We start from the raw sequence: 136,374 nt of genomic DNA on the forward strand, positions 1-136,374 counted from the left end.
CCATAAGACGCTGATCATATCGTGGAATCGGAACAGAACAAGCGTGTCAAACCGCAAAAAATGCGACCCATGAATATATTAACATTATGACAAAGGGCGAAGAAGCGAGGGAAATGCCGGAAAAACGCGGCGGGAGTGTGAGTGGGAGTGGGAGTGGGTGCAGGGATACAGATACATTAAGTGGCAACAATGCGACGAAGCGAAAGAAAAATTAAAAGGGTCACTTTACAAGGACTTAAAATACGAAGAAAAGAGCCCAGAAACAACACAAGAGAAATGGGATGAAAAGCATGGAAAATAAATTCATATTTGAGACTAGCGAGGGGTTGGTTGTGACTGGAAGCTCTGGGGGATGGCTGATATGTTTGTTGATGATAGCGACCTCGCCCGTCCTTGGGTTTCGTCATTGGACACAGATTGTGGAATTCAGGATATTTTGTGTGGGGTGTTTTGGTTGGGTTGGGAAATGTTTACAAAAATAATCGCTGAAAAATTAAGTTCCTGAAATTGCTTTTTTTGTTGCTTGTTATTTTAGAATATTAGTATTGTACTGTGGGAAATTAAGTGCCGAAAATAAAGAGATTTCTATGAAAAAACAACATATTCAAGAGACTTTTTCTTAACAGCAATTTCAAGAGATATATCTCAAGATTTGTTATTTCCTTGGAAACAATTCTCCGCCAAAAAAAGGGGTGAAAACGTCAGATATATTATAGTAAACACAATTAAAAAGGAGGACAAAACGTGATCGAAAGAGGTCAAACCCCAGAGCCAGATTAAGCTGAGGGCTTAGCATACTTAAGTGGTCACGGGTCTCGGCTCGGAAAAAGCAGAAAAATGGGTATTTTTACCCGGTTAAGCCCGGTATCCGGAGAAGGGAAACGGCGATTTCACATCGAAGGAAGGGAACGAAGGGTCTACTCTCTAATTGAGCAAGTGGAAAAAAGCAAGAATTAAAGTCGGAAAAAATATAGAGACAGAGAGAATATACTCGTTTAGTATGAATGTGGGTATGGACAAAGAAATCAAGTGGTTTGGAAGGAGCAGCGGTTTGTTTTCCATTTCTAAGCTTATTTTTCAGAGCGGCTTTCGGTGAAGTGCCGTAAGATGCAACAGCAACCACGGCGGAAAAAAGGAATCAAAATATAAAAAGCAGAGGAATTAAAAATTTTGAATGGTTGATGGGAGAGAGTGGAAAGCCTCCGAAGGAGTAGGACAGAGGACGAGACTGAGGCTGAGGGAACAAAGCGAATGGCAAATGGAAAGCCAAGAGCGGCGACCCGCAGCGCATAAGGAGAACATTAAAAATGTTGGGCCAATCGTCCTCCAGTCCTCGTCCTCGGCCCTTAATCCTTTTGCCAGTCGAGCTCATTATGCACGCCCAGTGGCCACCCGGCCCATTTAATGGCCCAAATCCGGAGATGCCAGTGCCCGAACAGCCTTCGGGCCTGTTATTTTTTGATTAATTATGTGCCGAAAGTGAATGGATTCCTCCATCTGAGCTCCATTCTGCCTGCCGTTACCGGAGTAATTCAGGTAATCTGTGCATTGTCTATTTTGACATTTGCTGGAGAGTTTTTCCGTGTGGGGTGGGTGCGGGCCACAACGAGAGTACACCTTGTGTCCACCCACAGCCTACCCTCCCTTCGGTTCATGCTAAATTTATCAAATGCGTAATGAGCGCACGTGAGCTGCATGCCATGTGCTGTGCTCCACAGGACTCTCCATATTCTTTTCGTCCTTTGTTTTTTTTTTTTGGATCTTTTCACCCAATATTTGCAGGGAAGGAACGATGTTCGGCGAGTCGTCGGTCTGTTAATTACAACTTAAATTGACAGCAAAAATTGGACTGGAAAATTGTGGGTTTTTCATGCGGTCGGCATATTAAGCGCTTACTCTTAGGACAGCCAAAAGGGAGGGGGAGGAGGAGCAGGAGGGAGCAGAGTGGCAGGGGAGCAGAAGCCGGAGTAGACAAATGAAGACTTAAGACCTACTTAAGGCCAGAAGCACTCGGGCATAGCATTCAAAACTCCTAAGCTGCCAAAAAGTGTTCCGCAACAAAATCAAGACACAAAAAATGTTCAGGAAAAACGAAAAATTAGCTTAGAAGACAGGCTGCGAGGGGTGTGAGCCGAGATGTGATGGGGAAGGGCGGCAGAATCATTTAACCCTAATTTGACACACACGCAACCTTGCCAGCGGAGGGGTTATGTGTGTAAGGGGGTTGCGGTGTCAAAGGGCAAGTCGCAAATAAATACATTTACTGCTATCAAGGGTTAAAACGAACACAACAAAGGATTCCCTTACGGGCAGTTCAACGAAGTCCTGATGCCCTTAAGATGCTACCTTATAGAATTCATTTATAGATTTACGAAATTGTAGATCATATGTTTGTTACTCGAAATTGAATATAGACTTCGATAAAATATAGAAAAATTCTAAATAATTGTTCCATAAAAGCGGCGAGATATTTAAATATTATCAGACCTTTAGAACCCCTGCGGTTATTGTAAGGGAAGTTGTGATTTTCGGGAATTTCCATGGTGAAATCGGAGCAAAGGTTATATTCAATTGGGAAGAAAACACCAAATCACAAATACACCAATCCTTTCTCTTTGTAAGGGTATGGACGGTAGCGATACTGAAACGTATGTTAAATGCCGTTATGCTATGTGTGAATGCAAGGAAGACAACAATATCAATAAACACTCACCCACTCGCAAACATTCACAATCACGTGAAGGGGGTAAAAGGGTAGATGGGGTGAATGGGGTGGATGGGGTGCCGAGGATGTAGCGACTGCGGAAACGGAAATCACAACAAAGTGCTGACATGTGCCGCGGTTACTGGCATGCCAGTGCAGAGGAGGGCAAAGCTGAGGCCTTGGGCCTATGCGGTTGCCCACACACGTATGTGTAGCCCCGTATCTGTTTCTCTCTGTGCTTTTGTCTGTGTGCATCTGTGGGTTGTGTGGGTGTCAAGTTCCTTTTCACGCGCAAATTGAGTGCTTAAGCGGTTTAGTTGGCACGTCTCTCCTGCCCCCTTCGACACTCTGTGCGGCGGAAGTTACAACTTCGACGCGAATCTGCCTGGGATTGTGCTCGCTGTCGCGTTGGTAAGCCGTCTCAGCATTCATCTTTCAGTTTAGTTAAGAGCCAGCAGAGTTGCAGACTACGACTACGACTCCGATTCAGATAGAGACTCCTTCATTTCATATCCTGTTGCCTGTTCAGCCGATAAGCAAGTTTTGCAATCGTCTATAATTCATGGCGACTCACTTTATTTGCCAAAAGAACAAGAACAAGACCGAAGTTATTATTTATTGTCAACGCTTGCGGCTTCCTCATTTTCCACTTGTGGACTGGTGTACCACAGCGATAAGGGGAAGGAAATGGAGAAGAACGAACGCGCATCATTTGCATACGTTTTGCCCGGAAATAAAATCGCAAACCGAAATAACGAACGCGTGCCACCGACATAAAGAAGGAGCAGCACAGAGTGTGCGATTTTCCAAGCGCTTTTCCCCGCAGCATACTTACGGGCGAGGGTGTGCAGGCGCAGGCCACGGCCACGGCCAAAACAACAACAAGAAAACCAAAGATAAAGATGCCACATTGTGTCTCTGGGTCTCCGGCTCTTATTTGCTGTTATTTATGCTGAGCCCTTGTGGTGTATCATGCTGCATGCTGTATGGTATATGGAAATCTCCCCAAGTGCCGCGGTCACATTTGCTCCTGGTATTCCTTTTTGCAGCTGGTGTTGGGAAAATGGAAAATAATAATAAAAAATAATAATAATAAACATGTTTGGGCTGCCATTTTATTGCCGCTCAATTGATATCATGAAATGAGGCCTTTGATTTTTATTGCCCTGCCAGAACATATGATGTCACACGAGAACTCGTCCATATGCATATTCCGCGAAGATGTCCGGGATTATTTGTAAGCTGAATGGCTCGACTGTGCGTACTAGTGCTTATATTTGTACACGTACTCCCTGCTCCCTGCTGGCAGTACATATGTGGTCGCTTGTAATTGCAATTTGAATTCAATTTGATGGAGAAGAGACAGCTTTGGCGCAATCATAATACATACATATGTGGTGCTGGAGAGCTTATCGTTTACGATCTCGGACAGAGAGCAAAGCTTTTTACGAAACCCGATACGACAGACAGAGGGGGCTGATTGATAACCGCAGGCCCCAAAGGGAGGCAGAGCACCCTTGGGAGTGAATCTATAATACCCATTCGACATATTCTAGCCACAAATTGGAAACTGTTCAGTGAAAGCTTCCTCATTGATTGGGGGGTTTCAATGGAACACCACAAACACTTTTCTCTGAAAAATTCTGTCTTTAAGCCGAATGAATCAAAGAGTCCTATGTGACTACTCTAGAACCTGCTCTTCTAGAGATTCACGTTCATTCATCTGGCGCTTCGTGAGTACCCAATTTAATAGAGCATCTCATTAGCTCATTGATATATACTAACTACCTTAGCTACTCGGACTGGGAATTGGTGTCAGTGACACAGTCACAAACACAAAGAGAGAAAAGCAGAAGCCCGAGCCAGAGCCGAGTTTTCTGAGTGAAGGTTCGGCTCCCAGAAGCCGCTCGAAGCCAAGACGAGAGTCTAGAGGGAAATACAGATGAGAATGAGCATGGGTATGGGAATAGGAATAGGCAGGGGATGCGGATGGGGATGGCAATGAGAATGAGAGTGATCATCTTCCTGAGATGAGTGAGTAACTGGCCGAGCACTCACAACGTGCCACATTTAGATTAGTTTAGTTCGTTTACGATCTTGTTTGCGTTGGGTTCGCCTCTGGAACAGTCGTACGTGTGATCCGAAACCACGAGTAAAATAAAACCAATCAAAAGTATATAAATACATATATATTACTATAGTAAGTGATTCAAGTGAAAATTAATCCCAAGCTTTGCCGAAAATATTTCGAGGAAATGGCGGAAAACCCGTAGCCAAAGCCCGTGTAAAGAAGCGAACAAGATACCCATTTAAATATTTATCAAGAACGGCACAATCAAGATAAAGTTCAAGTGATAAGCTGCGCATAAATTTAAATATGCTAAGTGAATTGTGGCGGCACATAAGCCACACATACCACATACACACACCCACACACACACACACACACACACACACACACACACACTATCGCTCAGAGTCGCCACATATTAAATAATAGAACTCATGTTGAGATTGAGTCGGGGGCTGCGACCCATTCTCTCTAAGTCTCCGCTACGCATTCTCATTCCACCGAATGGCATGAAGAAAATCCAAGACGAGAATAGAATGAAAATAATGAACAAAATAAGGCGGGATTTACTTCTGCGAACTGGATGAACAACTCGTATATACATATGTATATAAACTAACTAATTTGTCATTGCCAGAGTGATAACAAGCCATTACCATTGATAGCATAGCCAGTTTTAAGCCGAAACTAAAACAATGATTATACGAAAATAGTATCTCCGACCTCAAATGTTTGTCCAGCTCTCTTCCAGGGGTTGGGCTTTTCCCCCAGAGGCGTGGCGGAGAGGATTGACGTGTTCATCAATGCGCTCTCCTACGGAGTGGGTACACAGCCGCCCGCCCGCTGTGTCTGAAAATCCCGCCGTCTCATCCGGATCTTATCACAGACTTTGGCAATCTATTTTATACTTTTAATACGAAACTCGCAAACAAATTGTAAATTTTTCAGGCATCAACAGAAGCAGGCGCAGCAGCCGCAGCAGCAGCACCAGCAGAGCAGCAGCAATGAAAGGGGAGGACGGTGGATGCGCTCATGTCTCGAAAATTATCCAAGATTAGAGCTATGGAGCAGTGATAGCTCGGTTTGAGATAATATTTTATTCGACAATATTGTACGCGGCATAGCGGCGGCATCTTCCGAGATCTGGTGATAGACAGTTACGGGAGAAGAGATAAACGACGTCAGCTTTTTGAGCAGAGAGTGGGATTCGCACGGATCCAGCCGCCTGAAGATCCAGTTAAGATCAGCGCTGTCCCAGCAGATCATGTCACTTCGTTCGCGGACCTCCAAGCATTAGGTTGTTCTCGCCCGGTTGTCATACCCACTACGTATGTAATTGCCAGTGAAAGATCTGGCGAAAATTAAGAAAAACTGTGGTCAATTACTGAAATACAGCGCCGGCACGTGTGCATGAGTGTGTGAGTGTCAGTATCCAGAAGCAGTACCGGAAGCGGCCCATGTGCCAAGCAAGATCGGAATCGAGATCGAGACTCAGTGAAGACTCAGCCGAGCGAAAGCCAATTAATTACGATGGTGCAGGGCGAGAATCCCCACAGTGCCGAGCCGGAGGAGGAGGAGCACGAGCTGGAGAGCAACTCGACAGATTCGCCACGCGACCGGGCGAACGATGAGGCTGATGTGGAGGCCAGGCTCCTGGACAACGGCACGAATCACAGCAAGGCCAAAGTGCCTGTTGGCGAGGACGAAGAGGCCAGGACGACTCCAAAACCGTCGAAAACCAAGAAGAAGAAACAGAAATCGGAACAGGACCGCCTCATGACCGAGGAGATTAACCGACTGCTGAACGAGACGCCGCTGGAGAAGAGTGTGACCTGCGGTTTCTGGATATTCAAGGGACAGTTCTATCAGCGGTGGGTGGATCTATGTACACTCCTTGGGGTATTCCCTGTTCATACTCTTTTTCTATCAGATTTGCCAATCAGACAGCGTATGTGCTCCTCTACGGCATCGTCGGGTGCGTCTTCTCAATGACGTACGCCTACTTCAATGGCACGATCACCACCATCGAAAAGCGCTTTAAGATCCCCTCGAAGAACACCGGCATCATTTCGGTGGGCAATGACATCAGCCAGACCCTGGTATCCGCCGTCCTAGCATACTATGCGGGCAAGGGACATCGGCCTCGCTGGATAGGATTCGGTAAGAGCAGCATTCCGATGGATTTCTATCGATTCCATTACAGCTTATCGGCTACTCCCCCAGGTCTCCTCACCATTGTCCTGTTCTGCGTGCTGACCACCACACCACACTTCCTGTACGGCCCTGGCGAGGACGCCCTGGCCCTTACATCGGAGTTCGGAGGCATGCCCGATGAGAACGCAACTATGGAGGCCATCGAGGAGCAGCGCTCGAAGACGCTCTGTCGCCTGAATGGCGGCGGCCCCGAGTGCGAGGGTGGCGAGGGAAACTTTGCCCCCCAACTGCTGCTCTTTGTGGCCCAGTTCATATCCGGTATCGGCGGTTCCCTGTACTATACCCTCGGTGTCTCCTACATGGACGACAACACGAAGAAGTCCAAAACTCCGGCGCTGCTGAGTAAGTACAAAAAAAACCGGTTTAAACCGAGTCGACACCAGTCCATAAAAAACCTCAGGCAGGCCAAGTGGTTAATCAGCTCAGTATCTCAGTATCTCACCTGCCATAATATATTGTGTGCTCTCAGATAAGTGGGGAAAATACTTCGCGGGGGTGTGGTGCGAATTACTTGGTAGTTCTCGATGACCGTTAGACTGCTGATTAAAAATCTGTTTCTTAAATTTTCGGGATCAACTGGGAAGACTTTCTGAAAGAAGACTTTCTCAACTAGAGAATCTCAATCCTAAGTAGATCGATCAGATTTTTTATAAAAAATATGTTGATTTGTGGATATTTCTCCTTTCCATTTATGAATTCTCGGCTATTATTAATATTTTCCAATTCCTCCCAAGGTCTCTCGTATTTCCTTCGCATGCTGGGTCCCGCTATCGGCTATGCCCTGGCCTCCTTCTGTCTGCGGCTGTACATCGCCCCCCAGTTGCATCCGGTGATCAACAACAAGGATCCTCGCTGGCTGGGAGCCTGGTGGCTGGGCTGGCTGGTCATGGGCGGCTTGCTTGCCTTCTCTGGAGTTTTTCTGTCGATGTTTCCCAAGGAGCTGCCGCGAGCGTTGGCCCGTCGCAAGGTTGAGGAGAATCGGAGGCGCGAGAAGGAGAGACTGTCGCTGAAGAATAGGGATTCCTCGGAGAAGGAGAGACTGACCGCCGAATTAGACCAGATGTCCGCCGTCGAGCCGAAAGCCTCGTTCAAGGACATGCTGAAGACCTTCAGGCGCCTGACCACCAACAAGACGTACATGTGCAACACACTGTCGACCATCTTCTACTTGGTCGGTTACACCCCGTACTGGATTTTCACCCCGAAGTACATCGAGGTTCAGTACAGGCAGTCGGCGGCCACATCCTCAATGGTCACTGGCACCGTGGCCCTGGCATTCTCAGCCGTTGGGGTTCTGCTCTCTGGCTTTATCATCTCCCGCTATAAGCCCAGGGCCCGCTATATGGCTGCCTGGAATGTGATATGTGGCTTTCTCACGATGGCAGGCATCCTGGCCTACGCCTTCATCGGATGTCCCGGCAATGAGAGCTCAGTGATAGTCAACATCCACGACAGTGCGCTTAGCGGCAACGCATCCACCTGCAACTCGGCGTGTTCCTGCGACTACGTTCGGTACTCGCCCGTTTGCGGGGAGAATAACATGACCTACATCTCCGCCTGTCACGCGGGCTGCAAGGGTCAACACATCAACTCTGATGGCAGAAAGGTAAGTGGAGGATGCACTCTTGCACCGGGCTAAATTAAACCTGTTCAACCCTTACAGATATTTTACGATTGCTCCTGCATTCCTGGTGATGAATGGGGCAACTCCACCGCTCAGTTCAAACGGATTACAAGCCTCGACCTCAGCCTTGAGAATGCCACACTGGACACCTCGAGTCTCTCCCATTTGGAGGTAGCTACCTTTTTATGCATGTCTCAAAAGCGCGTTTAAATAATGTTCTCTCCCATTCAGAGTCTGGCAAGCGGACAAGCTATGCCCGGATCCTGTCCCGTCAACTGCTGGACGCAATTCGTGTCGTTCCTGGCGGTGATGTGTTGCCTAAAATTCATTGGAGCCAGTGGCAGAGCATCCAATTTCCTGGTATCCGTGCGCTGTGTGCCCGAGAAGGATAAGACGGCTGCCATGGGCTTCGGTATGACCATGTGCTCCATGCTGGCCTTCATTCCCAGCCCCATCTTTTTTGGCTGGGTCTTCGATCGCGTGTGCTTGGTTTGGGGCAAGACCTGCACAAACAAAGGCAACTGCTGGCTTTACGATCCGCTGTCCATGAGGTGAGGATACTCAGCCTCCATTCAAGCAATGGAATGCCTTGAAATGGCAATGAATATTCTATGGTCTTTACAGGTACACACTGAACTTTACCGCTGCCGTGTTCATTGGCATCGGCTCTGTGTTTGATCTGGGAGTCTGGTATTATGCCAAGGACCTGAAAATCTTTGACGAGGAGGTCAAGGAGGTCGAAATGCAGATTGTCCAGCACGAGGAGGAGGCCAACAACGAGAAGAATACAGAGATCTAGGTTTAAGTTTACATTACTCTTAAGAAAAAGCTGTATGAGTGAATATTTTTGGTGTCTATATCAATGTGTGATTTCTCCAAAGAGCCCTGTATAATATTAATAAAGCGTATTTTAACTGGTGATCGATGATTTCTTTAAAATTCAACTCAATTAATGTTGAGTATGAGAATAACTAAAACTATGTAAGTAGGAATTAATATCCTCTAACGTTTATTTATTACACCCGGCACTCAAAGACTATAGGAGTCCTGTGATATCATGTGATATACGAAATAAAGTTGGTTTCCAAATGTTGCAATTTCCCCTAAGGGTATACACGAAGTCAAAGAATTCCCATAAGAATCCCACATATGTAAATGTTGATAGGCAAGCGAAAGAACAATATTAAGCAGCTCCAATTTAAGGAAAAGTTTCCGTTTACTAGTTATTGTCGGATGTAACATCCCAGTGGAACATTCACGAATTCCATTTACTACTTATTGTCGGATGCCCGCTATTGTATAAATGATTAAATTATCAACAATTGGAGTAGCCTCAATATTTGCAGCAGCGACTGTTCCAGCAGACGCAGCTATGTTAACTTGAGGAAGGTCCGATGCTTTCGAATCCAAACAGGTGTACGATAAGCCGTACGATAAGGTTAGCGCCGTAAGTTTTGGCAAAGGCAACAACAAAAATAAAGAGAGCGCGACCGGGCTAGAACAAAGAATATAAACTCTTGTCGTGATACGGTAAAAATTGAAAAGAGTATGACAGAAGTCAAACAATATCAATCTTGGCGTTCTATATTGCTACCCACCACAGAACCGTTTTTGTCTGCGCCTTGTTACATCTAAGTAATTTTACAGTCTTTAGCTAGAATGAGAGCTGCCAACTGATAGTCTGTTGTAGTCTGTTTGAGGAGAGGAAAAACTTGTTGTTGACAAGCGTATTGTATATTGTAAAATTCTGACCAACAAAAATGATATTACCACTTAAGCTGTCTACTATAATTTTGCTATCTGGAAGCTTTTTAATCGCACAGGCAGTCTGCGTCTGAATTGTGGTTCAGTATAAAAGATTAGTTCGACGGGAACGATCGAAATGGCCAGCGAGGAGACAGAAACCTCAGAGTTCCTAAAAGACAGAAGGGGGCCTGAGAAGCAGGAAGAAAACTCGGATACTACGTGTGGTTTCTGGAGGTTCAAAGGTCCCACCCTGCAAAGGTACTCGTGCTCCTCCACTCTTAAAATGTCTAATGTTTTGGCCCACTTACGACTAATTCTCTGAACCAGATTTGCTAGTGAGAATCTATATATGGTTATCTATGGGATTGCTGGCTGCTTTCTAGCAATAGCCTTCTCGTACTTTAATGGAACACTCACCACTCTGGAAAAGCGTTACAAAATACCCACTAAGATAACCGGTATCATTTCGGTGGGAAATGATATAAGCACAGTTTTTTGCTCGGCCTTCCTGGCCTACTACGCCGGCCGAGGACATCGACCGCGTTGGATTGGTTTTGGTAAATGATTCCTTATCCTTTGATGGAAAGAGTTTTATTAACCAAAGATTTCGGAATGGGATTCAGGTCTCATTATTTTGGCGATTTTCTGTCTTCTCATGCTCTCCCCGCAGCTTATCTATGGACCAGGCGAGGATGCCCTGAAGCTGACACGAGAATATGGTGAATCCATCGATCATACTCTTAATGGCACTAAGCGAGATGAAGCCCTTTGCCAGAAGGAGAAGCCCAGTTGTGAGGAGGACCAGGAACCCAGCGACTTCATGCCTATTATGCTGTTCTTTTTGGCGCAGTTTGTCTGTGGCATTGGATGCACCTTGTTCTATACTTTGGGCCTGTCCTACATGGATGACAACTCTAAGAAGTCGAAGACCCCAGCCATGATAAGTAAGTGCTGAAGGTGAAGGTGAACCAATGGAAACCAATTCGCAATTATAAATCTGCCGCCCTTGACAGGTTGGTCGGCTTTCCTGCGAATGCTAGGACCGGCCATCGGATACTCTTTAGCCTCGGTGTGTCTTCGCCTATACATTGATCCTTTCAAGGAGCCGCTGATTACCAATAAGGATCCTCGCTGGCTAGGGGCATGGTGGTTGGGATGGATTCTACTGACCGTAATCCTCTTGATCTCAGCGTTCTTTGTCGGCATGTTTCCCAAGGAGATGCCCAGTGCCAGAGCCAGGCGTATAAAGGCCGGCACCGGGGTGGAATCTCAACTGGGAGAGCGGTCTTTTAAAGACATGGTCCAAACGTTAAAACGACTGGCGGTCAACAAGGTGTACATCTACAAAACAATCGGCTCAAACCTGTACTTTTTCGGGTACATGCCCTACTGGATATTCACCCCCAAGTACATCGAGATCCAGTTCAGACAGAGCGCTGCCATGGCCAACATGGCCACCGGAACCGTTGCATTAGGCTTCTCAGCTGCAGGCATCCTCCTCTCGGGCTATGTGGTGTCAAAGTTTAAGCCCAGTGCCCGGGCCATGGCCGCCTGGAACTGTGTCGTTGACTATCTGACGGTGGCCGGTATCATCTGCTACATAGTCATTGGCTGTGAACCCAGCGATAGGATGAACTCCATGGCCACATTGTCCGCAGGCGACAGCTGCAGTGCCTCCTGTCACTGTGACTACGTGCACTTCGCTCCCGTCTGCAGTCCAGCAAACGAAACATATATATCCCCCTGCCACGCAGGATGCTCGGAGAAGTTGACGGATGACCTAGGACGAGCCTCGTACTCTGGCTGCAAGTGCATTCCCTCCTCCTTAGCCCCTAACCAGACCTTCCCTGATGAGGTGAGGGTTTCTGTCTCATTTTTGTCGATATATGGGGTATATTTCTCTATATTCCAGAACCAATTCGCTTCTGATGGAGTATGTCCCGTTGACTGCTACGACCAGTTCCTTATCTACCTGGCCGTCATGTGTATTTTAAAGTTCGTGGGAGCCACTGGACGATCGACTGATCTACTGCTGGTCCTGCGCTGTGTTCCAGAAGAGGACAAGACCATTGCTCTGGGCATTGGCAGCATGCTCTTCTCCGTGATGAGCTTCATTCCAAGTCCCATAGTGTTTGGCTGGCTCTTGGACAGCTACTGTCTGGTGTGGGGTAAGACCTGCAGCACAAAGGGAAACTGCTGGCTGTACGATACCAGTTCTTTGAGGTGGGTTGATGCTTTTTTGAGAGGACATTGGTTGAGATATTGCATTGATTTCATTTTTGCTCCAGGTACACAATGAATCTCGTGTCCGCCGTGCTCATTTTGATGGGTAGCTTCTGGCACATTGCCGTTTGGTATTATGCCAAAGATATCAAAATTTTCGATGAAGAGGAGTTAAAAGATAATCCACGAAAGGAAGAACTAACTGAGCTGAAAGAAAAACCTATTAAAAGTGATACAAATTAAATAAATACATTATACAAAAATTAAAAAAAAAAAACATCTATGAGAAAAAAACAAAAGCTTTCGTCAAGAGGTTGTTTTACGGGGGGTACTCGTTTATCGTCTTCTGTTTATCACACCAAATGTTTATGATTGTAACCAGCACGATCACGCCAGCATTTCACACAATTCCGAAATCAGCCTTGGCGTCTGCGATAAGAAAGCTCCTCCATCAATTAGATCTTCGTATGATTTATCATCCTCGCCAGATACAGTCAGTTTGACAGTTACTACAAAAGTGCTACCTCGTCTACTGCTGTACTAATCTTGCTGAAAGATAAGATCTATAAGCAAAACGAGATGCAGCGAATTATATGGCTGGCAGATCAGATAAGTTGTAGACATCTAAACTCTTCGAAGCAGAATCAGTTCTTCCGAGCAGCTAGGAGGGTCCAGTTTAGAGCATGGGAGATGATCATAAAGAGGAAACCCCTGAGAGCTTACCCTTTCTATCGACGGGGGAAACGGAAACCTCTTCAGAGAAACGGAGGAACCTACCTGGGGATGCGGATAAAATAGAAGACGTCGTTCAAGATACCGCCTGCGGTTTCTGGCTCTTCAAAGGCCGCTTTATGCAGAGGTAATCCCACGAATATACGAGCATCTCTCTACATATTTTAAGGCTTTATGGATTTTTTGGCGTAACGTAACGCAGATTTGCCACGGAGAAAATGTATGTGATTCTGTACGGCTTGGCTGGCTGTGTGATGACAATGACCTTTGCCTATTTCAATGGAACCATAACGACCTTGGAGAAGCGCTATAAAATACCCACAAAGATCTCCGGTATTATCTCAGTGGGCAACGATATCAGCACCATGTTAACCGCCGCCGTCTTGGGCTACTATGCCGGCAATGGCCATCGACCCCGCTGGATGGGAATAGGTAAGCCGTAACTTTGGGCACCTTTACGTACCTCCTTCTCTCGGTTATCTCTGAATATCTTCCGGATAGGGTTGCTAACAATTGTGGCCTTCTGCCTGCTAACGGGTTCGCTGCACTTCATTTATGGAGCCGGCGAGGATGCCCTAAAGCTAACTCGGGAGTACGGCGGTCAGAGTCAGGCCAACGAAAGTGTGTCCGACCCGCAAGAGAACAAGAAACTTTGCCAGACAAGTGCGTCAGGCTGTATTCAGGATGTGGGCCTGTGGGTGCCGCAGGTCTTTCTGTTTGGGGCACAGCTCATATCAGGAGTGGGCCAGGGCCTCTTCTACACGCTGGGCATAGCCTACTTGGATGACAACGGCACCAAGTCGAAGACTCCAGCCATGCTGAGTGAGTTTCCTAGACTGATTTTCAAGATTTGAGGTGAGGTACACTAATGAGACTTTGGCTTATCTCGCCGCCAGGTCTGTCAACCTTCCTGCGCATGCTGGGTCCCGCCATCGGCTACTCCCTAGCTGCCATCTGCTTGAGGATGTACATAGAACCGACAATGGAGCCGCTGATTGCTAAGGATGATCCCCGCTGGCTGGGAGCCTGGTGGCTGGGATGGCTCGTCCTCTCTGTGATGTCCTTGATTGCTGCCTTGGTCTTGTTCATGTTCCCCAAGGAGCTGCCCAGCGCCAGAAAGCGTCGGATGGATAACAGACAGCCCGACAGCAAAGCTGAAACGGATATCAAAGAACTTTCCTTTGGCGACATGCTAAAGTCGGTTAAGAGACTTGGAGCCAACAAGGTATATGTGAACAACACCCTTGCCTCAATCCTGTACTTCTTCGGGTACATGGCCTACTGGATATTTACTCCCAAGTACATCGAGACCCAGTACAGACAGTCGGCGGCAATGGCCACAATGGCCACGGGAACCGTTGCCCTCGGGTTCTCCGCGGTTGGAGTCCTTCTCTCAGGCTATGTGATCTCCAAGTACAAGCCGAGCGCTCGGGCCATGGCCTCCTGGAATGCCATTGTGGACTTCATGACTGTGGCTGGTATCCTTTGCTACGTGGCCATCGGCTGTGAGGGCAGCGACAGTCTGAACTCCCTGGCCACTCTCTCCGCCGGCAACAGCTGCAGTGCCTCCTGCCACTGCGACTACGTGCACTACGCTCCCGTCTGCACACCGCAGAACGTCACCTACATATCTGCCTGCCACGCAGGATGCTCAGAGAAGGCCAAGGATGACTTAGGACGGACCATTTATACGGGCTGCAAGTGCATGACATCTTTGAACCTAATTTCTGATCCTGAGGTATTCAATATTTTTTTGGAATAATGGCTGAATGTATGCGAGTTTTTCGGTTAATTGCAGACACAATTCGCGCTGGACGGGGTCTGTCCGGTGAACTGCTTCAATCAGTTCCTCATCTTCCTATCCGTGATGTGCTTCCTTAAACTTGTGGGGGCCTCCAGTAAGTCAACAAATCTGCTAATTGCCCTGCGCTGCATCCCGCCGGAGGACAAGACGTTCGCCTTGGGACTGGGCTCCATGGCGGCTTCCTTGCTGGGATTCATTCCAAGCCCCATTTTCTTTGGCTGGCTCATCGACAATTATTGCCTGGTGTGGGGCAAGACTTGCTCCAATAAGGGAAACTGTTGGCTCTACGACACAAAGTCCTTGCGGTAGATATACAAACAGCCTATTAGAATTGTGTCTCATGTGTGTTCCCCCTTAGTTATGCTCTCAATCTCACGGCCGCTTCGTTCATATTTGTGGCGGGCTTTCTCAACATCTCAGTTTGGTATCATGCCAAGAATCTCAAGATATTCGACGAGAACGAAAGGACTGAGAAGAAATCAGCGGATAAAGATTTGGAGCTAGAGGAGTACACACTAACCAAAATAAAGTCCCAAGATAGCAAATAAAATCTTCCTACAGTAAAATAAGAATAGTACGTGTATATTGAAATCAAAAATGTAGACGCTTTGCTTCTCCTGGCACCTGGAAAGCAGTTCTAAATTAACAGCTCCCCTTGGGACAGTCGACTTATCCTTTAGACTTGTTTTTCCGATCACCACCATGGCCGGGGCAGGGAAAAGCTGCCAGCGCTTGTACGAGAAGACTGCCTCAGAGAGGACATGCCCGAGGAACTGCTTCGAGCCTCCGAGCGGACCCTGTCTCGACTACAAGCTGGAGCTGCCCCCCGAAGACTTGGTCGATCCGCAGTTGGAGGTGATACAGGTGACCCTCAAGCCCGACGGCCCACCGCGCAAGGAGATCGACATCCGAGCCGAGTGCAGCCAGAGCTGCAGCAGGAACAAGGACAAGGATGAAGCCTACTGTACCTTATGTGCAGCCCAGGAGCGGAACATACGACCCAACCTGTGCTCGGCCGAGTGCAGGCCGCTCCAGACCATTATGCACCTGAACGAGGTACAGTACCCTTCGGTGTGTTCGGGTTCTCTTTATCGCATGACGCAGTGCCTCGTACTCCGCAGTACACCAAACGACCTCTTCCCAAGCCAACCTACAAGCACAGTGTCATGCTGGACGACAACACTGTGGTCGGGCGCTGCTTCCCAATGCTGTTCCGCCTGCGCCGCCTGAAAAACAAGTGCCTCAGCTGCGGCAGGGATCTCCTCTACAGGCATCCCATAACGGCCAGCAAAAACCTGCTGCTGCTGTCCAACTGCTGCGACGTAGAGGTGTATCCCCATCAAAAGGTCGAGAACATGAACAACGTGCCTGTTGGGATGATAACCGGGCCTAAGCGCATCACCAAGCGGGTGTTAAAAGATAGGTCCGAGTGCCGTATGTTTGCCCTGCCCCCGCCACCCCCTCCTCCAGAGATCGTACCACCAACCTTACCGTCCATAGTGAAGAAGCCAAAGGGTAAAAAAGGAAAAGGGAAAAAGAAAGGTAAAAAGTAGTTCGAAGCACACTGCAGTAATATTATATCAGAATAAATTGAAAAACAAAGATTCTGTTAACATTAACTTAATTTTGGTGGCTAGCACGGAATATTACATGTGCACAAAATAAATTGAATGGAATGAAGCTTTAACTGAAATAAACTTGAGCGAAATAACCAAACTCTTGAGTGAAAGTCAAATCAAAATAATTGAAGCATGAATGAGAATGAAAATAAAAGCTGAGATGTCTTTTGAGACAAAGCTTTTTCGGACAAAAGACTCGCTATTAAAAGCTGTCTATCAGCTTTTAGTGCAAAGCTCTTGCTGCAAGCAGAACCGTATAGCACTTGTACTAAATCGATTTATATGAAGTGATATATGATATATCTAGTGTAAATTTAATTCAAATTCAGTCGCACAAGCATAAATACATAGCGTTATCCTAGACTATAATTTATAATTCAGCTTAATACGTTAATCGAGCAGAGAATATAAAAGAAACGAACGTGAAAGTACCTCATTTGTTCGAGTACCAAACTTTCGTTTTACATACATCTTTTTTTGTTTGAAGACATTTTGCATTCGATTCGATGGATGTGCTGTGGCTAGTTACGAATTACAAATACTTTGATATTGTTGATGCCGTTCGGCCAATTTGTTAATACGATATTTAAAACTTAGAAATCTAACCGATTGAGTTGAGGTCTTTTCTCTTTGCGTGTCGTGTCTGAGTGAGAATTGCTTGACTTGTTATGCTACATATTTAGAATTGTTTATGCATATTATAGGGTCGCTTGGGATAGTTTTTGGAAAACTGTTGGAACACATGGCCACAAAAATGAGCCTGGTTTTGTTTTTCGTTTCTTTTTTCTTTCTATTGTTTTAGTTATATTTACTGAAATAGCTATGGCTACTATCGATATCGTTATCATAATCTTAGCGCTCAAGGCGTCGTATTGCAGTTACACCGATCGATCGTTTTGAGTGATTTCGAATGTCACAACTATAATATTTATACTTCAAGTAGTCGACTATGTTCTATGCTAAGTCCTTTAGTCTATATGCACGTGAATATTCAATTAGTTTAAAAATTAGCTACACATCGTTTTGCTACCGCTATATGAATATATGGATATATGTATATAATGTATTTGTGTATAATTAGAATTAAATAAGCGTCTCTTATACTGTCGTGTGGCTTGCCAAGTGGATCAAATTTAGTTCGGGTTGTGCTAAACTGGACAAGCTTCTGGTGGTTCTGGAAGCGTTTGGTTCCGCCTATGCCGTTTTTGCATCCACGGGAAAGAAGTCTTTGAGTAGGGTGGTGCGACGCTTCTCAGCAATATCCATTTGGTTCTCGAGATCACCCAGGTCCGTTGTTTCGGCCCGCTCTATTTTCCAGGATAGGTTCTCGATTTCAGCCTCCAGTTGCGCCTGAAACACAAATCAAATCAGTAGTAGAATTTTAAGCTTCTGGGAATGGCTTGCAAACACTCACCTGCTGGTATTCGAAGAGATTCTTCCGGGAGCTGCCCTCCATATAGTATGCATACGGGTATGTGTACTGTAGTGTGTATCGGCACTTGGCCAGCAGTGCCGCTGCATTGAACAGATACTGCCAGTCGATCCAGGTGCCGCTGCCGTTCATCACCTTGGAGTTGATGCGCTGGCGCAGCCGGTCGATCGTCTGCTGCTCGAGCTTCATCGACTTGGAGTGGTTCTCCCAGCGCTCGTAATAGTGGAGGTACTTCTTGAGGGCCTCCCGGGCCTGCACGTGCACCGATTCGTTGGCAATGTTGGGGTTGTCCTTATAGCGCGAACACTCGTAGTACTCGGATCCGTGCGACTTCCAATCCCCCAGGCACATCCAGCAGAAGTCGTGCTTGCAGTTGAAGCACTGCATGTGATTGCAGCCGCCGTTCTTCTCGATGCAGATGTGACACTTGGGGCAGTCTTTGGTGTGGGCACTAATGTAGTTGGCCGTCTCGCTGTCGTCAGCGCACTTGGTCAGCCACTTCTTGATGACCTGGCAGTCTGTTGGCGCATGATAGTCCATCCCACACTTGAAGCAGAAGCCCGTGTGGCACTCCTTGCAGATGGCACGTTTGGCGGAGATCTCCGATGATTGCACAATGATCTGGCAGTTGGGTCCCGGGCAAAACCTAAACTCTGGATGAGATTTGACATAGTCCTTGAACGCGAACTGCTGATACTTGTCCCTCATGACGGGACGATTAACCAGGGTCAGGACCAGGTCCTCTGGCACCCGCACATTACACTTCTGGGCCATGCAGCCAATTTGCGTGGAAATGCCCTGGAATATCTGCGTCTCGAAAAAAATGGTCCAGCAGTCCTTACAGAAAGAGTGGCCACATGCCAGGCTGTAGAACTTGTCACCCAACTGCGAGCTGGCGCATACGGGACACATCTGACTCCGGTATTGGGGGACATTCGAGTTGGCAATACTGACCACCGACGAGGACGTCTTGTACCCGCTGCTGCCCAGCTTCACAAGCTGGGCACTGGCCTCAGCCGCCGCCGCACTGGTTGAGGCGGCATCAGTCACCACAGTGGGCGGCTTGATGCGCGCCGTCACCAGCAGGGCGTTAGCATCTTGTCGGTACTTCTCCACCACCACCAGATTGTCCCACTGGTGCTCCAGCAGCAGCACCTTGGCCAGCGAGGGCGTTATCTGCAGTATCGTGTTCAGCTTCTCCACCCGCTCGTTGAGCAGTTTCTCAATATCCTCCACGGTCAGGCACTCGTACTCAAAATACTCGGGATCGGCTCGCTTCGGGTCCAAGCGTTCCACATCACAGTCTTCGCCTGCAAAGGAGAGGGAGGGAGATTGGTTAGTAAATCAGTTTTGTGTTTTCCCCCTGGGATATCTAGTTAAATCAACCCTTAAATGAACAAAAATGTACAGGGATGTGATTGGAATAACAGATGACATTGCTCTGAGAATACCCTACATTCTACGGTGGGACGATGCAACTTTCAATTTGACCAATTGCACCAATTCTAAAAAACGAAACATAGGTATTCGTGGGTAAGCCTGGTGTCTTCATTTGGAGTATGATCTTAGTTCATTTAAAATAAAACTTGAACAACTACGAATGCCGGTGAGGCTTATCAAATTTTGCCAGACCGGAACCACGTCGCAAGCCACTGCCGCAGGAGACAGGTCAAAAGGCAGAGAAGAGACCGGAGTCGCTGGAAGAGGAGGCACAAAGCAGAATGCAACAATGTACTTGAGCACGCACCTGAGAGTTCGAGTGCTTGCTGCGAGTGTGCGTGTTTGTGAGACAGACTTAGGCAGAGAGAGAGAAAGAGACAGAGTCTAAACCTGGCCCCTACAAGAAGAGCGCAAGAGGAAGACTGGGCAATAATGAAGCCAACAACAAACCTCACAGGGGGGCAAGGGCAATCCAACTACTTACGTACGACCGTTTGTACGTTCGCCAGTGTGTACGAGTATTCGTTTCAAGTTCAATTTCATAATTTCGACTTCATGGCCGCAGAGCCAAACGGAACGTAACGAAACGAACATTAGGATAGTGGTTGTGCAGTGGTGGCTATGGGGGCTGGGTGCGGACCCTGGCGAAGGCGAATGTCAAGTGCTGGCCCACCAGCACGGAGAAGGTTAAATGCAAATTCTTAGGCCTAGGCCTTCCCAAAAAGGTGAATAACCAACCCGCATAGCCGCTTAGCCGCACAACAGCACATGCACACACACACACACAGACACACACTTGCAGGGCACACACCGATTTTTGAACACAGATACATTATACACATATACATTGATTCAGCTTCAGTTAAATCGATTTCAGATTGTTGTCATGATGGGAGGAGGGTTTAGACGACGAGTGAAGGACGTGCGACTCACCTGTATTGTAATAATCATAGTCATCTTCGTACTCGCCATCGTTGTCCGATTCCAATTCCATTTCCATGTCCGAGTCCATGTCCATCCCAGGGGCTAGATGGAATTACGTCTGTGTGTGTGACTTACGTTCTGCCTGTATGCGAGAGATTACAAGGCTGTTTTAAACGGGGGTTGCGGGGTTTCTTTTGTAACAGTTGTAAAGGGTGGTGTTAGTAGTTGTTGGTGCCGCCGCTGCCACCGTTATAGGAGGTGGTGGAAGTGGAAGATTTGGTGTTGCGATGCAATTCTCGGACCAAGCTTTGCGGGGTGGCAACCAGAACGTAGAGAAAAGCAATACAAGGCACGGCACGGGAAGTTTTATTTTCGTTTATCCACATGTATACACACACACGCACAGACACACTGGCCCTCACTGACACACTCTCGCATATGCAGTGCTCGCTGCACCGTTGCATTCAAGGTGTCTTAGTTGCAGTTTAAATTCATTTTTATATTAATAGAACACACGTCGCACACACGCAGGCATAAACGGAGCGACAGCGTTGTTTTTGTTTTTCGATTAAAACACAGCTTTTTCGGAGAACATTTTTTGTTTCTTTGTTTCCTTCTTCTTTCGATTCGAGCCAAGCGTTTTGCAGCACTGCAGTGGTAACTGCAGCTATCGATTAAGTATACCTGTTATCGCTGCTGGATTTTGAGGCAATAAGAACTTCTCGCGAACAGCTGATCCATACCTTAATATTCAAATTAACGGAGAGAAATTAAATCGTGCTTATCTGCTTAACATCATAAAATTGTATAGAAAATAAAGCCAAGGGCTGCGTGGCTGACAACAATATATTTCTATTGAAGGCATCTATATATCGATACATCGATATTTACATCAGCAAGTGTTGTAAAAGGTTGGCTGCGACCAAACAGCTGTTTGATTTACCCGGGAAAATTTAAAATTTGAGGAATCGCATTATGCGGCTTTAGCTTCGTTCCCTGTATTGTCGACACGCTTCTTTTCCGCTTTACCCTCATCAGTTTCTTTAATTTTCTCATCTTCACACAGATACTCCATTAAATGGCCCAAGCTGGGCAAAAACGTGTCGGGAACCATCATCAGTTTTTTTTCATTGCCTTCCATTTTTAGTTGCTGCGCTTCCTCGAGAGAGCCCGCTCCCGAGCCCACTAAAAGTGATTTGAACCCGCAGTTATTGGCAAAGATGATATCCGAACTTAATCTTACAGAGAAAATAATCGAATTATTAAAATCAATCAATCACTCAAATTGCATCACTTACCGATCCCCAATGACGAGGGTCTTCTCCGGCTTGAGGACTCCGGACTGCCTCAGCTTATACACCATTTGAGGATTGGGCTTGCCCATGATGAGGGGCTTCCGGTTGCTGCTTTTTTCAATGGCAGCCACCATAGCCGCGGCACCCACAGTCACACGCTTTTCGCACACCGGGTAGATGGTATCCATGCAAGTCCCCAGAAACATAACCTTGGGGTTGAGCAGATAGGTGCAGGCCACGACGATCTTGGACACGTTGAAGCTCTTGTCTCTGCCGACCACCACAGCTCCCACATCCGGATCGACTATTAAATTCCGGGCAAATGGCCCCATCTTATGTTCTTCTGCCTCCTGATCTATGGTAACGGATTGGATGCCAGCCTTCTGGAGCTCTTCTTGGATTCCTGTCTCGCCCACGACTAGAACTTTCTTTTTGAACTTTTTGACCACCAGATAGTTGGATATGCATGCCGCTGAGGTGAGAATTTCCTGTTCCCCTACTTTGAGACCGAGACACATGGCCTTCTGCGCCATATCGCTGGCTACCATACTGGAATCGTTGGTCACTAAGAAGCAGCGCTTCCCCTTGTTCCTAGTGGCATTGAAGGTTTCCACAGATCCTTTGATGGGGTCGTCAAAGTTCCACAGTACTCCGTCTGTCCCAAAGAGTACGGTCTCAATGGAGCCCAGCCACTGGAGCACCTCCTGCTTTGGTATTTCGGCTAGGAGGGTGCAGCTTCGCTTAAACATTGCTCTGAGATCAGTAATTTAGAGGGTCTTGAACGAAAAATTTGGCACTATACTAAAAAAACAATGTCAAAAGTAAAAAGAGCAGAAAATATCTTAGCAGTTAAGCATACGGATATAATTAGAAAACTACAATGAGAATACTAGATTCAATGTTTTCGATGTTGTTTTCACTTCAAAATTTGTTCACTTTATTATAACTAAGCATATGAGGATATCTGCCATTGATTTTCTAATTTTGATAATACGAATAGGTAGGTTTTTCACCTTATTCTGCTCTGACTGTACTTTGCTGAGTTTGGTGATAGTTCAGACGTGATTAAATAAAAACTTTCTCGATATACTTATCTAAACTACAACACCACGAGATCGCATTTTGCAAATTGCTTGTGCTATTCATGAAAATGCAAAAATTCCAGTGATAAGTCACCACACGTTCCCTATATATCCAGAGCATGCGTTCTCCGAGGCGGCAGTCCAGCCAGCATTAGCTTTTATGACTCCAAACGTGACAGACGCGATTCAGAAGATAACAGTGCCTCGGAGGTGTTTGCACATATGAAATCAGCATTTTGGGGAGTGAGTGATAGTGAGTGGTATGGGCATCTGCAATTACATTTTGGCACACTTTGCGGTACACAAACACAAGAATTGGAAAACCCTTTGGGGTGAATTGAAACCACTCCCCTGTAAGAATACAAGTTCTACCGTAGGGACCAGCAAGAATCCGCCCTTCCCCAACTTGGAAGACATCATGAGAGAAACGTGTGATGTACATAAAGATAGAACTGGCCAACAGAGATAATATTGCACTCATAAAGATGGAAATAAAATTTAAATTTAGCCGTACATTGTCCCCAGTAGAGTACATAGGTAATCTCTCCCTTACGAGCCAGGAAGACTATATAAAATCCAGTCATTAGCTAGATATCACGTTAGTTGTCCACATTTCACAATCCAAATCACACTTGGAAGATGCGCGTCCATCAAATACAGATGGTCCTTGCTGTTCTGGCCCTGTCTGGGGCAGTCCAAGTCCAAGGTGGGGTCCAAGAAGTCCACAACGTGTATGAACTCTCAGGGCAGATCGCGCACAAGGCCAGATTCTCCACAGACGTGGCCGAAGACAAGTACACGCCCCCGGAGGAGATGGATCCGCAGTTCTGGTACGACCTGGCCAACGAGGAGATCAACAAGCGCCTTGCGCTGCCGAAACTCGACACGAAAATGGCCAAGAATGTGATCATGTTCCTGGGAGACGGCATGCCTTTGACCACAGTGACGGCGGCAAGGATCCTGAAGGGTCAGCGCCAGGGCAAGACCGGCGAGGAGTCGTCGCTGAGCTTCGAGAAGTTCCCACATACGGGTCTTAGTCGGGTGAGTACCAGGTTCTGTCCACATCGTTCACAGCTTTAACAGAACACACTTTAGACCTACTGCTCCAATGCCCAAGTGCCCGATTCCGCCTGCACGGCCACTGCCTATCTATGTGGCGTCAAAACCAATATAATCAACATCGGAGTCAGCGCCGCCGTAAACTTTAACAACTGCACAGCGAGTCAGGATCCAGCTAACCGCCTAACCTCCATTGCGGAGTGGGCTCAGAACGCTGGCAAGGCCACAGGCATTGTTACCACCACCACCCTGACGCATGCCAGTCCCTCGGGCGCCTACGCCAAGACCGCTAACCGCATGTGGGAGTGCGATACGGACGTGACCAACTATGGAGTGGATGCCAGCTCCTGCATCGACATGGCCACCCAACTGGTGACCCAGACTCCCGGCAAGAACTTCGACATCATGTTCGGCGGCGGCATGGGCAAGTTCCTGCCCAAAACTATCCAGGATAGCCACGGCAAGGCCGGCGAACGCTCGGATGGCGTGAATCTCCTCTCCAAGTGGCAGAGTCAGCACAAGGGTGGTGTCCTGGTGAGCAATCGCAAGCAGCTGTTGAGTGTCAACGTCTCGGCGGTAGGAAATATCATCGGCCTGTTCCAGTCCCAGCTGATGAAGTTCCATATCGACGCCGATGAGACATATCAACCCACTTTGTCCGAGCTCACCGAAGTGACTATCAAGAAGTTGAGCCAGAATGAGAATGGCTACTTTGCCTTCATCGAAGGTAAGAGATCGAGACAGTACCTCTAGTAACCGAGAGGAGAGACTCATATTCTTCTTTCTTACAGGCGGACTCATTGACTACGGCAATCACTATACCCAGGCAGGCTATGCGCTAGACGAGGCCTTGGAGTTCGAGAAGGCCATTCAGCTGGCCCGCGACATCACAGACATAGAAGATACCCTTATTGTGGTAACCGCTGATCATGGACACGCGGTGAGCATTGCCGGCTATCCAGGACGCGGCACCGACATCCTGGGCATCAACCGACATGACACAGATATCAATGGAGTGCAGTACTCTGTGCTGAACTATGCGGCTGGTCCCAACCAATATCTGGATGAGAACGGTCAGCGTATACCTCTAGACGGTATTTTGGGAGACGTTGACTCTATAGCCCCCAGCTACATTCCCAAGGATCAGGGCGTTCACTCTGGCGAGGATGTCGGTATCTGGGCCTCCGGTCCGCAGAGCTATCTCTTTACCGGTGTGATGCAACAAAGCACAATTCCACATCTCATGGCATATGCATCCTGCATTGGCAATGGCCAGAAGTTCTGCGACAAGACTGCATAAGGAATCCAACACCTAAAAATAAATACTTACAAAAAAATGAGCATTCAAGAAGCAAATATTACACTTTTTATTCAAACGATGGGGATGGGAAGCTTCGATAGTTGAAAGCAAAAAACCCAGATTCAGCATGTCGAGTGTTCCAGCCCGATATAAGTCATTAAATAATATTAGCTAATTAAATATTAAATAACAGCCAGTGGTGCAGAGTAACACAGGCTAACACTGATGGCTTCGACTTCGTTTTTTTCTGATCCTAAAAAGTTGAGAAAACGTGCGGGAACGTTGCGTGAAGTGCCGCAGCTCTACAAAAATAACCGATACTCAGTCAGTTTGTGTTATATCTTGTGTTGATATCTCGCTCCCCTCCGCCAACGCACGCACGCTGCACGAGGAAGAGTGCGTGTGAGAGAGAGAGAGAGAGAACGAATGATTAAGAGCGTGGCTGGGAGTAACAAAGCCACTACAGTTGAATTTTTTCATTCTGACTATAAGAATGGTCCGATCTATGATTCTTCGCTTTTTTTCTTTTGGGTGTTAATAGATACATACTGCATGGATAGCTTAAGATCAAATTTTTCGTTCTATAAAGATGACGGATCCTTCGAGATGGACGTGTACATCTTTGTTTCTCATACATAGCTCTTTGATTAGACTTATCTTGAGATGGGTATAATTGTCATAGTAATGTATGCGTGCAAATTTCTTTACCACCTGTGGTAGCTCACCTTGGGTTCTGTGGTACGGGCCCCCCTTATTAATATTTTAATGCCGAGCGACTCGACCCGAATTTAGCTCATTTATCTCCTACACACGATTGGTCCACAGATACTCGGACTGGTAGCGAAGACATCCGAACAGACCTTCTAAGCTCCCCCATAACCATAAACACCCAAGTCTACAAGAATTAAGAAAAGACCGTCTCATAAAAGGGGAATTTGCTTGAGATCTGCAGACTTTTGGATTATGTGATGAAGATATGGCAGACCCGATAAGGAAGAGACCTGGCTGTCTGCCCGAATATATAGGTCTGCTGGCACACAACATGTATAGTCCAATTACTTTGTCGAAGCGATAGCCATCATCTGCCTAGAATGAAAATATTCATCAAAGTCCTGCTGGTGCTGAGTAGCCTAGTGGCCACGTCCTGGGCTCTCTCCATAGACAGTAAGTAAAGGAGGTGTCAGAGTGGGGCAAGTGCTGAAGACGAATCTCCGTTGCAGTGTCCGAGATCCACAACCAGGAGCAGCTGTTGGGCAGTGCATCAAACACTGGGAAAACCCGAGAGACCTTCATGGATCCCAATGGCCTGGCCAAGGGCAAGACCGGACCGGAGGAGGAGAAGAACGCTCAGTTCTGGTACGACCTCGCCCACGAAGAGATTGCCAAACGTCTGGAGCTGCCACAGGTAGACAAACGCAAGGCCAAGAATGTGATCATGTTCCTGGGAGACGGCATGTCCCTGTCCACGGTGGCTGCTGCTCGCATACACAAGGGTCAACTTAAGGGTAATCCCGGCGAGGAGGACTCCCTCAGCTTTGAGAAGTTCCCCCACTCCGGCTTAAGCAGGGTGAGTACTGGGGAACTCAGTGATGTGCAATGTTCTTACTGAGGTAATCTTCCTTCTCGTAGACGTACTGCTCCAACGCCCAGGTTCCAGACTCCGCCTGCACGGCCACCGCTTACTTGTGCGGAGTCAAGACCAATATAGTGGCTCTGGGCGTCACCTCAGCCGTTAACTTTAACAACTGCAGCGGCAGCGAGGATCCAGCCAATCAGATTAGTTCCATTGCCGCCTGGGCCCAGGCGGCCGGAAAGGGAAGCGGCATTGTGACCACCACCACCCTGACCCACGCCAGTCCCTCGGGCGCTTATGCCCACAGCACAAATCGCTTTTTCGAAGCCGACACGGACATCATTACCTATGGCGAGGGCTTGAACGATCCGGCCACCTGTACGGATATCGCCACGCAGTTGATCACCAAGGATCCGGGCAAGAACTTCGACGTGATGCTGGGCGGAGGGATCGGAAAATTCCTGCCCAAAACGATCACGGATCCCTTTAACAAGCAGGGCGAACGGTCGGACGGAGTGAATCTTCTCTCAAAATGGCAGTCCCTCCATCCCGGCGGCGTCCTGGCCTACAATCGCGACCAGCTGCTTAGAGTGAATGCCTCAGGCATCACCAACCTCATTGGAACCTTCGGCTCGGGAGTTATGAATTTCCACAAGATGGCCGATGCAGCCACGCAGCCCACCCTTGCGGAAATGACGCGCAAGGCCATCGAGGTGGTCAGCAAGAACGTCAAGGGCTACTTCCTGTTTGTCGAGGGTGGACTCATTGACTATGGAAACCACTACAACGTGCCCGTCTACGCCCTGGACGAGACTCTGGAGCTGTCCAACGCCGTGGACGAGGCAATCGACATGACCAATCCCGACGAGACACTGATCGTGGTCACTTCCGACCATGCCCATCCCCTCACCATCGCCGGCTATCCTGGTCGTGGTACTCCCATCCTTGGTCTCAACCAGCACGACACCGATGTAAATGGCGTAAAGTATGCCACACTCAACTATGCGGTGGGCTTGGAGCAGTACCTGGACGAGCATGGCAACCGCATCGACCTGACCGATAAGATCGACCAGCCAGGCTTCTTGGCACCCAGTTACATCAAGGGTTACATTGGCGTTCATGCTGGCGAGGATGTGGGCATCTTTGCCACCGGGCCCCAGAGCCATCTCTTCAGCGGTGTCATGCAGCAAAGCACCATTCCTCACCTGATGGCCTATGCCTCCTGCATTGGCGATGGCCCCACTCTTTGCGACAATGATAACTAATTATTGAGATTTATATAATATAATAAAGTGCGTTTTTCAAAAGTACACTTGTATCTTAAGCTTGAGGCCCATTTAATCAAGGCTTGAAGATCTAGCCTTCTCCCTGGCGTTTCTTCTTATTTCCGAGGAAAGTTTGTGTCTCAAAGTAGCCGCTTTGATTATTGGGATTCTTTTGTTTGCAGTTCGATTGAAATCAGTAATTAAATTGACTTTACTCGTTTTATTTATTGCATTTATCCCAGTGCAGTCCCAGTGACTGGCCAAGTCCCAGACTGTCTGCCTGCCAATGCAAATGGTCGAAGAAAAATTGACTTTAATTAAAAACGCATCAGCACAGACGCATTTACAGATACAATTTGTCTTGAGCACGAGTCGTGCGATCGCATCGATTGGAGTGCTGTCACTTGCCGCGAGGAGGAGAAGAACAAATATACATATTCGCGTTGAATGTCAGGTTCAAGCATTGGCATTGCCGCCAGATGGGGATCTCCGTAGATCTATCTGTAGAGGCACCCACGCGCATTCGGAGCAGCTCCTTCTCTCTCGCTGACTTTGACTTGTAATTGTGTGTTTCTTTACGAGTATTTATTCATTCATGCAAACAGAATTCATTCGAATGCGCTTGACATGAAATGAGGCGCGACAGAGACAAACACAGAGTCAGACAATTAAAGTTAATTTTTCTCTCAGCCATTGCAATTAAGGATCGTTTTGCCAAGGCAGTGTCCTTGCTTTGCGGCGTGCTCTCGCTCCCTCATTAGCATCCAAATCGATTGAGTTGGAGTCTGGTTCACAGTCTCGTGCCTTGTCCTCGTTGCTGGCCCTGTTTTTTCGGTGGGTTCTTTATTGGAAGTTTGCCCGAAACGCTGCAAAAATGTGTCTGTTAAACATTTCGCTGGCTCAGCGGAAAGTGGAAGCCGTCCGAAGTTCGTGGCAATCGGATATCTCCGGTCGGCTGTCGGAGTAGTAGTCGCTGTGGCCGTTGCCGTCGCCATCGCCGTCGTTTCTCCACTAGCTGTTGTCCCCCGTTCACTCTCGGTCGGATCGGTCGGCTCAGTCGGCTCAGAGTCTCAGTCTCAGTCCGATTCCCAAATCTGTCGCGACAGCAATCGCGCGTGCGGCTTGGGCCTTAACATTTCTGTGCTAATGCTAATTTTTCCTGACTGCAGTTTTGTATCTCTCAGTGACAGTCAGAGACTGTGAGTGTGTGTATCTGAGCTGAACTAGTGCTGCTTCCAGCTAATTGAAGTTTCATTCGGTGGCGCAATTGTCGGTGACAGGTGAGAATGGTCAATAATCAATGGATGGATCTAGATTCGGCCTGTTCTGATCTGATCCGATCTGATCTAGAGCACGAGTGTTGAGCATAGTAATTGTAATTGAATGCGGGAAACCGATATCTTGGCTCTGCGGTTTTCCCGCAAAAAGATGCCTATTACAGTCAGTCAGTGATGAAAAGGTGAGGCGCTAAGATAGGAATTTGCTTGACAGATATCCAGTTCCCACTTGCTAGTTTATCAGACGCCCCGAACAAGCAAACAGTAAGCCCCCAATTGGTGGCGTTAAAAATGCAAGAGTCGAGTAATTAGCTTAACACTTTATGACTGAAACGAATGCCTCCCTTCTCTGTGGGTTCCTGTTGAAGTAAAACAAACTTTATGGTAGATAAAGCGCTGTCAAAGTGAATCCCCAGCTTATTCCTAATGCAGCTAACCAAATTCCTTTCGCTTCTTCTGTAGATTTTCTCTCTCCTTAAAACTCTTTGGTAATGCGGTTAGGCATTTATCTGCAATCTGAGGAAAACTTGCATTTTTCATAGGACGCACTAGAAAGTTACTATCCATCGCTGTGCTACTTTAAAGTGAAGCAAAGATCCAGGCTGCCAAAGTGCTGATGGCATTTCGTGGGTGCAGATGCCTTCACCCCGATACGGGGAGATTTCCAAGCGGAGCCAAGTCACGGCATGCCAAATCCCAGCCAACACGATGCATTTCACCCAAAAAGCAGCCACGAGTGCGAATCCATCATCGGGCGGGAACGGGGGGGCCACTACTCGGAGGAGGCAGAGATGGCTATGTATATCTGGCGGTGTTTGTATCTCGGTTCAATTGTTTGCTATGTAAATAGGCAGCTGGAAGATAGCGGCTTGTGTTCGACGTGTAGCTGAAATTCTTTCGCCTTCCCTATCTGCGCAATGCACATGTGCTTTGAGTTTATGTTTATTTTGATCCGTTGACCGTGAACTTGAACGAGTGCTGATGATGCGGATACCAATGGGATTTGATGCGAACTTTTAAATGCGCTCTCCATCCAAGAAATGTATATGATATAGCTGCGCATATCATGTTGATCGGTTATGAATACTCTTATGTAAATGTGTAGCCCATCTTGTTCCTAAGGTTAACCAGAATTCGACCGAGCAGGAAGAGCAGTCACGACTCTTAAGCGTTAGTCAAGCAATCTGTAACACAACACCGATGGCAGGCAGAGAGTATCTTTGCATCCATTAATCCCATAAATTTGGTTAGTTTTTCTTCTTTGTTCGACAAAAACACGCAATCAGCGCTCGGGCCGATCCAGTTCCGGCACTTGCCTTGCCCTCCCCCTGGCAAACAGGCAGACAAACACACACACACACACACACACACACACACTCACCTCACGAAGGTGAGTGAGTGAGTGAATGAGCGTGGCATGGTGGCTACTGGTCTTGTCCAGGTGATGTCATATCCATGTCTCTAAGCGGGGATGGGACTGGCGTCTATCTTTGTGGGGTTGGCGGGTCATTGGACAGCTGTGGAGCACGTTAAAGCCCAGTTTCTCTCAAGTTAAACCTCTTAAGTTCCTACACAAAACTGTACACTTTGTGAAGCCTTTGCCAAACTTTCGATTGTTGTGTCGCGGCGTCTCAGGTTATCTAATTAGCATTAACATAATTCCCAAAGATTTTACGACTGGTGTAGATCTTCTCCCACTCCCCCAACCTGATAAATTTTGATCAAATTCAACAATAGCTTTTGGAGAATTTACATAATCAGCTTGCCACAGAAAGTTCAGCGCCAGATCAATAAGCTGCCTTTAGCCTTAAGCCTTTAGCATAGAGTGGCCACTGTGGCGGGGAACGTGACGTTGTCATTAGGCACAGCGCCATTTAAATGGATTGTGTTCTCTGAAACGATACTCAATATGCGGCAATTAAAATGTAAATTGCATCACAAGCAGTTTACACTCCGTCCTCAGACAGTCGTCACCCCGCGGACTGCTCCGTCATCGTTTTGAAATATGGCTCATACGCACTGTTAGGCGAGATCTCTCGGCATTTAAGGTTATTTGCCACGATTGAGTACGAGTCGAGTGTAGTGGAAAAATATGTTAAATGCACATTTATTTATTTATTCGCAACTGACACGCTCATGGAATTGCTAGCTCGAGCTTAGCATATTTTCGTGATTGATTCAAAATTATTATTGCGATCAAAATTATTACAATCGCGACTGTGAATCGACGGGGGTGTGGGGGGCCACTGTCCGCAACACACCCATGCCAATACACTCTGACCTTTCTCCAGTGATGGAATGTATCTCTGTGAAACACGATCTTCCTTGGATGCATTCAAAGTTGATTTATTGAGTTCCATTCAATCAGAGCCCGTCCAATCTCCGGCTCAATGGCGCTAAATGCTAAATGCACTTAGCAATCCGGCGGCTGTCAGCAACGCGTTGACAAATGACGTCACCACTGATTATCCGAGCCGCTCTACTCCGCTCCGCTCCGCTCCATTGACAGTGCGAATCCCACTGACGTCACAGCACTCTTGGCGCTGTTTGCCCGCGGTGTTTGCTTTTCTCACTCTACCGGATTGGGCATTGTCCCGACATTTCTGGCACATTAGCAGTTCGCACCTCACCAAGCGGTAAATGTGCGCCCTAGCCCCCTAGCAAGCCGCGATCGGAGGGCGACTCTGTTGTCACTTTAATTATGCAACGAATGCTAATTGAACTTGCAGCAGGTGAAGCCCCCAGTCGGTCAAATAGATAGATCGATCGATAGATAGTCTGATTAAAGCCATACAAGTTCATGAATGAATAGGCCAAATGGGGTGGGACTTGTTTGTCCGCCACTCTGCCTGTCAGCGCGATAAGAGCGACAAGCAAAGGCTAGCCAAGCCATGAGATACTTTCCGCTTAAGTACTCAACTCAGTTTTCATGTAAATATTGTTTGAGCAAATATTCCCCCAATTTGGGCTTTCTGAACAATTAATTTATGATGACATATCAACCATTCACATGACACAAACTTTTCGGGCTAACTGCGCAAAATAATGGAATAAAAATGAACTAAAGAACAATTGCGGCGACATTGTTGGGCTCTGCCGAAGCTCTACCCCCAAAGAGGTAGTCATTGGGGGCGCGTCATATCTATATCCGAGCATGTATGTACATTTGTATCTGAATAGCATCGGAATGAATCAACTGAAAATATCCATTTTTTTCTATTTCGGGGCAATACAATACACATTAACACCGATGAGCGAATGCCTTGTCATGCCGTGCAGACGTTGACACGGACTACGAGTGTCACTGACATTGGATGAGGCCGCAATTAAATCGTATCCACGAATCAACAGTCACTGCCACAGGCACAGGCCCAAACACATTTGTATCTATCGCACGCCAAATGATTCGCATTTGGCATTGACAATGACTTTCGGGCCGAAATGATCCCACGAAAAATATCAAGAAATCTTTTCTCTGAGTGTTTGGGAGAGTTTTCTATGGGTAGCACCGGCTGGTTTTAGGGGATGCACGCTAGGTCTAGGCCATCTAGGTGAACAGTCAGATGGAAACCTTTCTAAATTTATATATCAGTGCATCTGGCAAAAAGTAAAAGTAATTTCTTCAAATATACGGCATTTCTGGCGAACATTTGGCAGATTCGGAAACATTTTGTTAGCTTTTGGTTTGTTGATCTACGAGTAGCACATGATATTTGCCATTGCAAAACAATAATAATAAAAACGGGAATACATTTTCAGAAATATTGAGCCGTAATTTAATGAGCTTTGTGTAGCCCAAAAGAATTCCCCTTTCGCTCTGGGCCATAATTTGCTACCTTTTTCGGTTGATGGACGTACCGTACCGAAGAAAGTGCCAAGAAATAGTTCGTCATGCGAATCACAGCCCAAAATCAGACATTCAGAACCAAAGTTTGCTATTTATAAGTTCCCGAACGACACACCAACGCCGCTCCATATGCCGGCTGTGCTCCAGACAGACAAGTGCTTGTATAACATTCAGATCGAGACGCAGATTCCGATTCAGATTCAGCTGTAAGTACGAGTGTCTCACAACGAGCCGAAGCCGTAGCCGGCCCGGGGGCAGGGCGGGCTGCCTAGATGGCAGATACCAGACTTGTCCCACTGGCCCGGTCGATGCCCAAGAGACCGTAGGCGTTTAAAAATGGGCCAAACCGTATCGAAAGCATTTACTCTGAATATAATTAAAGCATTTGTCACAAGCACAAGCACAAGCACATGCAATGCAATTAATAATAAATACAGTTCTGCAGATGTTTTCGGAACTGCGCCGGACCATAATTACTATATATGGATGTATGGGGATTATATGATCCGAAAACTATTATCGACAGATTGATACAAAGTCAGGCCCATTTTATGGTCTCGTTCTGTGTTTATTTCTGTTCCGTTTCGCTGCAACAGTTTAGGAGCGACTTTGATGGGGAGGCATTTAAGTTGAGTGCTACCACAGCGACAAAAGCGAAAATTAAATACGCAAACAAGACGGCGACTATAAACAAAGGGCCCCAAACAGCCACATAAATCAACAGCAAGAAAATTCCATAAAAACGCGACCACTCAGCAGAACAGAACGGAACAGTACGGAACGGAAGAGCGCCTAGCAGTTCTCGGGGGCGAATTTCGCTGCGCTATCGTGCATTATGATTCCCAAACGGTTATAGCAGCGAAAGCTTGAGGAATGCCTTGTCGGCGGTGAATCGCTGCGAGAAGTGAGGATTGGGCCAGGTCTCGCAATACTATGCTTGAGGGCCTTGTTCTCCCAACAAATATGTTACGACTTGTGGAACAGCCTTGAAAACATCTGATCTCGCTATTCTTCTTATATAATGCATGTCAAACTGGAGTTCTGAGTGTGTGGATTCACGTTTTGGCTTGATGAATGGTGAATGATTGATTGGCAGCCCGCCTAATTTGGTGGCTCTTGACTCGGACTGTTCAGAGGAGAGCTATCTATCTGTCAAGTACAATAATTACTTCTAACTGCACACATGCCGAAAAAATACAACAACTTATTCCCGCGAGGGCGTTCGAGTGCAATGTTTGGGACTGGCTGGTGAAGTATACATCTGTACCTGTCGAGGTGGGGTAGAAACCTGCACCGCTAATAGCATGACGACGACTACTGCAGCTAAATATAGACGCTTACACATTGCCCCTATTCCCTCCCATCCCCCTTCCCCTTAAGCGCCGCGAAATTTGTTCGATGAGCGAATTATTAATTATCAACAACAATGGGCAGAGCAGAGCCAAAGAAAAACAATTTCATTTTGTGTATTGTATCTTCTTGTGCCATCGCATCCATCGAAGAGCTGGAGAACAATGAAAATACGTAAGCAACAGCCGAAATATCGGAATATCCATTGCCACTGTCTTTATTTGGCTTACAATTCTTAATAAACATATTATGGCATAAACAGGGAAATGTTTTTCTGCCAAATACATAAGTACTACGTCTGTATTTTCAAGCGATGCGCAAATGATCCCAGCGATCCCAGCACTTGCGTCTTTATTAGCAAGTGCCACCAAGGGGCACGACTGCTGTCAGAGCAGGCATGTCCTCGAAATGCTCAACCAGCCAAAATGATATTCCATTCTGCTTAGCCTAATGCTAATTAGGGGATTCACCATTAACTAAATTACTATTGCCCAGGTCTGGAATGGCTGACTAAGTGCCTTCCGTTTAGGGCTAAGAAAAAATCAAGTGCTGGCCAGCATATTTCGAATTTCCAGCTAAATGGTCCGTGAGAATATGGTGTGAATTATGCCTGCTCTGCCTGTGCTTGGCGCCCGATTATCAGAAATGTACATAAATATCCTTGAGTTAGCCGTGAATATTCCGTAGCCAAATGCCAGGCCATTAAACAATGACGTGGGCCGGAATTGTTTGCTAACGCTTTAAAATTACCAGCTGGAATAAGCTGATAAAAATAGACTAATTGCTGGTTCGATCGGCTAATCTATGCGATTAGTTGATACGCGTCTAGCCGAATAAAAATCAGAATCAGGGTATGATTTAAAAACCTCGAGTCGTAAATTGTAATTGTAAACAATAGAAATGGGAAATAAATTGTCCATCAGATGGGGTGTGGTAGGATAGTAGAGGAAAAGTGAGGTGGGTTTGGCTTGATGCTGGGGCTGTGACTGTGGCTGTGGCTGTGGCTGGGGCTACACCCGGAACAGAAACAGAAACCGAAACTGATCAATAAATTGGCTCTCAAGCAGCCGGCAATAATAAACCAATTGTCAAACTGTCAAATTCCAAGCACTTTGTCTGCACTCGCATAAATAAAATGCTGTGAGCGAATCGGCAGTCCGACACCGACACCTCTGTCTTCGCACATCAACGTATGTGTATACATTTTTTTCTTTTGATATTAAAATTAATAAAATAATTCGCTTTCAATGTCAGACAATCGTACAAAAAGCTCAAGTATTTCAATTGCATATAGCCAAACAGAAAGAAGAGACGAAGCGCCTTGCACTTGAAGTCCAACACAATTGAAGTGTAATTGAAACGAATCGACAATTTGAAATATTAAACACAAATATGCCAAAAAAAAACAACAAAAAACTTCTTTATTGCCCGCTGACCCGCTCAGCTACCCTTCTTCATACAAGCATGTTTTTGTCTTGTTTGTGGCTGCCGACTCTCACAAAATTGTCCAAATTACAAGCTGAAATTAATTCAATTGGGTTTGTGGTCACACTTCCAGTCAGTCGATCGGTCAGTCAGTCAGTCAGTCAGTCAGTCAATCAGGGAGTGACGAGCCAATTCGATTTCGTCATAACCTGACCAGCACCAACCGCATCATCCCCCTTAGAACCCACAGCCGATGCGTATATGGCGTGCCAAATGGAGGAGCCTCAACCTTGAAAACACATTGATTCAACGCCCAGCCAAAGTTCACGATTGTCTGCACTCGCAGATCCTAAATGCCAGGGGAATTGGGCCGCGAGAAATATTTCGCATACCTAAACGAAATTTCCGTGTAATAGTGAAAATTTTCTATCAATGCCAAGTGGAATTCTCAGGAAAAATGCCGAAAAGTGCATCCAATCAACAAGCACAAGGTTACCAATTTAGTTAGTGGAGATGGAGGGACCCCGACAATCAAGGAGACGAATGAAATGGGTTCTTGTTTATAATTCCGTAATGGTTTAATCAGCAAGTTCAAGATCCCCATTTGCATTCGCGTTTAAACAAAGACAAATACGTTAAAAGAATCAAGCAAATAAATAAACTTTTTTAATAATTATCCACAGGAAATATTGCCTTGCAAAATCCCAATGAAATGTAGGAGCGTAATTTCGGTTCTGTTTACCATGAAATTAATTCGATTCGGAAACGACGAACGATATTAATTTTTGGTAAATTATGATTCCCGACGGATGGGCCTAACGAAATCCGATAAAACGAAAATTTGCCTGTTTATTCCGAATCCGAAGATTGCCGTTCGATGACGGGGACTTGATTGATATTCCATTCGCAACTTCATAGACAATAAACTGGCATTCATTGGGTAGTCTAGCGGTTTATGCGAAAACTTTCCAAGTTCCCTAAATCGCTCCCCTCCACCAACCCCATACAATGAGGCCCACACCTCCACCAGTTATCAGCAGGGGTGTGGTGTGACGAAACAATGAATCTGTCCCAAAAATTGAACAATGTAAAATCGGTTGATAACATCTGTGATAAGGAAGCTACATTGGTTTGGGTCTGTGCTTGAACTACTTTCGTGCGCCCAGTGTCCCTGCCCCGATGCGACTGGGGCTTGGTCTGCTCTGCCTTCCGGATCGGAGTGTTTGCTGCGGTACTGACTGGCCGATTTATACGTATTGTGGCGCATGACTTAAATACTTCGGAATGCCAGTGCGTACGGCCAGAATACCAATAAAACGCTTTTGGCCACAAACACAAACAGTACAGCACACATAATGCTAATCAGGGAGGCAATTAAATAGTGGCATAATTATGTATAAATGTCCGCTAATTGATTGGCCAGTTAATGTCAGGCATCGGCGATGATAAGCCAGGCATCTCATTCACTTCATCAACTGACGCCTTAATGACTTCATTGAACGACGAACTCATGGAACAGATTGCGATCAACGTGTCACGTTCAATTGTATTGCAATCCAAATGGAATGGGTCTCGTCACATCGTCACATCACTCGTACATCGTAGTTGTCGTGTCAACAATTAATACCGAAAATCAGTATGCGTTCGAGTATGTGTGTCGAACGAATATTCATGGATTCGATTAGTCATCCAATTGCAATGAACCTGAGATAATCACCTCTAACGTCCTATCTCATCCATTCCGGAATAAATAAATAAATAAGATAAGACAAGTTTAGCGTGGAGAAAGGGGAATTACTTAATAGAAAACATGACTCTCCTGCTTTCGGGGCATTTACTCGACGTGGTTTCCATCAATATCAATCTCTCCCTGGCTGGCATTAGGCCTTTGTCCGCATTCGGCAAGAGATCGTAATTCGGCTGGGGCCGGACAGAAATCGCTCATAAAACCGGAGTTTAATGTCATGCAAATCATGTTTCGAGGCGACAGAGCGACTTAATGTCGGCTGATAGCTTTATTTCACACATTGTAGTCTGATTTGTTCCCCCATTCAGAGGCGGGCCATTCAGTCTTTGCTTTTTAATTATCTCAGCTAATTTTTTTGGCCTATTTCTTGTAGGGCTTGCTTATCCGGCGAACTCTGGATCAACGACGTGATTCACTCCATCTCTATTATTCTCGATATTAAAAGCAAATAATTTTCGATTATGACTCACGGTCAATGGGGGGTGACACTTGGGAATTTAACTTCCTGTTGGCATTTGGAATTCTTTGGTGAAACTCGGATTCTCCGGCGATTCATTCACCGTATTCGTATTCATTCAGACACTCCGAGTCGAGGGCTCATCGGTAAACAAATAGCTTCTGACGGTATTGCATTGTTTGTTTCGCTTCGTATCGCTTTCAGCGGCGTCATGAGCGATAGCCGCCCCCAATGGATAATCGCCAATCGATGAGGAAACTCGGCTAACCGAAGGGAATTGTGCTGGGGGCGTTTGAAATTCGCAATTGCGAATCTCTGGATGAGTGTAATGCGAAAAGCAGAAGCCAGTGAAATGGCAGACAGATTAGCGATGATCACATACCCAGCAAATGGGCCAGAGATATCATATCTATATGTAAATCAGTGCAGCTGGCTCTAAGTGGTTGACAGTATAGTGTATCAATTTCACACCAACTGACAAAATCGATTTAATTCGATTTATTTTTTGACGGCCTTGAACCCGAATTGCATCCAATTAGCACGAGTCTTATCAATTTCGGGACTAGATAACAGCAAGCCAAGCGAAGTGAACAAACAGGCGAAAACCAACTGCGCACAATAATTAGCTAAGGAATTTGCACATATGTACGTTTGGCTCTAATGATCTCTGACCTTATAGGTGGGTTGGCATATCATATCCGTGGCCAGCAGCGAGGGGAATACTAAGCACACACCCACACACGACACAGAGTAACAGAGGCTACTGTCTCTCCTTCTCTCCTCTCCCCCTGTCACTCCCTCTCTCTCTCTCTCTCCGCTTTCATGGTGCCGCCAGCTGCCAAATTCGGGCAAACATTTTGCCCCCCAAAATACCTTGACGCGTCCACTGTTAACTTAACAGTAACAGTAACAGCACTCTCTCCCTCTCTCGCAGTGCTTCGCTTTGGGGCCATCTCTCTCGCAGCCTCCACCTACGCCAACGCGGCCAAAGTGTATTAAAACAAGGTGAGGCACTCCCAGCTAGTCGCATATATTATTTCAGTATGCTTTTTTGGTGTGTGAATGCGATCGGCGGGAATTCCTCACCTTGTATCAGCTCAGCTTGCGCAAGACCAGCACTCGAGCGCTGAGCAGCGCTGCCGGCAGCAACAATAACAGAAGCAGCAGCCCCAACAGCCCCAGCAGCAGCAGCAGCTACGTTTGGTGGTGGCCAATAATTCTAACTGAAATCAGTCAGCAGCGAGCCGCGATCAGAGTCAGAACAACGCGATAAGGAAATACGAATTATACCCAAAACAGTTACGATTGTTCGGTTTCGATTATTGGCCCCAAAGTGTGCGAGTTTTATTCAAATTGTGCAGAGTTTTCAAAAAAATGTTAGTATGAGTACGGAAAATAATCCCAATTTATTAGCCAAACAAACAGAAAACGCTGTGTAAAGCCATATGTGGAATCGGATATGCAGGAAATTGACCACGACAGTCAGTCAATATTTGTGAACTCACAGGGAATTAATACATACATATTGAAGATGATATAAGAAGAGGGTCTCCTCTCTTCAGAAGACGAAGTTTACTGTGAACTATTATCTTAACGGTGCTTTGTTTGTCCAGTCAGAGTTTTGGCAAATATTTTGGCTATCAAGAACCTTTCGTTTCTAATTAAAGACCCATTTCGTCAGAGCTCCCACTGCGACAATTCAATTCTTGGCTATTCACGCCAACTTTATGGCCAATTGGCAATTAATTATCAACTCAAAATTTCAGATTAATTATCACTAAATTAAAAACGGGTTCAGCATTAGCGAAACCCCAGCAAATAATAATACCACCATCAAAAAGACGGAATGGAACAATAACCATGGGGGGTGGGGATGGAGAGGAGCCTTAGACAAAATGTTTGAGCCCCTACGACACCCATGATTCAGCCGCTATTTATACCCGAATCTTTTTAATTGAATAGACCTGGTGGCACTCAATAAAATCGCTGACAACTCCGCTTTCAGCCAGGCTATGGCTGGCTATCCGCCCCAGACCCCCACCGTCGCAGGCGAAACAGGAAAATCTATTTGCAATTTGCATTTATTTATGAAACTTGGCTTCGGCTTCGGGTTCTGTTCTGTTTCGTTTCTGTTTCTGTTCTCGGATAAACAAGTTTAGTGTGTTCTTCTTCTGGGTTTCCAGAATTATCACCAAAGAAAAAACATAATAGCATGAAATGAAAAGGGGCACTTCTAAGACATTGTACATTGTTGTCTTTGGATTTTTCGATTGGGTGTGCGCAAAATTTGAGCACAAAACAAACAGAAATATAAAAAACAAAATTAAAAAAGAAACGCTTATTTATAATGCCATTGGACTTGTACCAACTAGCTGACGTCATCAGAATATATGTATATAGAAAAGATAACTGTTTACAGTTCAGACTGTGCTTTGGCCCCCTCCCAGTGAATGTCTGATGATTGCGAATTGAGGAGCCCAAAGAGGAGTCCGCTCGCCAAAATATGTTGATGTAGATAAATTATTTAATTAAACGAGTTTCCAGTTTCTCATTTGCCTAATATCCGTAGTCCGTTTCACGGGTCGTATGCGTTATACATCCGTGGAATTTCAGGTATTCCTAGTGCGTTGATAGCAACTGAGATAGAGATCGGACTGCTAATTGCTGGCAAATTGCAGAGCTCCTTATCAAGATACAATATACATGCATATGTATATATATATGCAAATTGGGCGATAAGATATACTGACGGTGTTCCCTGTGCCATTCGCTCCATTTCAGCTGCGAAAGTCGACTGCCCCACGTCTTCCCGTGCAGGACTCAGACATGACTGTCAAGTGCGCCCAGGTGGTGGGCCTGCTGGCCCTGCTGCCCCTGTTGCTGGACCTGGCCCACGCTTTTGACCACACACTAAAGCTGGACTATCCGGGTCCCTACTGCGGCGTGCGCAATACATGCTGCAAGGATCGGGCCGACGGCTGCTCGCTGCCCATCTCGAGTGAGTGGTGATCTGATCCCTTCCCTTCCATCTCCCAGCCAGCCAGCTGAATGTTCTTCTTTTCACAGCCACCCTGTGCTACTGTGATGAGTTCTGCGACCGGGACGACGCCGGTGACTGCTGCCCTGACTACCGCTCCTTCTGCTTTGGCGAGGCGGATCCTTTGGTCACCTGCCTGCACAACGGCGCCTATTTCAGCAAATACAACAGCACGTGGGACAACTGCAACGAGTGCCGTTGCCTTGACGGCGGTCGGGTGCAGTGCGACCAGGAGCTCTGCCTGACCGACGAGTCGATCATACACAGCATTAACACGATCTACCACCTGGGCTGGTCCGCCCGCAAGTACGACGAGTGGTGGGGCCACAAGTACAGTGAGGGTCTGCGCCTGCGTCTGGGTACCAAGGAGCCAACATACCGCGTCAAGGCCATGAGCAGGCTGACCAATCCCACCGCGGGCCTGCCCGCCGCTTTCAATGCAGTGGAAAAGTGGTCCAGCTACATCTCGGAGGTACCCGACCAGGGCTGGTGCGGCTCCTCGTGGGTTCTGTCCACCACCTCGGTGGCCAGCGATCGCTTCGCCATTCAAAGTAAGGGCAAGGAAGCTGTCCAACTGTCGGCACAGAACATCCTGTCCTGCACGCGCCGTCAGCAAGGCTGCGAGGGCGGTCACCTGGACGCCGCCTGGCGCTATCTGCACAAGAAAGGAGTCGTTGACGAGAGCTGCTATCCGTACACCCAGCACCGCGACACCTGTAAGATCCGCCACAACAGTCGCTCTCTAAAGGCCAACGGCTGCCGGCCCTCGGCCAACGTGGATCGGGACAGCTTCTACACGGTGGGCCCCGCCTACACCCTGAACAAAGAGTCTGACATCATGGCGGAGATCTACCACTCTGGCCCCGTACAGGCCACCATGCGCGTGTACAGGGACTTCTTCTCATACTCGAGCGGAGTCTATCGCCAGACGGCGGCCAATCGAGGCGCTCCCACCGGCTTCCACTCGGTCAAGCTGGTCGGCTGGGGTGAGGAGCACAACGGCGACAAGTATTGGGTGAGTGTCCATCTACACATGATCCTTCACAGCTTCTTTACGAGTGACTTAATTTCGTTGACCAGATCGCTGCCAACTCCTGGGGTCCCTGGTGGGGTGAGCGGGGATACTTCCGCATTCTGCGCGGCTCGAACGAGTGCGGCATCGAGGACTACGTGTTGGCCTCCTGGCCTTACGTCTACAACTACTACAACGTGAAGTCGGCATAGACGCCACCTCCGGAGTCCGGACCGGACCCTCTGGTCGAGCACGCACACATGTACCCCGAGTAATCTCGAGCTATGCAGAAACGAAAACAAATTTATCTCATGCTTCAAAAATTTTCCATTGCTATGGCACTCAAAGTGAATTAGGCGCTTCTGTATTTGTAAAGTTTATGCTAGAACCTAGTTACTAAAATGATTAGCTTTAAGATGCGCGAACGCACAAGTTAACTGCCCAGCCACCGCCCAAGACCTAGCCCCAGCCCTAACCACTTGTTCCCTCACCCACTAAACAGGACTCGAAGATAGGTAAGGGGCATCCATATGCAACACGAAACTGCCACATTAACCAGTCAACACCACCGCTCCATCCCCTGATACTGCCACAACAACAAGAACGTACCCCTGCCCCAAAGCAGCGCATGTGATTGACGGACGAATTGCATCAGCGAAAGAGAGTCTGTAGAATTCGAGCACGCCCATCATGTATTGTAAATGGAAGCTAAGTTAACTGATCGAGGACCCGATGGAACATGTTCGTTCAGCTTATATATTTTTAATAAACGAATTACTTTACATGTTTACCGCCGCGGAGTTTTGATTCCATCTCGACGATTTCGCATCTCCAAAGATCCACAAATCTACACTCCCGCCGAGAACATTTTGATCTTAACTTTATTTTGTAATACATATTTATACGTATCATGAACCAATTCGGTCATCGTATGTGTCTTGTATAACCTTTTCACTTTCTTTCTGCTTGTTTAACAATATTTTCACATTTTTGTTGGGGGTTGAATAGAATAGAGCAAAAATCTCTGGGGGGTTATTTACTAATGCTAACGCACTGAATAAATCAGGAGAATAATCAAGAATGTTTTCACTTTTCACTTACGATTAAAACAGAAATTAAATTGACACAAACAAAAGTCGAAGGCCCACAACTTTCCTAGCCATGGAATAATTCAATTAATTTCTCACACTTTCAATTTGGATACGCTTCCGGAGATAGTATTCTATTTGCATCTGGTACAAAAAAAGGCCTGCTCGAACGCTCTTCTGCTTGCTCCCTGCTCCTTGATGCATGCGGGTCGGGTGGGCTAGTTTAGGGTGATGCCTGCGAAGGAGACCTCGAGAGCAGCATCGCTGGACTCCATGCGACTGCGCACGTGCGCCAGCGTGTTCTTGTAGTGGCTCTCGATCTGCTTGGTTTCCTCGCTGGGCTCCAGGTTGGGCAGCTCCTCATTCACCTTGGCAATTAACTGCAAGGAAACATTTACATTAGACCCCTGGGGTTTTGCTTTTCCGAGTGCGCACTAATCACCTGATTCAGCATGGCTACGGTGATGAGTGAATTGCCGCGCTCAAAGTAGAAGAGATAGTGATTCAGCAGTTCTACATACAGCTGCACTTGCACTCCCGTGTCCAGGCACTGCGAGGCAATGCGAGCGCCCTTCTTCAGGCAGTCCAGAGTGCGCTTCTCGTCCCGCATCTCCTCGCCGTTTTGCCTACCGATGCAACATGACAGTTTAGCTATAATACCAACTAAAGGAACATCAAAGAGTATCATACTTTCCGCTCCAGAAGAGTGCTGCACAGGCCACCACACCGCGGCACTGATCCGGCTTTTTCAGCAGCTTGGACGCCGCCAGAGCACAATTCGTACGGAGGGGTTCGGCGTTCTCCTCGCCGAAGCAGGACATCTGCTCGAACGTGGACATGATGAGTGTTATGGCAGCCAGCTGAGCCTTCGAATCGGATATTTCATCTTCGTAGAGGGAGAATGCCTGCGTCATGAACTCGTAGGCTACAGTCTCGTGGTTCGTGTAGCGGATCTCTCCAATGACCAGAGCCCCTTGCAGATATAGACGGAGGGCCAGATCGGCCAGATCCGCCTTGGCCAGGGCGCTGATTGTGCTGTGGCAGTACTGCACGATCTTCTGGCACTTTTTGTCCCAGTTCTCATCCTGTTCGGCGATCGCCTTGTATTTGAAGGCCAGCTGGTAGGCAGCAAATACGAGCGGAGGCAGAACATGCTTCAGCCGCTGGCCGCCCCCATTCCCCAGATGCTTTCGAGCTGTTTGCAACATTTTGTATTGCATGTCCGGCTCATCAGAGCGCATCAGGTGAATGAAGCTGAAGCAAGAACGGATCATTAATTAAAGGTGAAATTACAACGCATAGCGATATCTACTTACCGCGCTACGACACCTTGCTCTTCCGCAAACTCTTCGGCATCTGTGCTGCTGGCTCCAGCTACCGCCAAAATGTCCTTACTCGCATCATCATCTTTAATCAGCGGCGTGATAATGGTCAAGAGGCTGTCCGCCTGATCGGCCGTCGGCACCTGAGTCTCGTTCTCTAGAATGTTCATTACCAGATACAGCGCCAGCGATTTGCGTGAAGTGTAGTCGAACTTTTCGAGCAGTGGACAAAAGTTGTGCAACTGGATGATGGTCAGGGCATTATTGTAGAAGTCAATGCAGATGCGCAGCAGGCGAGACAGTTCCTGGTTCACGGACAAAAGGTGCGAGATGCTGCAAAAGTGTACAAGTTTAGTTCAGGGTCTTTACATTTCTTATCAGCTCGAGGATCCCTTACTTGTTCATGTTCATTCGTTGCAGTATTTGTGCGGTTGTGCCCAGCACTTTGTCCACGTAGTCGATGCGATCCGGATACACTTTCTGGGCCAAACTCAGCAGAGCCACCTGCAGCGAAATGGTGTCCTCCAGTGGCATGTCATGGCGCATCTGCACAATGTTGGCCACCTGAACGCTAAAGACCTCAAAGAGCTCCACTTCCGCGGGAATGATGGCATCGATGCCATTGCCGCTGGTCTACAGCATAATAAATGTTAGTAAATGCTAGATTTTGGGGCATAGCATCGATAGAGGATATTACCTTGCCACTCCTCTGGTTGTAGGCAGCTAGACGCTCAATCAACGATATAATAATATTCTTGACGTTCACACCCGTTTCCAGCTGGGCGCAGGACTTGAGGAATGGGTCCAGTGTCTGCAGATGGAACTCATCGGGAAACACTTGGATGATGCACTCCATGAGATACTCCTGGGCAATGGCATCCCGACAGCTAACAACCTGCTCTAAGATTCCGGGTAGAATGAGCCGCTGGTACGTCTCCAGGGTGGCCGACTCCAGCTGCGAGAGGCGCACTAGGTTTGTGCCCACCAGTATCTTGAGCTCCTCGCGCTCTTTTTCCCGCCTAGTCTTCTCGCTGGAGTGTCCCTGGTGCTGCATGCGCACCCACAGCTTGTTCATCTCTGCAAAGTTCGTCAGCACAAAGTCAATGGCATCGTAGACATTGCCCTCGTGCTCGTTTTCTGCGACCATCACATCGGGCAGAATGTTGCGGGTGCACTGCAGCAAATAGTTGCGGAGGAAAAGCCCCCTCAACGGATGCTGCACTCCGCGACACATCTCCACCAGATCCTTGAGTATGCTGCGCTTGAGCGTCGAGTCGTTTTTTATGTACACAATGCCCACTGTGATCAGCAAATACAGTCGGGGCACTATGGTGTGCGAGTACTGCACCAGCTCGTACAGATCCGTCTTTTTGTCGCTCTTTTCGCTCAGGTACAATTCCAGATGGTTCAGCTCATTGGTGACGGCCATGTCTGGGGAGGAAACAAGCATTACAATAAAGAAACTTTCATACGTCACGATATTGAGTACTCACATAGCTCGTAATAGCTTTTCGGGGACAGCAGGGAGGTGCGTAGCTCACTCAGCATGGTGCTCGCACACTTGAGCGAATCCAGCATGCGCTCCTTGTCCAGGAAGTGGTTCATCTGGAAGGCCTGCTTGCGGGCTGCCCCGACGGCCTCGGCGAGCAGCTTCTCCTGGTCATCCAAACCATTGGGCATGGTCTGAAACGAGACATAGAAGGTGGAGTCGGTTCTATTAGTCCCTGGGGTTTGCCTCGCTCTCGATTTGGTAACGTGCAAATACATGACGGCGGGTTACAATGAGATCGAGAACACACAAATGCTTTAACAGTATACAGCTTGAGATAAGCCTTCTTTATAAAACATATCTACGGAAGTTTGGGCAGAGCGGAGCCAGGCCAGAGGACACAATGAATCGATGATAAGACAGACTCAGCCACACATAAACATTAAGCAGAGTTTTTTGAATGAACATGACACATTGAGCATGCAAGTGCACACGTATATACGTCTGTACATTGCTATGTACGACTGCGGTCCACAATTTAGCGAATGGGGTTTAATTAGTGGTTGGAGTGAGTGTGAGTTATTTACCCTATTCTGAGCAGGATTGGGCGCTTGGCCGCTGTACGAGGATGAGCTCCAGGGGTACATAGTGGTTATGATGAGTGTTTGTTGGTTGGGTTGGGGGCGTAGTTTTTGCTCCAGGTACTCTCGACTTGACGTCGACAGAGGCGCAGTCAGCGGTTTGATTTTAGCCAATTTTCACTTGCTTTTCTGGTTTCTCTTGGCCAATTCTCGCTTGCCGGCTTCTGGCGGCTACAATGCGGGGTGGAGCGCACTTACCATTACTGCAGCGTCAGGTGCGAATCGAAGATGGGGGAGTTATTTAATTAAATTTATTTACTTTTTTTTAGGATGATATTGATAAACAGTGTGACCGCAGGTTTATATAACCCTCAGAAATATACCAAAATATACCGAAATATACCTAACGAACTTAGCTCACGTAAGCCCCTTTTATTTAAACACACTGGTCTACAACAGGTTGAACGTTCTCTGTCCATGATAAAACATCATCAGAAATCGGCGGTAATTTTAAAAATAACAATATTAGAGCCGACATCCTTAATTTTATGAGTTTCTAAATATAAAATGAATATGTGCGCCAAATTAAATTATATAATAATATGGCAGCTCCATGGCACAGATGACATATCTTTTCCGCCAGACGTCTCTGGCTGCCATGTGGCAGAAATAATTTAAATTTCGATTTTAATAACTTATTTTTCGAAACAATTGAAAAATATTGTACAATTTGATTGAATTCAGAAATCACATCCTTGTCGGTCATTCACTTTCAAGCTATTTTTCGTTGGCGCGCAGCAGTCGATAGTATCGATAGCCGTTTCTTGGCCAACACCACTCATACAGTATAGTGGTTAGTGGCAACACTCAGCATACCCTACGGAAAATGATATTATAGAACTGAGGAATGGTTTGTCGTCTTATACGTCGAGACAGAGAATCGGTATCGAAGATTGAGACATATATATTTGGAAAGGCAAATGCATGAAATACACACTTACACTGCAATCCATACCCAGATACATTTTATACGTTGTGTTCTTTATTGTCTTAACATTGTTGGTGGTCCTAGCTAGATATTAATATTAAGCCGAATAAAGATTTTCGTTCCTATTGTCGAGCAATGGGTATTAAAACACATTCAACGAACCAACTAGTTACTATTACTATTAGTATTAATTACCGCGGTTTAACTCCAGTTGTTATCCAGTTTAAATAAAAGGGGTTTCAGTGGGCTAAGTTCGTTTTTCATCGGTAGAACGGTATATTTTGAAATTTGTGACGTCTATTTCGGTATATTTCTGAGGGTCAGACGATAAGTCCGCGGTCCTCTCTCCCAATAGAAACCGTTATACACTCGGGGAAAAGGAAGAATTTATTTTATACTTTATATGAACATTAGGTGCACTGCGTGGCTGTGCAAAGAAAATAGTAAGCAAATGGAAAAGAGCAGTCATCAGACATCATTGCTCCTGGCGTAGGTGTGCGTGCGTACAGTGGAGTGCAGTGCAGTGCTGTGTGGATGCGCGCACAACAAAATATAAATAAGAAGGAAGACTCCGCACAGCAGCCCCAGGCCCTCCTCTCATTCGTCGTCAATGTCAGTGAAGTTGATAAAAAGCGAAGTAAAAGGTCTTAATTGCTGCTGCAGTCAATAAATCATCAAACGAAAATATGGAAGCATCTCAGGAATCCAGTGGGTAAAATTAGAATCACAGGCAGCGGAAGATACAAAATAGCCAGAGAAGCATACACACACATATAAATATACACACATCGTAAAGCCAGAACGATGGAGAGCGAGCTCCCAATGCTCCCCACTTCCTGCACAACATATGCCAGAGTCGGGAACAACAAGACATGCTCCTGGGGATGCTGCGGAGGCGCCCACTGAGAGTAGTGCCCAGCGCTTACTCTCATCTGCTCTGTCATTTGCGCTCTCGCGGCCACAATACCATGGTATGAGCACCCTGATAGAATGGTATTTCCTATAGCTATACCGCTACAACGAGCCACAGCCACATCGGAGCTCATTTCGATTCGGACCGTCAGCGCAGTCGTACGTTCGCCGGCTCGTCACCACAGTTCCTGTTTTGCGTGTTTCGGGCGCGCTTCGTGTGCATCGCATTGAAATTCGAACACTCGAAAACTGGGAGCGTGATAATATCGAGACTCCAGATGCGGGATAAAGTACTAATACTGCAAGAACGAGTTTAAGTAGAGATACCTGGCCGTGTGTGATTTCAAAACAACAACAATGTTGTGGATGATTTTGATGTCGGAGTGATACTGTGAAAGGAGGCACCAACGGGATGTTCGACACCAATGTTGTCTGTGTGTGGGTGAAGTGCCGAGTTTAATGAATGTGTAGATAGATTACACTTACACCGCAGATGTGTCTGTGAGAGGGCTGATGAAAAATATGAAATACTGACGTCCTGGGGACAACGTACGCAGGCCAAACAAAAAACTAAGAGACTAAAGTGAAAGGCGATAAGGTTGCAGATGTCCTGAGCACACAAGGTACGGCCGGCTCGCAAGCATACGATAGGACACTCAGGGAGGGGACACAGGACGGGAGTGTAACTGGATACGGATACATGCGCGCCTCCAAGAAGGCCCGCTCCTTTGGTCGCCCTGCAGCGCACCACCACCAGCCACCAGCAGCAGCCACAAAAGGACGACAAAATGTAAGTAGCTGCTTGTAGATGCTTAGCTATAATAAGAACCCTTCTCCGTCTCGGACATGAGACAAAAAAGGGACAGGACACTGCAGTGCGCTCATCCTGCGCCGCTAAGTATGCCAGTGCAGTTCTATTTTTGAGGTGCACTGCACTGAGTAGGTGAAGTGCGAACCAGAAACCATTGCCCACACCACAAGAGCACAAGAGCAGAGCACACCCCTCACACTCGCTCAACCGGCGACACCATACAAAGCGTACGACTACGAGTATTCAAGTGTAACTAAAGACGACCAATTCACAAACAAACAAACAAACAGAAACCGGCGACAGTGGCAGTGGCAGCGGCAGCGGCAACGGTTCCTCCGGTGCGGGGGAACGGAACGCGGCCGGACGGAACCGAGCGGAGAGTCGGGCGGTGTGTTGTGGGCGACCCCCGAACCATGTGACCGCGGAGTAGGCAGCCCTGCTCGCTAATGTTTATTATGAAAAGCGTGCCCTTTGGAACGCCATCGTGTATTTTTATTTTTATTATTTTTGTTTTATGATTGCGCTTAGGTTCTGGCTGTGTATTTTGGTTTGGTTTTCCTTGTCAGCCAGCTTTAGCAGCGATGGGAGGGGTGGGGAGGGATGGGGAGAGGAGGTGAAGTGAAGTGAAGTGCCGTGGATTGGGCTGATGGTAGTCGAGAAGCCCTCATGAGAGCAGCACAGCACTCAATTCATTGATCAAAGATGCAGCTACAATTACAATAGTCACAACAACAACAATAACAACAACAATAACGACGACGACGACGACGACCAGGAGATGCAGCGTTCAACATGCCGCAATTACAGCTATAATTCGGGCCTGCAACCGTTATTCAAATTGAAATTCAAATTCAAATGTGAGCTGCAATTACCAACCCTCCCCAACACGCGGCGGCATTGCGAGTGGGGTAACAAACAATCGCCAATTGGCATATAATGATCCCCTTTGGACGTTTTAACTGACTGAACGGCCTGAATGACTGACTGACTGACAGACAGACAGACAGACGATAGAACGGGATAGAATGTCTACTGGCTCAGCCACCAGCAGGGACATTCAAAATAATTCTCAGGCCTTGACAAATGCACGTAATGATTGGACTCACACTTTGGTTTATGCTTTTTTAACAATTTACGCGGAGCCTTACCCTTACCCTTTACTCTTTCCAAGTAACACTCACAAGTTCTCACACTCTGGCTGTTCGTCATAATTTTAGGGGTTGTGCAACTACAGACCTACAGCTGTTCCCTTAGATGGGCAAACAAGGTCTGGGGCGGGGCATGGGAACGTTGGATAGGATAGAGAGTGGATAGGAATGAGTACTACTCGTACTACCATGCCCCATGAACATCTTTGACTCCTGTGGTGATTAATTGTCATTCGGGGCAGTCACCGTCACCTGGGCCTGCGAGCATAGACATAGGCCTAGGCAACATATGCATAAGAGCCCATTCGGGTTTTGGGTTCGGGTCCGGGTTCAAGGGACGCGACTTAGCAGTGGATTAGATGTCGATCATCGATATGGCGAGAAAGAATAGGCTCGTTTCTTTCGGCAGCGGCTTTTGTTCTTCCCGAAAGACGAGAGTAGGTAGCTGAAGCCAGAGAAACCGTCGTAAATTGTTGTATTGATCCGACATCATCGATGTTTGCGAGTATAAAGGCGGAATGGAATTAATATGCCTACGAGCTAGGTAGTTCAGTATCAGTTTGTATACAGAGCCTAGACCAAGGGTAGGGTAGATTACAGGGTTGGTCTCTCGAACAGATGAACCAGTGTATCTTTTCCATGAGGGCAGGGCAGCTTTCTTTCCTCATCTGGCCTCACATGGCAGCCATCGATTCAGTTTTGGCATCACAAATTAGTCCGCAGCTCCGACGAACTTTCGCCTGAAGTCTGATGGTCAACATTTGTTTGGGCCGAGGCCACTTTCGGACACATTAGACATTAGAACTTTGCTAATAAGATACAAATGATAAGAGTCATCACTTCTCCAACCAGTTGGCCGGCTTGTCCTACATTCAGCTGATGGAATCATAAATAATTTCTTTATTGCATGCAGCCTGCTTTATCTCAAATAGTATCTCGAGCAACATGCGTTCTCCATGTGACAGCAGTCCATAATTCATGGTTGAAACATTTGTTTCTACTTCTAATTCCCCAACAATTACGCTTAATTAATTTAAAGATGTTTCTCGTTGTCGATGTCGCCGTTGTGCTTGTTCTCGTGTATCTCCCGTAGAGTTGTTTCATCATCCCCGCATCGTACCCCTGCGTCATGGCCAACGCTCGTCACATACAAAAGTACACACATTTTTGAACAGTTATGAGGGAGGACTGATGCCGGGCCGGCAGTCATTCAGCGAGCAAGGCAACGTCTCTTATAAATAGATTAATTAAAATCATCTTTAATTGTTTGATTACAAGACAAGCGTTGCCCGAAAAAATTAAAAGCGAGCGGAGCAGCGATCTCACAATAGCAGCCTCTGTCAGTCTGCCGGTCTGGCAGTTTGGGAGTCGAGTCTGGAAGCACAGGAGTGTGTGGGCAAAATGCGCAACATGTGAAATACAGATGCGGCAGCGATTGCGATTGCCATAGGAACCAGCACGGTCCCTTGAGTATTAAAGATTTCATTTGTGCTACAGATGTTCCAGAGATTGTACAACATAACTACATACATGCTCGTACGAGTGTTGTCGAGGAGTAGCTCCAGCACAGCACACAAGAGTCACACGCAATTGAAGCAGCGGCATCTGCCACATCCACATCCACTTCAGGCAGGGCAGTCGCCATCGCATAGCGTAGCACATATCTGCCGCAGCATTTCGAGTGGCATTTGATTTTAGTACTCAAGAGCTCGAGTGTGTGCGTGAGTGCCCCCGAAGTATAAAAATTATTGCTGCCAAGCAACTGAGTCGTCAGCCAGCCATCAATTATTTTATAGAATGCTCACTTGTTTTGTGTGCTCTGCTCTGCTCTGCTCTGCCCTGCCTTGCTCCATTCCCCATTCCAGTCCCATTCCTCTCCTCCTCTGGTAGTCGTATTGTCTGCATGTGCGTACTCCGCCTCCCTCTGCTCTGTTTTTTATTTCGTCCGTCCAACCGAATCTCTGTCGCCGTCGTCGTCGCAGTCGACATTTGCCCCAACAGAAGAAGTTCACTTGGAAGTTTTCATTCGGCACAGGAAGGGCTTCTCCGGTCCTCCGTCATCCGTTCTCAGTCCTCAGTCCTCCGTCTTTGCGGCAATAGTTGTGATATTAAATTGAATACGACGCCGATTATCCCACGCAATCTTTCATTCACAGCCATCCATCCATCCGCCCAGGCTAGGAAGAAGCTCTCCGTGTCTCCCCCACGTAGCTGGAGACAGCGTCAAAGTTCGGCGGGACTTCTGAGTAATCACCCCTTACAAAATACGAGTACGAGTAGGATTACTCAGCCTCGCATATGTACATATCTCCGGCCATGCATCTCGAGCTGCGTGCGTGTGTCACGTCACACAGATTGTCAGTCAGTCAGTCAGTCAATCAGTGGGAGGGTCCTCCACACATTCGCTTGCGTGCCGAAATCAATGCAAAGTTTTTGTATTTGCGGCGACAAGTTTGCTTTCAATAAATAAAATCGATTTGGATTAACAAGTGCACACAAAGCCAATGAAAAGCCGCTGATAAGCGCCGCCGCGCACCATCCATTTGGCCTACTTTGCTTCATTAAAAACCTATTAAAAAGTAATGCCCCAGTATCAGCATCCAGCGATACGATACATTGACGATTGGCGATGTCGCCCTGATAAGGCAGGCATCCTCTGATTGAAATTGTGAACATTTAATGTGCCATTCGCTGATTCATCTTTCCAACAGGCAGGTTTTCTGCGACAATATTATTCTCGCATATCGATTTGCGATGTATTCTAGTGCGAGTTTGATTATGGCTTCAAAGTAGCCCTGCAAATAACACGGATCTGGGACCTAGTCAAACAGAGTCTAGACAAATCGAAAACAAAACGAACCTCAATATTCCATCTATAATTGAATGCACACAAAACAAAGTGTGTGTGTGCATTACCATCGAAGAGAAGGGGCAGAGAAGACCATTATAATCTGGTCAGCTACATGAGCCCCACACATCCGTGCCTCCATACATCCATACATACACATCCATTTGTCCGCACCAGCCCGATATGGGGAATATTGACAGACACTCAAGTGTCCCACAAGCACCCTGTAAATCCAATTGAATTACGCATAAAAGGCGCTTAAGCCAAATGAAATGATGATGATGATGACGATGACGGTGATAATGATGAGAAAGACGATGATGATGTCGCTTAAGCCTCCAATGAAATGTATTATTCCCCTTTAATTTCTTATTACCCGATATTTTATTACGATTCGTGGTCACGGCTCCTGAGAACGTGGAGCGTGGAACGTGGCGCATGGTCCCGTCCCTCCTAATCGTACACACTTTTCACATATCACCGTTTCCGCAATATTTGCATATTGACTTTAACTTGATGCGCCTTTTAATGGACGTCATCAACGTCAGCGCTAGCGGTGGCAGCAATATGATTCGTTTTGAAATGCTGGAGGTGGAGAGTGTTGGCAGGGGGAGGTGAAGTTTTAACTTATGCATGATTAATACATAATTACAAAGCCAAACACATAAACCTCAAACTCAAACTGAAAGGCAAACTCAAAGGCAAAGCCAAAGGCAAAGACTGAAGCCGGAGCTATCGCACCGTTCGTGCTGGTATGCATCCATCTCTGTCCCTCCACAGATAACTACATAATAATTCAGAAACTCAGAAAGACAAAAGGCGCATTTCCCACAACACTACAACAACAACAGAACAGAGCCACGTCCCTCCGTGCCACAACGTCCTGTCTAGGTGCGGTGCCCGGTGCCCGGTGCCCGGTGCTCGGAGCCCGGAGAAGGCAAACTGCACTCGGTGGAGTGGAGCATACTTATACCTGTTATTAATATTTCGATTAGGTACCAACGATTCGTAGAACCTGACGCATGACTTGCATAGCTAATGGGAAATTTTGTAACTTGTGGGCATTTGAGCTGCCCTACACTTGGACTCTGAGTGCGGAGAGTATTGGCCCTTTGATTGATGATGACAACTTATCGATTACGCCCGTAGGAGCAGGAAGGAAGTGTCGGCTAGTGTCATTACCAGCTTCTTTTCAAATATATTCTGAAAAATGATATCAATCTGCGTGAACTGTAGAAGGCTAAACGGATGCTTGTCTGAAAGATGGTGCCAACCCAAGGGTAGGGTAACCGCAAGTCGGAATAAATGTCCGACTGCTCAGGTTGGGGATACGAACACTCTCGACAATTCATAGACACTTTTCGTCGCTTGACAAACCTCTCGATGTTCTTATGCCTGGTGCTGGAAGAGTATGGGTATGAGAATGGGAATGGGTATGGTGAAAGGCAAAGCGTAAGACCACAGAAAACCCAACGAAGTAGTGGTTATCTTTTAGTCACAAAGTGAGGGAATTGCAGTCTCGGCTCTTGATTGAAAAAGTAAATCCCACTTATAGGTTTTTTTTATCTGACTTTCCAGATCGCATTTACCACAGCAACAAAGCGAGTGTGCAGCTAATGCTAATGCCTGCAGCTATAGCACCAAAGCCGAAGCAACAACAGCAACAAATACTGCCACAAAGGCCAGGGCCAGGGCAGGTGCAACAGTCGCACAGGAAACACAGGACAAAGGCAGCGGCAACAGCAGCGGCAACGGCAACGGCAACGTTAACACGTACAGAAACGTAAAAACTGACAACGAAACCTAAGCAACGAGCATGACGTCGTCGTCGGTGATTAATAAAGCCGGAAATGTGATTGTACTCATAGTGAACCTTCAGCTAACATGGCTAGTGTTGGCCGTGGCAAGGGAGCTGCCACAGGTGGACTACGGCAGCATGTCCGACTCCATGGAGGAAGCTGGGATGAGCATTGACCCACTGACTGCTATGGCGCCCTTCGCCAACGCCCCCCTGGTCACTGAGGACAGCGCCCCACACAGAACCAATATCGAGCTGCTCAGCAATAGCAGCGAGGACGAGAATGGGAGGATTGGGCTAGGCTCCTCCTCGGCAGCAGCGGCAGGCACGCTTCTGGAGGAGTTCAACGGCGGCAAGCTCAGTCCCGCAGAAGCCAGCAACACGCTGCCCATTTTTCTCAGCGAGCCGGAGAGCGTGTTTGTGGTGAAGAATCGTCCGGCGGTGCTCAAGTGCAAGGCCTCCCACTCGCTGCAGGTGATCTTCAAGTGCAGCGGCAGCTCCCAGCCTCCGCCGTCGACGCATGACAAGCACGTCGATCCACACACGGGCGTCCACATGGAAGAGGTCACGGCCACCATTCACCGTGATCTGGTCGACGAGTACTTTGGCAAGGGTCCGTTCAAGTGCGAGTGCCACGCTTGGTCGTCCCGTGGCGTGGTGAAGAGTCAAGCCGCCACAGTTCACATTGCATGTGAGTACCGCACCCTGGGCTAGGGGTGGATTCCTGATTCGAATAGGCAACGGGTCCCTCCCTATTCCTATTCCTATGCCTATCCATATCTCTATTTATATCTGCATTTATATCTCCCCCTAACAGATATACGCAAGACCTTCGGCCAGTCACCCACATCGCTGCGGCTCGAGCTGGGCAGTCGGGCGGAACTGCACTGTGAGCCACCCGGAGGCTTCCCGGAGCCGAAGCTCTCCTGGTACAAGAGCAACGCGGTAATAACCTCCGACAGCGAGCCGGGGCTGGCCGTGGCTGGCGGCACACTGACCTTCCGCCCGGTGGCGCTGCAACACATGGCCAATTACAGCTGCAGTGCGGAGAACATTGCGGGAAAGCGGGTCTCCGACTCCGCTGTGCTGATTGTCTACGGTCAGTGTGGTACTCGTGCGACTGCAATCTCAAGTTATGCTTATTCTTGTATGTTTTTCGCCCCTTAGTGAATGGAGGCTGGAGCACCTGGAGTCCTTGGCGCGAGTGCAAGTGCGCGGGCAAGCCGAGCCAGGGACGAAAGCGGTCGCGCACCTGCACCAATCCAATGCCCTTAAATGGGGGCGCCCAGTGTCCAGGCCCCCAGATACAGAAATCTGCGGACTGCGCCGCCTGCCCAGGTATGTCCACACGGTATATGTATACATACCATATGCAATCGTAAAATATACATATATGTATATGTAAGGGATGTGGTTATTCGCAAACTGGGGGCGTGTGGCTGTGGTTGCGCCCACTTTGTTGTGTGTGCGCGCCTTTAATGTGGGAGCACTATTGTAACACCAGCAAAAGCAACGAAATTGTCAATTTAAATGCCATTTGCGGTCGGGACTCAGCGTCGTGCCACCTGAATGCCCGCTGCCATTGACGTCTCCTGGAGCGTTGACAACAGCGCACATTTTTCATACCAGTGCCAGGGCCAGTGGAAGTGCGGCAGTGGCAGGGAGGCTGGCAAAGAGGGGTAGGATAGGACAGTCCAAAACCGAAAGCACTGCACTGCATGACGCAAAAGTTCAAGAGGCGTTTAAACAAAAAAGAAAAGAAAAGAAAAGGACCTGCGGTCACTCCGATATAAGAATACCCTTTTATATGAAGGCGTCCCTTGCAAACGGAGAAAAGACTCTTATAGTCCGATGCGAACATCTTCAGGGAATCATTATACCCATTTTTAGTGCAATACATATTTGAGTGAGTGCTGAGTATTTCATTTTAAACACGCATTCGGCAATCGGCTTCTGTGGGTGCCTTTGCAGCGACGACAGATATCTCCACATGCATATAGATGGATAGATTGGAGCGACTCCGTGGCTGCGTGGCTGCGTGTCTGCGTGTCTGCGTGGATGCTGTGGGGAACGGGAACGACTGCCTCCGGCAAGCTACTGACTAAATGGTGACAAAGGCATGCGTCCAGGGGAGGGGGAAGGGACATAGCCTGGTCTCCGGACTCCGGACCCCGGACTGGAGACTGGGGCTGAGACCGAAATCAGGAATGGGGATGTTCTCGTGGTAGCTGGGGCGCTTTTGGTTTTTTTTTTTGACAGACGCACGGGCGGCATGTGTTTGAGACTCTTCACTTTTATTCATGTAAATTTATTGTATTGCATTGTATTGTAGTGCTCACACAGATACTCGCACACACACACAAGCAATAGATACTTGGCCAGGCGCACAGCGGGCACAGCAATGAGCAATTGTTGACAGACAAGCGGGACAAATGGTGAGGGATCCGGAGGGGAGGCAACTGTGCAGGAGCGATGGCAATCCACTCGAGTGGGGAGTGGTGTGGGGGTGGTAAGGGTTTGGCTCGGAGGAGGGGGATGCTGTTGTGGGCTTTTATTCTATGAAAAGTGTGTCATAAAATTAATTTTAAATTTCGCTTGGGTTTCGTTTTTTCTCTTCCATCTTATAACTTTTCATCCCCATGGAACCGTGTCAACCTTATGGTCCTGCTTTTCACTCATCGCCCTCGCCCCGCCCCCGCCCACGCTGTGTGCCGATGTCGCCTGCCAACAACAGAGGATACTCAAATCGTGAGCACTGATGGATTTGACATTTCGTCGAGTAAGCGCAGTAAGTTGAAACGAAAGCCTGACAACGTGCATTTCTTTCAAAGGCTTCCTTCCCTTCCCGAGGGGAGGAGACCAGGCCTTTGGGGACTTGCCATGGGGCGAGCATTCAATATGACATTGTGTTCGAGCAGTTAAACTTGAATGCTTAACGAGGCAACGACAGTTAAATTTTTTAGTTGGGGTTCCCCGACCTTACCATACTCTCCCCCCGCCCCCAGTAGTTGTCAGATTCGCCGGGCCTTAACAATTCAATAAACAATTGTGTTAAACTGAGCCCAAGCCATCAGTGCATTAGTGCCCAACCAACCATCCCATATCCAACCATCGAATAATTCGCCACGGGTCGGTCTTCCCCAAAACTACCCGAACTGGCTTTAGCCGAAGTGACTTACTTTTTTTTGGGTCGTCGCGGCAAGTGACGTCACTGCGGCAGATAGAAACTTAAAAATCACTTACCACGACTCACGCTCTCTGATTCATGCAACAGTCGGGCTGGCTGGGTGGGCCAGGGACCCTTGCCTCGCCATGGCTAGGATGACGATGCGGATGAGGATGAGCATGGGAGGATGCGTGCGCTGGAATGGGGAAAGAAATGCCAGGGCATAGGATAGTGCTGACAAGGGGCAACAAGGCCGAGGAGCTGCCCTTATGGGGGTGGTTTTATGTTTCCCAAAAACAGGAAGTGCCAAATGCCGATATACATACAGGCATGTAGAAATATATATGTATATTTACTATATATATTTAGCTGCCATAGGCATGCATCATACACACACACTATGATATAGCTGGCCCCCCCACTCCAAGAACATTTTTGTTTGGCTTTCGGACTTTCCGTTTTCTCCCCCAACACCAAAATGGAAATTGAAAAAGCAAAGAAAATGCGAAAATAGAAAATAGAAAAGCATTAAAATGACAATCACTTTTGCTCACCCACACAATCTCCTATCCAAGAATCAACAGGGGCAGTGGCGCTGTGATTTGAATGGTGCTTAAGGAAGGGTGCTCTACTGGTGCTCTATTTTATGGTGGGAACAACTTTCGATTTCTCCCAACGGACTATCTATTAGTCCAAACCATCCACCATAGTACCGTCCCACCACATATTTGGGGCAAACGGTGCTATATTTGTTGCATCCATGACCCCCTGACAGCTACAGCCACAGCCACAGCCACGTCCTGACTTTGGCTTTGGCTATGGCCTCCACGTGATATATGAGTCCGGGAGTGGCGCTGTCTGTCGGGAATGTGTGCTAAATCATGTTAATATGACTTTTGATTTCTAAACTGCCCTTTCTCCCCACAGTGGCCCGCTGGTCCGCGTGGAGCGACTGGAGCATCTGCTCCGCGGAGTGTATTCAAGTGCGTCGCAGAAAGTGCCTCACCCAGACGTCTGACGGCGACGAAGCCGGGGATCTGCTCCTGGCTGGAGTGGGCATGGCAGCCCTCAGCAGCATCAGCGGAAGCGCAACTCTGCTGGATGCTACTGCGACTGACGGTGGCTCAGGATATGGCAAATCATTGTGCGCCGGAAAAGACACACAAACGGCAGAGTGCCGTGGAGAGCAGTGTCATATTGGCAAGGATGGTAAGTGTGTTTATGTCAACGGCAGGGGCAGGAAGGACAGAAGGACGGAAGGACAGCAGCAGCAACAGAGTAGACAGTTAGACAACAATAACAATCACAGTCGACAGAGACACAGTCCAGGTCCCAGCTCCCAGCTCCCAACTCCCAACTCCCAACTCCCAGATTACAGTTCTGTCTCTTGTCGACCCAACCACACAAAAGCCGAGCACTCAACGCTGATTGTCACAATGGGAAATTAACCAAGTGCATTTTGTTTGTGCACGGCATCCATCCCGACCAAGAGTAGCTGTATTTATATTCGTGACAGAAAGAAAGGACACTTTCCACCCCGAAGCCCATGAAACCCCCAGCTCTTACGCCCCCAAACCCAAACCCTAACCCGTATCCCCAACTCCAATTCCAGCTGCAGAGCCCAATCGAAGGGTCGCAAATCAATCGCAACAGAGTTCGGAATTGAGATTTAAGCTGCTGTGGGCTTGTGTGCTTTGCCAGATAATTAGGCATGCGGCGAAGACGGCAACGGCAACAGCAATGTCGTGACGTCGCATCCCCATTCGCATCCTATTCTCTAGCTCCGGCCATCGCCAACCCCATTTAGAGCTTTTCCCGTGTCATTGTTGCTGTTTGCCTCGATTCTCGATGGGATGGAGTGTAGGATTGACCCAACTCAAGCATAGTTTGGGGTCTGTGTGCGGTCCATAGGGATCAATTAGATGACTGTCACACTGTGTAATTGAAAGGATCAGGGTATAAGGACTTGGTTGGCATTCGATTGCCATTCGCACATCATACGTACAATACAATACAATGTTTGATGTTTCGCAGGTTTTGTGCCCTTCTTCGACTGTTATTTGATTGCTGTTGAAAAGTTTTCGAAGGGGAGAATGAAGAGTGACAAGTTTTTGGGGCCCCGGAACTAGGAACAGCTTATTTTCCGTTTTATTACATTTTGCAAATCCAGTCCCTGGGGATACCGATACCTGCTTGCGATTGCTCCAAAGGCAACAGTTGCGGTCTTCGTTGTGGGCCATTGTCATTGCGGGAGGCCCCCAGGCCGACCGATCAACCACCCGATATTAAAAGCGTATTTGTCATGCTAAGGGGACTTAGGGGGACTTCGCTTTTGATGTCCCGTCCAGGCACAGCGTCTAAAAAAGCAGCATGCAAGCTGCACAAAAGCGAATGAAAAACGAAAGCCCATGGAGTACGAGTATGTCTCTCCCAGTTGGGGATGACGGCTTTGCTTCTGTTTCTGTTTCCGATGCTGCCGCTGATTTACAGCGAATATAATTGCTCATTTCATACATTGTACAATGCGTCCTCGTCCTGTACCTCGTCCTCCCACTCTCTCAGGCTCGCTCTTGAGCTCGAGCCCAGAAGAACTGTGAAAAGCTCGAGCTGTACATCCCGAGTATAATAATCATAATATATATGGAGTAATTCCTTGCGCTGCAGCGATTCCTTTTCGCCAACCAGTCACAGCCAGCGCCAGCGCCAGCAACAATGACGACAACAATCACAGCAGCGGAAACAGGCAGCGCGCAACAATGGCAGTGGGGAGATGTGAGATGGGGATCGGGATGTCGTAACTGACTGGCTGGCGACGGGGGGCCGGCGGCGAATAATAATGCGAAATAGACGGACCTGGACTGGGGATGAGCATACAAACATAAAACATTAAATACAGACATATACAGTTCGCTCTGGCACAGCTCAGCAAGCGCCAAAGCGCCAGATACGGATACGCATGGTTGCTCAGGATTGATGACAATGGGTGAGGATGCGCCCCGTACCGACCCTGTTTGATTATGGAAAAGTTCGGTTCGGTTCAGTTCAGTTTTGGTTCGGTTTTTGGTTTGGTTGACTCAACATGTACGGGTATGTGTGGATTTTGCTTGCCAGGCATCCTCGAAATCATGAGGGTGGCGGATTACGCAGAGAATTCTTGGTGTTTTTTTGAATGCCATTCACACATAGATTGGAAGTTGGAAAGCATCTTAAGTCGGCTTAAAGTCCGTGCAGGCAATGTAACCATTTAGTTCACTGGAAAGTCTGTACTCTTCAGACAGTCTAAAGACACAGTATCTGGCAGAGATTGCTCCTTGCCGTGCGGAGCAACGCCCTTCTGCTGTTGGGATTACAGAATACAAAATGCGAAATCGGCAGTTTTATAAGAGTCCGCCTCACTTTACCATTGCAGATTTCGATTGGACACTCTATCTAGGACTGGCCTTCATAACCGCCGTTTTCTTTGCCTTTGGCGCAGCTCTCATTTGCTGTGCCCGCCGCGGGATGCGCGCCAATCCTCACTACAACATGGCCCGCTCAGGTGAGTATCGGGGTCCAACGACCCCGCTCCACGTTCTCTGGCAACAATCGAATATACGTATGTATGATTTCTTCCCGTTTGTCAGTCATGGATGCGGATTATATGCCCGGCGTTGTGGAAAAAAAGGAGATGCGAATGCACATCGAGGCCAGTAATTTGGGATATGATTATGTCAATCCTGGACATCGTTATATGCCTGGCGAGCACATTGTGGGCATGGGCATGGGCTGCGGCGGTGTAACAGAGCATCACTACGATGTGCCCAACCTGGCTGCCAAGTAAGTTTACAAGGGACCGAAAAGTTATTAGATTTTCAACTAAAATATATTTTTTATTTTAGTTACACCAACCCCATAGACGATCTTAGTGCTGATTATTTGTCAGAAACCGGAGAGTCATCCACTGCCGATACATGTAAGCAATTCAGATAAATGCTATCACCGAGACACACTAACGCTCTGATTTTCGACAGCCAATTCCACCTTCGATATGAACGCCAAGCTATCCCTACTGAATGCCTCGAAGAGCAGCAGCTACGAGCTCCTTGGCAGCACAGGAGGACAGCTGCGTCTATATGGCGGGGAGCTATTGCTCTTTGTGCCCGAGCATGCGATTGGAAAGAACCTGAAGAAGCACGTCTCGCTGCTGCTTCTGAGCGACGAGTGCAGCCGCGTGTCCTGTGCCACCGAGAGCTCCATTTTGTGCAGCAGCGTGGTGCATAGTGCACCGCGCAACTATAGCTTTGTGAAGCCCGTGATCCTGAAAATACCGCACTGCTTGGTGGCTCCGGAGCAGTGGCATGTTCACATCTATCATGCAGACAGCGAGCACGACGAGCTAAATGTCAGCTGGCGACGAGCGGTGTCAGTGGGAGAAGAAACCATTAACACGCCCATGTTCGTGCAGCTGGAGACGACGCATGTGTACATCATGACGGAGCAACTGGGCCATTTCGCCATCGTTGCAGAGCCACGAATTCAGCAGCCCGCTATTAAGATGAAGTTGCTGGTTTTCAGCCAGCACACTCCGCCCAGCAGTGCCAACTGCAGTCTGCGAATCTACGTGGTCAAGGACTTGCCCAACAGCAAGGACATCTGCGTTAGTGTGGAATGTAAGCTGGGCGGCAGCTTTCTGGGGGAGAGTCAGGTGTTTGCGTTCGAGCTGAACAGCCGCAATCTGAACATTCGCGTACGGTGCGCGGAAATGGAGGCAGGTGCTCCGTATGAACATGCCATTCCCTACCATCACATTCTGAGCAACAACTCCATACTACACTGCGAGTTTAGCATGCGACGGCTGGATCAGAGTACGCTGTGCGTGGACTTTGGCCAAGGCGGCAAGGATGACTCGGACTACTGTACTTTTAACATTCCAACCCACTCGATGAGCGGTTCTGCGGAAGAGCTTGCATCTACCACAAATACAACGATTTCCATTGATCGCCAGGGAAACTACGTCAATGAGAGTTGCGTGATGGACTTTGTCCAGCTACCGCATATGACAAAGCGCCTGATCTGTGCCGCACTCGATCCTCCGCGTGCCGACGAACGCGACTGGCGTCTCCTTGCGAAGAAGCTGAACACTGATCGGTATATTGCCTATTTTGCCACCAAGCCCTCGCCCACCGAGCAGATTCTCAATCTGTGGGAATGTCGAGCCAACAGCTGCTCCACCAACAGTTCCACTTCAGTTTCCCATACGATTATGGCACTCCTGCTGACGTTGAAGGAAATGGGACGTCAAGACGTCTTGGACATTATAGTGGAAACGATTGGTCCCCTGTGGATCTAATGGGTATCCACACTCCAACCAGTGTTGAAAGGAATGCGAATAAGAAAGCGGCAAACTAAACGATACACTCTTCCTGATTTCACCAGGTTTTCCAAGAACATTAACACACAAGAACTGAACCGAACCATCTATAATGTTTGTTAATATGAAATCACTGTGAATGGGGATACAGCTGTGTTGTCCGTTTAGCTTTCTGTTGAAAACAAAAATGTTCATGAGTTGCCTTTTATTTAAAAAATGTACGAACGAAGCGAAACGAAATCAGAAAACATGAATCGAAATGAAAATACTGAATCAAAGTGTAGATGTAGTCACACGAGTAGTTATAGTCCCTAAGCTACGAGTATTGTAGTGTTCTATTCTAAGGTAACTGCTCAACGAACTCTGTTCCCCACGGGTGCCATGCATTTAATATATGACTAAGAGGTGGAAATATAGCGATAAATTACTTGTGGCTTAGCAAACTTATAGTTTTAAACATAAACTCTAGTATTACGATGGAAACTATGTACGATAGCAACTGTAAGATATACTACACATACAAGTATGTATGTATCTCTGGCAGTACGACTAAGTGATGGCCGTATATAGACAACCTCCGCACGAATTTAAATGTGGAGTTGTGAACTGTTTGCCAAATCGTTGATTTTCTCAGCCCGCTCTATTAACGTATAGTCACTATGGAAGAACAGAATTAAGTACTCAAAACGATGCCATAGCACACATGCATATACCATACCTATACTATATAAACTATATAGCGAGCATATACATTTATACGAATATGTATATTTAGAATATAGTCTAAAACAAAAACAACAAAACGAGTAGTTTGTTAGACATGCTCAAGTGATAACCATTGTATTTGTCTTTAGTTATAAGTCCGATCCTGTCGTTTAATCGTTAATCAAGTAAACATTAACTGAATATTTACGTAAACCTTAGTGGCTCAAAAAGAAAGTTAGATAAAAATAAAATACAAAAAAACCAATCCGGGTGCCGTAGCTTTTATGATGAATATATCTGCCTTAATTTCAGAAGGAATGAAATATGTCGAGATGCAAAATATCCTTGGGCCCATAAATGCAGGATGCAATATGCATTTAATGCATGGCTTCCTGTCTGTCCATTGCTCCTTCGCCCATTGCTCCTTCTGGCATACTGTTACTCCTTCAGCCAATATATTGAAATACTTATCAGCAAATAGCAGAAAATCAAAGGATTAACGTTGACGAAGAGAATGACAGGAGAGGGGCGCCTCTGCACCACCCTTAATATTCGACCTCACTTTTGAGTAAATTATTAAAGGGCACCCAAAAATGCAGTATGCAGTGAACACACTTATCAGCATATAAACAAAGGCCTAACGATGAGAAGGGAGAGAGAAGGGCAGCCATGTCGCAAGTGTAACGATACAGGCGTGCATTAGTGTGCATGTATGCGTTATTTCCGACTGATTTGCCAAACATAATGTGCTCTCTTATGCCAATACTAATAATATCAATGTATGGACCGTATCCTTGAGCTGTCCCGTAGAGATGTCTCCCTCAATGTACTGGTTATCCAGCGGCAGAATGGTCATAATTTCCGCATAGTTGTTCAGCAACGAATGATGGAAACGCTCCTTCAGAGTAAGTTACTAAGCGCTAATTCCACAGGCTAGGAGATTTGAACTTCGCGGCTTATTTCCACTTTAATATCATTTTCATGGCTCCGGGCTTTTGTCAGAGATCGATAAGATAACCCTATATTGGCTCTGACAGAAGCTCGCTGCCATATACAAACCCTGACAGCATGGAGCGCCAGTGAGCCGCCAGGTTGATGCCATAGTGTGGAACCTCACACACAGATGGCTATGGCCTTTTAGTGAGTGTTGCAATGTTTTCGATTTTATAACACTTCAGTTTGATTAGTTTGGCGCCAAACTACGTACATATTATTACATTAATGCACGTTATAAAATTGACTTGTTTATGGGAAACATCACATTTTTGATGCAGCAAAAACATATATACAAATTCGGTGTTTTTGCGATAATTAAGAGAAGTGGCACTCGATTTGAGCATTGCCTACTGTTTCATTTAAATTAATAGATTAAAAAGCAGACTATTGGAAGGGTATATAAACTTCGGCCAGTACAAGCAAACTTTTCTGTGTTATTACTAGTTCTTATTTATTTAATTTTACGGCATCCATAACCTGCTATATGTCGCAACAAGATCAATTGATAGACTGCATTTCTGCACTTTCGTAGCATTCCTGGGTAATAGCGCCTGGAACAATTGGCATGAATTCGAGAAAATTAAGATACATGCAGCTACCAGTCAAGTTAAGCAATCAGCGTAGAGCACGGCAACGGCAACGGAACGGCGACTCGGACCTTTTAACGAGCTAAAGCTAAAGCCGAAACAGTCTGGACTCTGGCTTTGGGTCCGGCAGCAATTCTACAAATAACAAATCAATAATTTCATGCAACACAAAATGATTGCTGTTGCATTGGCGGCACCTTTTATATCCCTCACCATCATACGTATAAATAACTTTAAGCGATTGCGGTTTTTGCTCCATCTCCCAAATAGAAATCTACGAAGGCCACTGCCACTTACATTCATACAATACTCGTACAAACAAGCATGTAGGGAAAAAGCGTCTGTCGAGCCCCTGTCGCCATCCCGAAACCATTCCCGTCCGGTCCGTCCCCGACAGCAACTGCTGAAAAAAGAGATCCTGGTCATACTCTTACTTAGGACCATGAGCAGCCTCGTCGGCTACACTAGCCAACAAAATCGGATTTTTATTTCTTAACTGGAAGAAAATTTACTTTTTCATATAAACTTGCTGGCTCCTGGATTAACTTTGGCTGTTGGATAGTGTTATTGGAAGCCGCCGTCTCCGACTGCTGTCATCGTCAATTAGTTTTCTCACCGCAGACATAACAATATATTTTATGTATCGTTTGCTGACTCTTGCATTTGTGTGAGCAGTTGTACTCGTATTCGTCGTATAGACTTGACCGTCGAAGGTTTTGCATTTTTCAGCAGAAAGGACAGCGGGCAGAAGCATCGGCTCGGCCAATATCGTTGTCGCTTATTGAAAAATTTCCTAATTGGGTTGAAATTCCAATCTAACAACGATTTCGATTCGGCGCTGACAATTTTTAGCTGCCGCTACTGATGTTTCTGGTTCTGCCTCCCTTCAAGCTTCAGAGTTTTGTCGGTATATCTGGTGGCCATCGCAGCAGCTTATTTCGAACGCTACAAAATGTGGGAATCAATAAGTCCCAGCACCCGCAGGTGCAATATTATGGGTTTAGTCTTCATTTATACCTAAGCTTATTGCTTTTTATTTTTTGTGTGAAACTGTAGCTTGATTTGACGGGCAGCAGGTCCTTCAATCGAGAATGGGGTAATTTTACGAGTACATATACAAATAGCGTTCATAAAATGCCACATTGTTTCTCTCGAGAACTGTGCAAATACTCGTCCATGCGAGTATGTGTGTGGCCAACGGAAGCGACGTCTTCAAGTAATGAGTAAATATTGTATTAAAAAAGGTCCAACCAAACCACACATGCTCTGATAATATGTAGTTGAAAGGGCAATTCCCAAGATATCGGTTCTATTGCTCCTTGGGTTGCAGCACAAGCTTTAATGAAGCTATCGGTTTCAGGTCAAACCCAGTTTCCTCGGCCCAATAATTTGCATGCAATTTCACGAACACTCAATGGCGTAAGCCAACCTTTGATTAGGCCATGGCATAGTCAATCCAATAATTGCAGAGCTCGGGCAAGGCAAGGCAGATGGCAGCCCCAGCTGCCATTTTGAATTTGTCTGCCCTCCGCAAAGGGCGTGAAACATGAATTATGCTGCTGAGGATTCTGCGGCCCTTGTCTTCGACTAAGACAATGGACGAACGGGACGAACGGGACGGACGGAACGGCAAAGCGTTGATCGCAAGGCGTTGAAAGCGCTGGATAACCGCAAAAACACAAAACAATACAAAATACTCTGAAACGAAAGCAAAGCAACAACAAAAACAAAAACGAATATGCAGCCTGCAACATGTCGAAGCCTCAATGGACAGTCCGGACTGTGGACAATGGGGTCCAGTCCTATACATAAAACCATCGAAGACACAGCCAGTTTCAGGCCAAGATCCAAGAAATTGCAGACGTTTCGGTTGTATTACGAATTTATCTACCTGAGCAGCAACCATCGTCAATCGTCCATCGACGTTGCTGCTGTGCTGCTGTTGCCTGCATTGCCTGTGTTGCTTTTGCCGTTGCTGTCGCCGGATCCCCAAGGAGCAGCATCATAATGGCCACCGAACGCCAAACCTGGTGCTTCTGCTACCACCACCGAGCCTCTATTTGCGACCTCCGCAAGCTTTACATCCACATCCACATCCACATTGCCGTTGCCATTGCCATTGCCATTGCCCGATGTTTCGCCGTTTTCAGTGGAAATTGCAGTCCGAGCTGGAGCTGTGCCAGAGTGGCAGTGGCAGTGCCAGTGCCAGTGCCAAAGCCCAAGGTTCCTGGCTTATCAATACATTTGATATCTTTGCTGTAGGCACTGCGAACGTCGCGACGTTCGTGGCATCCAATTGGTACGCTGTATCGAAGCCGCATCCAAACGTTCTCGCCCTCGCCTCTGCCTCTGCCTCTGCCCCTGCCCCAGACACAGCCACAGCCCCATCCGCAGTCCTTCCTCCACGGCCTGTTGGTATTTCTGTTGCCTTTGAAGATTGGTTGCGTTTGCGTAGGATTCATGTTGTTACTTTGATGTGGACTGCAAGTCAACGCCATTGTTGTAGTTGTAGCTGCCGATTCTGCTGCTTCTGCTGCTGGAGGAGCTGCTTGGACGTCAGTTAACATTTCGAATGCCATACAAATCGACTATCGGACAGTGGCAATGGGGACGGCTGTCCTGTCCGGGTGTGTTTTTGCTCGGTGGCATTGTTGTATTGAATTGTAGCTGGTAGTTCTGTTCTGTTCTGTTTTGTACAATGTTTCAATTTCCTCTTCAGTAAACTTCGAAAAAACCAATTACTAAGCTGGGAAAATCGAAGAAATGCCCGATTTTCAATCGGGGTTATATAGGAAAAAGCAGGCAAAACAAGGTAGTACATACCTTATTGACATGTTTCGCTTTCGGTTGTGGCTCTTCTTATCCTGGTCCCGCTGTATTGTCTTATCCTTATTCTAGTGGTTTTTTCTGCGAATAACCCACAGCTTTTATTTATTTATTTATTTAAACAAACATTGCAACACTATAAATTAAACTCAAATTGGTATACAATTGTGGAGAATATTATTCGCGACTTTATAAGTAAAGAAACATTCACCAACGATTAAGTAATTCCGTACTTCTACTCCATTTAAAATCAAAACACAGTACACGTACAATTCATAGACATCTATGAGGTATAACGATTGTAGGAATTAGGAAAATTGGTATCAGTCTCAAAAGAAAATTTAAATTCACGACATTAGATCTCGTTTGTTTCAAGTCAGAAATTTAAAGCGAATAGCCACTATGCGCATAAGTATTTAAGATCCGGATGTCAAACAGAGTCGATGTAAGTTCCCTGTTCTTCAGTCTGTTTGGCCTCTGTTTTTCTGCATTATTGCTATAATTTTAATTGTTGGTATATAGGAAAATATATTGTTGATATAAATGTGTCAGCCGAAGCTTTTGTTTGAATTATACATAAAAAAAAAAGGATTCAAAGGTTTTATATTTCCAAACCATCACACATTAGTCCGATCTGATTTTAAATAATTTGCCTATTCATGAATGAAGGCTTTATTGATATGGAATACAAAACGATTGTTGGACTGTTAATACTTCATAGGATCGAATATGCTTTCGAAATGTAATACTGTATGATGACATTTTCGTTCAGTGTACAATCGGTGGAAGCCGCAGGCGTCGCTTACCAAAGCTGGACACATGTCGCACATTTCAGTGCTTAGTGCCGGCAGGATGCTACGTACTCGTACAAGTGAGCTGCGCTGAAAAACCAAAGCCCGCAGACCACCGACCGCCGACCATTGAGAGCAGTCAGCGGCTGTGGATTGTCGTTGGTCCATGTCCATGTCTACGTGCATGTCCAAGTCGAGATCCGAGCTGCAGTCAGTCCCAGAATTCTATTTATTTATTTATGTGGGTTTTTTCTAGTTGTTGGCAGGATCTCAACATTTGGTGCGTTTGACAGCAGCCAGGTTCGCTAGTTGTCTCCCGAATGTCATGAGTTATGTGTCCAATAGAAATGGAGGCAACAAAAAAAACCAAACGCATCCAAGACCCGGGTCGGCAGACGGAGATTGAGATGGAGCCGGAGCCGGGACGCAACCAGACCGAGCCGCCATTTCTTTTGCATGGCGCATGTGCGCACAAATGTGTGTCGCTGTGTGTGAGTGTGTTTTGTGTATGTGCATTGGTGTGTGTGTTTGGGGGGAGTTAGGGAATCGCCATGGAAGCACAAGAGTTAACCATGTATAGGTTGTCGTTACTGCCGCTGGGCACAAGCACAGCCGCTGTTAGCATCAACAGCATCAGCAACCATTGTTTGCCCCACCACGCAACCCACAGCGCCAGGAGTGCGGATGCGAGTAGGAACAGATACAGATACTCAACTTGAGCCTCAGCCTCAGCCGACCATCCCCATCCACATCCCCATCTACATCCCCATTCCCTTTTCCATTCCATCTCATGATGATACGAATTCGCAGCCCATATTCGAATGCGATTGCGTTGAAGTTGTGTGTACGTACATTGTTGCAGTTGCAGTTGCAGTTGCAAAGTTTTCGTTGTCGTTGTCGATGTCGTTTTTGTTGCTGTTGATGTTGTGAGATCCATTTGCAATTCCTTTGTATTTCTCCTGACTCTGTTGTTTGTATGGATGCTGATGGAATTTATTTTGCCCATTTGCGAATGTTTTATTCATAACTTGCAATATTTGGCATACAATGTGGAGTCAGGTTTTATTTAAATTTGTATTTTTCATTTATTTATTTTTACTCTCCTCGGCAATGGCAAACAAGTTGACAAGCAGTTGAGCCTTTGTATTTTATGCAATATTTTCCATCGCATTTACATTTCGATTTGCCATAAATAAATATTATACTGCAGCCATTTTAACTCTCCCCACACACACACGCTCACACTGGAAATGACATACTCGTATATACATATGCACATATACGAGTACAATATATGCACATATCGATCTGAGAAAGTTCGTTGAACTACTACAGCTTTTGTTGTTGGCGGTGGACGTGGACCGGCCCAACCCCCATCCCCCCACCACCTCAGGCTGGTATTTCAATTGACTTTTGCATTTCAAGTGCAGCCACAGCCCATAGCCAATAGCCCATAGCCACTCAGACGCACAGAGACAGACACAGAGAAAGAAGAGCGACAGCGACAGAGAGAAACGAGCGAGAGAGTCGGAAGAGAGCGTTGACTAATGCTCTTGAAATTTCAAGTGTTAATTACTAGCCTCTGGTACACAAACACACACACACACCTCCACAGAGATGACGGAAGCTCTGGCATATATGTATGTATGTATGTATATGTATATATGTATTACTCGTATGTAGGTATATGGCACAACCATCCGATATGCCAGACGGGACCGACCGACGAGCCTAATTGCTCAAGGTCACAGGCATGCGCATTTCTTCTTTGAATGTATTCAAAATTAATTAAATACAACAACAGGCAACAGAAGCCGGCAACGGCAACGGCAATCAGCGACCGGAGAAACAGAACGAACAAAACATTACCCAGATATGGAGCACGGCTGTAATGCCAATATCAGTTTTTACTGCTCTCAAGGCTGGTCTCCGAAGACAATCGCATCTGAACTGCAGCAGCACCTGCCACCAGCAGCATGGTAAGTGGGGGAGGCTGCAGGGGGCATAGCCAGAAATTTCACTTTTCACATAATTGCTGCCATTTCGTAGGGCGCGAAAGTGTCACAGTAAAAGGCAAACAAAGGCCAAACTTTAATGAGTGGAAGATACCACGGACTCCAATGACCAGTGGACTTGGCTAGGGTTGCGGCTCGGGTAAAGAACCAGGTCAGGCGAGGCGGCTTAATCGGGGGCAATTTAGGCAAACATGTGTTTTTTAATTAAACTTGTCCCGACGCAGACATTTGGAGCATCCAGCAATCCGTTGGTTCGTTCGTGCTGCACAAGCCTCACTGTAGTCGGAGAGTATGCGTGCAGTTCTCGTCGCTGCAATTTGTCGCAATTGCATTTCGTTTAGTTATCACGTAGCGTTGACACCTGTGTAAAACGCAATGAATTTGTTTGCCGATGGCTCCGGCGTCCACTTCGACTCCACCTGGCCCTGGCCCTGGCCGGCTGCTCATTCATGGTGTTATGAACGGGCTTCCGTTCCCTTTTCCCAACCTCTCACCCACCGCACTGTTGTCGCTGTTGTTGCCTTTGCCGTTCCCTGGCGTGGCACTGCATTCGGAATCAATGCTCAATGGGTTTCTCCTCCGCCCCGCTCCCTCGCCTAGTCGATCCAACCCTGGCACATGCGCAGCGAATTTTTTCATTTACATTGCAAATTACTTTCCATTCGCCGTTCGTCGTTTTAATCGCGTGTGCTGCCCCGATTGTGGGCTCAAAAATTGATTAAAGCCAGTACGTCTAGTAATCGTGATGCATAATGGAAAAGACTGACATTTGTAAAATCGTTTTAGGAACACAGCATCCGCTATCTGAGATTCATAAATGGAGGATTCTTTACTGATTTGATGTCTAAATTATTAAGTTTCGGCTTGGCATTTCACTGAGAGAAAAATGGCATGGTAAAGAAACACACTACTATTTAAATTAAATGTTCACTTTTCCACTTTGATTACATCTTAATGATCTACAATCACATTTTGTAGCAAGCATAAATAATATAAATATAATATAAATAAATATATTAATTTTAATTACTATATATATTAAAAATATATGTAAATAAAGACACTTAAATTTAAAATTTTCCACTCTCATGGTAAATATAATGGCATAAATATTTCAATTCAAGTTTCACTATTCGGGGCCCAGTGTTGCTTTCCATTTCAGAAACGATTTCCTGTATGCCAATTAAGTTTTAACAATTGTACAATATCTGTAAGCCACTTGATGAATTGTTTCTTGAATGATGTTGGTTGGAGCCATTTCATCTCTATAGATTTATATGCAGGCTGAATCAGGGACGTGAACGAGCCCCTCCAGTCACAGATGGTGTGACCACCCTCAGACTCAGATTAGGTAGTTCCATTCGCATAAATAAGAGAGAAATAATATAGTCTGGAAAACCCAGTGCCCAAAGCTATTTCATTAATTACTATATTGTACAAATAGGTTCTCAAAATAACCAATTACCTATCTATATAGAATATGAGAGCTTTTAAATGTAGTCCCTTTCAACTTACTGACTCGTCTCTCGCATCAGAATGTAACAATGATGGGGTCGGACGAATACACTCGGCTTACATGGCTTGTTTTCTCCAATATTGCATTTTCATAATCAATGAAACACCATCTGCATCGATACCGGTACCGGTACCCCACCCCAGTGGAGCTCCAATGGCTCTTGAATAAATGTAAATACTTCAGATTTCATGGAACTCAAGTGCAGGTAGCCAGCAAATAAATAAAATTCCTGGTAAGGCACACGGACATAAGAACAATGGGCGCACATGAACCGAAGCTGGCCACAAAAAAGGGGCGCAGACGGGGGCAGAAGGAGCTGCTGCCACTTGCACAATTGTGTCGCTCTCGAAGGCTCCTTGCTGCCGCAGGCCACCATTTTAATCGATGCGCAGGGCACCTTCGCCTTTTGCCATTAGTTACTTTTTGTAGCCCAAGCGCCGCTTTGGGTTCTTACGCCCCTTCCGCTTTTGAGTTGTATTTTTTTCCGTTTCACTCGTTGCACAGCATACGAGTGGCACACCAACACCCACACCCCATTCGCGCTCTGACCCTCGGTAATGGGGCGAAACTTCTGCCATTCGCACGTATACTTCACACGTCGCCCTCATACCTCATACCTCATATCCCACATTCCATTTCCCGTCTCCCGCCCGAGCCTGCCATCGTGTCGTTCCGTCCCGGCAAACGTGTCGCATGCTCGCTCTCATATTCCGATCATTTTTTCACACGCAAATTCTTATGCTTATTCTTTTCCACACGCCGCAAGGACCAATCGCATAATGGGGGCGTGGTGACGACGACAGTCACGGCGCTCGCTCTCAATTTGATGTTGCTGTTTATGTTTCGCTATTGCGCAGCGACAAAACCAGGAGCAACTGAAGCACGGGGCGGGCATCAAAGTCGGCGTCGGGCGGAAGGCGGCGGAATTTTTCTTAAGCAAAGCATAGTTTTCCCCGTGCCCAAGCGTTCGTTCGTCGTCTTCGTCTGGGCTTTCGTTTTGGCCGCCATTTTCCGTCTGTCTGGCTCCTGGGTTCGGTTCGGCTCTGGTTTCATCTCAGCCGCCGCCATCTGCTCCACTACCTCCAAGGCGCGATGCCAGTGGGGGAAAAAATGTGTTTAACAAAGTAGCGAGCGGGAAAAATCAATGAAGTATCTGAGTCAGAACATTGCGTATACGCATGGAGAACCACTCACAAAGGCCACGCCACTGTGGCGCAGAAAAATCAGACAATGGTCTTAACATTATTAAGCTCCTGTTTTATGTTTTTTGTTTTTAATCTGTCATTTTCTCTGCAGCTGTAAATAGCCCCAAATGCCAAAGCTGTTTAAATGAAAAGCGATGGCAACAAGGCAGTTACATTTCGAAAATTATGTTCATCATACGGAGTACTTTGAGAGTACAAGGGTATGTTGTGTTCCTGTAGTTGGAAGCATTTACGACCTTGTAAAATTGATATAAACATATTTGGATCATACGTATCTGTAATAGGTCATATTTTGATACTAACTACCAGTTCGGCAGTTGAGCTTGATGGATACTTCTCTCTTGTATATATGTATGTACATATAACCCTCGACATATATATGTATGTACTCAATGGAGTACTTCTTAGAACTTGTATTTAGGGGAGGCTGCAAAAAGCTACGCCTGTTCCCGGCTTACCCCACAAAGGCAGGGCGCATTATTTGCCATGGCTGCCGTATTCCCCCACTCGGTTATCGCTTGACGATTTGCACTATTGGCTACAATGCAACCAAATCCTCCAAATCACACGCACAAACAAACAGTCAGTGCTCGGGCGGCATTCACCGTTGTCGCCCCCCACTTTTAACCTTTCATAGCGGCCATTTTTGATAATCGCTTCGATTGAAGTGCGACAGCCATGGTCTGGGTACCAGGCATGACCAGGACGCGCTTGTATTTGTCCATCGGATTATCCCTTTGCCGTCAGCTGAGGTCGCTCGCTGCTCAGATACACATATTTGCGAGGCGCACTTGTTGGCAATGCGCATAATCATTAACCATGATGAGCACTTGGCTCGTGTTGGGCTTGGCTTGGTCTGGTCTGGTCTGGTCTGGGACCGCGATTTCGTTTGTGCTCGCGGGAGCTTGGACCCCTTGAGTGGTTGGGCCTGCCTGCAACCTGACTGCACGGATGACTTATCCTGCACCTGTCAGGACGTCGCGACGTCGGTGTCGATACGGGGGAAACTCCATCCGTAAGAGCACAGACGCCTTTTTAAATGATTTATTTTAATTTAATCAGCTGCCAAACAGAGCAATGATAAGCACCAAGCAACCAAAGGCGCTCCTCCAATTATAGCGTGCAAATCGGCAGCAAGAGCCATGAAGCAAATACAGACATATGTTGCACTCGGTTACAAAGCCGATGCCGATGCCGATGCCTATGCCGCAGCCGAAGCAAGGGAAAGGCGTGGGCCTGTGCATGGGCAATGTTGGGGCAGAGGCAGAAATGGCCACATAATTGAGGGTTCAAGTAGCGTGGCTCAATTTGTGGGAGCGTTTCGCTTTATTACACACTTTCGACACGGCGACACAGCACTGCAAACCCCGCACAGCACACAGTACACAGTACTCACTCAACTCGGGCTGTGAGCAAGCCAACCGTACACCATACACCCTCTGTTGCAGTGGCAGTGGCAGTCCCCAGCACGGGCTGCTCCTTCTGCTCTAATGACTGCCTAATAGAAAAATTCGCTCGCTGGCAACCAAGTCTTTGTGGAGGGATGGGGGTTTCGTAGGGACTTTCTTTGACTTGACGTGCGCACGTTTCTTACAGCGGATTGTCGTAATAAACTTGTGTAATAGAATAAACGCCACACGGCACAAACAAACTCCCCGTTGAGCTTGGGCTCGGGTGCGCTCAGCTGCGGTGGGCCTTGCCACGTACGGTGCATACGTCAGCCCGTGTACACGTGCGGCTTGTTCTCATCGGAAAAATCTTTGCTTTGAGCACGTGCACGGGATTTTACATAATCAAGAGCCGAGAACTTCACCAATACTTTGATGCCCGTTTGAGGCTTTGCGGAATATTTGTCAGGATGTGTGTGTGCTTGGGTACGGATACTCGTATGTACATTCGTCAGAAACAGCATCGACGTCAGTCAGGCTATCATGTTTTGTGCAAGCAGCTTACACTCCACTTCACTACACTCCCACGGAGCACCCCACTGAGCCACCCGATCTACCCGCTGTGCCTGTGCTCGGCCCACCTGAGCTCGACCTCTGGCCAGAGCTTCTGTTTGCTCAAAAGATGGATTTTGACTTTTACAAATTTTCGCACAAGCAGAGGCCGCGAAACCACCCTTGGGTCCCAGCATGTGACCGTGTAATAGCCCTGGTGGGGTGGGGTGGGGTTGGGTTCGTTCTCGTTGCCAATACCGCCGCAGGTATTTCCACGGATTAAAGCACGCAAGCCGTGTCATTTGACACCACTTGGTAATCCGAAATGCCGCAGCAGTCATCCGGCCGGGGATCTCATCCTACCGCCACCGCCACTCCCACTCCCAGGCTCAGTCCCACGCCCACTTACTCCCAAATCGCAAACATATTTATTTTTAATGACGCAAATCTCAGTAGCAATAAAGTTGAATTTTGTTTTAATTCAAATACAACATCCCCCTCTTAGAGTCTCTGCTGGCGCATTTCCAATCATCAAATCTGAATGTAGCACATATGTTTTTCTCTTCAAGATATCTAATACAACATTGGTATTCTGGTACACCCACAAAACAAAAACCTAAAGTACTTTCACATAGATCTAAATATTTACGAAAAACATTTGCAGCTGAGAGTGGAATATATATTAATAAATATTAAAAAATATGTTTTTTCACTTACATTTTTATGATATTTGATCTAAATATAATTTATAAATAAAATAAATGTATTTCATATTTAAATTAAATACATTTCCGTAAAGATGAATATAATGAAGTTTACACTTAATATGGGCCGTAATGAAAAGACTTTTTTTAACCATTTATATAGTATAATATTTCAGCTGTGTTATTAGTTTCCGGCCAGAGCATTTGCTCCTCTGATTACTTTATATTCCTTGTCGTCTGCCACAGGTCCACAATCTTGTTGGACTTTTTCCAACAGATCCCGATTTCGTAGATCATTCCAAGCGAAAGTATACAATTTGTTGTTCGCCTAAAACTGAACATCCAGCAGCTAATAGATTGAATGCAACATTGGTCGGCCCCCACCTCATTTCGTCCTCGGCGCAATCACAGTGCCATCCGTTATGTGAGTCCATCGTTTTTGCCAAATATAGCTGGCAATTTTTCTGCAACTGGCCATAAAATGACGCATGCAACGACCATTACTGGACGAGTAATGCCCCTTGAAACGAATAAGGCCCATCTTCTGCCCATTTTGGTCGTGGCCTATCGTTTCTGCGGCCTTTCTTTTTTTTAATAATTTGATCCCCTGGGTCCTAATTTGTGACTACTGTGTTATGTTGTTGAACACGATGTCCATGCCGATGCCGATTGCCAGCTCAGCGGTCGCTGGCAGCAGATTGACTCTGTGTCCTCGTGGCACGGGATCCGTGTACGCAGCGACAGCATAGAAACAACAACTGATTTTATGTGTCCCCAAGGCTTGCTCATATTTCTTGCGGTGCTGTCATACAAAATTATTGCTGCACACGTCGGCGAGGACGAGGGCGATGGCGATGGCGTTGGCGAGGGTCCCATGTCCCAGGATATACTCGTAGTTTTTTTTATGCACTCGTGCCGAATTTGGCCAAGTTTTTGGCGGACATATGCTCACCTACTTGTTTAGTTGATTTAACCCACTCCGAGCTCATCGCCAAGTCAACGAGTTGCTTTGTTAACAATTTTCCATAACATAATGAAGTGGTCAACACTTGATTTGCTTCATTACGGGTTCGGGGTGCGACCCGTCCATGCCCATGTCCTCTGGGATCTGAGAGCATCACATCAAATAGAGTTATGACGGCGATAATGCGCTCTAAAGCGTGCCGAGACCGCCCATGCGATGAATGCGTCGGGTGGTTGGGGTAAGTTAGAATCAGAGTTCAGGATTGAGAGACCGAACAACCCTAATTGAAATTATGCGGTGTGTCTCTGCAGCGATTGCTCGTTTAGGCTGGTATTCCGAAGGGAGTACTGCAGGATTTCATCGGGCCGAAAGCGAACCTTTTGCGGCGGAACTGATTAGCAGACAATATGTCAAAGCTCGTCCTGGGAGAGGGTGGAATCGTGGAAGCATAGCTTCAGCCCTTGGCTCCGTCGAGACTGGGACTGGGACGGGGACGGGGACTGCGACTGCGACTGGGAAGGGACCGGCTTCGAGGGTCGGTCGATAAGGGAAAAGTCATGACAAATAAACGGATACATGTGTCGGCAATAGTTTTGCTCATTGCCGCGATAATAATCGACATGAACAACAATGGCCTTTGTCCTGGTTCTGCTGCTGCTCCTGCTACGGCTTGGGTGCCCATAAAGGACATTCGCGAGCGCGCGCCCAACAAAATTACAGGATCGCTTTTGCTGCGAGGGCAGGCGTACGTACACGTACACAGGTCTCCTGGTAGCAACAGCCCGGAAACAACCCTGAGGCGATTATCTCAAGTGCTTGCCGGGCGGCGTACGGGTACGTACGTACGTATTAGTATGTTGCCACAGTGTACCCGTGTACCCCTGTTGCTGTTGTTGCTGGTGTTTGTTGGTGCTGTTTTTGTTTGCCTGCAGATGCTTATCGATTACACGGCGCGCGATGAAATCATTACTCCGAATTAAATAAACGTCATACTCGCTTTTCGTCAAGCCGTCTTTGACATCTCAATAAACGTCGGTGGCGCGGGAGGCGGGATGGGGGGCGTGCATTTGCATTTTGGATTTGTTTGGTGCCAACAAGCTGTAATTAGTTGGCTTAAACGAGTGCCACCACAACACCCGCTGGCTATCTGCTGTCTGGTGTCTGCTGTCCACCGCTCCAGTTCCAGATGACATCACTCGTCGAAGGTACTTTCTAGCTAGCCGGATGGGTGATGGGAGACAGCAGCTGCCAGTAAAGGCCCAACTCTCGCTATCATTGTCCGAACCGTACTCGTATTTGTATTTGTAGTGCGACTTTGTTGTGATTACGGGCGATAAAGCGCTCCAAAGAAAAGTAAATCACAATAAACTGAGGCCCGGCCAAGTCCGACCGAAAGGTCCGAAAGAAAGTGTGAATAAAGTCGCGGACAATGCACAATAACAATGGGGCACCCCGACCCACAATGATGCACGTACATACATATGTACATATGTCTGTATGTACACATCATGGATGTACGAGTACTCGTTTGTACATGGCCATAAAAAAGTTATAAGCCATAGAAACAATAATTGTGGCCGCGTCATGGGCACGTCAGGCCCAACCAAGCAACAATTGTATGACACTTTCTTGGGTGTCGCCCCACGCTTCCACTGCCACTGCCACTGCCACAGCCACAGCCACTGCTGCCACTGCTGCTGCTGGTGTAAATTAAGTTACTTTGTAGCTGAGGCGGAGTGGTCGGGACGGGCCTTCTTCCGTTTGCTACTGGTCTTAGGCCCTCAAACCAGTTCCAGCTCCAGTTTCTGGCCTTTGTCCATCATCGGTTTTGTGGGCTGCTGGGTCTTTGCATGCGTCAGCGTTAAATTAAATCGTCAACATATCATTGATTGTTCGAACTTCGAATACAAATTCTGCACGATCACTGCCGGCTTTTGGATCCGTGGCCATTTCCTATTCTCAAATTCGTGGGATTTGGTGGAGCCCCCGACCCAGCACACGGAGATGCCATCACGTATGAGGGGAGGTTGGGTTCGTTCCCCTGGCGTTCCTCAAAAATTATGGAAGAGCATGGGCTCCAAGGAAATCCTTTTCATCGTAATGACATTGATGCGTTAGTCAAATTGCCCGCCAAATTATAGGAGACATGAAATCGAATTACCTGTCGGGGGCAGGAAATGCGAAATTCGGTAGCCCGTTTATTAAATACAAAAATATTTCACTCGAATGTGTTGGCAGGACTTGGGAAGCGAGACACAGGCACTCCAGCCAGGTCCTGCTACCTGCTACATGCTGCATGCCACATGCAGGCCGGGATGGGCTCTGTCCCGAGATCACACGAAATAGGCGTAGCCATAAATTAGATGCTTATCGCGCTGCTGGAGGGATACGAAAACAAAAACCTAACGTGTGTCTCAAGCTCTGGGTGGTTGTCGTTGTCCCATTTGGGGGCGATCCAATTAAGTGGTAATTTTTAACATTTTGGCGTCGCTTGGCCGGCCTGGGCCTGGGCCTGGTCCTGGGTCCAGCGCCGATCCGCAGCAATACTGCGGAATATTGCCTGACAAACGGAAGCGATATGTTGACATTGTTCTGCGTAAAAATTCCTGGGTCTTCTAACTGGAACTGGGAGTGAGACTCGGTTTGCGAACACTTTTACCTTGCCGTCTTTGAGGAACGTTTCTGTATCCTATTCCCATGTGTTTGGTTGACTTTTTTGTTTTGACGGTGAGTTCATAAAAAGTATTTAAGACTGTGCTGTTAATCAGTATAGCACATAAATCGAGCCCTTTTGTTTGCATTGATTATATGCATACTACGGAAGCACCATGGTGTAGGCAGGGAGGCAGAGTCTTCAAGGCGTAGGTGAGAGTTTTGTTCATTGCAACACACACATTGTTTGCCAATGGCGTCTGCCCCGTCCCGTCTCTTTGTTCGTGGCTGGTGTAGGCGAAACGCCAACGCAGCGTGATACTGCGGCAAGACTGGCGGCCCGACCGCCTCAATGGCCTCATCATTTGGAGGCGTACTTTTTGGGTATGCTCGAGCTTTGCCCAAGGCATTAGCAGCCCTGGAATCGGTATTAGGTGTGAAATACTTTGATCATATTCTTGAGGGTAAGTACACAGTCACAGACAGCCAAGACCCTATAAGTCGGTGGTAGCACTCGATTATTGAAAGAATCAAATTACTTCAAATATTTTGTATTCGGTTTTTCTATACTGCATTAACAATCCGGGCTTGTTACTCTAGATCTTTTAGTTCTCCAAAATCCAGCTTATTAAAATAGTCCTATGAATGTTAGATATTTGTATTCTCTACAAATGTTAGATCGCGACTTTTAATAATTTTCATTAGATTAGATTAGATTTTCAGATTAAAGAAAATTGAAACTTTCAAATTCATTATCAGTACTACTAGTATTGTATATTTTGAATACTCACAGTGCAAATTTTTAAATTGGGACGGTTTATCTGCCAGAGAATCAAAAGTCCTCAATTCAATTTTAGTAGAATTAAAGAGGCTTTCCTACTTAGATGTTTGCATCGATTTCAAAGTCCTCGTGCTACCAACACAAGACTACAAAGAGAATATTTTGTATAATACGTATACAAATATATGTATTGTATTAATTCACTCAACCACTCGACTATGTTTTCCACCACGTGCCATAATTGATAATCTTCAGAGAGTCGATGGCTTGCTGCCAAGGGGTGGAGCGGGTGGTCGGGGGTCGAGTCTCGGGGCATTTCAAAGGTTAAAGCAACAAACAGCGATACCACTCGACCTCAACTCTGCACCACCCACCAATGACAGAGGTCCCTGATTACGAAACTGATAATTACAATACGCTTATGAGCGTTAAATCAGGCCCAGGATCAGGATGAAGGCGAACACGGCAATTCTCTCCTCTGCTCTCCTACCTCGCTTTACCTCACCTCAGGACAGAAACCGCAAAGCCCGTTGCGCCACAAAGCTGCATTGTAGTCGGTAGCAGGCGGAGGTGCACGCGCATCCCCAACCTCGACCGCATCCACATCTACATCCACACGGTGACCGCCGGGGAGTGGAAGTTTAACGAGACTGACACGTGCACGCCTTTAATTTGTTTACAAATCACTTCAGATGCGCTACACGCACGGGTACGCAGCGGGGCAGTTGCCAAGGACGGGGAGGGGGTGCTCTCTCAGCCTTTCTCCATGTCGGTTTCGGTTCGCACGCACACCGCGGCCATAGATGTAATTTTTTGACCATTTACAGAAGCGGAATGGAATACAGCGCACGCTCGTTAAACTTTACCTATTATAGCCGGGTCTAGGGCGGAGACTGTCGGCATCGGATTTGATTTGGTTTTGTGAGAACTAAGGGCAACATATCGCGTTTCCCGATCTTCCTTGTTATGATCTATGAGCAGCTTACGTGGATTTAAAAAGCAGGACAGTCCTTAGTGATTTAAAATATATTTAATTTAATAAATTTAAGATTATTCGTGGGACGACACTCTCAGGTTCCACAGCAAGTCAGTATAGACACTTGGATAAAGCTGTAATTAGTGAAACCAAAACGGACAAATGTCTTTGTGAGAATACTTTTTTTAAACATTTGTCAAGCTAATCTAAGATTTGTAGGTAGATATGTTGAAACAAAATAGCTGAATATTTGCATTTCTTAGGATATTGCCACTAAACTCAAACAGCTGACATTTTATTGGTTATTGAAAAATCGGACTTCATTACCATATACCGACTTCCATGCTTTAGCTATAGCTTTCTATTCTTGTTTCTTGATATTCTAATCGTTCAAAAACAAATTGGATAGACCGCTTATAATTGATATACATACACATATAAAAATGCGTATTCATAGATTCATAAGCATGTTAGCTACAAAGGGCCTTGCGGATTTATCGAATACCGCGATTCCTGCCGTAGTACATAATATTGTGTATACGACCAGTTGGAAGAATTTCGTAGTAGAATGTAAATATAAATAATCTGAAAAGTCTGCGAGTCTGTGAGATATGAGATGGAATAATCAGTATTAGTTTATTACGAGCTAATATTATTAATATGAGCGACAGCCTTTGGCAAATTAAGCCTCGAATTCTCTTCGCGCCTCCCCATTTCAGATCGGATCCATCAACCACCGAATATTACGTTATTATTGGGTCCCCAGAAACAGAACCCCCTCTGCAGCGTCATGTGTTTCCCCTCTTATGATTGTAGACCAAGCACTTGGGACCGGGATCGGGACAGGGACCGGGACAGGGACCTGGACCGAAGGCCTCGCCTTTCATCGCACACTTGTGCGGGCTCAAAGACACACGCTCTTTGCCTTTCAGTCGCTCAGTCAATGATTCTAGGCAACGAATTGAAAAATCCGGGCTCAGAAAATTGTACACAATTTTCTGTCTATTTAACTTTGATGGCTCTGCAGGCAGTTGGAGGTGGTGAAGAAGAGTCGAGATGCAGGGCGTCGGGAGTTGGAAATCCTTTTGCCAGCGCCCACATAAAGAAACATAAAAACCTTTTCGCTTTGAAGCTCGGCAAAAACACAACGTTAGCGCAGTGCTTCTCTTCTAGTCTTGCTCTGTGCCGTGCCTGTCTCTGTCTCCCCCACAAGCCCCCACGAGCCCCCACAGCACCAGCCCCCTGACGATGCACACCGCTGTGTAGGATGGCCTTCGGGCTGGCTGGAAGACGGAGATTGGCGAGGACCTGCTCAAACCCTCCCTCCCTTCGGCCACCCGCCGCTACCGCATCGGCATGGCTGTCAAAGTTTACGTTTCACTTCGAGTGCGGTGTGCTGTTTTATTTGTTGTTGCAGCAGCTGCTTTGTGTGCGTAACGGAGCAAGGGGTCGTTGGACAGGAGAGGAGTGGAGCTGAGCGGAGCGGAGCGAAGGATCACAGGGCAGGACTACCACAGTACGAGTTTGTGTGTATGGATGTTGGTATTGGTGTGGGTGTGGGTGCGGGTGTGTCCCACAAAGCAACCTTTTGGCATTCCAAAGTACACAGAAGAGCAACAAAAACTACTGCGATGGCAATGGCGACTTGTCGGCTGGGCGTGAGGTGGAACCACAGTTGCGTAAATACGAAAATCCGATATTACGTTTCCATTCGTCGGGCTGTATGTATGTTCATGTGAGTGCGTGTGTGTGAGTGTGTGTGGGGGTGTATCTTGTGTGGGTGTGTTTGCTTGTTACACAAGTGCTGCGCTTTGGCACTGCACTCAAATACTCGTAGCAGCAGCGGGACAGCAGGAGGATGAGGAGGCGGAGGAGGAGCGGCAACAGAGACTCTTTGCACGCAAAACTAGAGCCCTCGCTCCCGAAAGCCTTTTAAAAACAGCACAACCCGAAAACCCCAACGTGAGGAGCGCTACTAAACAAAAAGTTGAAATGGCAAATTCAACGCAAAAGACAAGTAAACTCAAGTCTCGGCCTCGTTGTTCCTCGTATGGATGTATGTGTGTGTGTGTGTGTGTGTGAGGGGGAGGATAGCGATGGGCCAGGATGGTTGTGGGTTCATCCAGCTGCCACACCCAATACAAAACGGGCCAGGAAGCTGCTGCTACTGAATGCCAGAATGCCAGAAGCTCGTTCCCCAGAAACAAATCAAATCTGTGCCTGAGAACCCGACTGCTTGATACCCAATATTAGCTCTTAATTTTGTAGTCTTTCAGAAATACGAAAAAAAAATCAAATAAAATAGAAAATATCCCTAAAAGGAGGTAACTTCCGGAGGTAATACTTGTTACATTCTTTGTATTTTGCTTCAATAAGGATGACTGTAGATTGTTTAAAATCCTCACTAATGGATCATACTCCGAATACCCTGTTATGCAGGGGGTATGGGCAATAAAAAATGCAGACTTCATGTACAGCAGCGCGGCACAGAAAATATTGAAGAGCGTGTCCCGGGGCCAGCCAGTCAGCAATGGCGTCGGCGGTGGAGAGGCTGAATGCTGGGATGGATGTGGATGGGGATGGGGATGTGGACGTGGACGTGGACGTGGATGTAGATGTGCATGCCGAAGGGCCGGACGGGACAACGGCAACGTCGCCGACAACACCACCTTTGTATCTTTCCGCAGACATTCAACACTTTTAAGCTGCAAGAAAAATGTAAAAAGCAACTGCGAGTACGAGTACGAGTACTAGTACGAGTATCTGAAAGAAAAGGAAAACAGAGAGAGAGAGAGAGCGAGAGAGAAGGAGGGAGCAGGAAGAGAGCTTGCAAAGGATTTCAGCACATTGTTTTTGTAGGATGTGTGTGTTGTTGTACTCGACAATTGTCGGATTGAATGTACACGGCACAGGGGCGATCTGAAAGTTCTCCAAATTTCATATAAGACCCCTCCTATCTATATATTTACATATTTATAACAGTCCATAGCACGAAAATTATTAAAAATTATATAAAATAGGTGTATAAATCTTCAATGTACTCGTATAAGTACATGTGAACCACAAAACCCTGTAAAACATTTTGTCGCTGTGAAGATTTTATTTAAAGTCCACTAACAGGAACAATTTATCAGTGTTTAATTTTCAATGAAAATTTCCAGATGTTGGTACCTGAAAAACTACATTCAGAGCTCCCAAATTTATAACTCTAGATTTCCTTGTATTTCATAATCAGGAGTGATTCAAGCGCATAATGAAGGACAATCTTCGAAATTGTGTATTTTTATGGATATTTTTCCATCACACAGTAATGTTCAATGTAAGACGGATACAATTGTGTGCAGCGATTCAGTAGAATATAATGAAAAGTTAATTCTTCTATTAAACATCGATTATATTAAATCAAAAAGCAACTTTTAATGAAAAATAAAATTACCAAGAACAGCTCCAATTTGTGGCTTTCCATTTTGATTCCACCATAATATGAACATACATTGTTTACACAAATGAATCAGATAGCTAGGATAGAATTACAATACATATATGTATAAATAGTGGCGTTTTCCCCTGGATATACACATACTTATGTACATACAGTGAGGCGGCAGCATGGTCATGTGGATACACAAAGACACGAACCAGGTGCCCCTTTTTCTGCTCACCACTCATTCCATCATTCCGCGAGGCATCTTCAGCAAACATCCACAACACATCCAGCACTTTACTTTTGAATTTTTATTCTGAAATGCGAAACTCAATGACAGCCAACGAGAACGATGCCAGAGGCAGACGAGGCGCACCATCCATATCCATCCCACCTCCCTCCCCAGCGACAACTCAAGCTTTCGCTGCAGCGGTGCCATTGTGGCATAAAAATCACATTGTCAACTTGAAAGCATCTATCAACTCGTTTAATTGATCCTTCTTCCCTTTGTTGCTGCTTCGGTAAGACAATGACGGAGACCAGGCCTCAGATGCATCCAGTCCATATGAAAATATGAAATATGAAGGCACACTCGTACTACATACATATGTATATGTATGCTTGTAAGTGGTCTCCACACACACACACAATTAGTTTATAATTTAAACGTTTTCCCCTTGTGGCCGATAGGAGGTCCATCCGCCCTTCCATGCATCACAACCATGGATATTACAGGAAAATCGGACAGAGTGAATCGGTCAACTATATCGCCAAAAACAAAAAAACCAAAAAAAGGAAAGAACCAATGCACATGTTTCCTCTCCAACCTTGCGCGTTTTTTGTTAGCCTTCTTAAAGCAACGACAATGAAGAACAGGCAGAAACGACTTTAAGGCCAAAAAGAAAAATAAGCACATAAGTACAAACAATAAAAAAAGCAAAAGCGCTCAGAAAAAATCTAAATAAATAAGAGCTGCTCGATTTTCTTAAAACTTTCTGCCGTTTACAGCAGTGGCGGCGGAAGAAATAGGAAGGTGGGGCAATGGGGAAGCCTCCGGAGACCCCAAGGCACGCACACACAGGCCCCAACAACATTAACAAGTACAACAAAAGACACAGCAGCTTGTATATACATACATACATACATACACATACTTATGTATGTATATAAAAATAATATATATATTTATATATATACTATAGATGAGTGTGGTGTGTGTGTGTGCAGAGTATGTTTGGATGTAGCAGTCGAAGGAACATCTTTTGCGAGCGCAAAATTGCTGTCATGGGTCCGGGTCCCAGATCCAGGTCCAAGTCGAGGTCCAAAAAAGTGATGGTGCTGCCGATGCCTTCAGCCTTTACCATGCCACTTCCAACGTCTTACAGTGGGGACTTTACCCTCCAAAAATCATAAAACCTACGGTATGAAAGGTATAATTTATTGTTTCATTTCGTTTGCCACATCTTCGTTGAATTTCGGTTTAATGTTTTTTAAAAAATATGCTTCAATAAAATTGGATATTTGTAGATCGGTAGCTAATTGAGGAGAGATTGAAAAATACATTTTCGAATTATTCGAAATAATCGGGAGAAAAATCCCACTGTACGCCACCGACACCGTCACCGTCACCGTCACCGCCACCGTTTGTTGCTTCTGCTTCAGCTTCAGCTTCTGCTGACTGCTGTTGCATTATTCATGTTTGGCAGCCAGCCATCGTGCCCCAAACACCGTCGCAGGCCCACTGCGCAGAGTGTGGGGGGAACGTTGACAACACACCACGCCCTCTCAGGCAGCGGCAAATCACAAATCAGCTGAGAGCGCCGCCATTTGCTGCAGAGAGAGCCGCTTCCGTCGAGAGGGAGTGCGAGCGAGCAGGCACTACTCGCATACAGGCCACCGCACACACACACACACACAGACGCGCGAACGCAAACGTCTCTCGCACACATACGCGCACACATTCATGGGGAGGTTTTTGAAAAGCAGTTTTCCTGCTGTTTCAGTTCTGAACAAACATTCCCAGTTACGCAGCTCCGTTGACTGGTTGTATATTTTGTATTCGCGCGAGTTAGCTGTGCTGTGAGCTCTGAGCGCACCGCACCGGTTTGAGTGTTCGAGTCGAGTCTGATTCGATTCCGAGTCGAGTTTTATTTCGTCGCTTCGCGTAAGCGGCACCACACTTTAAAACTGTTCCGGCCGCGGAACGCGGTTTTCTTTTTGGTTTGAATTCATTTTGCGGCTAAACATTTCTTCGGTGCCTGCTCCACAAGACGTACAGACCCATCGGGATCGAGCCGCCGGGCAGCTTCTTGTTTTGTTATCAATCTACAACAAAAGCAGCAGCAGCAGCAGCAGCAGGAGCAGCAGCAACAGAACAACGACAAAAAACAGAGAAAGAAACTAACAAAAACTAACATTCGTTTGGGGATTGCCCGGCAGTAAAGAGCAAAGCAGAGAAGCCGAACGAGCGCATCCGCCTCTCGAATGCCTTATCAGTAGCACGGATCTAGAACTGCCGTAGGAACACACAGGAGAAGGTCCGACCCCGACCCCGACCCCAAACCAGGCCCAGAGGCCCAGGCCCAGGCCCAGGGCAAGACCCAGACCCAGGGCAAAAAACGACCACTACCACTCAATTTGGATTTGGAGTGCCATTCTCGCGCTGTCTCGTAAATTAATGTCATAAATTAATTTGGAACTCTGCCCGTCGTTGACATTGCAACCGGTGTCGGCATCTCGTTGCCGCTGTCGTCCCAACATCTACATTTCGGTTACGCCTGTGCGGTCAGGAACGCGTCCGTTTGGAAGCCATCGTCGTGTCTCCCAATCATCCTACCTGCCGAAAAGTCAAGTGTGAGTGTGTTGTGCGTGCTCGTGTGTGACCCTAATGTTCCTTAAATTACCTTTATGCTGAAAAAAATAGATAAATTAAATAAATAATACCTACAAATATAAAAAGAAACGTATTTAAGGTTTTAAATTCGTCATAGTAGATGCATACTCTTGAAGCAGCCTCCTTGCTGACGACGACGCCAACGGCTTGCTTAAGGATATGAATAATATGCAGACAAGGTGTTCTTGAGTGGTTGAACCTTTGGGTGAACAACGAAACGTTCACAGTGTTCTCGACTGCCAAACCGATCGTAAATAAGGCTTTATTTTTTGCCAACAACAATCGACCACGTCTATGCGACAAGTGTCCAGTGTTCTATCAAGTTCATGTGAATCATAAATACCGTAAATAGCTAAGCGAAGAGGACTACCCAGGACCAACATAGCATCGAAACTTCCTCCGTCGGATAGCCACCAGATAGCAGCGACAGAAGGCGGAAGCAGAAGCAGAAGCCAACGGACTACGAACATACAGTAACAGCAACATACCACGCCAGACAGAAATCATCCTTGGAAATAGACCTCGTGTCATTCCAAAAGACGCACATGGGCGTCTGCACCGAGGAGCGCCCTGTGATGCATTGGGTAAGTTCTCAGCTCGGACCACGATAAGGACCATTGGACTGCACTGCATGTTCACTGCGGCTCAACGATAAGCCTGACAAATTTACGAAGCATTCGGTTTCAACTCATCCTAAGTTGCTTTGAAGTATTTACTTCAGTCAGGTCTTGGGAGCGCTGATTAATTTGTGATTTATCGCGATTCGATCCCGGGTTACTAGGAGTTATCAATGCCAGACCCGACTGAAAGCTAGCTGGGCAGACGGCTTCGGAGACAACGGAAAACAGACGACAGCAAAGGCCAAAGCCATAGCCATAGCCACAGCCACAGCCGTTCTATGGCGATAAGAAACCCCTTGCCTTGTGCACTTCGCTTTAAAATATATGTACATATTTCACAGAATTCTCGATCTGTGGGTAGTTTTGTTGTTTTGCAGTTGCTGTGATAGCGATATGGGAGATCAGATTCGATGAGCTTTACATACCCTCCGACTAGGGCACACTTGGGCATATTTAATACCTACAGCGAATGATATGGTGCACTTTTCATTGTAGCTAATAATGGTCTTTTTGATACCAAAAATATGTAGATATATACTTTTGTTGATCCATCTTCTGACCAATTCAAATCTAACTGAAAGGGCACAATCCATAATTCACATAGTTTCATCGGTTTTATTATTGATTCCAATCTTGATGGGATGGCAGCTCTTTAATATGATTTTAGTGATGATCTAATTTCCCGTGTTAATGTACACATGCATCTGCAAATTATTTCAATAATCTCAAATAGAAACAAACAAGTTTTCTCACAAGGACTTATATGGATTAATTAGTATGTTGTAGTTTTATAGCTACATATGTATATCATATGGTGATATGATCTAGGTGGTTTCGCAAATTTGTTAGACAGTTAGCATCAAAACTGATGAAGTTGTTTGCATACAGCTGGACTGGATCAAGCTGATCCAGAGAATATATTCATTATTTATACGGTCGGAAATGCTTCAAAGTTGCATGCAACTCGCCAACATCGTAATACCCTCTGCCAAAGAAAAAAAAGAATACAAATATTTCTACTATCTCTAGGATTATGGACCTATTTTTAGAACGACACATAGTAACCTAAAGGATTATCAGTATCATGTTGTGACTCATGCGGGGTGCCAGTCTAATCTGAATTCTTTGCTGGAGCAAAAATGCTGATGATGGGACTACGAAAATGTAGATAAATCTGTTGATTTGTACTCCCAGGTTGATGTTTTTTTCTTCTGTTTTATATACATAAAATATCTGCACAACCTTCGGGAATCCTACAAACGTTTGAGAGGACATACCGGGTTGCCTAGCTCATATCTCGATCTAATTAATCTCAATCATTATTTTGGAAAATTTTGTATAGTTAGAATCGTTAAGATGTGGCTTTCTAAACTTTATTTCTCTTTCAATTGCGAAGTTACTTACATAATTTTTGGGGAAACATTAAAACAATATGATTTTTTAAATGAAAAATTAGAAAAAATAATATAAAAGTGGATAAAAACATCATATTCCCGCTATGGACAAATAATATACTTATGACTGCAATCTAGATTAGCGACGCCATTTATGGGGATACCAAATACATATATCCATACCACAACTATTACAACTATTGAAGGCATAGTTCTAAGATGCAGCCGCTGACGTTAGCTCTCATACAGTTTTTTATAGGTATTCATGTTTCGTTATGGATCATAATCCGTTTTAAAAAACAACTTAAAAACTCACTGCATACTATTCAGATTAGGTTTAAATTGCTTCGAATATTTGAAACGTCTCCTTCCATTAAAATCGAAAATTCCTACAGCTCCAATAAAGAAATCAAATCAAATAGCAACTTCCGTCGGTCTATTAGATCTCCTATTAGAAAACCAAATTTCCTGTTCAATTGCGGATGCTTAATATGGATGGGCAATCGCGATATTATATTTGGAATATTCTAGGGCTGTGTGCTACGACTGTGTTTCTGGGGGTTCCCAAAAAACGTCATAAACTCTGAGAAAAGTGGATAAAATGTATTTTGAATATAGAATGGAATATATGTATGTACATGTACTTTTATAAACTTCATTGGAAAGGAAATGCTTTCTTCCCAAGAACATATTTAAAATCCCTTTATTTGTGCACCACCTTTAAAATTCAGCTTTCGAAGGTATGTTTTTGATCACCGAATATTCTAATTGGAATATGAGTTTGGCTCAAGGTTTGTGCAGAGTAAGAAATCGGCCTCAAAGAAAACGATTCTTAATAAGAAATATTGTAAGAATGCAGGAGTCGGATACATCAACAAAAGCTGTGATTGCAACCTGTAATATAAAAACGCATCTTCCCAAAAGGATCATTGGATTTCTGTTACGTGCAACGGAGTATTGCACATCTGTTAAACTATATAGTAAGGCCATGCCAGGGATAGTTGTATCAGTACATATATTTTGTTACGTAATTATTACGAGCCCGATTGGCAAAAAATCGAGCCAAAATGGCAATCCGAATCGAGCACAGTGCATGTGAGTTTTGGCATGGGCATCGTTTTCCCCTAAAGGTAACAACGTGTTCCTAAGCAGTGCACAGCAAAATGTTTGTAAATTTCTAAAGAAAAACAAATATCTAGAGGGAAACGCGTTGAGGAAAAATGTGATTCGTATATGCTGCAAGGAAACCTGTCATCCTTCTAACTCTCACTGCGGCGATACCGACAGAGAGAGAGGGGGGCAGTGAAAGAGGGGCGTACGGTCGCATCTATTTTCAACTAATTAATCAAAAATAAGTAAACTGGAGCATCGATGAGTCGTGGCGGGGCTAGGCGAGGCGAGGCGATAAGAGGTGCGATGGGGCGGGACGTGGACGTGGACGTGAGCACAACAGAGTTGCCTGTATGAAATCTTTTGCTTGGCAGAGTGCGACACGATGTCTGATGTCTGATGTCTGGCCTCCGCTCGCGTTCGGTACTTGAGAAATGTTGTACGAGTATGTTTTTCAATGAAAGCACTGCAATCTCACTTGGTTCTCCTCAACGTTAGCTCGGGGACGGGGTGGGAAGAGATGGAATGGGATGGGATGGGATGTGAGCTGACTTGGGTTTCCCTCACATGTTAGGGACTCCCAAATGTGCCGCAACGTTTTCTGCGAATAAAGCGGAGAGTCTTTCTTTTTAATTGAAACGATCTTTGGCTTTGCCTTTGCCCTTGCCTTTGGCTTTGCCGCAATTCCCATTGAAAATGAAATGCTTCATTTATAAGCCAGCACATCCTTTAATAATTATTTAGTATTTTAGAGCTGGTCCGCCATTCTGAATCCCTTTTCTCCACTGTGCAGCAAACCCATTAACATGTGCATAAATGTGTGTTTATTTTCGTGCAAATTACAGCAGCAGAGCGCAAGATTTCTTGGGCCCGGCGCAAGGGAGAAAAGTCCAACACCACCTGTAGCACATCAGGGGAGCAATCAATGTGGCAGTGCTGCAGGTGCAAATAACAATCACCCATTGTTTCGCACATGCTCCTCATCCTCGTGTCCAGATATTTGTGATCACAGTACAAAGCCATTCGGCAATGCATACGGCACCGAGTCATTTAGAAGGTAAGTCCCATTCAGCCATATCCAATCCGTCCAATCGAAGTCATTGTAAGCCTCTTTGCCAGCTATGAAACCGCCGATCGTGCCACCTTCGAGGACTCCACGGCCAAGTTCTCGATTAGTCGCAGTCGCACGGACTGCACTGAGGTCAGCGACGAGACCACATCGGGCATTTCATTCAAAACGGAACCATTCGGACCACCCAGCAGTCCGGAGTCCACGAACGATAGCAAAAACACGCGCAATCTCGATGATTGTGCTGGCTGTGGGCGGCAAATACAGGTAAGATAATGGTGCTCTAATCTACTAGCTATCAATCAAGCCTCGTTAAGGCCTAGTACTGTTTTCGTGGCCACCAATCAAAAGATAGTTTATAGATGCATTTATAGGGATCTGACTTTTAATGAATTTCTAAAATAATAACAGAGACAGATCAATTTAAAATTCTTATCTGTCAATTATTACACAGTTAATGAAGAAAGCTAGTCGATATGACTTTGTCCGTCTGGATTTTCATATACATAGGAACCTAGAACTTGGAAACTGTAAAATCATTATAAAAAATCATTCAAATTCGAAAGCAATTATACGAGTATATGTAGAAATCTTCTAAATAAAAGCAAAGTGGCTTTAGAGATACGGATCATTTCAGACAAACTGCACCATAAATATCCATCTATAAATAACTATTTATGTTTATAATTTATACCCCCCTGTAAAACACTACAATAATGCATCATTTTATTCGAAATATGTCATTTATGGAATGTGCCCTGACCTTTCCCCGCAGGATCGTTTCTACCTCTCCGCTGTGGAAAAACGCTGGCACGCCAGCTGCTTGCAGTGCTACGCCTGTCGGCAGCCGCTGGAACGGGAATCCTCATGTTACTCACGTGATGGCAACATTTATTGCAAAAACGATTATTATAGGTAAGTCCGTGGGCCAAAGCCAAAGCCAAAGCCGTTCAGTCCATTCAGAGAAGTACTGGCTGGGCACAATTACTACGGGAGAAGCAGAAGCTCCTGGGAATCGAGTGGCGGGCTGGGCTGTGCCGGGGCTAGGGCATGGGTCTGATGAATCAGATAAAGCCCCCGACTGCATGCCAAGACATTGACTAGAAAATGATTTCCAAACACGCGAATGAAATATTTATGCATGCAGCTTTTCCGAAAGCCGCCAAGCCCGTCATTGTTTTGCTCCACTGTGCGAAGGCTGAGCGAGTGCCAACGCGAACGCGAACGTGAACGCGAATTCGAATGCGAGAAGAAGCAGACCGCATCGGAGATCCGATACCAGCGGACCGGGCGGCTCCGCTCCTCCGCCTGACCTGGCTGGATGGGCCTGCGTGTGTTCTGCTGCTTGCATTCCGCCGCATTCTCAAGAACGCTCGCTCACCTCGCTGCGGCGCACGCTAGCCTTAGACCAAGACCACGATGAAGACGAAGACGTCGACGTAGACGTGGACGTGGACGTGGATCGAGGCGGATTGGGTTGACAATCTTCGCTTGGGTGGGTTCCGGTGTCGCCCCCTTCGCACTGCCTAAAAAAGGAAGCTGCAATGGAGCTATTTCACGCGCCGCAACCATCACGCGAGAACGGTGCATGTGCATCAACAAAATGAAACAGAAACAGGTTATAATTATTCCAAAATTCAACCTGCACTTGCATATCGCATACTCTGTGCGAGTTTACAAAAGATTCTTCAACTGTGTGGCAGATAGAGAGGGACAGAAGGCCTCGCAACACCTGCTTGCCACAGCGTAAATCAAAAAGTGTATCATTCACGCCGCGCGGAGATGAGCAGCGAAAATGTTCAACTTTGCCTTCTTCCCAGGCGCAAACATAAATCCAATGCAAGTCACGCTCGTCACTCGTATTTCCTCTCAAATGATTCTTGTGACATTTATTACCGCTCCATATTTCAAAATACCCAGCATCGTAGTCGGATTGGGAGTCGCAGGCGGAGCCAGTGTCAGTGTCACTCTGTTGGCAAGTGCGGCTGGTCCCTATCGATGGTGCTGGGTCTGGGTCTGGGTCTGGATCTGGATCGGGGGTCTGGTCTGCTGTAGCTCTGCTCATGTCCGGGTATTCGGATCTGTGTCGGTGTCGGTGTCGGTGTCGGTATCGGTGTGTTTGTGTCTGTGTCAGTGTCTGTGGCTGATCCCCCCATTGCAATCAGCGCAACGGAGCCGCCGCGCTCCGCTGGCACGCACACAGGCACGGCACTCTAGCACACAAACCGATGCGGGTCGGATCTGTCAGCTTGTGTTCCGTGAATGCCGGGAGTGGGAGGATGGGGATGCGCTTGGCGGTCGCCATGTCATGTCGTACACAATCCATTCCGCCGTAATGTTTCATTTCGTTTCATTCCGGCGGCTTTTGCCGCCACTGCCGATGCCACAAACTGCCGTCGCTTCTGCTGCTGCTGCTGCTAGTCATTATCAATCAAATCGAATACCGCGCTCGCAGCCCCTCCTCTGCAATCTACAAGCGCACACTGGCTCTTGATTTATACTGCAGATGTCAAATATGACAACGGTGGCTCCCGGATGGAGGGGACGAGTGGCGTGGAGGGCGACAGAAGCGAATTTATGCCCTATGCACCGTTAACTCTACGTAAATCTTGTGGGTGTTTGAGTTTCGGGTCGCGAGCCTGTCGGGTGAGTCGGGCGTGTCGGGCTGTGAATCGAAACTCTAACAAAAAAGAGATCCGGCGCATCCAATGAAATAAATTCATGTTTGGTCGCAATGAAAAGCAAATATTTTCCACCAAAAACACGACGGCTGGATGAGAGGAAATAAAATATCCGCTACAAGTGGACGTGTGTGCTTCCAACCTTTCAAAACGATATATATTTACACACATCATTTAAATTACATCGAAGGCTCGTCAATTGACTTGTAACAAGCTGTTTACCTCATCGATGTGCCTCCTGTGAATGGTTTTTAATTAGAGATGATGGGATTTGGCCTTTGAAAAGGACTTACAAGTCATTTCCATAAGGTTTATGTCCTTATATGAAAATATACAAAACAAGAATATATTCGTGAATGGGCCAAAACGTTTTTATCCATTAATTTTGTATTTCTTCTCGCGAAAATAGCTGTATTTCCCATTGAGTTTTTTGACTGAGCAAAAATGTAGAATAATTTATTAATTCAATGACTACAAATATTCAGTAAAACAAACTTTGAAGCGTCGATGATTGCGCACCCTTGAAGTTCGAAGAGTAGAATATGTTAGTTTACCTTATATTCTCTTCATTAGATGATATAGAATCGATTTGTGTGTTTCCCAAAAAATCTGATTTATTGACCAGTTATTTCTATAATTTTTTCATTAATAATTTAAAGTGATCCGATTTCCACTTCAGACAGTAAAATATTTTGGACCACTTCATTTATTATACGGACTTATACAAAAACAATGGTAGATTGTAATGGCAAGTACTTACGAAAGGTTGTAACGACCTAACTGAAACCACTTTTCGGACAAGAACTTGGCCATTAAGGAAATCTCAACTATCGATATCACACCACATTTTGAAAACAAAGGACTACAAAAAACAATACACAGCATGATATATTTTTTATTTCCCCGAATCTAATCAATACAGTGCAAACGTCAAACTCCATCATTCATCTTGTAGATTTGCGAATTATCTTAGTCTTCCAGCGAATTTCCCGCCCCCATCCACAGGCTGTTTGTTTCGGTGCCAATTTTCGGAAAGCCCCCGGTGTGGACTTACAAAAATATCCGATAAGCCCGTAACATATGTTAACCCAGCTACTGGTTACTTAGAGTCGTTCGACGACTGCGCTAGATCATAGCATGGGGATACTCGTGCATATAAAATACATATATACATACACACGGGGAACTAATGTTTTTGTATCTCACTAATCTCGTCATCAAAACACATGTTTGCCACTGGTTCCGCCTCCTCGGCCAGCACTCCAACTGCCGAACTGGCGCACTGCCGGCACTAGGATGGGATTCTGACTGGGCCTGAGAGCCGTTCATAATTCTGTTGCTTATGTTTTAAGCTCTCAAGCAAAGCAAATAATTGGATTGTTGTGGATTATACGACACCGTTGGCTTCTGATGCTGTTGCAGTTGCAACATTGCCGCTGTGGCCATGGTAGACCATGTAGGTTCCACCATTGTCCCAGACCAGAGCCCCTCTCAGGGGTGACATTTTACAATCGGGCAATGTACCTGTTTGGCTTGGCAATTCTCGTTTTTCCGCCAGTCGGTAGAAGCGGGACGAAGGAGTGCAAAGTGTATGCTGTCACCTCATTTCTGCATATTTCTTATCCCTGGCTGTGGCTGCTGCTGCTGCAGCGACTGTCTATCGTGATAATGTTGTGCTGATGGTACAACGGATAAGACCAGGCGAGCCAGCGAGTGGGTATCAGATTGGGCCGCTTAGTACGGGCCGACCAGGAGGCTTCTTGGGCAGCCATAAACAGTGTTTCGGACCGGGTGTACAGTGTCATAATTTTAATTTTATGTGGCCCGTCGTGGCACCGGGCCCGTTCGGAAGAGCAGGAGAGCAGGAAAGAGACTGGAATTGGCTTCGTTATCACTGAAAGTGTGTGTCAAAAGGCTTTGCTTCAGTGCAATTTCTGTGGCCAGGGAAATGTCTTAATCAGCGACCAGGGATGCGCCCTGCTCCGGCCACCCCACTGGTGACCACAAAAGTAGGCAAGTGGAAGAAAAAGTTTGGCATAAAATGTTTACAGTTTTAAAAGTCAGCGAAGCGCGACCATTTAATTGTGGCCAGTGAGCAAGAGTCTGACTCGGGCACCGAATTTATGGCCCCTCTGAAATCGCGGGTTATGCAATAAAATAATTTCTTCTCTCAACTCTGCCTGCCAGTCAGTCAGCCAGGCAGCTGGAGCACCAAGCTAGAATCATAGAAAGTATAACGAATATATTAAACGAAAGCGTACCAGGGAAGCCTCAGAAAAAAACCATCTGCGTGATGGAAACTAAAATCTACAAGAAACCAAAAACTCCGGACCAGAACCGGCCTGAAGAAACCAACATTCAAGGGATTGGATTCAATCTCACGTTGGGTTTTTATGTTCTAGTCGCCGCCCCCAACGGTAGGCATCGCTTCGGCCCTGCCCTGCCTCAGTGTCTGTCTGTGGCCTCATCAAAGAGTTGAGCAAAAGTTTAATTTGATGACGGTGGAAAGAGCATGCAACCAGTTCAGACCCACGGAAAAGGCTGAGAAAGAGCGCAGTATTTATTTTTTATGAGCACTTGTCAGCGACCTCATGTAGCGCCACTCTGTCGTTCGGGAACCACCAAACCACCGTGGGCACACAACCAGTGAAACTGTCCGATCAGAAAAGCCGCAACAAAACAGTATCTGGGGGGGAAAACTTGACAGATATGTAGTTTCATAAAGGTAAATTATTTACATAATTTTTAAATGAAATATATTGAGTTTTTTCGTTTTCAGATTTGTAGTTGATTGTAGGGTCTCTCGTTTAGGATAGCAGCATTTTTATTTGCAAGCGAAATCTTTAAATTCACCCACTGTGCTCTCGGCTGGTTCTGGAAGGTGCCTGCACTCCTCCATGTCTGATCCGGAGGTCGCTCGCTCTGCTGCACAATGCTCTAAGTTTCAGTTACCGCCTGGACACTCGGTCGACAAGGTGTAGAGGGCTTAGAAGAAGAGCTGATATAAGCACAGGGGCAGCGCGATAATTAAAATGTTTAATGGGCATCTTAAAAAATCATTTTACGCCGAATTTATGCGACGGAGAGCCCAGACCCCGACAGACAGACCTATAGGCAGAAGGGGGGGGAGGCACCAGCGGTCCGTTCCAGCGTCAGCCGACTAACAATGGGGCGCTAATCTAATCTGCTTGCCTATAAAATTATAGACAGAATCCCATTGAGCATGGGCTTGTGTTTCTTGGAAGCCGGAAAAGTCCTATTAAAGAACGCTTAGAAATGCAAATGTAAATGTTAATGAAACTATTAAGAGCAGCGTTGGAGTTGGGCTAAGTTGTGGTCTTAAGAAGGGGTAGTTGGTGGTCGGCACTGGTAGCGGTATCGGCTTGTGGTCTAAGCGGCAGCCTACCGTACGCACAGTCCAATAGACAGCAATCCAAACTAATTTTCCAGCGCATTTAACACGTAAAAAACACAAATCATCCACAGAAAACTAGTCGATCGGCTGATACGAGTGGTGTGTAGTCACAACAAAACCAAACCCCAAAATAAAAATAAAAATGCAAATACTCGTAATTATTGTATACGTTTAGGCAGACGCCGGACGAGGGCCTAGAATCGAATTATCACCATGGGACGTCATAGTCGGCAAAGCCCAGAGTGCGAGGCCGAGGAAGACACAGGGGGAGAGGCATGGGCAGAGGTAGGAGCTGCTCGTTGCGCTCTCACGAAACCCGGCAGCGAAAATTTGGCGAATTCCGTGAACGGGGAAGGTTGGGTCGGGCTGATGTTGCTCCTGAAGCTGGTGGTGGCGTCTGGGAAATCCGCTGCAGCTCAGTTGTTTCTATTGTTGTTGTCATTGTTGTTGTTTCGGTATACTCGAACATACACTCGTACACGTGTAATCGGAAGAGCCAGACCCAGCGGGTGGCACTTGAGACTTCATCGCGCAATCCCGATCCCTGTGCGCGTTACAAATGCTCTCACGTTACAAAACGTGGCCAGGGGGACGGGAACGCCCTGCCTGTCCTCGTTTTCAGCCGTATCCCGGCCCTCTCTCAGCGTCCAGTCGGACCACACGTCGGTTTACACTTCGGTGTGCACAGCGCTCCGCTCTGTAAGTATGTATGGATTTCCGCCCTCCAAACAGAGATTCCCGCCCGATCCGTCTCTTTAGGGTTTCAGCCCATCCATCGCTATCATGGGGTCGAGTCGTCAGGGCATCGAGTGGCCGCGAGTGGCCCGAGTGCAACGCTGCGCCACTTGGCCACGATTCCATTCAGCTGTTATCATGGCAGCCTCCAGTAGCCCATCTCCTCCCTGCGCGATTTAATCTATTTGCGTAATCAAAGGAAAGACTTGACTTTTTACTGTTTGCCGTGAAACAACATTAAATATGAGCCAGAGCCAGCAAGAGCTATACTGGGGACGGGACGTGGACGTGGACGTGGCTATCGTGTTGTATCAGCGTTGATGATCAGCAGTTCCCGCACATGCACACATGTCCATACGAGTACGAGGCGACACAAGCGGGGCTACGCCTTCTTTACACTCTTTTCGGGGCAGAGCGAAACAAGTGCAGCGTCACCAGGATGCTGAACGAAGCGATGCAATGCGATGCGATGCGGTTATCTCGCAGAGGTAGGACAGAGGGCCTTGTCGGGGATTGATGGGCGCCGTGTGGTGGTGGGACACAGTAGTGTTTTGCCAGAAGCCGAAGCGGAGACAAGTGCATATCCGCATCACAAAGCTTTCGATGCGGTTGTGTTTGAGGTTGGTGGTTAGTTAGTTTTGGCTAGAGAGCGAGGCTAAAACTGGAACTGGGAACGATAGCGGGACCGGAGCGAAGCGACCATAGTGTTGTCCGCATCCAGAATGTGTGTGAGAGTATCAGATTTCGAGCCCTCGAAAACATAATCATATATTAGGCGTTGTCACTTTGACATTTCGCCTGCTCTTTTACATGGCAATAATCATAATTCATTTTTCTCTCGCTCCCCAGCCGGCCGGTCTCTCGGCTTTAGGGCGCAGGAGGGCGTGTCAGGACGGTGGAGCCCATGAAATAAAATGCTGTAGAATGAACTCTGCTGAAGCTGACGCTGACGCTGAAGCTGTACGGGTAGTCTGAAACAGTTTTATGAGTTGGTAGCAGGGACTCCGCCGCGCCGCGCCGCGCCTCGTCGCCGTACCCGTAGTCTGCCGTAGCTGACTGCATCCATGTTTAATATTATTTATGGGGCTCGCGTCTCCCGCAGCAGTACAAGGTACATACATATACGTATGTACATCTGCATACATGTACATACGTACATGTGCGGCCTGAAGAACGAATCCGAGTGAAAGATCGGGTGAGAGTCGCCGTCGTCGCGACTCGTGTAGCGACAAGATGTGCGACAAGGCGAAATGACAAAAATCTCGGCGTCACATCCAAATAATATTCAAGAAAATGAAAACACAGATGGAGAGTGGGAACTGGAACGGGAACGGGAACGGGAATGGAGACGGGAAAGGGAACAGGAACGGGAACGGGAACGGGAATGGGAGCGAGGGCCTGTCTTGAAGTACGCTCTACGAGCATATGAGTATGATAAATTTATATGGAATTGTTTTGGTGTCTACATTGGGTGTTTTATTTTTGCCAGGAGCCATCTAGCACTCCAAAATGTGAGAATGAGTATGTTGAGCGAAGTTGAAACTGAAGTGAAATGCGCCAATTATTTTGATTAATGTCAAAAAAATCGCGTGTCTTGCGCATTTGATGTTGCATTTCCTTTCCCCTCTGCTGCCAGGAAAAAGGCTGCCTGCCACAGTCATTCGTAATGCGGGCTCCGCTCGTCAATTTTGGCACGAAACCAGCAACTCCCCAATGATTATGGTGTTGCTGGTAATCTTTGATCTGTCATTTGCGAAAGTGAAAACAGTAGCCAGGCCACAGATCGAAGCCCAAAAACGAAAACGAAAACGAAAATGAAGACGAAGACGCAGGCGTACACGATGACGATGTCGATGATGAGTAGGCGTTTGAGTTTGAGTTTGAGTTCGACTTTGAGGGCCACTCATTGTTGGGACTTGGTCTGATCCGTCTGGGTGCCCGTGTCCGCGATTACGGGGACAGCAGACAGTAGCCGCAGCTTCCTGCCAAACATATTATTAGTTATGAAATTATAATTCTGTTGGGGAAGCCGACACAAATATACTTAGCATGATTTTTATAAATATCATGCCGAATAATTGTATCGAGTTGCCGGGTCGGGGTGTGCGGAGGAGTACAATATACAATACGTTGGTAACTTTCGTGGTTTTGCCAATTCCCATAGAATATAGAGGATTAATTCTAACAAATATGAATACATTATTTTCTTACAGTTTTTTCGGTACACGCCGTTGCTCCCGCTGTCTGGCTTCCATCAGCTCCAATGAGCTAGTGATGCGCGCACGGAACCTGGTCTTTCATGTGAATTGCTTCTGCTGCACGGTCTGCCACACGCCCCTCACCAAGGGCGACCAGTACGGCATCATCGATGCACTCATATACTGCAGGTAAGCATCACTTCGCCGCTAGACCGCTTTGCTTTATACGCCAATAACACTTGATTGTCCAACAGAACCCACTACAGCATAGCGAGGGAGGGAGACGCCGCATCGTCCAGCATGAGTGCCACGTATCCATACAGCTCGCAGTTCGGCTCGCCGCACAATGACTCGTCGAGCCCACACTCGGATCCAAGTCGGAGTATTGTTCCTACGGGCATCTTTGTGCCCACATCACATGTCATCACCGGGTTGCCGCAGCCGGCGCGACAGAAGGGCAGGCCGCGCAAGCGCAAGCCCAAGGACATCGAGGCGTTCACCGCGAATATAGGTATGTTGGCTATGGTAGGCCATAGGTTGTAAATTCCGAACTGTTTCGAGGTACGAGTGGGGGCCATAAAAGTAGCAGCATGCAGCGTGCAACATGCAGTCCCGGTCTTTATGGCCACTGGAGCTGGATATTGGCGCCATTGAGGCATTAGCAATGGCAGAAGCAGCTTTTATGGGTCTTCGTCATAAAACTCGGAAGGAGCTGTAAAAGTCTACAACAGTTTCTGGATTGATTGCAGATCTCAACACAGAATACGTGGACTTTGGCCGAGGATCGCACATGGGCTCCTCGTCGCGCACCAAGCGCATGCGCACCTCGTTCAAGCACCACCAGCTGCGCACCATGAAGTCCTACTTTGCCATCAATCACAATCCCGATGCCAAGGATCTGAAGCAGTTGTCGCAGAAAACGGGTTTACCAAAGAGAGTCCTACAGGTGAGTTGGCGAAGCACAACCTGATGACAGTTTCACATTTGCAACGCTTCCCATTCCTAGGTCTGGTTTCAAAATGCCCGGGCCAAATGGCGCCGCATGATGATGAAGCAGGATGGCAGTGGCATGCTAGAGAAAGGAGACGGCACCCTGGACCTGGACAGCATCTCGGTTCATAGTCCAACATCATTTATAATGGGCGGACCCAATAGTACGCCGCCCCACAACATGGACTAACATCTGCTCAGGGAAAATGGGAACGATGCTGCCTTCAACATGGAGCTCGTGGGCCTCCGCCAAAGCTGCCCCTGTCCCTGTCCCTATCCCTGTCCCTGTGCCGGTTCCTTCCGGGAACAGAGCCTATTGGTGGACCTGTTGAGTGGCAGTGACAATTAGATCGTGTGGGACCCGAATTGAATACCACATTCAAAACTTCAAATATACTACCCCTAGAGAATGTTGTTAGACAAGCTAGCTAGCTGCCTGCCTAGCTGTCGAAAAGCGTATAACTTATGTATTTTTGTAGTCGCTTCTAGCTCGTTGCCAGCACTAAATATTGACTGGGTTTCAGACGACAGCTCTCAGCTCTCAGCCATGACATGACTGCTCCAAGGCTTTCGGTAGTTGGTATTTTTGCGCTGCAGGTCATCCCCGTGTTGTTTCTATTTCTATCGTTCATTTGTAAATATGTACTGAAACCTTATAGCATATGTACTGGCTTAGACACCGGATATTGTTAATATATTAATATTATTTATAGCGTACACTTCATCACATATGTATATAAAATGCATATATCTATATACATATGCCCACAAATATGCATAATATATATTTATATGTATTTAATATTTATTGCCCAAATTTAAATAGTTAGAGATGAATTTAGTTTAGCGAGAAGCGGTCTATAAAATATAGTGCATATATCGTACCAGTAGAATAACTGTACTATATTGTACTTTACAAGCTTCAAACGCGATGAAAGTTATGAAAGCAATGACATATAACCGAAGCAAAGTGAGCAACAAGAGATTTGTACTTACAAATAGTTAACCATAAGTCGTACCATAGAAGCCAAATAAAAATTATTAAAACAATCGAAGATACATATGTATACACTTGTTGAATCTAATCTAATATCTAACTCTGGATCACTACTTTGATGGAACATTTTTTGAATGGAAGATCATGTGGCCTTTGTGTGCTAAGGCCGTGACAGGCAAGTACTCATAAAATGTATTTGCTCTTAGTTATGTTTGTACCACGTACTTGAAGAGTAATTAAAGTGAGCTTTAGCAAATCGAAATTTTCCAATTAATTCCGACCCACAAAAAATGGAAATATTGGTCCGGACAAGGAGGGAGTCAAACTAGTACGTACATTTATTTTATGTCGCTGAATCCGAGGTTCATTTTTGCAGAATAACTTGATCTTGAATGCTTTTGAATAAGTTATATATTCAGTAATCCATGCTACTGCGTCCGGACTATGCAGAGTCAATGCTTTTTCTCATCCACTCATCGATTCGGTGCTACAATAGGCTCAAGGATAAAGGTAATAAAGCTGATCATCTGGTATTGAACAATTGGAATACCCATCTTTATCCTTATCTATGGGCTAAAAATCCAACAGACATTTTTAAACTAGAGATTAAATCACAGCAATGATAAAACAATTTGTTACCACATGTGAAAAATAATTTATTACAAAACATTACAACTTAATTGAGAGTGAGATTGAGAGTGCTTTCTTACATGCAGCTTCACTTCACAACTTCACAACTAGAATAATCAATCTCAGTTCATGCAGCTGTTAATATGCCAGAAAAATATATATGCGTGTATAATTTAGATTCGTTACATTCAAATAATTAATATAAAAGATCGATTTGTCTAATACAAGGGGTTTGTTAGCGTTTTTTTTGTTGTTGTTTTTTTTTTGTACTTATTTCTTGTGTTATAACACAAGAAGAAATGTCTTTTATAACTGTCATGAACAATTTCAAGTAGCTTAGAATGCGTACAGCTAAGTTGCTTAACGAGCGCAGATAAGGCAAATTTTATAAACAATTCAAGGCGCTAAAAATCCTTCAACTTCGCTATCGATGATGTTGCGCTCGCTCTATCGACCCTGCTTTTGGTCTCTACGTTTGTGACACTTTGTAAAACACAGATGTAACAGCTCTATGGTTAAGCAGTCCAGCTCCACTATGTGCATTTTAGTTGGGACTAGTTAAGGATTAATTCAACTAGGAATTTCTAAGCATATGTAGTATGTTCTTGTTATGTTTGTGTGTACGAGTATGGGTGTGGTTTACATTTGTGAGTGTTAAGTGTGTTAAGATTAAATACATTTATACCTAGAGAGCATGTATTGCCGGTTGCAATGAGCACTATTTAGCTGCTGTTCTTGACGCCCAAAAAGGCAGAACTATCCCCGCCGATTCCTTCCCCCTGCTGCCCTGCGCCGTCATCACAGGCAGTTGGACTATTTGTCACAGCGGCCATGGCCTCACGGCGCTGACGCTTCATCTCCAGTAATTGCTTCCTCTGGGCTTCTCGTCGCAGTGTTGCTATCGAATTCGCAGCAGCGGATTTCGATCCATTCGCACTCGCGATTTTTGTCGATCCGGCAGTTTTCGCTTTAAAAAGTCCCGTTTTCGTCGATTTTATCGTTTTAGACACCGTCTCCACCGCGGGCGGTTCAGCTGTGGCCTGGAATAACCCACACAAACGGTTATAGTGAATAAGATGCTCATTTTTTAGTACCCACCTTCCAATCATTCATTTTAAGCTGATCAATATCGGCAAATATGGAATCAACCTGGGTCACCTGTAAATAAACCATGTCCCAGAATCCTTGCAAATCGTCGACTGTTGTGGGAAACGCATCCTCTGGTGAGGGATTCAAATTGTTGTGACATAGGCCTGCAAACCAGAAATAAGCGAAATTAATTGCACACTAATGAGTAAGTAGCTGTTGATCACGCACCCTCAAATTGTTTCATTTTCTTCGAGGCCAGAAGACGGGCCTTCCCAGAGGCAGCCCGCAGCAGTCCAAAGGTGTCCTCTGTGATATCAGGATTATTCTGCGGAAATTTATGTTTCATATTGTTAACAAACGAACAACTTCATTAAATATCAGGTAGGTCTCTTACAGTCAAGGCATCTATGTACTTTTCAGCAAGAGCGGCCAGCGCTAACAGACGATCCTGTTCGCCTTTGAGTATTTTAAGAAAATGATTTCCATCCTTTTCCATTTGGGGGGCTGTAATAAGTTTGGTGATCCCAATATACTGCTCAGAATCCAATTGGGCAAATTTTACGGGCTCGTGGTCAACAACATCGATTGGAGCTGGTGCTGACTGTGGTTCCTCTGTGGCCAGATTCACCTCTGAGGCACCTAAGGACCGAGGTACACTTCGCTTCGGCGATACCGTGGGTAACTGGGCACGGAACTCATGACTTAGGTGCCTGAATACAGGCAAGTCCACTTCACCGTTTTTGCCTGATAAAGGCTCTATCTGTCTCGGCGATACAGCCTGGGAGCAATTATTGTGCAGCTTTTTCCGGAATTCTCCGTAGTCCTTGCTGGGAGAAAGCTGTTTAAATTTTCGCGCCAACTCCGAGTTTTGCGGGCACTCCACTTCAAGCTGATACTTTGACGTCCACGCTGAAGATGGTGAATTGGCCCGGCCATGTTTCTTGGGGCTGTAGAATCCTTGGGTCAAAGCACTCGCGCCGTATAGGCGCTCAACACGCGACTTTATGAAGCTGCTAGTTGAGCCATTCGTGCCGCTGCTGCTTCCATTGGCACTGCCATTACATTGGGCGATACCAGAATCTGCTCCATTCTCCGGACCGTGCCCCTTATTATTGTTGCTCGCCTCGACCAGGCTGTACTTGCTGGGCGTGCAGGGCTGAGTGATGAGCGGCATGCTATTGAGAACTGGAGCCGCCAGGGAATTATTGCGCTTGCAATACTGCAGACTACTGGTGGAGGGGCGGATGGGCGAGACCTCACGCGACTTATTTATGTCTTGACGAATCTTCGAGTCGTAGGTGGTTAGATTGGAGTATCCGTTGACGCTGCAGGCCAAGTTCAAGTAGCTAGGCTTTTTCTCAGCTGCGGCGGTGGCGGTGGCGGTGACAATGGAAGAGGCTTCAGCGCAAGCATCGATGTCAACATCGACGCCTGCAGCGTTCGGCTCATTGGCGGGTTCGACGGCAACAGGTGACAGCACCATACGCACCAAGCCCGTCCCGGGATCTACAAAGGCGGTCGTAGTGTACTGTAACTGCTGCGGCGATCGCAGAATGCAGCGTTCACGAAGGTTAGCAGTGAACTCGCGTGTTATGTCCTTCACAGAAAGCGGCGTTGGAAAGTTTAGGCTGCCACTGGTATCTGCAATGTGTCATAGAAAAAAGATTCAGAGTTAGTCTCTTTTGGCCAATCAAGACGCGAACGAACGCAAGCAAAGAAACAAAAAATTCAGCAAAAAGCAGGCAGAAGTAGCTGAAACGCAAAACAAAAGGAAAACCAATAAATAAATTCGAGGCAGCATTCAGATTGAGGTTAGGTTCGGCAGCAACCCACATACCATATACCATATACCATATACCTGATATATCGGAAGAGTCCGCATCTACATCGAGTGAACAGCTGCCAATGGAGTCCAAGCTGCGATCCATGGGAACTTTGGCTTTGAGTTATGGAATCTGTGTACTGTGGGAGCCTTCACAATTCTAAAATTTGTGGGGAATAATATAACAGATTGACTTCCGGAAGCCGGGCTACACAGACCAGGCAAACGCTCGCTATCTTGCTCACAACCAAATTAACGCCCATTTCTAATTTACTGTGCTGTGCACTCGGAACAGCGCTGCTACCCAAAGAGAAATGCAATTATTTGTGTAATCGTTAAAACAAAGCACAAGCACTTGGTTGGTGTTGGTGGTTGGCCGAGACACTGCCCGGGCACCGCGAACGAGGGCGGTGGCAATTATTTGCCATTTATGCAAAGCGGAAACTCGACGGACTACTGATCGTTGCGATCGCTCTTTTTGGGCACCAGACTGCTGCGACAAATGACCGAGCTGTGACTGTGTTGGGGTCTCGAGGGCAACAATATCAAGCTGAAGATCAATGGAAACGACTCTTGGTTGAGCTGCTCTCCAGTTTCGTGCCGTCCATATGCACGTATGTATGGATGTATGCATGCACACATTGTTGCGTTGCTGCCGCGATCGACAGCTTAGAAGATGGGAGCAGCTCTAACGGCACTGTCATCTACAATTCCAGTTCCGCTTTGCTAACTTTTTGCCGTTGCTTCGACACTCCGTTCCGTTGTCTTGTTGTTGGAACTGAACTAATAATTGGCACCGAAAATCAACTCGGCCTCAAACCGACACAGACGCAGACGGAGTAATGTACATACAACGGACATACTCACACAACTATTTATAATCCGGCACAACGGAGAAGACGGGAAAGGCGAACGCAACAGAAAACATGACGATGATGATGTCGCCTGGTATTTGGAGTTTGCAACCAACACAAGGCGACAGAAACAAAAATGAGACAGACGGAGCACTCACACGCAATATGTTCTATTTTAGTCGCTAATATGTATTATAATGACCTTACAAAGCCAACGCAGTGGAAGCTCCTGTTGTAGAAGTCAATTCCCTCCAGTTGAATTTATTGGAAAAATATGGAAAACTGCGGATGAAAACACTTTCGTACAGTGTGACCGCGGATTGGTTAATAAAGTATGCCCGTCCGACCCGAACTTAGCCCACGTGTCCCCCCTCTATTTAAACAGTGTTTCCACTGTGTTTCCTTGAGCTAAACTGCGAAATAAAATATTTTTGTAAATTTTCCTTCCTATCCTTCCTCATTAATTACAAAAACCTCACCATATCTCTCACCTCTTAAAGGTTAATTATTTTCGTGGAGTGTATTTTAATACCCACTGGTCGACAATGGGTTAATTGTTCTCTGGCCATGATCAAGTCAAATTCGTCGATTTTGATATTCGATTTGATATACATAACTATGCAGGACCCTCAACCTGAACGCAATTTTCATTCGATTGATGATTTAATTTTCTATGAGATTAGCTACTTTTACTTTACTTTTCCCTTTTGTTGAATTGTGTCTAAAATAAGGTTTAAAAAATAAGGGGGAAAGCGCGTAGGAATATAGTGACATTGCTGCGATGAAAAATCCCACCACGAAAAGATCGCACAAAATTTGAGCACCAGCTATATTTAACTATGACACTGTTAAATATAGCTGGCGCTCAAATTCAACTTACAAAAACGATTAAATTATTTTAAACTCTGATTTGAATGTCCTCCTCAACAAAATTGAAATGCAAACGATTTTTGGTCTTTAATTATTGCGACTTATTAGCCACTCAACCCATATCACATGAAACCTCCAAACAGTTCCGTTCCGCCATTCTTTAGAAATATATACGCGATATTACCGATTAAGAAATACAATTGGTATAAAAATCGAAGAATATCCAGATAATTTTCTACTCCTTTCAATTATGTGTATTTTTCCTCTGAAAAGGCTAGTTGGGGTTGTTTAGGGCCAATCATTTGATCAGGATTTTAATTCGTTTTAATAAATGATGGAAAAAGCCTGATAAAAAGTTAGGAATTCTATCCATATTTCTCTATACAACTTTACTTAAACATAGAAGTTAACCTACTTGCCGGTCGCATTTTGTAACACTATATCAACTACAACTACATTATTCTTGGCCTCTTTGTGTCGCCACCAGCGACCCAGTCGATGCTCCTGCCCGACGCCCACATAAAGTTTAGTGCCATCGGCATTAAAGGTAAGGCCATTAATGAAGCCAGTTATGGGTATGCTTTGAATCTGTTGCAACTTGCGGGCATTTGGATTCGTTTGCCAGAGTTTCACAAAGCCATCACAGGAGCCTGAATATGATAGAGAACGTAAGAGAAGGTGGAAATAGAAATTAAAGAATCCATCCAACCTGTTGCCACTAAATCCGTATTGACCACCACAGCAATGGCTGTTATCCAGTTGGCGACGCCGTTTTCTCCCACACCATGGGCCAGCTGTGTGGTGCAAATGGGTTTCTTCTTTAGGGCGCTCCACAAACTGATAGCACTGCAAATGTTACGAAATTTTAGTATCTATCAGTCGGCGATATTTACTCTATATTTTACCCATCCACACCACCTGACACAAAGTGTTCATCGTTCATTAACTTGACACACTCAATGCTGTCCCTGTGTCCATTATAGATCAGCTGCGATTCTTCTGTAATCTTCCAAATGCGCAAGGAACAATCTGAACCGCCTGCGGTAATGGCTCGCTCTCGACTCAGGGCATCTATGCTGGTGACTCCTGTTTGATGACCAAATCTGGAGATAAAACGGTTCAAAAAATGTTTGCCTGTTTACACTGTTCTAAACTTACAAACTCTCCACATAGGCCATCTCGTCCAGCGACCAAATCTTCACAGAACGATCCTTAGCTGCGGAGTACAAGTCGTGCGTTCCTTTTCGAAAGACCAGGCCTGCAACGCTATCTCTGTGACCCTTCAGTGTCTTTACATGCTTCATCGTTTGTGGGCACCAGATTTGTATATGAGGACCGCCCTCGGCCAGAGCCATGTACTTCATGTCCGTGGACAGGCAGATGGCTATGACATGGGAGCGTCTTTTCTTGCCAGTTTCGGGCTCTTCTCGGTGTGGCAAAACATCGCATTTGTCCAAGACCTTTCCATTCTGCGTGGACCATTTCAGGACGAACTGAGACTTGGCTCCCGCATAGAGGAATTTGCCGTCTGGACTGAGAGCCAGTGCACAGATTGGCATGTGGTGGAGCTTGTGTTTGAGAACACTTGTCACTTCATTGGTTTTCAGGTTGCCGGCAATGTTCCGTCGCAGTTTACCCACGCTATCCAAGTAGTCAGTCTGTAGGCGCTGCTCAACACTCTGGCCCAGCTCCCGATCTTCGGCACGCTCCGACTCCTGCTTCTCAATCTCCGATAGATACTGCTTGGCCAGACGCAGACGTTTGTCTTGTGCAGTCTCCTCCTCGCCCTCGTCGGAAGAGAAAGCTAAAGTGTTGTGGCCTCCGTCTCCCAGGTCACTGTTGTACTCCTCATCATCACTTTCAATTTCCTCATCCTTTTCCTTGGGACGGCGTTGCTTCTTCGGCACTGGCCCTTCTGCACGGGCATTCTGGAAACCCGATTTCCCCGATTTCGCTGCTGTTTTGACGCCTTTACCTTTTGTTGCTGCGGGAGTCTTTTTCAAACATTACAGGTACGTTTCTTTTTGGGCGGCTTCTGTCTTACCTTCGTTTTTTTGTTGGCCTTGGAGCCTGCTTTGAGAAAAAAGGACGATGACATCTTGATAACTGACCAGTGCTTGGGCTTTAATTCAATATATTTATTATAAAAACTTAGTTTAAAAGCCGAAATAGGCCCACGTGCATACTTTAAAGCGGTATGGATTTTTTAGTACATAGAAACAGCTGTTTCAAAAGTGGCCATTTCTGAGGTCAGGCAACACTGTTTTTGGCGCGCACTCAAACATAAGTGGCACTATGTATATAATTTCTCAAGTAATTTTAACTGCAATTAATTGAAAATTTCAAATAGCACTTTTATTTATGATTAAATTTAAATACTTTATTCAGAATATTTTATGGATATAATTTAAATATGGATAACAATAACTATACGATTGAAAAGTTATCAAGTAATTTGGTTAATTCAGTTTTTCTATTTATTCCTTCAAATTAGCATATACAATGATAGAAAAGCATGTTGATGTGACGCTTGTAGGGTATTGAAATTCGTTTTCCTGTGTTATAAAATTATCACAAAGTATGTTATTCAGTTTTAAAATTGTAAATGTTTTTTATTAAATTTTGCCGTTGTTTTTTCCGCAATAACTGATGATGACGAATGTGTATGGGCTAGAGCTCCTGTTGGGAAGGAGAGCTCGGCCCCTAGTGCGTAATGGGTACCTACAAAGAACAAAGAACGCTCCGCGATGGAGAACGTTTCCATAATTTTCTAAAACTAAGTAACGTGTAAAAATAATTGCAAAAAAATTAAATAGGAATATCTGTGTTCACGCGTTACATGATCGAGCAGAGACCCGATGTTTCGGTGCCATTCTGGACCTTTTTCGTTCGTTTGAGCGTCACATTCCGCAACGCTGGCTTCAGTTCAACCACCGGCTCCGGATCGGCATCGACAGCAGGCGGGGGTGTGACTGGTTTCTGGGCAACGGCAGAAGATGATCCCGCTCCAACAACCGCCGAGACTATCGCCGAAGTTGGTGCCGTTGTGGTCGCGATTGAGTTGCTGTTGCGGCTGTTGGTGCCGTAGCTGCTGCCAATGACCGAGATGGAACTGATATTGGCTGGAGCACTGGTTGCAATCTTGGGGACGAATGTGTTACCGCCGCACAGAACTGGAATGGTGGAAATGGTTTGAATTGCATTCACCTGCTGCGAGGTCTCCAGAGAACTGCAGTTTCCGGATCCGCCTATGACACTGATAGCCGAGACTTGCGTATCCGCTGCCGATCCCATCGTTGCTGCTGCCGGCGTCGATGTGGCGGCCATTGATGAGCCGTTGGAGGCACTATTACTTACTATACTACTTGTATTCTTAGTGATATTTATTTTTATTCTATTAACTAAGCTAGCCAAAGGTAACGCCGGTGCCGGTCCTGCTGCGCTCAGGTTATGCGTCGACTCCTGCGGCTCTCCATTCAGTTCTGTTTCCGCGTTGGCCACTGTCGCCACCGTGTCCGCGGCCTCCAGCTCATCGTCGTTGGCTGGAAGAGTGAGCGAGGCCACCGAAGCTGGTCGCTCTATAGTAGCCGGCGAGGGCGAGGATCCAATCGTTTGGGTTTGTGTTTCTGACATGATACCAAAAGTATGAGCAACGCGTTGAATAACTGTTGTCTGGACACACTTACCGCTGCTGTTGATGGATATCTCATCCTCGGGCAACGGCAGCAGTGGCACTACCGTGCCCACATCTTCGAAGCCATCGTCTTCGTCCTCATCGTACTCGTCCTTGGGCTCCTCTTTGATCTTTACATTTAGCAGGGCCAACCGCGTCTCATCATCCATCTCCTTCTCCACATACGTGTCCAGATCGGTGAAGGGAATGTTTGGCTCTTGGATCTCCACATCAGACTCATTGGCTGATTCATTCTGTGGCTGCTGGCTGCTTTTCTGCTTCTCCCCATCATCCTCGCAGCCAGAGCTGGGTTCCACCTTGTCCTCCGTTTCGTTGCCCATTTCGGCGCGCGTCACATTGGCGGGCACATACTCATCTTCATCATCGTCAACAATTTCAGTGACGCTGGGCTCTTCGTTGGGCAACACAATTACATCATCGTCATCATCATCGAACAGGTTCGGCGCAGGCTTATCGGCGTCTGTTCACCAAAAAGAGAAGAAAGACCATGAACTCAAGAACCTAAGAAGAAAAGCACAGCAGAAATCTCATGCAACTTACCATCTTCCTTACCCCCATCCTCCAGCTTAAGTACCGTGTCCATTGCGTTGTCATCGGTGTTGTTCATGTCCACATCTTTGGAGTCTTTCTGCTCTGCGGGCGGGTTCAACGAAGTCTTGTAGTCCTCATAGCACAATGGATGGTAGATCTTATCCTCGACGCGAATGGCACTGCGCAAGTGCCATTCCTCCAGCTCCTCGTTGTAGAACTGCTCGAATTTCTCGTGGCACATGTCGCAGGAGCGGTCCACATCATCGTTACCGGCTGCGCAGGTGGGCACAGGCGAGTCCAGCGAACGTTGCTGGGAGAGATCATCGATTGCATCGGGGCCTCCTGGCTGGCCCTGCGTATCCAGGAAATTCTTCTCCCGCTCTTCCACATCCTCGATCTCTTCGTACTGCCGCCAGTCATTCAGGTCATAGTACCAGCGCCTGGAGGTGGCCTTGCGGGTCGAGTCACGCTCGCGTCGGTTCTGACGGAAGTGCCAGTCTAAATGCTGACTGTACTTAATGGTCTGCTCGGGCGGGAAACGCACACCACAGCTGCTGCACTGCATGCCCAGGTAGAGCGTAGCCACCACGGCCGACTGCCGGGTCTTGATAGTCTCTGGCCTCTGTAGGTTGATGCGTTTGATGGGCTCCGTTGGCGGCGAAACGTACACCGGTGGGGCGGCTGTGGCTTGGGCATCAGCTGGAGCGGCAGCTGCGGGCGCTTCTTTGGTTGAGGTTGATTCGCCAGCCGATATGCCCGGAATAGAGGTTCCACCAATTATTCCAGACGAGACGAGCTTTTGAAATAAATCATTGATATTCAGATTGCCAAGAGCATTGGATGCAGCTGGCAGGGATACGGCTGGTGCATGTGCTGCTGCCGCTGGCTGCTGCTCCACTACGGGCAGGGGCTGGACAATCATCGGTGGGGGCTGGGGTGGCTCTGCCGGAGCTTCTGTCTTAATGTAGACCATATCAGCCACGTGCGTCTTGCCGGCCACAACGCCCTTTGGCAGGGTTCCGAATCGGATAAAGCAGCTGCGTCCGCCATTCAGCTTCATGCCCTTGGGCAGGCCGCCATATTCGATCTTCTGGAGCTGGCCATCGAGGAGAGCATATTGGAAGCTGTCCACAAACTGTATCGAATGCTGCTCGGCTCCCATCTGGAAGGTCTGCTGTCTGGCATCCAAGAAGAGTGGAACAATCGTGTGGGCATCCACAATCATGTTTATTTTGCCAACCACCAGGTCACGACGCACTCGGCCAATGTCCACATTGGGCGGAGGACCCTCCGCCTTGAGTACGTGCAGGCTGTTGCCAATGGGCAGGGAGACTGGCGGTCCACCAAAGTAGATCTCATACCAATGATCGTCGATATAAAGCTCGCGGGAGGGAAAGCCAAAGCGGATGCGATGTAGGGCCCCATCTAGATGGAACGGCTTGTAGTCGTCGTTGAAGCTTAGCGGCAGAGGCTCATTGTGATCGATCATGATCACGCGCTGGCCATGCTGGAAGCCAATCTCGTGCGGCTCGTCGCCATCCATAAATATGATGGCCACCTGGTTGTAGAAGCGAATCTCTTTGGATCCGCCATCGATGGTGATGCTGCGCACCACATCCGCCATGGGGTTGTCCAGCGAATTGATGGCCTTGGTCATTGTTACGGGCGGAACTGGTGGCAGACCCATCATCGAGGGCGGCTGTGGTGGTGGCGGGACGATCGTTTGTGGCATCACAATCGCAGGCGGCTGTTGCCAGGGCATTCCCCGGAACCCGGGTGGTACAACAGGAAGCGAACTCCCCGCTCCTCCAGCTCCACATCTCTTATTATTATTATTGTTGTTGTTGTTGTTGTTATTGACATTGGCCAACTGCCAGGCGGCCCTTTGAGCAGCCGCAGGATCCACCTGTTCGCCCCATTTGCTGGGCTTTCGTCTCTTGTTCTCTCTCTTGGACTTCTCCCGTTTATTTTGCGTCGGCTTTTCGGTGGATGTCGATCCCTGTATTGGCTGATCCTCATATCTAGGGGAGCCGTCGCTGCGTGGCGAGCCAGAGGAATGATTCTCGTTGCTCTTGAGCTTGGGTATCCGCTTGCGCAGAACAGCATCTCGGGCTGCATTACGCTCCACTTCCGCACCATCAGGTCGGCGACGGGACTCCTTCATCTTGCTGTTCTCGTTAATGGCCACAACCTTCTGGACCAGGTCCTTGTACTGCTCTTGGTTCATATTGTGGTTCTCGTACATCTCCTGAGCCTGGCTGAGGATCGTGCGCATCTTCTCGTCGTGCGCCTCCTGCGAATCATCGTTGGCCTTCAGCTCGGCCAGCTGCTTGAGACGCTGCACCACAGACTGATCTCTGACTTTGTCTGAAGGGATGAGAGATTCATTAGTTCATTAGTTGGCTGTTGTAGTTCGGTGTGCAGGGGGCGGGTGGTGTGATGTCTACTTACCGGACTTACCGGATAGCTTGTTGTGGAGACGCGCAGACTTGGCCAGCTTGGCGCGCAGCTCATCGAGTGATGGCCTCTTGAGCTGCGAATTTGTTTTGGATTGTGGCTACAGAAAACAACAAAAAAAACGGCAATGTAAAATGGTTTCACAAAACTAAACGGAGCTCCGTCTCGAAATGTACCTTTTCCACATCACAGTTGTCCATTGAGTCGTCTTCCACCACGATGACTGCATTTGCACTTCCAGGCTTTACCACAGCGGGAATCTCGCGACGCAGATCAACATCCTCGCTGCCGAAGAGACTAAGGGGAATATGGGAGTTATTGAAGAGCTGCCACGGTTAACCAAGTACTTCTAAAATATCAGATCACTCACGCGTCCAGTTTAGTTGATTTGCTGCGTTTCTGCTGCGGTGGCTGCTCATCCCCGTCGATCTCTGGGGGTAGCGAATCTGCGGAACGCTTCTCCCCAGTGATGCCTTGTACCTGCAGCAGTTTGTTGATGGATTGCTGCAGTGTCTCCGATACATTACCCTGCGGCGAGCTCTGATTGACTAGTGGTGCGGATGCGGCGGCTAATGCAGATGCTGATGCTGATGTTGATGGGCTTAGCAGTAATGCTGTTGATAAATTCGCTGTAGATTTATCTAATTTATTAAACTGTTTTTGTATTTTGAACGACACTTTTGCGGGCAATTTTGAAGAAGACGTAGTACTAGTAGATGATGGCGATGATGCGTTGGAGGCGCTACTAGCAATTTTTGTTGTGCTGCTGATGCTGATGCTGTTGTTGTTGGATGTGAATGTTGTTGTGGTCGTGTTGGCGGTGCTGCTGCTGTTGCTCTGGTCGAGTGGTTTGGTTTTGGCTATGGCGAATGCTGGCGGAGGCGGCGTCTGGGGCCGCCTCAAGTCAATGTCCATACTGGATGCCACCATAATCGGTGGACTTGAAGCTGCAGGAGCTGGAGGGCCTGGTTCAAGTATTTGAAATGTATCTAGAAAATTGATTTTGCTTTTGGGCACACATTTTTGTTCTTACGGAGAGGGGAGAATGAGATGGAAGCAAGAGAACGACCAAAGTAAAATGGAAATAAAAGCAGAAGATGTGCTAAGCAAATTAAATCTGAGCGAGCACCAAATATGAGAAAATCATAATGAAAAAATCATACAGAGAAGAGAGGACCAGGCGCAGGCCTTGGCCTTCAATCACCATCAGGCACAACAGCCAGGCTAGTGTCGAATTAGTGAGAAATTTAATTAAATAATGCAACAAAATCGTGGAGTGCAAGTGCAGTTCCACGGGGCTGGGGGCTCCGTTTGTGGAAGCAATGAGGCGCAATGTTAGGTTAGGCTATTAAAAAAAAAAAATCATAATAGGTGGGATTCAAATGGTATAAATACTAGGGGGAGGGAAGGTAAAGGGGAAAAGTGCCGTTCTACAAATACAAAAATAAGATAGATGTACAAATAGTAGAAATACAAAATACAACTAGCTGCTCTGCTGGCTGGCTCGCATATACAATACATATAGGGAAGCCAACTACAAAATTACGCTTCAAACAATTATAAAATAAATATGATATGTAATATAAGTATGTAAGTAGGTCTCGCTTGTCGATACTCCAATGTTTATAAATTAGTATTTTATGTTCGCTTTGGATTTACACGGGTTGTGTTCACAACAAATTAAAACTGCAGTCTTTATTTTATTTTAGTTTCTCTTTCATCTAAATCAATCAATGTTTTATCAATAGGCGGTTTAAGTACAAAAATTACTTGACAGTTATCATTATTTGTTTTCTTTTGTTCTTTTTTGTTCTGTTTTTTTTTTTTGCTCGTTTCAATTTAGTTTTGTGCTTTTTTTGGTTTCGTATAAATAAACTACAAATCACAACAAAAGGCGGCACCCTGGCTACGTTTTGCATCAATTAAAACAACTGGGAATGCAAAAGGTTTTCAAACACATTTTATTTACAGTTTACGATTTGATTTGGTTTTCAAAAGGTTTTGGTTTCGGTTTTGGTTTTGTTTTTGCTAGGGTTCTTTTTTGATAGCACTCTTAATTATTAAAAACAAAAATTCCATAAATATACTAAGTGAGATCATATGTGGGCAGGCTGCGTTCGTTCTATTCCCCACCAAAAAAAATGGACCAGAAAACATCGAAGGAACGAAGGAGCCGAACAAGTTCGAGTATGCTCGTATAGAGGAAGATTTGAACAAAATTATGAAGGGATGCGCAGTGTAACGATCCTCTATTCAGAACGAAGGGCAGACGAGGACACGACCACGGAAAGTTCATCTCGTTTCACCTTTGTCATTTTCTTGGATAAATCCACAAGATCTCTACTCCAATATAATTCGTTTAACGTTTAACTTTTGCCATTTCCTGGGAGGATTACTTTTACTCTAGATCAGTGGTGTGCACCTGGACCTAGATATTCCACTGACTTTGGAACTATGACCGAAACACGGAAACCAAGCTGCAGTTCTAGATAAAGCAAGATCTTAAATTCAAAATAATACTATGATCTTTCAAATAAATGACTAGCTAAAACGTGATGAACTTTCCGTCTTGAGGTATCGTCTTTAGGATGAATATCACAATTTATCACAGCTTTCACAGCTTGGGTTGCGGGAGGAAGGTAGACAGGTAGAGCAAAAAAACCTTACGATGGGTCAACAACACACGCCCACAAGAGCCCGCCATTCCACCTGCCTAAGCCAGAGAGTGCCGCCAATTTGGTTTGTAATTTCAGCTTTCTCAACTACTTTGCCCGTACGGCCATGAGCTTCGAGGTCGACTTGCTTGTTGGCTAACAAATGTGAGATTAGAATTAAAAGTTGTTTCTTACGTTTCTCTAAATCATTCGTGATGATTGTCACTTTTGCTGCTACTGCCGCTGCTAATGCTGAGGCTGAGGATGATGCTGATGCTGCTGCTGCCACTTGAGATAGGGATTCTGGAGCTGCTGTTTTCTGTTCGGGAGACTTTCCACCACCGCTGCGCAGGTCAACGTCCATGAAGATGGGCGAGCGGCTGCGTGATCGGGTCGAGGACGACTTTCCGCGCATGGACGATGACGATTTGTGTGCAGCATTGCGCTTAGATTTTGATGGCGAGGTGGTTGGAGAGGTGCTTTTACGCTTCGAATTGGACGGTGATCCATTTCGGTCATGTCGGTCGGAATGCTCCTTTGCCGATGGTTTAGATGAGCGTTTGGCAGGCGATAGTGTCGAGGAGCTACTGCTAGCACCACCTCCACTTTTGTGTCGTGCATCAGAGCCCGATGAAGATGTTGAGCTCTTGGATTCACTGCGCTTGCGATTCGATGAGCTGTTTGGATGGGAGCTACTGCCATTGTTGCTTTTGGTAGAGCGGCTGCTGTTCCGTACTGGTGACTTGCTGCGCGATCGACTAGATTTATGCGAAGATGAGGAGGATTTTCCCTCCAGACGGGGATCAGAGGATCGCGAGGGAGCCGCCTCCACCTGAGATTGCATTTGCCGCGCCAAACGTGGATCCCGCTGACGCACAGAGTTCAGTAGAGCCGGATTGACTGGATTAACCCTTGACTTCGCGGAAAAGGGCTGTGTGCGGAAAAACCATGTTAGCTTTCATCAATGTTAATGCTCTATGCCTTTTGGATTACCTGTTGCGCAGCTGGCGTGTTTGGTAACCCAGGATTCCCAGCGTTACGAGAATTTCGAACGACTGGATCCATAATAGGTGGACGAAGAGCAGCAACAGAAGCGGGTGGCGCTGGCATAGCGACATTGGGTGCGACAGCAATAGCATCCGTCGCCTGGTTCAGCTGACGCTCTTGCTCCTCTAAATGCTTCTTGGTTTGCTCCAGCTCAAGCTCCAGTTTGCGTTTCTTGAGCTCCAGAAGCTCGCGGGTCTTAGCCTGGAGTATCTCCTCCATGTCGCTGGGCAGTGTGGAGTTAACCGGCATCCCAGGAACCAAACCCTGTGCGAGAGTACCAAGAAGGAACAACGTTAGCCAATCTATTTGCGATGAGGAGAGACGATTGCCAGCAGACTGCTTACCGTTTTGAGAAAGTCCGGATTAACATGAATGGCGGGATTAACATGTATTTTGTTGGTGGGGTTCTTGGCCGTAATGGGCCAGTTATTATCAAGACGCTTTACCTTTACGTCTAGGGCATACATCTTGGAAGGTGGGAATACCTCGTTCCAGGTCTGTCGCAGGGCATACATCCGTTCGCGCACCTTCTCCAGCAACTGCGACTGGGAATGCTGCACCTACAAGGTGAAGTTGGTTAATGCCAGCGAAAGGTAAACACTTGAGTGAGATGGATGACTTACCGATTCAAACGCGTTGAGGAATATGTTGACTATACATTGTGCGAACAGCTGCACGTAGCTGCTTCTCACATTCTTAATTATCGAATCAATTAAATATAGTATGGGCAATTTAAACTCGGGCGGCACCTGTTTAAAGTTTGGTAAAATAGGTAAGAATATAGAACAATAAGTTTCTACAGAACGTCGCTAGCAGTCAGTCAGACAGAGGGGCAAAGAGAGAGTAAGAGAGAAGTGGGGGACCGACAGACGGACAGACAGACCAAACATCAAATATCTTCCATCGGCGACATCATCAACGGCAGCGGCGGCATCTGGGCACAAGTTAAATCTGCACAAAGCCAGACAAAGGGAAGGATCTGTACAATCCAGTATGAGACTCGTAGAACAGGGGACTGAACAATCTCTAGGTATCCGAGTGAGCGGCTGATGAATTTTGTGTTATTTTTTTACCAATGCGATTACATGGGTTCGAGCAAATGAATTTGTTACGACTGTTTGTATGTCCTTTTCCCCCGGTGTTGGTGAGAGATGTGTTTGGAAAATGTTCTTTTTCTACACGTTTATGATTCAAAGTAGATTTTCTTTAGGATTAGATACGAACATAAGCAAGGTACTACAGGGCTGAAGTATTTCCGTTTAGCGTCTGGTTTACTTTTACCGAAGAGTGCGTTTTCTTCATTTCGCAATAACAAAAATTGCTGCATTTTTCTTTCATGGAATATTTTAGAAGCAGTAAACGTTTTTGTATAAAATAAAAGACAACTTGATGACGATTGTTTAAGTATTTTCTGTTTTTATTGCATTTTTCAGTTTACTTGATGTTTTTTTTTGTTTTTTGTTTCTTTTGTTCTTTTGTAAGCTTTAAACTCTGCGATCAAAAGTTGAAAGAAAGTAAAATAGAAGAGGAAATCAAACTTCTTACCTTTGTAGAGGATAAAATCAGTCGCGGCTTAAAACCCAAATTATGTGATAAATATTAAGATATAGAACCTAACTAGGGCTATAGGGGATCTGATATGCCTATTTCCAAACGACACCAACGAAAGCCCAGAGAAAATGATCACATTTCAAAATATACAAAAGGAGGCTGCTGTCCTTCGTTGGATCCCTTTGGAAAAAGACAAACAGATCAAGAGGGTTTATAGAGAGAGAGAGAGAAAGAGTAACCAAAGTTCCTATCACATATCGAAATGGAGATTCACTGTTCTCGTCACAGCCAGCTGCCGAGTACGACGACGGGGGCTTACTAGTCACTGTTTGGTGTGATTTGGTTGGGTGTCTTGGTTGAAATAAATATGCGTGTTATGTTAACCTGGCTGATGTAGTACTCCACCACGCGGACTATGACGTGGGCATAGTTAATGTTCTCCTCCGCCAGCATTGTGAGCATGTTGATGAGCGGTTTGCTATTGCAGTTCAAGTCCTGTAGACTCGACAGATACTCCTCACCAATACGTCGCTCATCATCGCGGTATGACTGAAATAATTGCTCCATCTTTGCCCTTCCTTCCTAGGTGGCAATCCTCTACTAGGTTATTGATCAAATTTATGTTTAGAAGAAACACGCAGTTGTTAGGGAGAACGCTAAAGGGAGAAAGAAAAAGGTTGGTTAGTACCAGCCAGGCAACAGTATTCAATTTGCTAGGCAACAGCATTTAATTTATATCAAAACGATAAGGGATGGGGAGAGAGGTTCATGGTGCAGCGGCAAGGTAAACAATCACGCGCGTCTGAAAACAAACCACAAATACACCCACATACATGCCAACAAAATTCAATATGGCGTCCATCAGACACATTGCCTCGAAGGCTGCAATTTGCAAATTGCATCCTGCCAACGTTTGAGGAATATTTTATCACCCAAACTTCTTTTCACTTTATTGTCTTGACGTTCAGCACAGCAGTTTTCAATAGTTTTGCACACAGCGTTTATGTTTGTGTCTTTTCGAAAAATTTTCGCAGACAAAGCCACGTTTATATTACCAACACATGCACACGCGTTTTTCACAGTTTTCAAACCATGTTTTAATGCTTATAGCGTTCACATAGACATACCTTTTGTTATTAATACATTTGTACAATCAGTTAAAGACACTTTCGTGAATTGAAAATTAAATTAAATCACTTCAAAATAACAAAATTAATCGTTGAAAACTCTCACGTAACAAACTGCGATGTATTTTTTTTACGAGTGTGTGTCATACAGTGTGACCGCCGATTTATCGATAAAATATACCGTCCGACCCTCAGAAATATACCGAAACAGACCGCCTCATTTTCAAAATATACCGTAAATATACTGACGAAGTCAAGTTCTATTTTACATATTCCTCGTGTTTGATATTCCGTCGAATATTACTAGCTATATAGAACATTTAGCCATGCCCATATAATTTTATACGATTGATAAATCAATTTTCTACTTGACTGGCCTATTCTAAATACATGCTTTTATTCGATTTCTATATACCGTTGAAAATTAAATTTAATATTGATATACCGAACATATACCACCGGTTTAATTTTGACCTCAAAAATACCGACAAGTAAAAATACCGTATCTAAGCTGCAGTGTGACCGCGGTTAAAGTTTGACCCTCAGAAATATACCAAAATATACCGTCTCATTTCTCTGCTACTGTTCTGTTTATTTATACTCTTATTTCGTAATTAAATGCCATATATCATCAATGATCTAAGATAAGATCTTGAGCTCACCCAACTCAAATGACTTCGCAAATCTACAGCCAGAAGAAGTTCATACCGACGCCGCCGGAGAAGGGCTCATTTCCACTGGATCACGAGGGCCTCTGCAAGAAGCAATTTCTTCTATACGCCAGCTGCCTGCGGCGTAACGCCCAGGACACGAGTCAGTGCCGCGAGGACGCCCAAAACTATCTTGCTTGTCGCATGGACAACAATCTTATGGAAAAAACCGAATGGTCAAAGTTGGGCTTTCACGATAAGAAACCGGCGCCAGAGGAAGACAAGCAATAGTAGTCCACAATGAAACCAGAACGTAATGTGATTATAGCAGCCACAGGTAGCGTGGCAACCATTAAGTTAACGCAAATGATAGCAGAACTCTCCGATGAACGGCTGCCGTACAAATTTCACCTTCAAATCCTTATTACCGAGGCAGCCAAACACTTCTTTGAGCTGGAGCAAATACCCGAGAACGGTGGGTGGTTTGTAAGATAAGTGGTCCGGCTTATGCCTTGAGTAACCTTCCTTTTCAGTGCCCATTCTTCATAATCGCGATGAGTGGTTGGGTTGGAACCACCGCGGCGATCCCGTGCTGCACATTGAACTGGGAAAGTGGGCCGATCTGATGGTGATTGCTCCACTTAGCGCTAATTCTCTCTCCAAAATGGCCACTGTAAGATGAACTAAACCAGATTCCCCAGTAATCTTCTGTAAACATGCCTATCTGCGTTTCTATTGCAGGGGATTTGCGACAACCTTGTGATGTGCGTCGTGCGTGCTTGGGACCTGGAGAAGCCCCTACTCTTTGCGCCAGCCATGAATACGCGCATGTATGATCATCCCATCACAAAGGAGCAGATCGAAAAGCTGGTGAGCTGGGGCTATAAGGAGATTCCCTGCATTTCAAAAAAACTAATGTGCGGCGACACGGGCAATGGGGCTATGGCAGAAGTGCCCACAATTGTTGAAGCGGTGGTGGCTGCCTTTCGGTTGGATAACTAATTGTTAAATATTTATAATTAAGGTCGGGCGACAGGAGAAAGTAAACGCCCAAATTGTTATACACACATTGTTTATATATCGCAGAATATTTTGTTACAACAATTAGACATTTATAATTGGCCACGCCTTACAGATCCACCACCTTCATGTTCTCCATGGAGTTGTTGGCCGAGTGGTTGATCAGAGCCTTCTCCGAGTCGGTGAGATTGATGAACTTGTGCTTGGACTTCAGTTCCTGCTGTATGGAGGAAAGCAAATCTGGTGAACAGCGCCCTGTCCTTGTGCTCCTATTCTCTCCGTTCCCGCTCTTCTGTCCTGGCAATTCAGGATCGCCTGTTACCTCAAGCTTCGGCTCCATTATGGTCTCCATTTGAAGGGACTGACCCTTACGACGCATTCGCTTCGAGCCCCGTGTGATGAGCACCACGGCAGGCGATTCAAACGGCAAAGCCTGTATGACAGTCTGGAGAAGTTTTGGTGGTGTCTCTGGAGTCTTGGGATTGCCAATGACCACATCCGCTTGCAGGGCACTCTGGGCACGCTCTCGCTCCTCCTCGCGTTCCCGGGCTGCATTCTTTCGCATCAGCTGACGGGCTCGCTTCTTCAGGATGGCCTGCGCGTTGGGATAGTATGCAATTACCTCGTTCAAGTCCGACTTGGACAGCACAAACAAATTAGAGTAGCCCTTGGATCGCACATCGGCCGTGCGACGATCGGCTCCGTTGATGCCCAGCAAGCTGATCTCTCCAAACACTGAACCTTCGGTGAGGGTGGCCAGAACCACGTCGCTGTTGGGACCGCCCATTACCTGGACTTGGCCCAGCTTTACAATGTACATCTCGCGGCCGACCTCCCCTTTGCGGCAGACAAAGTCTTTGGGCAGAAAGGTGACCGCCCGCAGCTTCAACACCAGATCCCTCAGCAACGCCTCCTCGCAATCGGCAAAAAGCTGAACCTTGGACAGGGTCTGAATGTGTACGGAGATGGCGATGTCTGTTTTGAGATTAATGGGCAGCGCATCAAGTATATTGGATTCATCTGAGAGGAAAGAAGAGAATCAGAAAAGTGGATTACTTTGGAGAAGCATGTACCTACCCAAAGTACGCTGCTGCTCCCAGGTGAACTGGAACCACATCTTGACCCTTGACTGCACCTCTTGGGATAGATTCAAACGTCGCATGTACTCCAGCGTCTCGTCCTCCAGCTGACGGTACTCGTGCTTGTTCCTGGTGGCCGTGGATATGATGTCCCGTATCTGTCCGATCAGCAGGGCGAACACAAAGACGCCCATCAGCCAGGCTACCGTCATGAAGACGTACTCCCCCTGGCGTTCCGGCTTCGGATTTTTTCCTATCGATGTGGCCGTCTTGGTGGCAAAGGCAAAGCACCGCACATAAGGGTGTCCCTTGCCACTGAAGACCCAGCGGTTCTTGCCCAAGCCCTGATAGTCACTGTAGGCGTAGTACAGGGCAGCTGTGATGTGGATCATATAGAGCATATAGGTGAGGGTTTTGGCCACGCGAACCTATTTGGATAAAAGCAATCCAAAGATAAGTGAATAAAAAAAGGATTCAAATGGAAACTTACAAAATGCGGCGATGATATCACCCGATCCAGCAGACGGAACACTTCCCAGAAGCTTTGTATCTTAAAGAAGCGAGGGAAGCGCAACCAGACTGCGCCCGTTCCTAGCTTCAGGTAGAACAGCTCCAAGGGCAGCAAAGCCAGAAGATCCAACTGTTTAAGAGTTCTATGAGGCTGGGTTTGGCATGAGTGGAGGGACTAAAACGCACCTTAAACTGTAGCTTCCGCATGTAGTTTTTCCTCGTGAGGTTCTTGTTCTTCACCCAAAAGCCCTCGAAGAGGTACATAACTCGGTGCTTAAAGAAGACCACATCCAGCAGATAGACGATGTCCGCACAGAAGTCGCAGGCCAGCCAGATGTTGGTGTTCTCCTTCGTCTGAAAGGGAAATGAGGCGCGCAACGGTATGACCCAGGCGTTGTAGAGGAAGGATAGCGACACCACACACAGCCAGGAGATGTAGATCTTCCCCTGTGGATCCAGCGTCCTTTCGTCGTTGTTGGCGCCGCACAGGCTGGAGCAGAGCCAGACATTGGAGCGAGGAGTGTCCGCCTCAAAGAGGCGTCCGCGATGAGGCGAAGAACCAGCCGGCACCAGACGCACCTTGTGCTCCGGCGAGGGATGCAGGCTCTTGGTGCTCGCATGCAGGGCCGTCGGCGGAGGCGAGGGCGAGCTGGCGTTGCTGGACGAGGGCGTGGGCGGCAGCTCGATCCGGGACTTGACCTTGTTGGCGCGGGCCGTAAAGCGTCGCACCAGGTGGCGGACCTGGTCGCGTAGGAACTGCTGGCCCTGCGAATCCAGGCTGCCGGCGCTGCTCGGCTTGCGATGATGCTCCTGCTCCCGATCCTTTTCAGGTTCCAACACGGCTACGATCTCGCTCTCGTTGATGGAGGGCGAACGCAGGCGACTCACATTGTGATCCTCATTCTGCAGCTCCGGCGACTCGTTGTAGCAGATCTGCACGTCCTGTTCGTCTTCGTCCTCTTCCTGGATGTCTTGGGACTCGTCTGCTGGCTGGTCACACGACTCCAGTGGAAATACCACCTGTCCCGTGGCCGCCGCCAGCTCTTCGGCTCGCTGTACTGCCACCAGATCGGATACTGGCATGGGAACCATCCCCGGAAGGGGCGTCATCTCCAAGTTGTCCGGCTGCAGGATGCGTCTCACACTGTCCGGACTTACCAGCGGCTTCTCGTGCTTCAGTATGTGCTTGACCAGGGCATGGGTTGCTCCGATATTGCTCTGCTGTTCGGCGGCGTCCACACAGCCAATTCTACCGTTACGGAAGTACAGCCGGGAGTGATAGAACCGGGGACTGTTTGGACGCTGGCGACGCTGCGGGGCCTTGTAGGCATTGATCTTGTAGGTGATCCGCTTGACGGGACTCGGGGTCTTGTTCTCCTTGTCGCTTCGCCGGATCTGCGCTTGGATCTGCACCTGAACCTGCTCCTTCTCCAACTCGTTCTCGCGCTGCATCATTTGCTCTGTGGCCGTAACAAACTGTTCGATCTCCTTGATGTCCTTGGAGATCTCCTCCAGGCTGCGCCGCACCTGAGCCTCCTTCTCCCCCGGACTCGAGTAGCGGCGCACGCTCTCCGGCTGCCGGTTGATCACATTCCGCATAAAGGCGTGCCGCTCCAGAGTGTCGCAGAACTTGGGCTCTGCCACCTCCTTGGACCTGCCCGATTCGTAGCCGGAGCTGGTGGTAGGCGTGGACATTGGAGAGGTCGCCATCCGCTTGAGGTGCTTGTGTGCCTTCGGTAGTTGGAAATCGTCGTACGAAAAGTTCTCCAAAATGTTGGGCGATGACTTCAGTAGCGATGCATTCGCCTCCAGTTCGAGCTCCTCGCTGCGCTGGTTCAGCTGTGAATGAAGCGAGCACTCGGTCGATTCGATGGCCAACAGCTCGTCTCGAGGCGAACCAGCACGCACATCCAATAAAAACAACTCCCGGTGCTGCGGCTGAATGTGCCTTGCATGGTAATTGCCCCGAGACGCCCGCACTTTTAATGTTTCCAGTATCAATACCTCATCTATCTAGTATATCTATAGCTCTATCTATGAGTTGTCGGTTATTGGTTTAAGCGCGTGCCATAAGCGAAGGACGCGGGTTCACAATATCTTTGGGGTCAAAGTTTATAGGCCCCTTACTGAACAAATTCTCAAATTAAAGCTTATTTCGTTAACCCAATAATGGTAACTAACAGATACAAATATTTTCCACGGATAAAGAAACGTTCCAAAGAAACAAATGTCTATTGCGGATACAAAAGTAAAGCTAATAATCCAAGTTACCTGAACGATTCGAAAGCATCTTATAGATACATATGTATCTCAAGGGTTATTCCTGCTATTTTCAAAAGAGAACCCTAACAAATGACATGTGCTACCAATAACTGATGAAGCTTCTGTATCTCTGAGGCTCGGAAGGGAAAACCCTTCCCCAATAGTGTATAAAAAACCTCCTCGAACTTCCAAGATTCCTCAGAGTATCTCAAGTTGACCTCTTCGCGCGTGCACGAAAATATCCACGACATTTAGCTTACCATGCGAAAGCGTCCCATGCTGGTCATTATGGTGGATTGTTTTTGGCTCCGAGCAAGTTCAGTGTCAACGCAGGGAGGGGAGGGTTCAGGGTCAGTTGCCTTAGTTCTGAAAGGAGAGAGAAATACATGCTAAACTGCGTGTTGCACACGGCGTATGACTTATTTGCTGAATAGAGTAGACATGACACGCAAACGAAGTGCAGCAGTCCCCATCGACTGCTATCTACAGCCCCCACTATCCATATGCCACGCAGTATTGATTTTTCCAGCTGTTGCAACTTTTGGTTTTCTTTGCCGATTTGCTTATTCCATTCGTTTGCTGCCCGGAACCCATTCCGGGTCCCAGTCCCAACTCAAACCCACTTCAACAGGTGGTTTAAATTTATTTGGAAATTGTAGAGTCACACTATTTTCAGGGATTGCGATATTCTGCACGGATTATTCTTGAAGTTCTTACTTCCCTGATTGCACTCAGAACAGATGTTTGCTTGGAAACTCACTTGTCCAAAGGCCCACAGGATAAGGATTGGCTACTGTGGATGCTTCTCGACCCCAAACAAAGAGTCGCCTGCCGCCGCTGAAGGAAAAGATGAACTGGACAACGGAAATGCCCTGCACTTGGCAAAACAAAATCAACGCAGGCGCTCTGTACTTCTACGTGAAGTACAGTGGAACTAAGCTCACTTATAAATGAAGCCTATATGTATATAAAATATCATAATGTGCGGGAATCTTGTAATCTATATCTCGCAATTATCAAACAAATATTACTTAGAATTTCCTTTATTTTTATTATTGGCTTACCTTTCGTAATGTTTTTCTTCGTGTTATGTGGAGTTGCCAAAAAGCTCTTAAGCTTAAATAAAACTTTTCGTGGTTAAAGCTATCCCCTCTAATAAACCACCGATTCAGGAAATCAAAAAATAGAAACACATATGTACTGATTATTTTTTTTTACAATTTCTTTATATATATTTTTTTTGTTGAAATAATATTCCATTCAGCTCTACATTTACAATTACATAATTGTAATATTTTTGTTGTTTTTGTTTTGTTTGTTTTCTCTTTTAAATTACACAATACATACATATATAGGCATATATTTAAATATATACTCATGTAGGCATTTTAAAACGTATACATATATATATGTATATATAACTTTTTTGCCTTCGAATCTATGGATTCGAAATTCAAATAACTTTGATGCAATCGAAAGTGGCCAAATGGTAGGGGGGTACGGGGTATCCCCCAAAGATCCTCTGGCGTGGGAGACTGTGGCTGTGTGGTTGTGTGGATGTGGGGTTCTTGATGAAGAATTACATACATATAGGTACATACATCGATACGTACAAACCTAGAATATATAAAACATTTGCTAGTTCTCCGAGTGGAAATTGTGTTTTATCATCGTTTCTTCACTTTAACTTATTTTTTATGGTTTATGCTGTGTTTCTGTGTGTGTGGATGTGGGTGTTTTGTATGGTTTCTAGTGCATATTTAAAGATGTAAGGACTTAATTTTTTTTGTGGTTTTTTCATATTTTTAGAGTTTTTTTTTACTTGGTTTCTTTTTTTATGTTTTGTTTTTTTATGTCACTTAAAAAATTACATTAATAAAATGTATTTTAAAACTTATGCAAAAAGCTGCCGTTTCGCATCCCTCCTACTCGCTCTCGTCCTCCTCATCCTCCTCGGAGGACTCCTTCTTCTTGATCTTCTTGACGGGCTTGACGGGCATCTTCTTTCGCTTCTTGGGCGCACCGGAATCAGTGCCGCCATTGGCCTCGTACTCCTTCACCGCCCGATTGTACTCCTCCTTCATTTTGATGGCCTTCTGCTCCCATTCCTAGTTTGTGAGACATTCGAAATGATATTATAGCTGGGGATTCTTCAAATAGAACTCTGATTTCCTTACCGTCTTGTCCTTCAGTCCGCGCCAGAGCTCACCACCGCGCTTGGCGATGTCTGTAACCTTGCTGCCGGGATTCTCCTTCTTGATGGATTCACGCGTCTCGTTCAGCCATAGCATGTAGGCGGACAGGGGACGCTTCGGGCGATCTCCTGCTGCACTCATATTTGTATTTGGTTTTTGATGGGTTTTGCTCGGGGGACAACTTTTAAGCTCTCAATGAGTAATGTCAATTATTGCTGCAATTGATGAAAGAAACAAGTTAATTATCTACTTCCTTATACCATAGTAATACGTGAGGAAATGTTAAGAGAACAGAGAGAATATGGAATGGTTTTACTTAAAAATATTATTCCTAGCTCCGTTCAAAATATAGTTCATAATTCTCCTTGAACATACTGTAAATACTTTCAGCTTATTCATCCTGCTTTCCTCAGCCCATTAAATATTAAACGATTGCATTTTGACCTGTACAGTGTACACACAAACGGGCTCCAATTAAATATTCCTATTGGATTACTCCCCCAGCTGCGCACCCAACCATACTTTACACATTCCTTGCTCTGAAGCTCACACACAGAGAACCTATCACAATGGAATACTTTACTTTTGATACATTATATCCCTGCACATAATCACTATTTATAACTGGAATATTTCGGGTTAATTGTGGGGGCTGATTGATGTATCTGTATACTTTATATACACCATATACATACACACATACTTTCCTGTACATAACACAGAGTGCATTGCACTTTTGGGGCTATTGTGTACACAGGTTTTGTTTGTATCCCTGCAGGAAATCAACCCCTCAACTCTTTCCCTTTTTTTCGTTAGTATTTTGAATCCAAGCCCAATCCACAGATCAGCTGTTTTGGGGTTGGATGACAATGGTCTAACGTCGGAATAGGGTACGCGCCATGCAAATGAAGCGGCGACAACAGGCCCCCCAATGGCCATAAGACATGCACTTGACCCAAATCCCAAATGTTCAACGAGAGGGAGAAGCAGAAAGCAACGTGAATTGGGTTAACAAACGACTCGAAAGCGCACTGAAGGAAGCTGTCTGTAGAACCGTGGACCACCAGGAGCCCCCAGGAACCCACTGGGGAGTCGTGTGGGTGGAGGAGGGTAGTGAAGTGTGGCGCATCAATCAGGATGCCGACGCCTCCACACATTGCACAACATTCTCCATTGGCCAGAACCCCACGGCTCTGTGTGTGAGTGTGTGTGTGTATATGTATTCTGTGACATCGTTGTCCAGGAGCAACAGGAAAACAGCGGCAAATTCTTGCTAGTTAAACGCGACCACGCACAGATACACACCCACACACTGACAAACACGACGACGGAGGAAACTGGAACTCGTAGATGGATGGCGAGGAGGCTTCGCACATTGCCGCAACACGTGATGCAGCCAGGATTTTGCCTGCAGAGCACGGCCGGAAGAGTGAAAGAGAGAGAGAGAGAGAGTGAACGATATAGAAAATCGAAAGCGAAAACTGTTCCCCGTCTGACTCTCCACGTCTGTGTGTGTGTGGGTTGTGGCATAGAGGAGCCGTGTATGTTTCTGCATCTGTCGTTACTGGTTGCAAATTTCATTTTGCTGCCTGCATCACGAGGATTACAAGGAAAACGCTTGGTACCTGGAACATAAGGAATTTCCGCACCGAATGATGCCTAATTCGATGAACTAATAACTCAATCATGGAGTAAAGGTGCAATCGGGTGCAATGGTATTCCGAACGATAGCAAAAAGTAAGCGGACTCCCAGAAATAGTAACAAGTTCTTTTACTATAATTTTAGTATAAATTCAGCTATCAGATCATTGCAATCCTTAAGTTTTTAGACTCGTGGCGGATTCATTTCATGTCAGCAATGAACATTGAACTCAAATTGAACAAAAATCTGTAAAGTTACGGCTATAACGGGGACAATTATACAGGTAACAGCCTTTACAGCATATCCTTCGAAATCCCTGGCAAATCGCCCCACATGAAGCTTTCTTAATGCTTTTCCACTGCATTACGCATACGCGGCGTGAACAGGGCTGGCAACATTACGCATACGCAACTTGTGCGGCAGGAACCCCTGCATAATGAATGCCAGACTGTGGACAAACACAGGGCACACACAAAAGGCACACATAGGACATTAAATGGAATACTAAATAAGGCAACAGAAACCCTGGCCCCAAGCCTCCACAGAAATGGCCATGTCGATCTAAAATGGAAAAGCAGACGTCGCTGTCGCTGTTCCGTCGCCGTCGCTGCTTTTGCTGCTGCCTCTGACGCAGTCAGCGTCAACGTCAGCTTCGGAAAAGTCTCTCGGCCTGGCCAAAAGGCATAAAACTGACAACGCTGCCGCTTATCTATCCGAACGGGTGTTTGTGTGTGTTTATGGTGTTTTTGCCCAGCACCACCCAAAAGCAACCACCTCGAACCAACCAGAACCACCCGGCACCACCTAACCACCGACTGCGAGGCTTGTGCGCAGTAACAGCATTTTAGGGTAGATATTTTTACAGGGATTTGCGCACTGGAAGCCCAGCTGCAACAACCACAGCCATAACAAAAACGAGTACGAGTGCGAGTACTTTATATGCCAGAGAGCGAACGCACAGTGGTGACTTTTAATGGGGGGAATGAATGCTCGTACATAATGCTGATAATGCCCACGCTTGAGGGTCGTTTTTCCCTACCCGTTGTTTCTCCCAGTGTATGGTACAGTCAGGTCACAAAATCAAAGGGAAGGCGGTCGAAATGTGATTGAAAAACTATAGATGGCGCATTGGTGGTGCTCTGTTTTACAGTTGAAACGTTTTTTATAGCTGCTCAAAGGGATTTTGTTTATGAAAATCGTTTAATTAATTATTAGAGCAAACAATAAAGTAGAGGGTTGTACAACTGTAGCAACAATAAGCATATCGTAAAAGGAAGAGAAAAGATAATCTTTTGAAAAATCGCTAAAAAATACATTGTCATCCTAAAAGCACTCACTGATGTAATATCGCGAAAGCTGTTAACAGCTTGGGCTCCCAAAACAATACAGGACTGATCGAAAATACAGCAAAATTCACCCCTTGGGTCTTCTTTGGTATATCTTCCCACACAAAAAACCAATATAAGATTAGGAACCAGCACAAAAGTGGCGCGAAAAGAACTTTATATGTAGCTGTAAATCAAGCAAGCTCTCTCAGTACACACCTCTCTTCTTTATTCTTTTGTTTGTGTTTGTGTTTGTGTGTGTATGTGTGTTTGGGGTCCCGCTATATGACACAACTTTTGGCGCCATTTTTAGTTAGCACTCGAGAGTGCAGCACGGGTAAGCGCAAAAAACAAATGGCACGCGCTCGGAAAAAAACGGAAATGAACGAACAAACCAAAAGATTGCACCCAGAGGGTGGATGGAAGATTGAGTCTGTGCGAAGATCCACAAGGATCCAACATGGTTGCCAACCCCAGGACTCTTTTCGAAAAAGCACTGCAAATAACGGGAACGTGACCAACGACGGGTATTGCGAATAACGGATAGAGTCAACCGTTTGAGGCATGTGCACATGCGGAAGGTCATCAAGGGAGGTGCCGACTGGTCTGTCGGGAGGCGAAACTGAATGCCACTTGGCGGCAGGATTATGCCCGTAAAGCCTGGAAATGTTCCTAAACACCAGAGGAAGGCCAAAGGAGAAGCCCGCAGCAGATGTCGACAGGTGGGTGGACAGCGGGCGTGTCGTCTGGGGTCTGTCTGGGGTGTGGGGCGACAGCCGATCAGAAATCGAAGAGCCCAGCTGCAGCAGATGCAGAATATACAGCGGGGAATGTACACTGGAGGGAGGCAATATTGCGGATAGCCCGAGGAGCACATATGCAATAACAGAAGGTTAAAGCCAATATCCATTTATCATGGGAAATAAAATCTTACAAAATACTCTTTTTATATATTACTTAAAAGAAATCACTTCTTAGAATCAAATTCGGAAAATTTGTTTTCCAGTTAAAGTTACTCTAATTAGTACTATAATAAATTTAAATTTCCCAACGTTTCACACGTTTCATGCTTTAAAAATACAATCATTTCGAGGAAAATGAATCAATTTTCCATTTGCTAATTTTGCTCTATCCCACTCAAAACAAAAATCAATTGAGTTAATCGCGAGCACAATTAATATTTCCATGCACTGTCGAGCATTTCGTTTCAATTAAATGCTGATAATACCAAAAATTATCGCGAAAGCGGGGCGAAACAACTAATTTGACGGCGACTGTGACAGCGCTGGTTAGCACTTGGAGCAGGCCAGTGTAAGAGTTGAAGCCCCTACCCTACTAATGAAAAATACTCGTATTCTCATATCTCTACGTACGTTTTGCTGTGCTGCTGTCGCCTGCCTGTGCTGTACACTTCACTCTTGGCCCGGCCTGTTTCTGCTGAATGACTGGCTGGGGAGAGAGACCGAACAACGAAAAACGTACTGCGAACACTGAACTGAACTGAACTGAAAATCAACTGAAGCAGCTGTACCAGGGCCCAGGCAGGCCGCCAGCAAGCGAAACGCAGGCAAAGCAAACGCAGAGGCAGAAGCAGAAGCAAAGGCAAAGCAGAGGCAAACGACGAACGAACGAAACGAGCGCCGTACCCAGCGAGACCATCAAACAGCACGGCACGGCACAGGCAGAGGCAGCAAAAGTATCTGTATATGAGTATCAGAGAGTAGAGTCGAACGAACCAGGCAGCCAACCAACACACAGAGTCGTTGGAGAGCTGTGTATGTACACAGTGGTGGCAAAACGAGAGTGTACAGCACCGCCTGCTGCTGCGTGCGTGCGAAGAGGGAAATAATTTGCGTTTTTGTGGTGGCCGCACAGAGGCGTCCCGCAAAATCGTGCAGGCTGGCCCTCAAGAGTTCTTACAGCGCATGCACAGTGCAGGCGCTGCACATTGGCAGGGCTGATTTGGTTCATAAAATTATTATTAATTATTTATGGTGAAATTAATTGGGGAAAAAGATAATACGACTGAAGAATGAAAATAATTTTAAAGTTTTGTTGTACACTTCCTGTTTATGCTCTTGACTAATCATGCCTTGAGTGAGTGCATTTCCCCTACCTCCCATACAATTTGACAAGACGCGCATGTTCCGACTATTTTTGCCGCGACTGTACACGCTTAACCATATAGAAGCATGGAGCGGAGCCGTAAGCTCTGTGTGGAACGAAATGCTAGTAGTATTTGGCGGCGCCGCCGTCAACGCTTACCCCTCTGGCACACACATACCCCTCTGCTGCGAAAACCCCTCTACATGTTAAATCGAAACGCTGCCCAATGCCGCCCACCTGCCTCCCCCTCACCTTCCCGCTAAAAAACCCCTCTTCCACAAGCTCTCCCCCTTAATACTTCCCCTACATCACCATCACCTCTCCCAGCATTTCGCTCTCATAGAAATTTTTTACAACTTTACAAAAAATCAAAAGATGAAAAAAAAAATGTTTTTCGCTTTTTTCCAAGAAATGAATGCATAAATATTTAACCTACAATATTGATTTGACATTTACAAGCGTAATCGATTGGGTAATCACCGAATGGGGCATAGATTCTTCATAGCGCACTTGTGGTTCGATATAAATTTTCAAAAAATAACCGTCAATATTTCGCGCGCGCCCTCCATTCAAAATTTCAATCCCATGCAAGCAACAACGATGTCTAGATGACGACGACTACAACGCGGCCCGACCAAGAGCCACCTAACCAAAGGCCCAAGCAAAACCCCAGTGTAGAGAATGCCCACGCCAGAAATTGGGTCGTTTATTTTATTTAGCAAATTTTATATAATAAATGGCCACGATGGCTGCGCATTTTGGCCAGACCACACAGATGGAATAGTTAGAAATCAATCGTAGTGGAACACTTAGCACTCACCCGTACGAAAATGTCGCGTAATTTGCCTTTTAATTGCACCTCCACCGAATCTTCTGTATCTTGCACCAACGTTCAGTACTGGCCTGCTGTTTGTTCACTTTATAAATTTTCTTCTACTAAAAACTCAAGTCTGTTCGGTTTGGTTCGGTACGTAGTACAGCCTTGCCTTTGGAATATCAAATACACTGAGTGAATGCCAGCCAACGAGCCACAGCCACAGAGCCAGAGCCAGAGCCATGAGAGGCCACAGGCAGAGCAGAGCAAAGCAAAGCAGCAGTACGAAGCACGGGTACGACGCAAACTCAGGCACTACCGAGTGTATCTGTATCTGTGTCTGCAGTATCCGTGCACACCGTTTGCTGTATCTGTGTGTGTGCGGTGCTCAGAGCAGTTTTCGTCGCTCTATGTGCGAGGCAATCGACAAACACACACAGATACGGCACTACAGCGTACGTGTGTATCTGGCCTGGCTGGTCGACTACCGTTGTATGGGTG

At 46.4% G+C, this 136,374-nt stretch overlaps 19 protein-coding genes across 28 annotated transcripts; 11 read left to right on the top strand and 8 right to left on the bottom strand.

The window, feature by feature from the left end:
* Positions 1-5,736: 5,736 nt before the first annotated feature.
* On the top strand, positions 5,737-9,534 carry LOC6593194 (solute carrier organic anion transporter family member 4A1). Its single transcript, XM_002018081.2, has 7 exons — positions 5,737-6,646; positions 6,706-6,935; positions 6,999-7,331; positions 7,724-8,595; positions 8,653-8,784; positions 8,845-9,164; positions 9,238-9,534. Exons 1-7 carry the CDS (start codon positions 6,306-6,308, stop codon positions 9,410-9,412), a joined length of 2,403 nt encoding a protein of 800 aa, XP_002018117.1. The 5' UTR covers positions 5,737-6,305; the 3' UTR covers positions 9,413-9,534.
* Positions 9,535-10,484: 950 nt separating this feature from the next.
* Positions 10,485-12,839, top strand: LOC6593181 (solute carrier organic anion transporter family member 5A1). Of its 2 annotated transcripts, XM_002018079.2 has the most exons (6): positions 10,485-10,617; positions 10,687-10,916; positions 10,983-11,303; positions 11,373-12,214; positions 12,272-12,582; positions 12,648-12,839. In XM_002018079.2, exons 1-6 carry the CDS (start codon positions 10,496-10,498, stop codon positions 12,823-12,825), a joined length of 2,004 nt encoding a protein of 667 aa, XP_002018115.2. In that variant the 5' UTR covers positions 10,485-10,495; the 3' UTR covers positions 12,826-12,839. The 2 variants fall into 2 exon arrangements, with proteins under 2 accessions (XP_002018115.2, XP_026841496.1); XM_026985695.1 differs by having other exon boundaries at positions 11,373-12,582.
* A 423-nt stretch (positions 12,840-13,262) lies between these two features.
* Positions 13,263-15,687, top strand: LOC6593180 (solute carrier organic anion transporter family member 5A1). Its single transcript, XM_026986728.1, has 6 exons — positions 13,263-13,441; positions 13,517-13,746; positions 13,816-14,136; positions 14,211-15,052; positions 15,113-15,423; positions 15,477-15,687. Exons 1-6 carry the CDS (start codon positions 13,266-13,268, stop codon positions 15,664-15,666), a joined length of 2,070 nt encoding a protein of 689 aa, XP_026842529.1. The 5' UTR covers positions 13,263-13,265; the 3' UTR covers positions 15,667-15,687.
* Positions 15,688-15,741: 54 nt separating this feature from the next.
* Positions 15,742-16,722, top strand: LOC6593179. Its single transcript, XM_002018077.2, has 2 exons — positions 15,742-16,174; positions 16,240-16,722. The coding sequence occupies exons 1-2, from the start codon at positions 15,821-15,823 to the stop codon at positions 16,669-16,671; spliced, it is 786 nt and encodes a 261-aa protein (XP_002018113.1). The 5' UTR covers positions 15,742-15,820; the 3' UTR covers positions 16,672-16,722.
* Positions 16,723-17,500: 778 nt separating this feature from the next.
* On the bottom strand, positions 17,501-21,115 carry LOC6593178 (potential E3 ubiquitin-protein ligase ariadne-2). 3 transcript variants are annotated; one of them, XM_026986311.1, is made up of 4 exons: positions 21,050-21,115; positions 20,543-20,675; positions 18,152-19,479; positions 17,501-18,087 (listed from the first exon to the last, which is right to left on the bottom strand). In XM_026986311.1, exons 2-4 carry the CDS (start codon positions 20,625-20,627, stop codon positions 17,932-17,934), a joined length of 1,569 nt encoding a protein of 522 aa, XP_026842112.1. In that variant the 5' UTR covers positions 20,628-20,675; positions 21,050-21,115; the 3' UTR covers positions 17,501-17,931. The 3 variants fall into 3 exon arrangements, with proteins under 3 accessions (XP_026842112.1, XP_026842111.1, XP_002018112.2); XM_026986310.1 differs by having other exon boundaries at positions 20,938-21,115; XM_002018076.2 differs by having other exon boundaries at positions 20,543-21,115.
* Positions 21,116-21,367: 252 nt separating this feature from the next.
* LOC6593177 (pyridoxal phosphate phosphatase) lies at positions 21,368-22,608 on the bottom strand. Its single transcript, XM_002018075.2, has 2 exons — positions 21,832-22,608; positions 21,368-21,771 (listed from the first exon to the last, which is right to left on the bottom strand). Exons 1-2 carry the CDS (start codon positions 22,575-22,577, stop codon positions 21,507-21,509), a joined length of 1,011 nt encoding a protein of 336 aa, XP_002018111.1. The 5' UTR covers positions 22,578-22,608; the 3' UTR covers positions 21,368-21,506.
* Positions 22,609-23,513: 905 nt separating this feature from the next.
* Positions 23,514-25,325, top strand: LOC6593176 (membrane-bound alkaline phosphatase). Its single transcript, XM_002018074.2, has 3 exons — positions 23,514-23,951; positions 24,006-24,696; positions 24,761-25,325. The coding sequence occupies exons 1-3, from the start codon at positions 23,550-23,552 to the stop codon at positions 25,267-25,269; spliced, it is 1,602 nt and encodes a 533-aa protein (XP_002018110.1). The 5' UTR covers positions 23,514-23,549; the 3' UTR covers positions 25,270-25,325.
* Positions 25,326-26,360: 1,035 nt separating this feature from the next.
* On the top strand, positions 26,361-28,107 carry LOC6593175 (membrane-bound alkaline phosphatase). The gene is made up of 3 exons (XM_002018073.1): positions 26,361-26,433; positions 26,490-26,836; positions 26,899-28,107. The coding sequence occupies exons 1-3, from the start codon at positions 26,361-26,363 to the stop codon at positions 28,105-28,107; spliced, it is 1,629 nt and encodes a 542-aa protein (XP_002018109.1).
* Positions 28,108-29,263: 1,156 nt separating this feature from the next.
* On the top strand, positions 29,264-43,049 carry LOC6593173 (tubulointerstitial nephritis antigen-like). 2 transcript variants are annotated; one of them, XM_026986524.1, is made up of 4 exons: positions 29,264-29,387; positions 40,992-41,208; positions 41,277-42,262; positions 42,328-43,049. In XM_026986524.1, the coding sequence occupies exons 2-4, from the start codon at positions 41,037-41,039 to the stop codon at positions 42,469-42,471; spliced, it is 1,302 nt and encodes a 433-aa protein (XP_026842325.1). In that variant the 5' UTR covers positions 29,264-29,387; positions 40,992-41,036; the 3' UTR covers positions 42,472-43,049. The 2 variants fall into 2 exon arrangements, with proteins under 2 accessions (XP_026842325.1, XP_002018108.1); XM_002018072.2 differs by lacking the exon at positions 29,264-29,387 and adding an exon at positions 39,455-39,586.
* Positions 43,050-43,122: 73 nt separating this feature from the next.
* LOC6593133 (vacuolar protein sorting-associated protein 35) lies at positions 43,123-47,052 on the bottom strand. Of its 2 annotated transcripts, none has more exons than XM_002018071.2 (8): positions 46,746-46,805; positions 46,163-46,352; positions 45,367-46,100; positions 45,067-45,302; positions 44,664-45,002; positions 44,038-44,601; positions 43,790-43,973; positions 43,123-43,727 (listed from the first exon to the last, which is right to left on the bottom strand). In XM_002018071.2, the coding sequence occupies exons 1-8, from the start codon at positions 46,803-46,805 to the stop codon at positions 43,566-43,568; spliced, it is 2,469 nt and encodes an 822-aa protein (XP_002018107.1). In that variant the 3' UTR covers positions 43,123-43,565. The 2 variants fall into 2 exon arrangements, with proteins under 2 accessions (XP_002018107.1, XP_026842324.1); XM_026986523.1 differs by lacking the exon at positions 46,746-46,805 and adding an exon at positions 46,998-47,052 and having other exon boundaries at positions 43,566-43,727.
* Positions 47,053-55,030: 7,978 nt separating this feature from the next.
* Positions 55,031-64,499, top strand: LOC6593132 (netrin receptor unc-5). Its single transcript, XM_026986666.1, has 9 exons — positions 55,031-55,935; positions 56,062-56,343; positions 56,412-56,582; positions 57,979-58,032; positions 59,338-59,619; positions 61,820-61,948; positions 62,034-62,226; positions 62,289-62,362; positions 62,421-64,499. The coding sequence occupies exons 1-9, from the start codon at positions 55,263-55,265 to the stop codon at positions 63,737-63,739; spliced, it is 3,177 nt and encodes a 1,058-aa protein (XP_026842467.1). The 5' UTR covers positions 55,031-55,262; the 3' UTR covers positions 63,740-64,499.
* Positions 64,500-87,909: 23,410 nt separating this feature from the next.
* Positions 87,910-103,669, top strand: LOC6593130 (protein apterous). 2 transcript variants are annotated; one of them, XM_026986349.1, is made up of 5 exons: positions 87,910-89,319; positions 101,973-102,146; positions 102,212-102,468; positions 102,707-102,903; positions 102,964-103,669. In XM_026986349.1, the coding sequence occupies exons 2-5, from the start codon at positions 102,034-102,036 to the stop codon at positions 103,135-103,137; spliced, it is 741 nt and encodes a 246-aa protein (XP_026842150.1). In that variant the 5' UTR covers positions 87,910-89,319; positions 101,973-102,033; the 3' UTR covers positions 103,138-103,669. The 2 variants fall into 2 exon arrangements, with proteins under 2 accessions (XP_026842150.1, XP_026842151.1); XM_026986350.1 differs by lacking the exon at positions 87,910-89,319 and adding an exon at positions 95,712-95,736.
* Positions 103,670-104,579: 910 nt separating this feature from the next.
* LOC6593129 (disks large-associated protein 4) lies at positions 104,580-108,044 on the bottom strand. Its single transcript, XM_002018067.2, has 5 exons — positions 107,522-108,044; positions 106,058-107,304; positions 105,892-105,988; positions 105,673-105,827; positions 104,580-105,614 (listed from the first exon to the last, which is right to left on the bottom strand). Exons 1-5 carry the CDS (start codon positions 107,589-107,591, stop codon positions 105,297-105,299), a joined length of 1,887 nt encoding a protein of 628 aa, XP_002018103.1. The 5' UTR covers positions 107,592-108,044; the 3' UTR covers positions 104,580-105,296.
* A 1,471-nt stretch (positions 108,045-109,515) lies between these two features.
* Positions 109,516-111,338, bottom strand: LOC6593128 (U3 small nucleolar RNA-interacting protein 2). The gene is made up of 5 exons (XM_002018066.2): positions 111,254-111,338; positions 110,368-111,203; positions 110,115-110,312; positions 109,919-110,055; positions 109,516-109,859 (listed from the first exon to the last, which is right to left on the bottom strand). The coding sequence occupies exons 1-5, from the start codon at positions 111,305-111,307 to the stop codon at positions 109,621-109,623; spliced, it is 1,464 nt and encodes a 487-aa protein (XP_002018102.1). The 5' UTR covers positions 111,308-111,338; the 3' UTR covers positions 109,516-109,620.
* Positions 111,339-111,795: 457 nt separating this feature from the next.
* LOC6593127 lies at positions 111,796-121,799 on the bottom strand. 3 transcript variants are annotated; one of them, XM_026986761.1, is made up of 11 exons: positions 121,528-121,799; positions 120,216-120,341; positions 119,937-120,152; positions 119,539-119,856; positions 118,741-119,476; positions 116,262-116,505; positions 116,068-116,188; positions 115,886-115,991; positions 113,444-115,801; positions 112,896-113,363; positions 111,796-112,835 (listed from the first exon to the last, which is right to left on the bottom strand). In XM_026986761.1, the coding sequence occupies exons 1-11, from the start codon at positions 121,708-121,710 to the stop codon at positions 112,045-112,047; spliced, it is 5,667 nt and encodes a 1,888-aa protein (XP_026842562.1). In that variant the 5' UTR covers positions 121,711-121,799; the 3' UTR covers positions 111,796-112,044. The 3 variants fall into 3 exon arrangements, with proteins under 3 accessions (XP_026842562.1, XP_026842561.1, XP_026842560.1); XM_026986760.1 differs by having other exon boundaries at positions 115,895-115,991; positions 116,262-116,520; XM_026986759.1 differs by having other exon boundaries at positions 116,262-116,520.
* Positions 121,800-122,898: 1,099 nt separating this feature from the next.
* On the top strand, positions 122,899-123,279 carry LOC6593126 (cytochrome c oxidase assembly protein COX19). The gene has a single exon (XM_002018064.2). The coding sequence runs from the start codon at positions 122,942-122,944 to the stop codon at positions 123,209-123,211; it is 270 nt and encodes an 89-aa protein (XP_002018100.1). The 5' UTR covers positions 122,899-122,941; the 3' UTR covers positions 123,212-123,279.
* Positions 123,221-123,983, top strand: LOC6592732 (phosphopantothenoylcysteine decarboxylase). The gene is made up of 3 exons (XM_002018063.2): positions 123,221-123,395; positions 123,454-123,593; positions 123,662-123,983. Exons 1-3 carry the CDS (start codon positions 123,221-123,223, stop codon positions 123,920-123,922), a joined length of 576 nt encoding a protein of 191 aa, XP_002018099.1. The 3' UTR covers positions 123,923-123,983.
* LOC6592731 (cyclic nucleotide-gated cation channel beta-1) lies at positions 123,976-128,741 on the bottom strand. Its single transcript, XM_002018062.2, has 6 exons — positions 128,552-128,741; positions 128,052-128,157; positions 125,716-127,368; positions 125,510-125,659; positions 125,018-125,447; positions 123,976-124,960 (listed from the first exon to the last, which is right to left on the bottom strand). The coding sequence occupies exons 2-6, from the start codon at positions 128,076-128,078 to the stop codon at positions 124,050-124,052; spliced, it is 3,171 nt and encodes a 1,056-aa protein (XP_002018098.1). The 5' UTR covers positions 128,079-128,157; positions 128,552-128,741; the 3' UTR covers positions 123,976-124,049.
* Positions 128,742-128,995: 254 nt separating this feature from the next.
* LOC6592730 (high mobility group protein Z) lies at positions 128,996-136,041 on the bottom strand. 2 transcript variants are annotated; one of them, XM_002018061.2, is made up of 3 exons: positions 135,880-136,041; positions 129,969-130,201; positions 128,996-129,899 (listed from the first exon to the last, which is right to left on the bottom strand). In XM_002018061.2, exons 2-3 carry the CDS (start codon positions 130,125-130,127, stop codon positions 129,717-129,719), a joined length of 342 nt encoding a protein of 113 aa, XP_002018097.1. In that variant the 5' UTR covers positions 130,128-130,201; positions 135,880-136,041; the 3' UTR covers positions 128,996-129,716. The 2 variants fall into 2 exon arrangements, with proteins under 2 accessions (XP_002018097.1, XP_026841009.1); XM_026985208.1 differs by lacking the exon at positions 135,880-136,041 and adding an exon at positions 134,327-134,424.
* Positions 136,042-136,374: the final 333 nt, after the last annotated feature.

The sequence above is a fragment of the Drosophila persimilis genome, unplaced genomic scaffold (assembly GCF_003286085.1).
Source record: "Drosophila persimilis strain 14011-0111.01,24,50 unplaced genomic scaffold, DperRS2 tig00000002-arrow-pilon, whole genome shotgun sequence".
Classification (NCBI taxonomy): Eukaryota; Metazoa; Arthropoda; class Insecta; order Diptera; family Drosophilidae; genus Drosophila; species Drosophila persimilis.

Coding starts and splice junctions, on each gene's coding strand:
- LOC6593177 (XM_002018075.2), bottom strand. CDS start 22,577: ATGTTTAAGCGAAGCTGCACCCTCCTAGCCGAAATACCAAAGCAGGAG. Junction 21,772..21,831: donor ACCCTCGTCATTGGGGATCG/GTAAGTGATGCA, acceptor TTTCTCTGTAAG/ATTAAGTTCGGATATCATCT.
- LOC6593129 (XM_002018067.2), bottom strand. CDS start 107,591: ATGGATCGCAGCTTGGACTCCATTGGCAGCTGTTCACTCGATGTAGAT. Junction 107,305..107,521: donor GGACTCTTCCGATATATCAG/GTATATGGTATA, acceptor GACACATTGCAG/ATACCAGTGGCAGCCTAAAC. Junction 105,989..106,057: donor AGTACATAGATGCCTTGACT/GTAAGAGACCTA, acceptor AAATTTCCGCAG/AATAATCCTGATATCACAGA.
- LOC6593180 (XM_026986728.1), top strand. CDS start 13,266: ATGGGAGATGATCATAAAGAGGAAACCCCTGAGAGCTTACCCTTTCTA. Junction 13,442..13,516: donor AAAGGCCGCTTTATGCAGAG/GTAATCCCACGA, acceptor AACGTAACGCAG/ATTTGCCACGGAGAAAATGT. Junction 13,747..13,815: donor ACCCCGCTGGATGGGAATAG/GTAAGCCGTAAC, acceptor TCTTCCGGATAG/GGTTGCTAACAATTGTGGCC.
- LOC6593133 (XM_002018071.2), bottom strand. CDS start 46,805: ATGTACCCCTGGAGCTCATCCTCGTACAGCGGCCAAGCGCCCAATCCT. Junction 45,003..45,066: donor CAACGAATGAACATGAACAA/GTAAGGGATCCT, acceptor ACACTTTTGCAG/CATCTCGCACCTTTTGTCCG. Junction 44,602..44,663: donor GAGCAAGGTGTCGTAGCGCG/GTAAGTAGATAT, acceptor TTCTTGCTTCAG/CTTCATTCACCTGATGCGCT.
- LOC6593194 (XM_002018081.2), top strand. CDS start 6,306: ATGGTGCAGGGCGAGAATCCCCACAGTGCCGAGCCGGAGGAGGAGGAG. Junction 6,647..6,705: donor AAGGGACAGTTCTATCAGCG/GTGGGTGGATCT, acceptor TTTTTCTATCAG/ATTTGCCAATCAGACAGCGT. Junction 7,332..7,723: donor CAAAACTCCGGCGCTGCTGA/GTAAGTACAAAA, acceptor ATTCCTCCCAAG/GTCTCTCGTATTTCCTTCGC.
- LOC6593176 (XM_002018074.2), top strand. CDS start 23,550: ATGCGCGTCCATCAAATACAGATGGTCCTTGCTGTTCTGGCCCTGTCT. Junction 23,952..24,005: donor CACATACGGGTCTTAGTCGG/GTGAGTACCAGG, acceptor AACACACTTTAG/ACCTACTGCTCCAATGCCCA. Junction 24,697..24,760: donor CTACTTTGCCTTCATCGAAG/GTAAGAGATCGA, acceptor TCTTTCTTACAG/GCGGACTCATTGACTACGGC.
- LOC6593127 (XM_026986759.1), bottom strand. CDS start 121,710: ATGGAGCAATTATTTCAGTCATACCGCGATGATGAGCGACGTATTGGT. Junction 120,342..121,527: donor TGGAGTACTACATCAGCCAG/GTTAACATAACA, acceptor AACTTTAAACAG/GTGCCGCCCGAGTTTAAATT. Junction 119,857..119,936: donor ATCCGGACTTTCTCAAAACG/GTAAGCAGTCTG, acceptor ACTCTCGCACAG/GGTTTGGTTCCTGGGATGCC.
- LOC6593130 (XM_026986349.1), top strand. CDS start 102,034: ATGCGCGCACGGAACCTGGTCTTTCATGTGAATTGCTTCTGCTGCACG. Junction 102,147..102,211: donor GATGCACTCATATACTGCAG/GTAAGCATCACT, acceptor ATTGTCCAACAG/AACCCACTACAGCATAGCGA. Junction 102,469..102,706: donor GGCGTTCACCGCGAATATAG/GTATGTTGGCTA, acceptor GATTGATTGCAG/ATCTCAACACAGAATACGTG.
- LOC6592732 (XM_002018063.2), top strand. CDS start 123,221: ATGAAACCAGAACGTAATGTGATTATAGCAGCCACAGGTAGCGTGGCA. Junction 123,396..123,453: donor GGAGCAAATACCCGAGAACG/GTGGGTGGTTTG, acceptor CTTCCTTTTCAG/TGCCCATTCTTCATAATCGC. Junction 123,594..123,661: donor CTCTCTCCAAAATGGCCACT/GTAAGATGAACT, acceptor TTTCTATTGCAG/GGGATTTGCGACAACCTTGT.
- LOC6593181 (XM_026985695.1), top strand. CDS start 10,496: ATGGCCAGCGAGGAGACAGAAACCTCAGAGTTCCTAAAAGACAGAAGG. Junction 10,618..10,686: donor AAAGGTCCCACCCTGCAAAG/GTACTCGTGCTC, acceptor TCTCTGAACCAG/ATTTGCTAGTGAGAATCTAT. Junction 12,583..12,647: donor TACGATACCAGTTCTTTGAG/GTGGGTTGATGC, acceptor TTTTTGCTCCAG/GTACACAATGAATCTCGTGT.
- LOC6593128 (XM_002018066.2), bottom strand. CDS start 111,307: ATGTCATCGTCCTTTTTTCTCAAAGCAGGCTCCAAGGCCAACAAAAAA. Junction 111,204..111,253: donor AGGCCAACAAAAAAACGAAG/GTAAGACAGAAG, acceptor TGTTTGAAAAAG/ACTCCCGCAGCAACAAAAGG. Junction 110,313..110,367: donor ATGGCCTATGTGGAGAGTTT/GTAAGTTTAGAA, acceptor TTTTATCTCCAG/ATTTGGTCATCAAACAGGAG.
- LOC6593175 (XM_002018073.1), top strand. CDS start 26,361: ATGAAAATATTCATCAAAGTCCTGCTGGTGCTGAGTAGCCTAGTGGCC. Junction 26,434..26,489: donor CTGGGCTCTCTCCATAGACA/GTAAGTAAAGGA, acceptor TCTCCGTTGCAG/TGTCCGAGATCCACAACCAG. Junction 26,837..26,898: donor CCCACTCCGGCTTAAGCAGG/GTGAGTACTGGG, acceptor TCCTTCTCGTAG/ACGTACTGCTCCAACGCCCA.
- LOC6593132 (XM_026986666.1), top strand. CDS start 55,263: ATGACGTCGTCGTCGGTGATTAATAAAGCCGGAAATGTGATTGTACTC. Junction 58,033..59,337: donor CATTTCGTCGAGTAAGCGCA/GTAAGTTGAAAC, acceptor TTCTCCCCACAG/TGGCCCGCTGGTCCGCGTGG. Junction 62,363..62,420: donor GTCATCCACTGCCGATACAT/GTAAGCAATTCA, acceptor GATTTTCGACAG/CCAATTCCACCTTCGATATG.
- LOC6592731 (XM_002018062.2), bottom strand. CDS start 128,078: ATGACCAGCATGGGACGCTTTCGCATG. Junction 125,448..125,509: donor TGATATCATCGCCGCATTTT/GTAAGTTTCCAT, acceptor TTATCCAAATAG/GTTCGCGTGGCCAAAACCCT. Junction 124,961..125,017: donor GGAGCAGCAGCGTACTTTGG/GTAGGTACATGC, acceptor CTTTCCTCTCAG/ATGAATCCAATATACTTGAT.
- LOC6593179 (XM_002018077.2), top strand. CDS start 15,821: ATGGCCGGGGCAGGGAAAAGCTGCCAGCGCTTGTACGAGAAGACTGCC. Junction 16,175..16,239: donor CCATTATGCACCTGAACGAG/GTACAGTACCCT, acceptor CGTACTCCGCAG/TACACCAAACGACCTCTTCC.
- LOC6592730 (XM_002018061.2), bottom strand. CDS start 130,127: ATGAGTGCAGCAGGAGATCGCCCGAAGCGTCCCCTGTCCGCCTACATG. Junction 129,900..129,968: donor GCGGACTGAAGGACAAGACG/GTAAGGAAATCA, acceptor CTCACAAACTAG/GAATGGGAGCAGAAGGCCAT.
- LOC6593126 (XM_002018064.2), top strand. CDS start 122,942: ATGACTTCGCAAATCTACAGCCAGAAGAAGTTCATACCGACGCCGCCG.
- LOC6593173 (XM_026986524.1), top strand. CDS start 41,037: ATGACTGTCAAGTGCGCCCAGGTGGTGGGCCTGCTGGCCCTGCTGCCC. Junction 41,209..41,276: donor CTGCTCGCTGCCCATCTCGA/GTGAGTGGTGAT, acceptor TTCTTTTCACAG/CCACCCTGTGCTACTGTGAT. Junction 42,263..42,327: donor ACAACGGCGACAAGTATTGG/GTGAGTGTCCAT, acceptor TTCGTTGACCAG/ATCGCTGCCAACTCCTGGGG.
- LOC6593178 (XM_026986311.1), bottom strand. CDS start 20,627: ATGGACATGGACTCGGACATGGAAATGGAATTGGAATCGGACAACGAT. Junction 19,480..20,542: donor CTATGATTATTACAATACAG/GTGAGTCGCACG, acceptor TCTCCTTTGCAG/GCGAAGACTGTGATGTGGAA. Junction 18,088..18,151: donor ATCTCTTCGAATACCAGCAG/GTGAGTGTTTGC, acceptor TTTGTGTTTCAG/GCGCAACTGGAGGCTGAAAT.